At 56.4% G+C, this 137,563-nt stretch overlaps 5 protein-coding genes and 2 pseudogenes across 9 annotated transcripts; 4 read left to right on the top strand and 3 right to left on the bottom strand.

The window, feature by feature from the left end:
• LOC141478161 (E3 ubiquitin-protein ligase PHF7-like) overlaps positions 1-3,063 on the top strand; it is a 5,347-nt pseudogene extending 2,284 nt beyond the window's left edge.
• Positions 3,064-5,026: 1,963 nt separating this feature from the next.
• On the top strand, positions 5,027-12,482 carry LOC141478160 (E3 ubiquitin-protein ligase PHF7-like). Its single transcript, XM_074167280.1, has 9 exons — positions 5,027-5,069; positions 5,385-5,476; positions 5,566-5,667; positions 5,947-6,071; positions 8,169-8,427; positions 9,417-9,502; positions 10,550-10,660; positions 10,816-10,934; positions 12,445-12,482. Exons 1-9 carry the CDS (start codon positions 5,027-5,029, stop codon positions 12,480-12,482), a joined length of 975 nt encoding a protein of 324 aa, XP_074023381.1.
• A 38,746-nt stretch (positions 12,483-51,228) lies between these two features.
• LOC141478166 (G2/M phase-specific E3 ubiquitin-protein ligase-like) lies at positions 51,229-56,835 on the top strand (annotated as a pseudogene).
• A 3,452-nt stretch (positions 56,836-60,287) lies between these two features.
• Positions 60,288-110,302, top strand: LOC141478159 (E3 ubiquitin-protein ligase RNF123-like). 3 transcript variants are annotated; one of them, XM_074167277.1, is made up of 38 exons: positions 60,288-60,481; positions 61,537-61,621; positions 64,205-64,284; positions 65,689-65,786; positions 67,000-67,054; positions 67,380-67,465; positions 68,153-68,239; positions 68,758-68,825; positions 69,719-69,855; positions 70,589-70,695; positions 71,518-71,622; positions 71,754-71,879; positions 73,089-73,181; positions 73,375-73,448; positions 73,936-74,053; positions 74,508-74,607; positions 75,048-75,109; positions 75,190-75,261; positions 75,895-76,015; positions 76,846-76,947; positions 78,166-78,272; positions 78,797-78,995; positions 79,606-79,751; positions 79,944-80,027; positions 80,672-80,779; positions 83,430-83,607; positions 84,427-84,501; positions 84,883-84,970; positions 85,205-85,292; positions 85,421-85,505; positions 92,731-92,870; positions 93,062-93,250; positions 94,886-94,961; positions 95,856-95,940; positions 108,867-109,009; positions 109,413-109,507; positions 109,629-109,714; positions 109,830-110,302. In XM_074167277.1, exons 1-38 carry the CDS (start codon positions 60,400-60,402, stop codon positions 109,927-109,929), a joined length of 3,930 nt encoding a protein of 1,309 aa, XP_074023378.1. In that variant the 5' UTR covers positions 60,288-60,399; the 3' UTR covers positions 109,930-110,302. The 3 variants fall into 3 exon arrangements, with proteins under 3 accessions (XP_074023378.1, XP_074023380.1, XP_074023379.1); XM_074167279.1 differs by having other exon boundaries at positions 60,400-60,481; positions 69,719-69,844; positions 70,581-70,695; positions 78,803-78,995; XM_074167278.1 differs by having other exon boundaries at positions 60,400-60,481; positions 69,719-69,844; positions 70,581-70,695.
• LOC141478165 (amphoterin-induced protein 3-like) lies at positions 105,257-106,783 on the bottom strand. Its single transcript, XM_074167285.1, has one exon. The coding sequence runs from the start codon at positions 106,781-106,783 to the stop codon at positions 105,257-105,259; it is 1,527 nt and encodes a 508-aa protein (XP_074023386.1).
• An 89-nt stretch (positions 110,303-110,391) lies between the features above and the next one.
• Positions 110,392-112,888, bottom strand: LOC141478162 (mannose-1-phosphate guanylyltransferase catalytic subunit beta-like). Of its 2 annotated transcripts, none has more exons than XM_074167282.1 (8): positions 112,723-112,888; positions 112,570-112,650; positions 112,422-112,470; positions 111,488-111,789; positions 111,330-111,408; positions 111,099-111,226; positions 110,744-110,926; positions 110,392-110,586 (listed from the first exon to the last, which is right to left on the bottom strand). In XM_074167282.1, the coding sequence occupies exons 1-8, from the start codon at positions 112,849-112,851 to the stop codon at positions 110,455-110,457; spliced, it is 1,083 nt and encodes a 360-aa protein (XP_074023383.1). In that variant the 5' UTR covers positions 112,852-112,888; the 3' UTR covers positions 110,392-110,454. The 2 variants fall into 2 exon arrangements, with proteins under 2 accessions (XP_074023383.1, XP_074023382.1); XM_074167281.1 differs by having other exon boundaries at positions 110,455-110,600; positions 110,680-110,926.
• A 2,890-nt stretch (positions 112,889-115,778) lies between these two features.
• On the bottom strand, positions 115,779-124,098 carry LOC141478163 (inositol hexakisphosphate kinase 1). Of its 2 annotated transcripts, none has more exons than XM_074167283.1 (5): positions 123,876-124,098; positions 120,421-120,631; positions 119,648-119,832; positions 117,171-117,346; positions 115,779-116,288 (listed from the first exon to the last, which is right to left on the bottom strand). In XM_074167283.1, the coding sequence occupies exons 1-5, from the start codon at positions 124,096-124,098 to the stop codon at positions 115,779-115,781; spliced, it is 1,305 nt and encodes a 434-aa protein (XP_074023384.1). The 2 variants fall into 2 exon arrangements, with proteins under 2 accessions (XP_074023384.1, XP_074023385.1); XM_074167284.1 differs by having other exon boundaries at positions 119,648-119,829.
• Positions 124,099-137,563: the final 13,465 nt, after the last annotated feature.

Genomic DNA, 137,563 nt, shown 5'->3' with positions numbered 1-137,563 from the left:
TCCTGCTTCCCCCTACAGCCTCCACTGCCAGCTCGCAGATCGCCGGACCCAGCACGGCCAGCCAGGGAGGAGCGGGGCCTTCCCGTGGCTCCCCAACACCAGGGACCAGCAGCTCCAGCAACACCAGCCGGGCAGGATCCAGGACTTCCCATGGATCCCTAACTCCTGGGACCAGCAGGCACAGCACCAGTAGCCGAGTGGCATCAAGGTCGTCCCACTGCTGCCCAGTTGAGAGCAGCAGCTGCTCCAGCCCCCCTGGTCCTGACCGCACGCCAAACCGCTCCAGGTTGCAGCGTCGAGCCCAAATTCCATACAGCCGGCCTAGAGGACGCCACGAGAGCAGCCGCGAGCAAGCACAAAGCACTGAGAGCAGAACTCCCACCCAGCCAGGGCTGGGGCCATCCCACGGCTCCCCGGCACCCAACACCAGCAGCCCCAGCACGGCTACCCAGCTGCCATCGGGGTCCTCCCCAGGCTCCTCAGCGCTTGAGAGCGGCAGTCGCTCCAGCCCCTCTGGGCCCATGAGGATTAGAGGAAGCTCTCGCATGCAGCGTCGGGCCCAACTTCCCTACAGCCGGCCCAGAAGACGCCATGCCAGGAGCCGTGTGCCAGGACCAAGTGCTGAGAGCAGCACCCCCTGCCAGGCGGGGCTCGAGGTGCCCCACAGCTCCAGAGTACCTGGGACCAGCAGCCCCAGCACCACCAGCCAGCTGCCATCGGGGTCCTCCTCCGGCTCCCCAGCACTCCAGAGCGACAACTGCTCCAGGCCCCATGGGCCTGTGCGGATTAGAGAAAGCTCTCGCATGCAGCGTCGGGCCCAAAATCCCTACAGCCGGCCCAGAAGATGCCAAGCCAGGAGCCGTGTGCCAGGAGCAACTGAGGAGAGCAGCACCCCCAACCAGGAGGGGCTGGGGCCATCCCACCACTCCCCAGTACCCAGGACCAGCAGCCCCAGGATGACCAGACAGATGCCATCAGGGTCCTCCTCCGGCTACTCAGTGCTCGAGAGCGGCAGCCACTCCAGGCCCCGTGGGCCCATGAGAATTAGAGAAAGATCTCGTGCGGAGCAACAGGCCCAAAATCGCAACAGCCGGCCCAGACGCCGCCGCCGGAGAAGACGTGCCCGGTCCCCGAGTGTTGGCCCTCATCCTCCTCCTCCGGCACAATAAAGTTGGCCGTTAATCCCTGCACTGGGAGATTCCAGGCTCATTTGTCCCGATTCCTCCTCCTTCTCCTCTCCCTTTCTGCAGAGGCAGCATTAGAGCTTGGCCCAGAGGGTTGTCCTCTCTCCGGGGCTTGGCAGCCCCTTCCCCAGACCTCCCTCCTGGCGGGCTGGCCTGGGCCGGCTGCCCAGCGCCATGGCCGTGCCCTTGGGGCCTCGCTGGCCCCGCAGCCGGCTCGCTTTCCCCGGGGGAAGCTCACACCCAGCCCCGGGACCGGGGGTCTCTGCCCCTGCCCCCAAGAGGGCCACCTGGCCCAGCTCAGCCCAGAGGGTGCTGCCGCCTCTCTCCTGTCCTCAGTCCCATTCCTGCCAGCATCAGCAAAACCAGAAGGGAACCCACAGCGAGTGTCCTATGCACAGCAAGAGCAGGCCAGTTTCTGGGGCTCCTTCACAACGCCTCCAGCCTCACCGGCACCACTGGGGAAGAAGGACCCAGCACTTCTCACCTCGCCCACCCTTCTCTCTGCCCCCCAGGTCCTTCTGCTGGGAGCACCGCCCAGAGCAGGCAGTGGAGGCGGCTCCGGAGGAGAACACCCTCTGCCTCATCTGCCTCGACCCTGTGGGGGACACAAAGTCCTACAGCACCACGGTGTGCCCAGCGTGCAAACACGCCTGGTTCCACAGGGGCTGCATCCAGGCTCACGCTTTCCACCGTGGATATCTCAGTTTCTGCTGCCCACATTGCCAAGAACGTTATCAGTTCTGGAAACAAATGCTCGCCATGGGCATCCGAATCCCTGACAGGTTGGCCTCCTCTGCCTGCCTCTCCAGACAGCAGGGGGTGAGCTCTGGGCCATGCAGCCCCTCTCCCGGCAAAGCCCACCCACCCGGCATGGCCTCACGGCTCCCTTCACAGCACCACGCACCCCGGGCCCTGCCACTTTCCACACACTTCAACTGCTCTGCTCTGGACACGGCTCCAAGCAATTCCCATCCTCACTGCCCAGGTTTGATAGAAGTGTGGCAAAGCGGCAAAGCTGCTTTTCTTTCCATTTGCGTTCAGTGTCACGTCTGTGCTTGTGACGTGAAGATTTCTGTAGACTCTGTTTGTACGGTAGCCAAAGGGCATTCCCCATCGCCCAGTTCCAGGGCCTCCTCACAGAATCACAGAAAGGCAGGGGCTGGAAGGGACCTTCGGAGATCATCTAGTCCAAGCCCCTCCCCAAGCAGGGTCACCCACAGGAGTGGCTTGGACAGGAACGCATCCAGGCGGGTTTGGAATATCTCCAGAGAAGGAGACTCCACACCCTCTCTGGACAGCCTGTTGCAGGGCTCTGGAACTCTCCCAGTAAAGACGTTTTCCCTTGCATTCAGATGAAATTTCCTGTTTTCCAGTTTGTGCCCATTGCCCCCTGTCCTGTCACCGGGCACCACTGAGAAGGGTCTGGCCCCATCCTCTTGACACCTGCCCTTTACATATTGCTCAGCATTGATGCGATCCCCTCTCAGTCTTCTGAGAGGTTAAACGGCCCCAGGTCTCTCAGCCTTTCCTCCTCAGGGAGATGCTCCAGTCCCCTGGTCATCTTTGTAGCCCCCCGCTGGACTCTCTCCTGTAGTTCCTTGGCTTTCTTGGACTGGGGAGCCCAGCCCTGGACACAGAACTCCACAGGTGGCCTCACCAGGGCAGAGTAGAGGGGGAGGGTGACGTCCCTTGACCTGTTGGCCGTGCTCTTTTTAATTCACCCCAGCATACCCTTGGCCTTCTTGGCCACAAGGCAACAGTGCTGGCTCATGGTCAACTCGTTGTTAACCAGGACGCCCAGGTCGTCTCTGTCTGCAGAGCTGCTCTCTATCAGGTCAATCCCCAGCCTGGACCGGTGCATGAGGTTATTCCTCCCTAGCCGCAGGACCCGAGACTTGCCCTTGTTGAACTTCATTAGGTTCCTCTCCGCCCAACTCCCCCACCTGTCCAGGTCTCACTGAAGGGCGGCAGAGCCTTCTCCTGTGTCAGCTGCTCCTCCCGCTTTTGGGTCATACAACACAAAAATGCTCCCCAACGTGATTGCTGCCGTACCAACTGAAGGCTTCCTTCTTGCACCGTAAGCCAAGGAATCCTTTGCAATGGAGATTCCAAACACCCGGGAAGGAATTTTCCCCACGGAGTTCAGGAGAGTCAGAGAGCAGTGCCTCTTCCTGAGGGCTCGAGTTCAGCCATATGCCCTTCCGAGCACAAAAATCCCATGTGCTCCACAGGAGGGCAACAAAGGGCCTGGGAAATGTCGGTCATCCAAAAGATTTCCCTGCTGTTGGGGACCAGCAAGTGCCTTTCTAGTGCAGGAAGGAGAAAAGAGTTGGTTGCAGAGTGGCTGCTGAAGACTTCTGTGGAAGCTGGCGGAGAGCTGGAAGGCGGAATCAAAGAATAATGGTGACCAAAGCATGAAGGAAATCTCATGGGGTTGCTCTCCAGACACGAAGAACCCTCTGCTCTTCAGGCAAACTACACACGGTCTTACGGTGTGTGCGTTAAGGGCCTTCCCGAGAGGCCTTGATGCCGCATGGAAGTTGATTCCTTAACATAGGGAGCAGCTGTCCTCTCTGAGGAAGGCAGGGGAACCTGGGAGACCTGAGGGGCTTTTCTGCCAACGAAGAGGCAACGAGGAAGGAAAGGAGGTACACGGGGCCCAAAAGAGGACTCGCGGGCAGCACTTGGTCCTTCTGTTCTCCACTGCCGTGATTGGGAAGACGTGACCTCTAGACATGGCCAGAAGAGGTAGCGCTCTTCAAGGAATGCATGGCGATGTGACCTCCGAGGCACTCCTGAGCGATGGAGCTCGAATGAAGCTGGCCAAAGAGCTGTGGCCACGCACAGCCTCCCTGCGAACCGAGGTGCTTGTTCCCTGGCACCGCTGGCCTCTGTCGGCATCCAGCTAACGCAGCTCCGTAAGGCCCTGGCGCCGGAAGGCCGAGGGACGTCTCGGACAGCCTGGTGAGAAGGAAACCCCGAGCGCCAGAGTTTGGCTGGGAAGGGGCTTGGGAGAAGAGGATGGCTGAGGACCCTCTCAAAGCCCTCCAGGGATGGGGACTCAACCACTTCCCTGGGCAGTGTTTTCCAACGCTTGACAGCCCTCGGCCCATGGACCCAGCCTGTCCAGATCCCTCGGTAGAGACTTTGTGCCCTCAAACAGATCCACACTCCCACCCACGGCCTCCAAAGCTGCCCCACAGCCTCTTCCAGTTTCCTACCCCACCAAGGAAAAGCTCACACCGACTCTTCTTTTTTCCCATGGAAAAAGGCCAGGGTTTATTGCCGTGGAAGAAGGCCATTTCTGCCGCGACTCCCCAGCTTGTGGTCCCGCTGCTTTTTCTTCTGGAGGCAGCACGTCCCCAAAGCGCTGAGGAGTTCAGGAGAAAGATCTTGGGCTGCGACACTGAGGTGCCGTCCCGAGGAGCTGTGCTGTGCCCCGGCCACCCCCGCCTCAGCACTTCACAGCCCCGCTGTGAGGCGGTGGCCGTCTCAGAGTGGGTGGCGAGTGGCCGAGGACGTCCCTGTCCATGTTTGGGGCGCACGCCGGCCAGCGGTGCTGATGTCACAATGGCCATTGTGACGGGCGGGAGCAAGCCCACAAAAGGGCTCCGTCGGGGCCTCGGTGCGACCTGGAGAGGTGAGGAGAGGGCAGGGGAGGGACGGGGCTTGCGAGGGGCTGCCGAGGGAGGAGGGGGTCCCACACCTCGGGGCTCTGGGCCTGTGCTGCAAGCTCAGCCGCCTCCTGCTTCTCCCGCAGGGTCAGCAGAGGAGCATTTGGAGGAGACAGCCCAGCGCTGCTGGGACACGGACTCTCCCAACGCTCTCTGTGCACGTGCACCATGTCCGCCGTGAAGGAGAACGCCCCCGACTCAATGGAGCATGGTGAGAGCAAAGTGTCCCTCCCAGAGCCTGGCAGAGGGGCTGTCGGGGCGGTCAGTGTGGGGCTGAGAGCGGTGGCCGGGGGAGGCAGGAGCTCCCCGAGTGCCCCGGGGCAGGGCCCCCCCCCTTTCCTCAGCAATCACGGACCAGGCTGGGCAGTGGGCACCTGCTGGGACACCCCTGCCTGCCATGCCCCCTTCTGCCCTTCAGCCGGCTGGGCAGGGACAGACAGGTACTTGGGGGCAATCCCTCAGGGACCACTTCCCCTGGCCCCGCAGAGGTGCTCATTCCCGCCGCCATTTGCTCTCTCCCCTCCAGCATGCATGCTGTGTCGCCGGGTAGAGGCTGACCCCAACATCTGCGGGGCCAAGCTGGAGAGAGAAGGGATCTGTGCCCATGAGTTCTGCGCGGTGAGTTCCTCGGGGGCTCCCTCCAGCCTTCCGACAGGCAGTCCCTGCCCCGCTCCGCTCATCAGCTCGTTTTCTTTTTCCTTCTGCAGTTTTTTGCCAACAAGGCTTTTCAGCAACAGGCCAAGCGTGTAAGATTCATGGGATTCATCCCTGAGGATATGCAACATACAATCGAGTGGGCAGAACAGAAGGTGAGGACTAGAGAAGAGCAGGGAGATTTGTGCCAGGAGAGGTTTGCCGGAGCTTAGCCCAGGCCCCAGGAAAGAAATCCCAGCCCTTCCAGGCAGCTCTGGCACAAACATCTTGCTCCCAGCAGCTCCGCAGAGGCTGCAGCACGGGAGCCTCCTCCGCCAGGCGCGTCTGCGGGCTGTGACCCAGCCATGGCCACATCCTGTGCCCTGACCGGAGGTGTGGGGTGGCTGTGGAGGCCCTGAGGCTGCCGCTGATGGGAGCTCCTGTGCTTTTTGCAGCAATGCTTCGTCTGTGGCGAGAGTGGGGCCACCATCATCTGCCGGGAGACAGGCTGCGAGCGCACCTTCCATCTCCCCTGTGCCAGGGAGGGAGGCTGTGTCACCCAGTACTTTGGGGGCCACAGGTAAGGCCAGCTGGCCTTCGTGGGGAGGCACTTTGTCCTCAGTTCCCTTCCTGCCAGCAGCAGCGAAACCAGAAGGGAACCCACAGTGAGAGTCCTATGCAGAGCCAGAGCAGGACAGTTTCTTCAGCCTCATTGCCATCACTGGGGAAGAAGGACCCAGCACTTCTCACCTCGCCCATCCCTTTCCTCTGCCCCCCAGGTCCTTCTGCTGGGAGCATCGCCCAGAGCAGGAAGTGGAGGCATCTCCTGAGGAGGACACTGCGTGCCTCATCTGCCTGGACCCTGTGGGGGACACAAAGTCCTACAACACCATGGTGTGCCCAGCATGCAAAAATGCCTGGTTCCACAGGGGCTGCATCCAGGCTCATGCCTTCCACCTTGGCTACTTCAGCTTCTGCTGCCCACATTGCAAAAATCGGTACCAATACCGGAAAGAAATGCTCACCATGGGCATTCGAATCCCTGACAGGTTGGTGTCCTTCTGCCTGCCTCTCCAGACAGCAGGGTGCGAGCTCTGTGCCCTGCCAGGGCCGGCCCCAGCAGTCCTGGCCCTCCCCTCTCCCGTGACTCTGGGCTTCAGCCTCACGGAGGACGTGGAACAGGGCAGGGAGGGAAGAGCACGGACACCCTGCACCTGCCTTATGCTGGGGCACTGGGAGCTCATCAATTTTCCTTTCTCCATCAGTCCACCATCTTCTGACGATGAGGAGGAGGATGCAACAGTATATGAGAGGCACAGGCGCTGTGATGCCAGCCTGTGCCTTTGTCCAGGAGGCAGGGAGCAGGCAGAGCGAGAGGGGTAAGTGTCCAACGCTGCACCCCGGGGCTCTGCACGGGATCTCTGTCTGGCCAAGGGCTCGAAGGACATGCACTGAGAACAAGAGCTCTGCCAGACAATCCTGTGCTGCTCCGGTCACTCTGTCCTCACAGCCATCGTCCCTTTTGCTTCCCCAGGCCCTGGCAACTGCTTCTGTGCTCCTCCTGCGCTGCCGACGGCACCCACCGGCGATGCTTGTCTTTGAGCAGCAGCAGAGCGAGCCGGGAGTGCAATGGCTGTGCTGGCCTGGGCACCGGTAAGAGGCAAAGCACCCGGCTGCCCCGCGGCTGGGGCCAGGGGACAGGCAAGGCCTGGCAGTGCGTGCCCAGGGTGGCCTTGGCAGAGCCTCTCTGCTCCAGGAGGGCTGGGGCCACCGCTCTGGCCTGGCCTGGCCCGGGCCTGGGGGGCCGTGCCCTTGACCTTCCTGCTTCCCCCTACAGACTCCACTGCCAGCTTGCAGATTGCTGGACACAGCACCGCCAGCCAGGCAGGAGCGGGGCCTTCCCGTGGCTCCCCAACACCAGGGACCAGCAGCCCCAGCAACACCAGGCAGCTGCCATCAGGGTCCTCCTCCGGCTCCCCAGCACGCGAGGGCGGCAGCCGCTCCAGGCCCCCTGGGCCCTTGAGGACTAGAGAAACCTCCCGGGTGCAGTGTCGGGCCCAAAATCCGTACCGCCGCCCCAGACGCCGCCACCGGAGAAGACGTGCCCGGTCCCCGAGTGCTGGCCCTCATCCCCCTCCTCCGGCACAATAAAGTTGGCCGTTAATCCCTGCACTGGGAGATTCCAGGCTCATTTGTCCGATTCCTCCTCCTCCTCCTCTCCCTTTCTGGAGGGGCAGCATTAGAGCTTGGCCCAGAGGGTTGTCCTCCCTCCGGGGCTTGGCAGCCCCTTCCCCAGACCTCCCTCCTGGCGGGCTGGCCTGGGCCGGCTGCCCAGCGCCATGGCCGTGCCCTTGGGGCCTCGCTGGCCCCGCAGCCGGCTCGCTTTCCCCGGGGGAAGCTCACACCCAGCCCCGGGACCGGGGGTCTCTGCCCCTGCCCCCAAGAGGGCCACCTGGCCCAGCACGGCCCAGAGGGTGCTGCCGCCTCTCTCCTGTCCTCAGTCCCATTCCTGCCAGCATCAGCAAAACCAGAAGGGAACCCACAGCGAGTGTCCTATGCACAGCAAGAGCAGGCCAGTTTCTGGGGCTCCTTCACAACGCCTCCAGCCTCACCGGCACCACTGGGGAAGAAGGACCCAGCACTTCTCACCTCGCCCACCCTTCTCTCTGCCCCCCAGGTCCTTCTGCTGGGAGCACCGCCCAGAGCAGGCAGTGGAGGCGGCTCCGGAGGAGAACACCCTCTGCCTCATCTGCCTCGACCCTGTGGGGGACACAAAGTCCTACAGCACCACGGTGTGCCCAGCGTGCAAACACGCCTGGTTCCACAGGGGCTGCATCCAGGCTCACGCTTTCCACCGTGGATATCTCAGTTTCTGCTGCCCACATTGCCAAGAACGTTATCAGTTCCGGAAAGAAATGCTCGCCATGGGCATCCGAATCCCTGACAGGTTGGCCTCCCTCTGCCTGCCTCTCCAGACAGCAGGGTGCGAGCTCTGTGCCCTGCCAGGGCCAGCCCCAGCAGTCCTGGCCCTCCACTCTCCCGTGACTCTGGGCTTCAGCCTCACGGAGGAGGTGGAACAGGGAAGAGAGGGAAGACCAGGGACGCCCTGCACCTGCCTTATGCTGGGGCAGTGGGGGCTCGTCAATTTTCCTTTTTCCATCAGTCCACCATCTTCTGACGACGAGGAGGATGCAGCAGTAAATGAGAGGCACACGCACTGCGATGCCAGCCTGTGCCTTTGTCCAGGAGGCAGGGAGCAGGCAGAGCGAGAGGGGTAAGTGTCCAACGCTGCACCCCGGGGCTCTGCACGGGATCTCTGTCTGGCCAAGGGCTCGAAGGACATGCACTGAGAACAAGAGCTCTGCCAGACAATCCTGTGCTGCTCCGGTCACTCTGTCCTCACAGCCATCGTCCCTTTTGCTTCCCCAGGCCCTGGCAACTGCTTCTGTGCTCCTCCTGCGCTGCCGACGGCACCCACCGGCGATGCTTGTCTTTGAGCAGCAGCAGAGCGAGCCGGGAGTGCAATGGCTGTGCTGGCCTGGGCACCGGTAAGAGGCAAAGCACCCGGCTGCCCCGCGGCTGGGGCCAGGGGACAGGCAAGGCCTGGCAGTGCGTGCCCAGGGTGGCCTTGGCAGAGCCTCTCTGCTCCAGGAGGGCTGGGGCCACCGCTCTGGCCTGGCCTGGCCCGGGCCTGGGGGGCCGTGCCCTTGACCTTCCTGCTTCCCCCTACAGACTCCACTGCCAGCTTGCAGATTGCTGGACACAGCACCGCCAGCCAGGCAGGAGCGGGGCCTTCCCGTGGCTCCCCAACACCAGGGACCAGCAGCCCCAGCAACACCAGGCAGCTGCCATCAGGGTCCTCCTCCGGCTCCCCAGCACGCGAGGGCGGCAGCCGCTCCAGGCCCCCTGGGCCCTTGAGGACTAGAGAAACCTCCCGGGTGCAGTGTCGGGCCCAAAATCCGTACCGCCGCCCCAGACGCCGCCACCGGAGAAGACGTGCCCGGTCCCCGAGTGCTGGCCCTCATCCCCCTCCTCCGGCACAATAAAGTTGGCCGTTAATCCCTGCACTGGGAGATTCCAGGCTCATTTGTCCGATTCCTCCTCCTCCTCCTCTCCCTTTCTGGAGGGGCAGCATTAGAGCTTGGCCCAGAGGGTTGTCCTCCCTCCGGGGCTTGGCAGCCCCTTCCCCAGACCTCCCTCCTGGCGGGCTGGCCTGGGCCGGCTGCCCAGCGCCATGGCCGTGCCCTTGGGGCCTCGCTGGCCCCGCAGCCGGCTCGCTTTCCCCGGGGGAAGCTCACACCCAGCCCCGGGACCGGGGGTCTCTGCCCCTGCCCCCAAGAGGGCCACCTGGCCCAGCACGGCCCAGAGGGTGCTGCCGCCTCTCTCCTGTCCTCAGTCCCATTCCTGCCAGCATCAGCAAAACCAGAAGGGAACCCACAGCGAGTGTCCTATGCACAGCAAGAGCAGGCCAGTTTCTGGGGCTCCTTCACAACGCCTCCAGCCTCACCGGCACCACTGGGGAAGAAGGACCCAGCACTTCTCACCTCGCCCACCCTTCTCTCTGCCCCCCAGGTCCTTCTGCTGGGAGCACCGCCCAGAGCAGGCAGTGGAGGCGGCTCCGGAGGAGAACACCCTCTGCCTCATCTGCCTCGACCCTGTGGGGGACACAAAGTCCTACAGCACCACGGTGTGCCCAGCGTGCAAACACGCCTGGTTCCACAGGGGCTGCATCCAGGCTCACGCTTTCCACCGTGGATATCTCAGTTTCTGCTGCCCACATTGCCAAGAACGTTATCAGTTCCGGAAAGAAATGCTCGCCATGGGCATCCGAATCCCTGACAGGTTGGCCTCCCTCTGCCTGCCTCTCCAGACAGCAGGGTGCGAGCTCTGTGCCCTGCCAGGGCCAGCCCCAGCAGTCCTGGCCCTCCACTCTCCCGTGACTCTGGGCTTCAGCCTCACGGAGGAGGTGGAACAGGGAAGAGAGGGAAGACCAGGGACGCCCTGCACCTGCCTTATGCTGGGGCAGTGGGGGCTCGTCAATTTTCCTTTTTCCATCAGTCCACCATCTTCTGACGACGAGGAGGATGCAGCAGTAAATGAGAGGCACACGCGCTGCGATGCCAGCCAGTGCCTTTGTCCAGGAGGCAGGGAGCAGGCAGAGCGAGAGGGGTAAGTGTCCAATGCTGCACCCCGGGGCTCTGCACGGGATCTCTGTCTGGCCAAGGGCTCGAAGGACATGCACTGAGAACAAGAGCTCTGCCAGACAATCCTGTGCTGCTCCGGTCACTCTGTCCTCACAGCCATCGTCCCTTTTGCTTCCCCAGGCCCTGGCAACTGCTTCTGTGCTCCTCCTGCGCTGCCGACGGCACCCACCGGCGATGCTTGTCTTTGAGCAGCAGCAGAGCGAGCCGGGAGTGCGATGGCTGTGCTGGCCTGGGCACCGGTAAGAGGCAAAGCACCCGGCTGCCCCGCGGCTGGGGCCAGGGGACAGGCAAGGCCTGGCAGTGCGTGCCCAGGGTGGCCTTGGCAGAGCCTCTCTGCTCCAGGAGGGCTGGGGCCACCGCTCTGGCCTGGCCTGTCCCGGGCCTGGGGGGCCGTGCCCTTGACCTTCCTGCTTCCCCCTACAGACTCCACTGCCAGCTTGCAGATTGCTGGACACAGCACCGCCAGCCAGGCAGGAGCGGGGCCTTCCCGTGGCTCCCCAACACCAGGGACCAGCAGCCCCAGCAACACCAGGCAGCTGCCATCAGGGTCCTCCTCCGGCTCCCCAGCACGCGAGGGCGGCAGCCGCTCCAGGCCCCCTGGGCCCTTGAGGACTAGAGAAACCTCCCGGGTGCAGTGTCGGGCCCAAAATCCGTACCGCCGCCCCAGACGCCGCCACCGGAGAAGACGTGCCCGGTCCCCGAGTGCTGGCCCTCATCCCCCTCCTCCGGCACAATAAAGTTGGCCGTTAATCCCTGCACTGGGAGATTCCAGGCTCATTTGTCCGATTCCTCCTCCTCCTCCTCTCCCTTTCTGGAGGGGCAGCATTAGAGCTTGGCCCAGAGGGTTGTCCTCCCTCCGGGGCTTGGCAGCCCCTTCCCCAGACCTCCCTCCTGGCGGGCTGGCCTGGGCCGGCTGCCCAGCGCCATGGCCGTGCCCTTGGGGCCTCGCTGGCCCCGCAGCCGGCTCGCTTTCCCCGGGGGAAGCTCACACCCAGCCCCGGGACCGGGGGTCTCTGCCCCTGCCCCCAAGAGGGCCACCTGGCCCAGCACGGCCCAGAGGGTGCTGCCGCCTCTCTCCTGTCCTCAGTCCCATTCCTGCCAGCATCAGCAAAACCAGAAGGGAACCCACAGCGAGTGTCCTATGCACAGCAAGAGCAGGCCAGTTTCTGGGGCTCCTTCACAACGCCTCCAGCCTCACCGGCACCACTGGGGAAGAAGGACCCAGCACTTCTCACCTCGCCCACCCTTCTCTCTGCCCCCCAGGTCCTTCTGCTGGGAGCACCGCCCAGAGCAGGCAGTGGAGGCGGCTCTGGAGGAGAACACCCTCTGCCTCATCTGCCTCGACCCTGTGGGGGACACAAAGTCCTACAGCACCACGGTGTGCCCAGCGTGCAAACACGCCTGGTTCCACAGGGGCTGCATCCAGGCTCACGCTTTCCACCGTGGATATCTCAGTTTCTGCTGCCCACATTGCCAAGAACGTTATCAGTTCCGGAAAGAAATGCTCGCCATGGGCATCCGAATCCCTGACAGGTTGGCCTCCCTCTGCCTGCCTCTCCAGACAGCAGGGTGCGAGCTCTGTGCCCTGCCAGGGCCAGCCCCAGCAGTCCTGGCCCTCCACTCTCCCGTGACTCTGGGCTTCAGCCTCACGGAGGAGGTGGAACAGGGAAGAGAGGGAAGACCAGGGACGCCCTGCACCTGCCTTATGCTGGGGCAGTGGGGGCTCGTCAATTTTCCTTTTTCCATCAGTCCACCATCTTCTGACGACGAGGAGGATGCAGCAGTAAATGAGAGGCACACGCGCTGCGATGCCAGCCAGTGCCTTTGTCCAGGAGGCAGGGAGCAGGCAGAGCGAGAGGGGTAAGTGTCCAATGCTGCACCCCGGGGCTCTGCACGGGATCTCTGTCTGGCCAAGGGCTCGAAGGACATGCACTGAGAACAAGAGCTCTGCCAGACAATCCTGTGCTGCTCCGGTCACTCTGTCCTCACAGCCATCGTCCCTTTTGCTTCCCCAGGCCCTGGCAACTGCTTCTGTGCTCCTCCTGCGCTGCCAACGGCACCCACCGGCGATGCTTGTCTTTGAGCAGCAGCAGAGCGAGCCGGGAGTGCGATGGCTGTGCTGGCCTGGGCACCGGTAAGAGGCAAAGCACCCGGCTGCCCCGCGGCTGGGGCCAGGGGACAGGCAAGGCCTGGCAGTGCGTGCCCAGGGTGGCCTTGGCAGAGCCTCTCTGCTCCAGGAGGGCTGGGGCCACCGCTCTGGCCTGGCCTGGCCCGGGCCTGGGGGGCCGTGCCCTTGACCTTCCTGCTTCCCCCTACAGACTCCACTGCCAGCTTGCAGATTGCTGGACACAGCACCGCCAGCCAGGCAGGAGCGGGGCCTTCCCGTGGCTCCCCAACACCAGGGACCAGCAGCCCCAGCAACACCAGGCAGCTGCCATCAGGGTCCTCCTCCGGCTCCCCAGCACGCGAGGGCGGCAGCCGCTCCAGGCCCCCTGGGCCCTTGAGGACTAGAGAAACCTCCCGGGTGCAGTGTCGGGCCCAAAATCCGTACCGCCGCCCCAGACGCCGCCACCGGAGAAGACGTGCCCGGTCCCCGAGTGCTGGCCCTCATCCCCCTCCTCCGGCACAATAAAGTTGGCCGTTAATCCCTGCACTGGGAGATTCCAGGCTCATTTGTCCGATTCCTCCTCCTCCTCCTCTCCCTTTCTGGAGGGGCAGCATTAGAGCTTGGCCCAGAGGGTTGTCCTCCCTCCGGGGCTTGGCAGCCCCTTCCCCAGACCTCCCTCCTGGCGGGCTGGCCTGGGCCGGCTGCCCAGCGCCATGGCCGTGCCCTTGGGGCCTCGCTGGCCCCGCAGCCGGCTCGCTTTCCCCGGGGGAAGCTCACACCCAGCCCCGGGACCGGGGGTCTCTGCCCCTGCCCCCAAGAGGGCCACCTGGCCCAGCTCGGCCCAGAGGGTGCTGCCGCCTCTCTCCTGTCCTCAGTCCCATTCCTGCCAGCATCAGCAAAACCAGAAGGGAACCCACAGCGAGTGTCCTATGCACAGCAAGAGCAGGCCAGTTTCTGGGGCTCCTTCACAACGCCTCCAGCCTCACCGGCACCACTGGGGAAGAAGGACCCAGCACTTCTCACCTCGCCCACCCTTCTCTCTGCCCCCCAGGTCCTTCTGCTGGGAGCACCGCCCAGAGCAGGCAGTGGAGGCGGCTCCGGAGGAGAACACCCTCTGCCTCATCTGCCTCGACCCTGTGGGGGACACAAAGTCCTACAGCACCACGGTGTGCCCAGCGTGCAAACACGCCTGGTTCCACAGGGGCTGCATCCAGGCTCACGCTTTCCACCGTGGATATCTCAGTTTCTGCTGCCCACATTGCCAAGAACGTTATCAGTTCCGGAAAGAAATGCTCGCCATGGGCATCCGAATCCCTGACAGGTTGGCCTCCCTCTGCCTGCCTCTCCAGACAGCAGGGTGCGAGCTCTGTGCCCTGCCAGGGCCAGCCCCAGCAGTCCTGGCCCTCCACTCTCCCGTGACTCTGGGCTTCAGCCTCACAGAGGAGGTGGAACAGGGAAGAGAGGGAAGACCAGGGACGCCCTGCACCTGCCTTATGCTGGGGCAGTGGGGGCTCGTCAATTTTCCTTTCTCCATCAGTCCACCATCTTCTGACGACGAGGAGGATGCAGCAGTAAATGAGAGGCACACGCACTGCGATGCCAGCCTGTGCCTTTGTCCAGGAGGCAGGGAGCAGGCAGAGCGAGAGGGGTAAGTGTCCAACGCTGCACCCCGGGGCTCTGCACGGGATCTCTGTCTGGCCAAGGGCTCGAAGGACATGCACTGAGAACAAGAGCTCTGCCAGACAATCCTGTGCTGCTCCGGTCACTCTGTCCTCACAGCCATCGTCCCTTTTGCTTCCCCAGGCCCTGGCAACTGCTTCTGTGCTCCTCCTGCGCTGCCGACGGCACCCACCAGCGATGCTTGTCTTTGAGCAGCAGCAGAGCGAGCCGGGAGTGCGATGGCTGTGCTGGCCTGGGCACCGGTAAGAGGCAAAGCACCCGGCTGCCCCGCGGCTGGGGCCAGGGGACAGGCAAGGCCTGGCAGTGCGTGCCCAGGGTGGCCTTGGCAGAGCCTCTCTGCTCCAGGAGGGCTGGGGCCACCGCTCTGGCCTGGCCTGGCCCGGGCCTGGGGGGCCGTGCCCTTGACCTTCCTGCTTCCCCCTACAGACTCCACTGCCAGCTTGCAGATTGCTGGACACAGCACCGCCAGCCAGGCAGGAGCGGGGCCTTCCCGTGGCTCCCCAACACCAGGGACCAGCAGCCCCAGCAACACCAGGCAGCTGCCATCAGGGTCCTCCTCCGGCTCCCCAGCACGCGAGGGCGGCAGCCGCTCCAGGCCCCCTGGGCCCTTGAGGACTAGAGAAACCTCCCGGGTGCAGTGTCGGGCCCAAAATCCGTACCGCCGCCCCAGACGCCGCCGCCGGAGAAGACGTGCCCGGTCCCCGAGTGCTGGCCCTCATCCCCCTCCTCCGGCACAATAAAGTTGGCCGTTAATCCCTGCACTGGGAGATTCCAGGCTCATTTGTCCGATTCCTCCTCCTCCTCCTCTCCCTTTCTGGAGGGGCAGCATTAGAGCTTGGCCCAGAGGGTTGTCCTCCCTCCGGGGCTTGGCAGCCCCTTCCCCAGACCTCCCTCCTGGCGGGCTGGCCTGGGCCGGCTGCCCAGCGCCATGGCCGTGCCCTTGGGGCCTCGCTGGCCCCGCAGCCGGCTCGCTTTCCCCGGGGGAAGCTCACACCCAGCCCCGGGACCGGGGGTCTCTGCCCCTGCCCCCAAGAGGGCCACCTGGCCCAGCACGGCCCAGAGGGTGCTGCCGCCTCTCTCCTGTCCTCAGTCCCATTCCTGCCAGCATCAGCAAAACCAGAAGGGAACCCACAGCGAGTGTCCTATGCACAGCAAGAGCAGGCCAGTTTCTGGGGCTCCTTCACAACGCCTCCAGCCTCACCGGCACCACTGGGGAAGAAGGACCCAGCACTTCTCACCTCGCCCACCCTTCTCTCTGCCCCCCAGGTCCTTCTGCTGGGAGCACCGCCCAGAGCAGGCAGTGGAGGCGGCTCCGGAGGAGAACACCCTCTGCCTCATCTGCCTCGACCTTGTGGGGGACACAAAGTCCTACAGCACCACGGTGTGCCCAGCGTGCAAACACGCCTGGTTCCACAGGGGCTGCATCCAGGCTCACGCTTTCCACCGTGGATATCTCAGTTTCTGCTGCCCACATTGCCAAGAACGTTATCAGTTCCGGAAAGAAATGCTCGCCATGGGCATCCGAATCCCTGACAGGTTGGCCTCCCTCTGCCTGCCTCTCCAGACAGCAGGGGGTGAGCTCTGGGCCATGCAGCCCCTCTCCCAGCAAAGCCCACCCACCCGGCATGGCCTCACGGCTCCCTTCACAGCACCACCCACCCCGGGCCCTGCCACTTTCCATACGCTTCAACTCTGCTTTCCAGAGCAGGCCAGTTTCTGGGGCTCCTTCACAACGCCTCTAGCCTCACCGGCACTACTGGGGAAGAAGGACCCAGCACTTCTCACCTCGCCCACCCTTCTCTCTGCCCCCCAGGTCCTTCTGCTGGGAGCACCGCCCAGAGCAGGCAGTGGAGGCGGCTCCAGAGGAGAACACCCTCTGCCTCATCTGCCTCGACCCTGTGGGGGACACAAAGTCCTACAGCACCACGGTGTGCCCAGCGTGCAAACACGCCTGGTTCCACAGGGGCTGCATCCAGGCTCACGCTTTCCACCGTGGATATCTCAGTTTCTGCTGCCCACATTGCCAAGAACGTTATCAGTTCCGGAAAGAAATGCTCGCCATGGGCATCCGAATCCCTGACAGGTTGGCCTCCCTCTGCCTGCCTCTCCAGACAGCAGGGTGCGAGCTCTGTGCCCTGCCAGGGCCAGCCCCAGCAGTCCTGGCCCTCCACTCTCCCGTGACTCTGGGCTTCAGCCTCACGGAGGAGGTGGAACAGGGAAGAGAGGGAAGACCAGGGACGCCCTGCACCTGCCTTATGCTGGGGCAGTGGGGGCTCGTCAATTTTCCTTTTTCCATCAGTCCACCATCTTCTGACGACGAGGAGGATGCAGCAGTAAATGAGAGGCACACGCACTGCGATGCCAGCCTGTGCCTTTGTCCAGGAGGCAGGGAGCAGGCAGAGCGAGAGGGGTAAGTGTCCAACGCTGCACCCCGGGGCTCTGCACGGGATCTCTGTCTGGCCAAGGGCTCGAAGGACATGCACTGAGAACAAGAGCTCTGCCAGACAATCCTGTGCTGCTCCGGTCACTCTGTCCTCACAGCCATCGTCCCTTTTGCTTCCCCAGGCCCTGGCAACTGCTTCTGTGCTCCTCCTGCGCTGCCGACGGCACCCACCAGCGATGCTTGTCTTTGAGCAGCAGCAGAGCGAGCCGGGAGTGCGATGGCTGTGCTGGCCTGGGCACCGGTAAGAGGCAAAGCACCCGGCTGCCCCGCGGCTGGGGCCAGGGGACAGGCAAGGCCTGGCAGTGCGTGCCCAGGGTGGCCTTGGCAGAGCCTCTCTGCTCCAGGAGGGCTGGGGCCACCGCTCTGGCCTGGCCTGGCCCGGGCCTGGGGGGCCGTGCCCTTGACCTTCCTGCTTCCCCCTACAGACTCCACTGCCAGCTTGCAGATTGCTGGACACAGCACCGCCAGCCAGGCAGGAGCGGGGCCTTCCCGTGGCTCCCCAACACCAGGGACCAGCAGCCCCAGCAACACCAGGCAGCTGCCATCAGGGTCCTCCTCCGGCTCCCCAGCACGCGAGGGCGGCAGCCGCTCCAGGCCCCCTGGGCCCTTGAGGACTAGAGAAACCTCCCGGGTGCAGTGTCGGGCCCAAAATCCGTACCGCCGCCCCAGACGCCGCCACCGGAGAAGACGTGCCCGGTCCCCGAGTGCTGGCCCTCATCCCCCTCCTCCGGCACAATAAAGTTGGCCGTTAATCCCTGCACTGGGAGATTCCAGGCTCATTTGTCCGATTCCTCCTCCTCCTCCTCTCCCTTTCTGGAGGGGCAGCATTAGAGCTTGGCCCAGAGGGTTGTCCTCCCTCCGGGGCTTGGCAGCCCCTTCCCCAGACCTCCCTCCTGGCGGGCTGGCCTGGGCCGGCTGCCCAGCGCCATGGCCGTGCCCTTGGGGCCTCGCTGGCCCCGCAGCCGGCTCGCTTTCCCCGGGGGAAGCTCACACCCAGCCCCGGGACCGGGGGTCTCTGCCCCTGCCCCCAAGAGGGCCACCTGGCCCAGCACGGCCCAGAGGGTGCTGCCGCCTCTCTCCTGTCCTCAGTCCCATTCCTGCCAGCATCAGCAAAACCAGAAGGGAACCCACAGCGAGTGTCCTATGCACAGCAAGAGCAGGCCAGTTTCTGGGGCTCCTTCACAACGCCTCCAGCCTCACCGGCACTACTGGGGAAGAAGGACCCAGCACTTCTCACCTCGCCCACCCTTCTCTCTGCCCCCCAGGTCCTTCTGCTGGGAGCACCGCCCAGAGCAGGCAGTGGAGGCGGCTCCGGAGGAGAACACCCTCTGCCTCATCTGCCTCGACCTTGTGGGGGACACAAAGTCCTACAGCACCACGGTGTGCCCAGCGTGCAAACACGCCTGGTTCCACAGGGGCTGCATCCAGGCTCACGCTTTCCACCGTGGATATCTCAGTTTCTGCTGCCCACATTGCCAAGAACGTTATCAGTTCCAGAAAGAAATGCTCGCCATGGGCATCCGAATCCCTGACAGGTTGGCCTCCCTCTGCCTGCCTCTCCAGACAGCAGGGGGTGAGCTCTGGGCCATGCAGCCCCTCTCCCAGCAAAGCCCACCCACCCGGCATGGCCTCACGGCTCCCTTCACAGCACCACCCACCCCGGGCCCTGCCACTTTCCATACGCTTCAACTCTGCTTTCCAGAGCAGGCCAGTTTCTGGGGCTCCTTCACAACGCCTCTAGCCTCACCGGCACTACTGGGGAAGAAGGACCCAGCACTTCTCACCTCGCCCACCCTTCTCTCTGCCCCCCAGGTCCTTCTGCTGGGAGCACCGCCCAGAACAGGCAGTGGAGGCGGCTCCGGAGGAGAACACCCTCTGCCTCATCTGCCTCGACCCTGTGGGGGACACAAAGTCCTACAGCACCACGGTGTGCCCAGCGTGCAAACACGCCTGGTTCCACAGGGGCTGCATCCAGGCTCACGCTTTCCACCGTGGATATCTCAGTTTCTGCTGCCCACATTGCCAAGAACGTTATCAGTTCCGGAAAGAAATGCTCGCCATGGGCATCCGAATCCCTGACAGGTTGGCCTCCCTCTGCCTGCCTCTCCAGACAGCAGGGTGCGAGCTCTGTGCCCTGCCAGGGCCAGCCCCAGCAGTCCTGGCCCTCCACTCTCCCGTGACTCTGGGCTTCAGCCTCACAGAGGAGGTGGAACAGGGCAGAGAGGGAAGACCAGGGACGCCCTGCACCTGCCTTATGCTGGGGCAGTGGGGGCTCGTCAATTTTCCTTTCTCCATCAGTCCACCATCTTCTGACGACGAGGAGGATGCAGCAGTAAATGAGAGGCACACGCACTGCGATGCCAGCCTGTGCCTTTGTCCAGGAGGCAGGGAGCAGGCAGAGCGAGAGGGGTAAGTGTCCAACGCTGCACCCCGGGGCTCTGCACGGGATCTCTGTCTGGCCAAGGGCTCGAAGGACATGCACTGAGAACAAGAGCTCTGCCAGACAATCCTGTGCTGCTCCGGTCACTCTGTCCTCACAGCCATCGTCCCTTTTGCTTCCCCAGGCCCTGGCAACTGCTTCTGTGCTCCTCCTGCGCTGCCGACGGCACCCACTGGCGATGCTTGTCTTTGAGCAGCAGCAGAGCGAGCCGGGAGTGCGATGGCTGTGCTGGCCTGGGCACCGGTAAGAGGCAAAGCACCCGGCTGCCCCGCGGCTGGGGCCAGGGGACAGGCAAGGCCTGGCAGTGCGTGCCCAGGGTGGCCTTGGCAGAGCCTCTCTGCTCCAGGAGGGCTGGGGCCACCGCTCTGGCCTGGCCTGTCCCGGGCCTGGGGGGCCGTGCCCTTGACCTTCCTGCTTCCCCCTACAGACTCCACTGCCAGCTTGCAGATTGCTGGACACAGCACCGCCAGCCAGGCAGGAGCGGGGCCTTCCCGTGGCTCCCCAACACCAGGGACCAGCAGCCCCAGCAACACCAGGCAGCTGCCATCAGGGTCCTCCTCCGGCTCCCCAGCACGCGAGGGCGGCAGCCGCTCCAGGCCCCCTGGGCCCTTGAGGACTAGAGAAACCTCCCGGGTGCAGTGTCGGGCCCAAAATCCGTACCGCCGCCCCAGACGCCGCCGCCGGAGAAGACGTGCCCGGTCCCCGAGTGCTGGCCCTCATCCCCCTCCTCCGGCACAATAAAGTTGGCCGTTAATCCCTGCACTGGGAGATTCCAGGCTCATTTGTCCGATTCCTCCTCCTCCTCCTCTCCCTTTCTGGAGGGGCAGCATTAGAGCTTGGCCCAGAGGGTTGTCCTCCCTCCGGGGCTTGGCAGCCCCTTCCCCAGACCTCCCTCCTGGCGGGCTGGCCTGGGCCGGCTGCCCAGCGCCATGGCCGTGCCCTTGGGGCCTCGCTGGCCCCGCAGCCGGCTCGCTTTCCCCGGGGGAAGCTCACACCCAGCCCCGGGACCGGGGGTCTCTGCCCCTGCCCCCAAGAGGGCCACCTGGCCCAGCTCGGCCCAGAGGGTGCTGCCGCCTCTCTCCTGTCCTCAGTCCCATTCCTGCCAGCATCAGCAAAACCAGAAGGGAACCCACAGCGAGTGTCCTATGCACAGCAAGAGCAGGCCAGTTTCTGGGGCTCCTTCACAACGCCTCCAGCCTCACCGGCACCACTGGGGAAGAAGGACCCAGCACTTCTCACCTCGCCCACCCTTCTCTCTGCCCCCCAGGTCCTTCTGCTGGGAGCACCGCCCAGAGCAGGCAGTGGAGGCGGCTCCGGAGGAGAACACCCTCTGCCTCATCTGCCTCGACCCTGTGGGGGACACAAAGTCCTACAGCACCACGGTGTGCCCAGCGTGCAAACACGCCTGGTTCCACAGGGGCTGCATCCAGGCTCACGCTTTCCACCGTGGATATCTCAGTTTCTGCTGCCCACATTGCCAAGAACGTTATCAGTTCCGGAAAGAAATGCTCGCCATGGGCATCCGAATCCCTGACAGGTTGGCCTCCCTCTGCCTGCCTCTCCAGACAGCAGGGGGTGAGCTCTGGGCCATGCAGCCCCTCTCCCAGCAAAGCCCACCCACCCGGCATGGCCTCACGGCTCCCTTCACAGCACCACCCACCCCGGGCCCTGCCACTTTCCATACGCTTCAACTCTGCTTTCCAGAGCAGGCCAGTTTCTGGGGCTCCTTCACAACGCCTCTAGCCTCACCGGCACTACTGGGGAAGAAGGACCCAGCACTTCTCACCTCGCCCACCCTTCTCTCTGCCCCCCAGGTCCTTCTGCTGGGAGCACCGCCCAGAACAGGCAGTGGAGGCGGCTCCGGAGGAGAACACCCTCTGCCTCATCTGCCTCGACCCTGTGGGGGACACAAAGTCCTACAGCACCACGGTGTGCCCAGCGTGCAAACACGCCTGGTTCCACAGGGGCTGCATCCAGGCTCACGCTTTCCACCGTGGATATCTCAGTTTCTGCTGCCCACATTGCCAAGAACGTTATCAGTTCCGGAAAGAAATGCTCGCCATGGGCATCCGAATCCCTGACAGGTTGGCCTCCCTCTGCCTGCCTCTCCAGACAGCAGGGTGCGAGCTCTGTGCCCTGCCAGGGCCAGCCCCAGCAGTCCTGGCCCTCCACTCTCCCGTGACTCTGGGCTTCAGCCTCACGGAGGAGGTGGAACAGGGAAGAGAGGGAAGACCAGGGACGCCCTGCACCTGCCTTATGCTGGGGCAGTGGGGGCTCGTCAATTTTCCTTTTTCCATCAGTCCACCATCTTCTGACGACGAGGAGGATGCAGCAGTAAATGAGAGGCACACGCACTGCGATGCCAGCCAGTGCCTTTGTCCAGGAGGCAGGGAGCAGGCAGAGCGAGAGGGGTAAGTGTCCAATGCTGCACCCCGGGGCTCTGCACGGGATCTCTGTCTGGCCAAGGGCTCGAAGGACATGCACTGAGAACAAGAGCTCTGCCAGACAATCCTGTGCTGCTCCGGTCACTCTGTCCTCACAGCCATCGTCCCTTTTGCTTCCCCAGGCCCTGGCAACTGCTTCTGTGCTCCTCCTGCGCTGCCGACGGCACCCACCGGCGATGCTTGTCTTTGAGCAGCAGCAGAGCGAGCCGGGAGTGCGATGGCTGTGCTGGCCTGGGCACCGGTAAGAGGCAAAGCACCCGGCTGCCCCGCGGCTGGGGCCAGGGGACAGGCAAGGCCTGGCAGTGCGTGCCCAGGGTGGCCTTGGCAGAGCCTCTCTGCTCCAGGAGGGCTGGGGCCACCGCTCTGGCCTGGCCTGTCCCGGGCCTGGGGGGCCGTGCCCTTGACCTTCCTGCTTCCCCCTACAGACTCCACTGCCAGCTTGCAGATTGCTGGACACAGCACCGCCAGCCAGGCAGGAGCGGGGCCTTCCCGTGGCTCCCCAACACCAGGGACCAGCAGCCCCAGCAACACCAGGCAGCTGCCATCAGGGTCCTCCTCCGGCTCCCCAGCACGCGAGGGCGGCAGCCGCTCCAGGCCCCCTGGGCCCTTGAGGACTAGAGAAACCTCCCGGGTGCAGTGTCGGGCCCAAAATCCGTACCGCCGCCCCAGACGCCGCCACCGGAGAAGACGTGCCCGGTCCCCGAGTGCTGGCCCTCATCCCCCTCCTCCGGCACAATAAAGTTGGCCGTTAATCCCTGCACTGGGAGATTCCAGGCTCATTTGTCCGATTCCTCCTCCTCCTCCTCTCCCTTTCTGGAGGGGCAGCATTAGAGCTTGGCCCAGAGGGTTGTCCTCCCTCCGGGGCTTGGCAGCCCCTTCCCCAGACCTCCCTCCTGGCGGGCTGGCCTGGGCCGGCTGCCCAGCGCCATGGCCGTGCCCTTGGGGCCTCGCTGGCCCCGCAGCCGGCTCGCTTTCCCCGGGGGAAGCTCACACCCAGCCCCGGGACCGGGGGTCTCTGCCCCTGCCCCCAAGAGGGCCACCTGGCCCAGCACGGCCCAGAGGGTGCTGCCGCCTCTCTCCTGTCCTCAGTCCCATTCCTGCCAGCATCAGCAAAACCAGAAGGGAACCCACAGCGAGTGTCCTATGCACAGCAAGAGCAGGCCAGTTTCTGGGGCTCCTTCACAACGCCTCCAGCCTCACCGGCACCACTGGGGAAGAAGGACCCAGCACTTCTCACCTCGCCCACCCTTCTCTCTGCCCCCCAGGTCCTTCTGCTGGGAGCACCGCCCAGAGCAGGCAGTGGAGGCGGCTCCGGAGGAGAACACCCTCTGCCTCATCTGCCTCGACCTTGTGGGGGACACAAAGTCCTACAGCACCACGGTGTGCCCAGCGTGCAAACACGCCTGGTTCCACAGGGGCTGCATCCAGGCTCACGCTTTCCACCGTGGATATCTCAGTTTCTGCTGCCCACATTGCCAAGAACGTTATCAGTTCCGGAAAGAAATGCTCGCCATGGGCATCCGAATCCCTGACAGGTTGGCCTCCCTCTGCCTGCCTCTCCAGACAGCAGGGGGTGAGCTCTGGGCCATGCAGCCCCTCTCCCAGCAAAGCCCACCCACCCGGCATGGCCTCACGGCTCCCTTCACAGCACCACCCACCCCGGGCCCTGCCACTTTCCATACGCTTCAACTCTGCTTTCCAGAGCAGGCCAGTTTCTGGGGCTCCTTCACAACGCCTCTAGCCTCACCGGCACTACTGGGGAAGAAGGACCCAGCACTTCTCACCTCGCCCACCCTTCTCTCTGCCCCCCAGGTCCTTCTGCTGGGAGCACCGCCCAGAACAGGCAGTGGAGGCGGCTCCGGAGGAGAACACCCTCTGCCTCATCTGCCTCGACCCTGTGGGGGACACAAAGTCCTACAGCACCACGGTGTGCCCAGCGTGCAAACACGCCTGGTTCCACAGGGGCTGCATCCAGGCTCACGCTTTCCACCGTGGATATCTCAGTTTCTGCTGCCCACATTGCCAAGAACGTTATCAGTTCCGGAAAGAAATGCTCGCCATGGGCATCCGAATCCCTGACAGGTTGGCCTCCCTCTGCCTGCCTCTCCAGACAGCAGGGTGCGAGCTCTGTGCCCTGCCAGGGCCAGCCCCAGCAGTCCTGGCCCTCCACTCTCCCGTGACTCTGGGCTTCAGCCTCACAGAGGAGGTGGAACAGGGCAGAGAGGGAAGACCAGGGACGCCCTGCACCTGCCTTATGCTGGGGCAGTGGGGGCTCGTCAATTTTCCTTTCTCCATCAGTCCACCATCTTCTGACGACGAGGAGGATGCAGCAGTAAATGAGAGGCACACGCACTGCGATGCCAGCCTGTGCCTTTGTCCAGGAGGCAGGGAGCAGGCAGAGCGAGAGGGGTAAGTGTCCAACGCTGCACCCCGGGGCTCTGCACGGGATCTCTGTCTGGCCAAGGGCTCGAAGGACATGCACTGAGAACAAGAGCTCTGCCAGACAATCCTGTGCTGCTCCGGTCACTCTGTCCTCACAGCCATCGTCCCTTTTGCTTCCCCAGGCCCTGGCAACTGCTTCTGTGCTCCTCCTGCGCTGCCGACGGCACCCACTGGCGATGCTTGTCTTTGAGCAGCAGCAGAGCGAGCCGGGAGTGCGATGGCTGTGCTGGCCTGGGCACCGGTAAGAGGCAAAGCACCCGGCTGCCCCGCGGCTGGGGCCAGGGGACAGGCAAGGCCTGGCAGTGCGTGCCCAGGGTGGCCTTGGCAGAGCCTCTCTGCTCCAGGAGGGCTGGGGCCACCGCTCTGGCCTGGCCTGTCCCGGGCCTGGGGGGCCGTGCCCTTGACCTTCCTGCTTCCCCCTACAGACTCCACTGCCAGCTTGCAGATTGCTGGACACAGCACCGCCAGCCAGGCAGGAGCGGGGCCTTCCCGTGGCTCCCCAACACCAGGGACCAGCAGCCCCAGCAACACCAGGCAGCTGCCATCAGGGTCCTCCTCCGGCTCCCCAGCACGCGAGGGCGGCAGCCGCTCCAGGCCCCCTGGGCCCTTGAGGACTAGAGAAACCTCCCGGGTGCAGTGTCGGGCCCAAAATCCGTACCGCCGCCCCAGACGCCGCCGCCGGAGAAGACGTGCCCGGTCCCCGAGTGCTGGCCCTCATCCCCCTCCTCCGGCACAATAAAGTTGGCCGTTAATCCCTGCACTGGGAGATTCCAGGCTCATTTGTCCGATTCCTCCTCCTCCTCCTCTCCCTTTCTGGAGGGGCAGCATTAGAGCTTGGCCCAGAGGGTTGTCCTCCCTCCGGGGCTTGGCAGCCCCTTCCCCAGACCTCCCTCCTGGCGGGCTGGCCTGGGCCGGCTGCCCAGCGCCATGGCCGTGCCCTTGGGGCCTCGCTGGCCCCGCAGCCGGCTCGCTTTCCCCGGGGGAAGCTCACACCCAGCCCCGGGACCGGGGGTCTCTGCCCCTGCCCCCAAGAGGGCCACCTGGCCCAGCTCGGCCCAGAGGGTGCTGCCGCCTCTCTCCTGTCCTCAGTCCCATTCCTGCCAGCATCAGCAAAACCAGAAGGGAACCCACAGCGAGTGTCCTATGCACAGCAAGAGCAGGCCAGTTTCTGGGGCTCCTTCACAACGCCTCCAGCCTCACCGGCACCACTGGGGAAGAAGGACCCAGCACTTCTCACCTCGCCCACCCTTCTCTCTGCCCCCCAGGTCCTTCTGCTGGGAGCACCGCCCAGAGCAGGCAGTGGAGGCGGCTCCGGAGGAGAACACCCTCTGCCTCATCTGCCTCGACCCTGTGGGGGACACAAAGTCCTACAGCACCACGGTGTGCCCAGCGTGCAAACACGCCTGGTTCCACAGGGGCTGCATCCAGGCTCACGCTTTCCACCGTGGATATCTCAGTTTCTGCTGCCCACATTGCCAAGAACGTTATCAGTTCCGGAAAGAAATGCTCGCCATGGGCATCCGAATCCCTGACAGGTTGGCCTCCCTCTGCCTGCCTCTCCAGACAGCAGGGGGTGAGCTCTGGGCCATGCAGCCCCTCTCCCAGCAAAGCCCACCCACCCGGCATGGCCTCACGGCTCCCTTCACAGCACCACCCACCCCGGGCCCTGCCACTTTCCATACGCTTCAACTCTGCTTTCCAGAGCAGGCCAGTTTCTGGGGCTCCTTCACAACGCCTCTAGCCTCACCGGCACTACTGGGGAAGAAGGACCCAGCACTTCTCACCTCGCCCACCCTTCTCTCTGCCCCCCAGGTCCTTCTGCTGGGAGCACCGCCCAGAACAGGCAGTGGAGGCGGCTCCGGAGGAGAACACCCTCTGCCTCATCTGCCTCGACCCTGTGGGGGACACAAAGTCCTACAGCACCACGGTGTGCCCAGCGTGCAAACACGCCTGGTTCCACAGGGGCTGCATCCAGGCTCACGCTTTCCACCGTGGATATCTCAGTTTCTGCTGCCCACATTGCCAAGAACGTTATCAGTTCCGGAAAGAAATGCTCGCCATGGGCATCCGAATCCCTGACAGGTTGGCCTCCCTCTGCCTGCCTCTCCAGACAGCAGGGTGCGAGCTCTGTGCCCTGCCAGGGCCAGCCCCAGCAGTCCTGGCCCTCCACTCTCCCGTGACTCTGGGCTTCAGCCTCACGGAGGAGGTGGAACAGGGAAGAGAGGGAAGACCAGGGACGCCCTGCACCTGCCTTATGCTGGGGCAGTGGGGGCTCGTCAATTTTCCTTTTTCCATCAGTCCACCATCTTCTGACGACGAGGAGGATGCAGCAGTAAATGAGAGGCACACGCACTGCGATGCCAGCCAGTGCCTTTGTCCAGGAGGCAGGGAGCAGGCAGAGCGAGAGGGGTAAGTGTCCAATGCTGCACCCCGGGGCTCTGCACGGGATCTCTGTCTGGCCAAGGGCTCGAAGGACATGCACTGAGAACAAGAGCTCTGCCAGACAATCCTGTGCTGCTCCGGTCACTCTGTCCTCACAGCCATCGTCCCTTTTGCTTCCCCAGGCCCTGGCAACTGCTTCTGTGCTCCTCCTGCGCTGCCGACGGCACCCACCGGCGATGCTTGTCTTTGAGCAGCAGCAGAGCGAGCCGGGAGTGCGATGGCTGTGCTGGCCTGGGCACCGGTAAGAGGCAAAGCACCCGGCTGCCCCGCGGCTGGGGCCAGGGGACAGGCAAGGCCTGGCAGTGCGTGCCCAGGGTGGCCTTGGCAGAGCCTCTCTGCTCCAGGAGGGCTGGGGCCACCGCTCTGGCCTGGCCTGTCCCGGGCCTGGGGGGCCGTGCCCTTGACCTTCCTGCTTCCCCCTACAGACTCCACTGCCAGCTTGCAGATTGCTGGACACAGCACCGCCAGCCAGGCAGGAGCGGGGCCTTCCCGTGGCTCCCCAACACCAGGGACCAGCAGCCCCAGCAACACCAGGCAGCTGCCATCAGGGTCCTCCTCCGGCTCCCCAGCACGCGAGGGCGGCAGCCGCTCCAGGCCCCCTGGGCCCTTGAGGACTAGAGAAACCTCCCGGGTGCAGTGTCGGGCCCAAAATCCGTACCGCCGCCCCAGACGCCGCCACCGGAGAAGACGTGCCCGGTCCCCGAGTGCTGGCCCTCATCCCCCTCCTCCGGCACAATAAAGTTGGCCGTTAATCCCTGCACTGGGAGATTCCAGGCTCATTTGTCCGATTCCTCCTCCTCCTCCTCTCCCTTTCTGGAGGGGCAGCATTAGAGCTTGGCCCAGAGGGTTGTCCTCCCTCCGGGGCTTGGCAGCCCCTTCCCCAGACCTCCCTCCTGGCGGGCTGGCCTGGGCCGGCTGCCCAGCGCCATGGCCGTGCCCTTGGGGCCTCGCTGGCCCCGCAGCCGGCTCGCTTTCCCCGGGGGAAGCTCACACCCAGCCCCGGGACCGGGGGTCTCTGCCCCTGCCCCCAAGAGGGCCACCTGGCCCAGCACGGCCCAGAGGGTGCTGCCGCCTCTCTCCTGTCCTCAGTCCCATTCCTGCCAGCATCAGCAAAACCAGAAGGGAACCCACAGCGAGTGTCCTATGCACAGCAAGAGCAGGCCAGTTTCTGGGGCTCCTTCACAACGCCTCCAGCCTCACCGGCACCACTGGGGAAGAAGGACCCAGCACTTCTCACCTCGCCCACCCTTCTCTCTGCCCCCCAGGTCCTTCTGCTGGGAGCACCGCCCAGAGCAGGCAGTGGAGGCGGCTCCGGAGGAGAACACCCTCTGCCTCATCTGCCTCGACCCTGTGGGGGACACAAAGTCCTACAGCACCACGGTGTGCCCAGCGTGCAAACACGCCTGGTTCCACAGGGGCTGCATCCAGGCTCACGCTTTCCACCGTGGATATCTCAGTTTCTGCTGCCCACATTGCCAAGAACGTTATCAGTTCCGGAAAGAAATGCTCGCCATGGGCATCCGAATCCCTGACAGGTTGGCCTCCCTCTGCCTGCCTCTCCAGACAGCAGGGTGCGAGCTCTGTGCCCTGCCAGGGCCAGCCCCAGCAGTCCTGGCCCTCCACTCTCCCGTGACTCTGGGCTTCAGCCTCACGGAGGAGGTGGAACAGGGAAGAGAGGGAAGACCAGGGACGCCCTGCACCTGCCTTATGCTGGGGCAGTGGGGGCTCGTCAATTTTCCTTTTTCCATCAGTCCACCATCTTCTGACGACGAGGAGGATGCAGCAGTAAATGAGAGGCACACGCGCTGCGATGCCAGCCAGTGCCTTTGTCCAGGAGGCAGGGAGCAGGCAGAGCGAGAGGGGTAAGTGTCCAATGCTGCACCCCGGGGCTCTGCACGGGATCTCTGTCTGGCCAAGGGCTCGAAGGACATGCACTGAGAACAAGAGCTCTGCCAGACAATCCTGTGCTGCTCCGGTCACTCTGTCCTCACAGCCATCGTCCCTTTTGCTTCCCCAGGCCCTGGCAACTGCTTCTGTGCTCCTCCTGCGCTGCCGACGGCACCCACCGGCGATGCTTGTCTTTGAGCAGCAGCAGAGCGAGCCGGGAGTGCGATGGCTGTGCTGGCCTGGGCACCGGTAAGAGGCAAAGCACCCGGCTGCCCCGCGGCTGGGGCCAGGGGACAGGCAAGGCCTGGCAGTGCGTGCCCAGGGTGGCCTTGGCAGAGCCTCTCTGCTCCAGGAGGGCTGGGGCCACCGCTCTGGCCTGGCCTGTCCCGGGCCTGGGGGGCCGTGCCCTTGACCTTCCTGCTTCCCCCTACAGACTCCACTGCCAGCTTGCAGATTGCTGGACACAGCACCGCCAGCCAGGCAGGAGCGGGGCCTTCCCGTGGCTCCCCAACACCAGGGACCAGCAGCCCCAGCAACACCAGGCAGCTGCCATCAGGGTCCTCCTCCGGCTCCCCAGCACGCGAGGGCGGCAGCCGCTCCAGGCCCCCTGGGCCCTTGAGGACTAGAGAAACCTCCCGGGTGCAGTGTCGGGCCCAAAATCCGTACCGCCGCCCCAGACGCCGCCACCGGAGAAGACGTGCCCGGTCCCCGAGTGCTGGCCCTCATCCCCCTCCTCCGGCACAATAAAGTTGGCCGTTAATCCCTGCACTGGGAGATTCCAGGCTCATTTGTCCGATTCCTCCTCCTCCTCCTCTCCCTTTCTGGAGGGGCAGCATTAGAGCTTGGCCCAGAGGGTTGTCCTCCCTCCGGGGCTTGGCAGCCCCTTCCCCAGACCTCCCTCCTGGCGGGCTGGCCTGGGCCGGCTGCCCAGCGCCATGGCCGTGCCCTTGGGGCCTCGCTGGCCCCGCAGCCGGCTCGCTTTCCCCGGGGGAAGCTCACACCCAGCCCCGGGACCGGGGGTCTCTGCCCCTGCCCCCAAGAGGGCCACCTGGCCCAGCACGGCCCAGAGGGTGCTGCCGCCTCTCTCCTGTCCTCAGTCCCATTCCTGCCAGCATCAGCAAAACCAGAAGGGAACCCACAGCGAGTGTCCTATGCACAGCAAGAGCAGGCCAGTTTCTGGGGCTCCTTCACAACGCCTCCAGCCTCACCGGCACCACTGGGGAAGAAGGACCCAGCACTTCTCACCTCGCCCACCCTTCTCTCTGCCCCCCAGGTCCTTCTGCTGGGAGCACCGCCCAGAGCAGGCAGTGGAGGCGGCTCTGGAGGAGAACACCCTCTGCCTCATCTGCCTCGACCCTGTGGGGGACACAAAGTCCTACAGCACCACGGTGTGCCCAGCGTGCAAACACGCCTGGTTCCACAGGGGCTGCATCCAGGCTCACGCTTTCCACCGTGGATATCTCAGTTTCTGCTGCCCACATTGCCAAGAACGTTATCAGTTCCGGAAAGAAATGCTCGCCATGGGCATCCGAATCCCTGACAGGTTGGCCTCCCTCTGCCTGCCTCTCCAGACAGCAGGGTGCGAGCTCTGTGCCCTGCCAGGGCCAGCCCCAGCAGTCCTGGCCCTCCACTCTCCCGTGACTCTGGGCTTCAGCCTCACGGAGGAGGTGGAACAGGGAAGAGAGGGAAGACCAGGGACGCCCTGCACCTGCCTTATGCTGGGGCAGTGGGGGCTCGTCAATTTTCCTTTTTCCATCAGTCCACCATCTTCTGACGACGAGGAGGATGCAGCAGTAAATGAGAGGCACACGCGCTGCGATGCCAGCCAGTGCCTTTGTCCAGGAGGCAGGGAGCAGGCAGAGCGAGAGGGGTAAGTGTCCAATGCTGCACCCCGGGGCTCTGCACGGGATCTCTGTCTGGCCAAGGGCTCGAAGGACATGCACTGAGAACAAGAGCTCTGCCAGACAATCCTGTGCTGCTCCGGTCACTCTGTCCTCACAGCCATCGTCCCTTTTGCTTCCCCAGGCCCTGGCAACTGCTTCTGTGCTCCTCCTGCGCTGCCGACGGCACCCACCGGCGATGCTTGTCTTTGAGCAGCAGCAGAGCGAGCCGGGAGTGCGATGGCTGTGCTGGCCTGGGCACCGGTAAGAGGCAAAGCACCCGGCTGCCCCGCGGCTGGGGCCAGGGGACAGGCAAGGCCTGGCAGTGCGTGCCCAGGGTGGCCTTGGCAGAGCCTCTCTGCTCCAGGAGGGCTGGGGCCACCGCTCTGGCCTGGCCTGTCCCGGGCCTGGGGGGCCGTGCCCTTGACCTTCCTGCTTCCCCCTACAGACTCCACTGCCAGCTTGCAGATTGCTGGACACAGCACCGCCAGCCAGGCAGGAGCGGGGCCTTCCCGTGGCTCCCCAACACCAGGGACCAGCAGCCCCAGCAACACCAGGCAGCTGCCATCAGGGTCCTCCTCCGGCTCCCCAGCACGCGAGGGCGGCAGCCGCTCCAGGCCCCCTGGGCCCTTGAGGACTAGAGAAACCTCCCGGGTGCAGTGTCGGGCCCAAAATCCGTACCGCCGCCCCAGACGCCGCCACCGGAGAAGACGTGCCCGGTCCCCGAGTGCTGGCCCTCATCCCCCTCCTCCGGCACAATAAAGTTGGCCGTTAATCCCTGCACTGGGAGATTCCAGGCTCATTTGTCCGATTCCTCCTCCTCCTCCTCTCCCTTTCTGGAGGGGCAGCATTAGAGCTTGGCCCAGAGGGTTGTCCTCCCTCCGGGGCTTGGCAGCCCCTTCCCCAGACCTCCCTCCTGGCGGGCTGGCCTGGGCCGGCTGCCCAGCGCCATGGCCGTGCCCTTGGGGCCTCGCTGGCCCCGCAGCCGGCTCGCTTTCCCCGGGGGAAGCTCACACCCAGCCCCGGGACCGGGGGTCTCTGCCCCTGCCCCCAAGAGGGCCACCTGGCCCAGCACGGCCCAGAGGGTGCTGCCGCCTCTCTCCTGTCCTCAGTCCCATTCCTGCCAGCATCAGCAAAACCAGAAGGGAACCCACAGCGAGTGTCCTATGCACAGCAAGAGCAGGCCAGTTTCTGGGGCTCCTTCACAACGCCTCCAGCCTCACCGGCACCACTGGGGAAGAAGGACCCAGCACTTCTCACCTCGCCCACCCTTCTCTCTGCCCCCCAGGTCCTTCTGCTGGGAGCACCGCCCAGAGCAGGCAGTGGAGGCGGCTCTGGAGGAGAACACCCTCTGCCTCATCTGCCTCGACCCTGTGGGGGACACAAAGTCCTACAGCACCACGGTGTGCCCAGCGTGCAAACACGCCTGGTTCCACAGGGGCTGCATCCAGGCTCACGCTTTCCACCGTGGATATCTCAGTTTCTGCTGCCCACATTGCCAAGAACGTTATCAGTTCCGGAAAGAAATGCTCGCCATGGGCATCCGAATCCCTGACAGGTTGGCCTCCCTCTGCCTGCCTCTCCAGACAGCAGGGTGCGAGCTCTGTGCCCTGCCAGGGCCAGCCCCAGCAGTCCTGGCCCTCCACTCTCCCGTGACTCTGGGCTTCAGCCTCACGGAGGAGGTGGAACAGGGAAGAGAGGGAAGACCAGGGACGCCCTGCACCTGCCTTATGCTGGGGCAGTGGGGGCTCGTCAATTTTCCTTTTTCCATCAGTCCACCATCTTCTGACGACGAGGAGGATGCAGCAGTAAATGAGAGGCACACGCGCTGCGATGCCAGCCAGTGCCTTTGTCCAGGAGGCAGGGAGCAGGCAGAGCGAGAGGGGTAAGTGTCCAATGCTGCACCCCGGGGCTCTGCACGGGATCTCTGTCTGGCCAAGGGCTCGAAGGACATGCACTGAGAACAAGAGCTCTGCCAGACAATCCTGTGCTGCTCCGGTCACTCTGTCCTCACAGCCATCGTACCTTTTGCTTCCCCAGGCCCTGGCAACTGCTTCTGTGCTCCTCCTGCGCTGCCGACGGCTCCCACCGGCGATGCTTGTCTTTGAGCAGCAGCAGAGCGAGCCGGGAGTGCGATGGCTGTGCTGGCCTGGGCACCGGTAAGAGGCAAAGCACCCGGCTGCCCCGCGGCTGGGGCCAGGGGACAGGCAAGGCCTGGCAGTGCGTGCCCAGGGTGGCCTTGGCAGAGCCTCTCTGCTCCAGGAGGGCTGGGGCCACCGCTCTGGCCTGGCCTGTCCCGGGCCTGGGGGGCCGTGCCCTTGACCTTCCTGCTTCCCCCTACAGACTCCACTGCCAGCTTGCAGATTGCTGGACACAGCACCGCCAGCCAGGCAGGAGCGGGGCCTTCCCGTGGCTCCCCAACACCAGGGACCAGCAGCCCCAGCAACACCAGGCAGCTGCCATCAGGGTCCTCCTCCGGCTCCCCAGCACGCGAGGGCGGCAGCCGCTCCAGGCCCCCTGGGCCCTTGAGGACTAGAGAAACCTCCCGGGTGCAGTGTCGGGCCCAAAATCCGTACCGCCGCCCCAGACGCCGCCACCGGAGAAGACGTGCCCGGTCCCCGAGTGCTGGCCCTCATCCCCCTCCTCCGGCACAATAAAGTTGGCCGTTAATCCCTGCACTGGGAGATTCCAGGCTCATTTGTCCGATTCCTCCTCCTCCTCCTCTCCCTTTCTGGAGGGGCAGCATTAGAGCTTGGCCCAGAGGGTTGTCCTCCCTCCGGGGCTTGGCAGCCCCTTCCCCAGACCTCCCTCCTGGCGGGCTGGCCTGGGCCGGCTGCCCAGCGCCATGGCCGTGCCCTTGGGGCCTCGCTGGCCCCGCAGCCGGCTCGCTTTCCCCGGGGGAAGCTCACACCCAGCCCCGGGACCGGGGGTCTCTGCCCCTGCCCCCAAGAGGGCCACCTGGCCCAGCTCGGCCCAGAGGGTGCTGCCGCCTCTCTCCTGTCCTCAGTCCCATTCCTGCCAGCATCAGCAAAACCAGAAGGGAACCCACAGCGAGTGTCCTATGCACAGCAAGAGCAGGCCAGTTTCTGGGGCTCCTTCACAACGCCTCCAGCCTCACCGGCACCACTGGGGAAGAAGGACCCAGCACTTCTCACCTCGCCCACCCTTCTCTCTGCCCCCCAGGTCCTTCTGCTGGGAGCACCGCCCAGAGCAGGCAGTGGAGGCGGCTCCGGAGGAGAACACCCTCTGCCTCATCTGCCTCGACCCTGTGGGGGACACAAAGTCCTACAGCACCACGGTGTGCCCAGCGTGCAAACACGCCTGGTTCCACAGGGGCTGCATCCAGGCTCACGCTTTCCACCGTGGATATCTCAGTTTCTGCTGCCCACATTGCCAAGAACGTTATCAGTTCCGGAAAGAAATGCTCGCCATGGGCATCCGAATCCCTGACAGGTTGGCCTCCCTCTGCCTGCCTCTCCAGACAGCAGGGTGCGAGCTCTGTGCCCTGCCAGGGCCAGCCCCAGCAGTCCTGGCCCTCCACTCTCCCGTGACTCTGGGCTTCAGCCTCACAGAGGAGGTGGAACAGGGCAGAGAGGGAAGACCAGGGACGCCCTGCACCTGCCTTATGCTGGGGCAGTGGGGGCTCGTCAATTTTCCTTTCTCCATCAGTCCACCATCTTCTGACGACGAGGAGGATGCAGCAGTAAATGAGAGGCACACGCACTGCGATGCCAGCCTGTGCCTTTGTCCAGGAGGCAGGGAGCAGGCAGAGCGAGAGGGGTAAGTGTCCAACGCTGCACCCCGGGGCTCTGCACGGGATCTCTGTCTGGCCAAGGGCTCGAAGGACATGCACTGAGAACAAGAGCTCTGCCAGACAATCCTGTGCTGCTCCGGTCACTCTGTCCTCACAGCCATCGTCCCTTTTGCTTCCCCAGGCCCTGGCAACTGCTTCTGTGCTCCTCCTGCGCTGCCGACGGCACCCACCGGCGATGCTTGTCTTTGAGCAGCAGCAGAGCGAGCCGGGAGTGCGATGGCTGTGCTGGCCTGGGCACCGGTAAGAGGCAAAGCACCCGGCTGCCCCGCGGCTGGGGCCAGGGGACAGGCAAGGCCTGGCAGTGCGTGCCCAGGGTGGCCTTGGCAGAGCCTCTCTGCTCCAGGAGGGCTGGGGCCACCGCTCTGGCCTGGCCTGGCCCGGGCCTGGGGGGCCGTGCCCTTGACCTTCCTGCTTCCCCCTACAGACTCCACTGCCAGCTTGCAGATTGCTGGACACAGCACCGCCAGCCAGGCAGGAGCGGGGCCTTCCCGTGGCTCCCCAACACCAGGGACCAGCAGCCCCAGCAACACCAGGCAGCTGCCATCAGGGTCCTCCTCCGGCTCCCCAGCACGCGAGGGCGGCAGCCGCTCCAGGCCCCCTGGGCCCTTGAGGACTAGAGAAACCTCCCGGGTGCAGTGTCGGGCCCAAAATCCGTACCGCCGCCCCAGACGCCGCCGCCGGAGAAGACGTGCCCGGTCCCCGAGTGCTGGCCCTCATCCCCCTCCTCCGGCACAATAAAGTTGGCCGTTAATCCCTGCACTGGGAGATTCCAGGCTCATTTGTCCGATTCCTCCTCCTCCTCCTCTCCCTTTCTGGAGGGGCAGCATTAGAGCTTGGCCCAGAGGGTTGTCCTCCCTCCGGGGCTTGGCAGCCCCTTCCCCAGACCTCCCTCCTGGCGGGCTGGCCTGGGCCGGCTGCCCAGCGCCATGGCCGTGCCCTTGGGGCCTCGCTGGCCCCGCAGCCGGCTCGCTTTCCCCGGGGGAAGCTCACACCCAGCCCCGGGACCGGGGGTCTCTGCCCCTGCCCCCAAGAGGGCCACCTGGCCCAGCACGGCCCAGAGGGTGCTGCCGCCTCTCTCCTGTCCTCAGTCCCATTCCTGCCAGCATCAGCAAAACCAGAAGGGAACCCACAGCGAGTGTCCTATGCACAGCAAGAGCAGGCCAGTTTCTGGGGCTCCTTCACAACGCCTCCAGCCTCACCGGCACCACTGGGGAAGAAGGACCCAGCACTTCTCACCTCGCCCACCCTTCTCTCTGCCCCCCAGGTCCTTCTGCTGGGAGCACCGCCCAGAGCAGGCAGTGGAGGCGGCTCCGGAGGAGAACACCCTCTGCCTCATCTGCCTCGACCTTGTGGGGGACACAAAGTCCTACAGCACCACGGTGTGCCCAGCGTGCAAACACGCCTGGTTCCACAGGGGCTGCATCCAGGCTCACGCTTTCCACCGTGGATATCTCAGTTTCTGCTGCCCACATTGCCAAGAACGTTATCAGTTCCGGAAAGAAATGCTCGCCATGGGCATCCGAATCCCTGACAGGTTGGCCTCCCTCTGCCTGCCTCTCCAGACAGCAGGGGGTGAGCTCTGGGCCATGCAGCCCCTCTCCCAGCAAAGCCCACCCACCCGGCATGGCCTCACGGCTCCCTTCACAGCACCACCCACCCCGGGCCCTGCCACTTTCCATACGCTTCAACTCTGCTTTCCAGAGCAGGCCAGTTTCTGGGGCTCCTTCACAACGCCTCTAGCCTCACCGGCACTACTGGGGAAGAAGGACCCAGCACTTCTCACCTCGCCCACCCTTCTCTCTGCCCCCCAGGTCCTTCTGCTGGGAGCACCGCCCAGAACAGGCAGTGGAGGCGGCTCCGGAGGAGAACACCCTCTGCCTCATCTGCCTCGACCCTGTGGGGGACACAAAGTCCTACAGCACCACGGTGTGCCCAGCGTGCAAACACGCCTGGTTCCACAGGGGCTGCATCCAGGCTCACGCTTTCCACCGTGGATATCTCAGTTTCTGCTGCCCACATTGCCAAGAACGTTATCAGTTCCGGAAAGAAATGCTCGCCATGGGCATCCGAATCCCTGACAGGTTGGCCTCCCTCTGCCTGCCTCTCCAGACAGCAGGGTGCGAGCTCTGTGCCCTGCCAGGGCCAGCCCCAGCAGTCCTGGCCCTCCACTCTCCCGTGACTCTGGGCTTCAGCCTCACGGAGGAGGTGGAACAGGGAAGAGAGGGAAGACCAGGGACGCCCTGCACCTGCCTTATGCTGGGGCAGTGGGGGCTCGTCAATTTTCCTTTTTCCATCAGTCCACCATCTTCTGACGACGAGGAGGATGCAGCAGTAAATGAGAGGCACACGCACTGCGATGCCAGCCTGTGCCTTTGTCCAGGAGGCAGGGAGCAGGCAGAGCGAGAGGGGTAAGTGTCCAACGCTGCACCCCGGGGCTCTGCACGGGATCTCTGTCTGGCCAAGGGCTCGAAGGACATGCACTGAGAACAAGAGCTCTGCCAGACAATCCTGTGCTGCTCCGGTCACTCTGTCCTCACAGCCATCGTCCCTTTTGCTTCCCCAGGCCCTGGCAACTGCTTCTGTGCTCCTCCTGCGCTGCCGACGGCACCCACCAGCGATGCTTGTCTTTGAGCAGCAGCAGAGCGAGCCGGGAGTGCGATGGCTGTGCTGGCCTGGGCACCGGTAAGAGGCAAAGCACCCGGCTGCCCCGCGGCTGGGGCCAGGGGACAGGCAAGGCCTGGCAGTGCGTGCCCAGGGTGGCCTTGGCAGAGCCTCTCTGCTCCAGGAGGGCTGGGGCCACCGCTCTGGCCTGGCCTGTCCCGGGCCTGGGGGGCCGTGCCCTTGACCTTCCTGCTTCCCCCTACAGACTCCACTGCCAGCTTGCAGATTGCTGGACACAGCACCGCCAGCCAGGCAGGAGCGGGGCCTTCCCGTGGCTCCCCAACACCAGGGACCAGCAGCCCCAGCAACACCAGGCAGCTGCCATCAGGGTCCTCCTCCGGCTCCCCAGCACGCGAGGGCGGCAGCCGCTCCAGGCCCCCTGGGCCCTTGAGGACTAGAGAAACCTCCCGGGTGCAGTGTCGGGCCCAAAATCCGTACCGCCGCCCCAGACGCCGCCACCGGAGAAGACGTGCCCGGTCCCCGAGTGCTGGCCCTCATCCCCCTCCTCCGGCACAATAAAGTTGGCCGTTAATCCCTGCACTGGGAGATTCCAGGCTCATTTGTCCGATTCCTCCTCCTCCTCCTCTCCCTTTCTGGAGGGGCAGCATTAGAGCTTGGCCCAGAGGGTTGTCCTCCCTCCGGGGCTTGGCAGCCCCTTCCCCAGACCTCCCTCCTGGCGGGCTGGCCTGGGCCGGCTGCCCAGCGCCATGGCCGTGCCCTTGGGGCCTCGCTGGCCCCGCAGCCGGCTCGCTTTCCCCGGGGGAAGCTCACACCCAGCCCCGGGACCGGGGGTCTCTGCCCCTGCCCCCAAGAGGGCCACCTGGCCCAGCTCGGCCCAGAGGGTGCTGCCGCCTCTCTCCTGTCCTCAGTCCCATTCCTGCCAGCATCAGCAAAACCAGAAGGGAACCCACAGCGAGTGTCCTATGCACAGCAAGAGCAGGCCAGTTTCTGGGGCTCCTTCACAACGCCTCCAGCCTCACCGGCACCACTGGGGAAGAAGGACCCAGCACTTCTCACCTCGCCCACCCTTCTCTCTGCCCCCCAGGTCCTTCTGCTGGGAGCACCGCCCAGAGCAGGCAGTGGAGGCGGCTCCGGAGGAGAACACCCTCTGCCTCATCTGCCTCGACCCTGTGGGGGACACAAAGTCCTACAGCACCACGGTGTGCCCAGCGTGCAAACACGCCTGGTTCCACAGGGGCTGCATCCAGGCTCACGCTTTCCACCGTGGATATCTCAGTTTCTGCTGCCCACATTGCCAAGAACGTTATCAGTTCCGGAAAGAAATGCTCGCCATGGGCATCCGAATCCCTGACAGGTTGGCCTCCCTCTGCCTGCCTCTCCAGACAGCAGGGTGCGAGCTCTGTGCCCTGCCAGGGCCAGCCCCAGCAGTCCTGGCCCTCCACTCTCCCGTGACTCTGGGCTTCAGCCTCACAGAGGAGGTGGAACAGGGCAGAGAGGGAAGACCAGGGACGCCCTGCACCTGCCTTATGCTGGGGCAGTGGGGGCTCGTCAATTTTCCTTTCTCCATCAGTCCACCATCTTCTGACGACGAGGAGGATGCAGCAGTAAATGAGAGGCACACGCACTGCGATGCCAGCCTGTGCCTTTGTCCAGGAGGCAGGGAGCAGGCAGAGCGAGAGGGGTAAGTGTCCAACGCTGCACCCCGGGGCTCTGCACGGGATCTCTGTCTGGCCAAGGGCTCGAAGGACATGCACTGAGAACAAGAGCTCTGCCAGACAATCCTGTGCTGCTCCGGTCACTCTGTCCTCACAGCCATCGTCCCTTTTGCTTCCCCAGGCCCTGGCAACTGCTTCTGTGCTCCTCCTGCGCTGCCGACGGCACCCACCGGCGATGCTTGTCTTTGAGCAGCAGCAGAGCGAGCCGGGAGTGCGATGGCTGTGCTGGCCTGGGCACCGGTAAGAGGCAAAGCACCCGGCTGCCCCGCGGCTGGGGCCAGGGGACAGGCAAGGCCTGGCAGTGCGTGCCCAGGGTGGCCTTGGCAGAGCCTCTCTGCTCCAGGAGGGCTGGGGCCACCGCTCTGGCCTGGCCTGGCCCGGGCCTGGGGGGCCGTGCCCTTGACCTTCCTGCTTCCCCCTACAGACTCCACTGCCAGCTTGCAGATTGCTGGACACAGCACCGCCAGCCAGGCAGGAGCGGGGCCTTCCCGTGGCTCCCCAACACCAGGGACCAGCAGCCCCAGCAACACCAGGCAGCTGCCATCAGGGTCCTCCTCCGGCTCCCCAGCACGCGAGGGCGGCAGCCGCTCCAGGCCCCCTGGGCCCTTGAGGACTAGAGAAACCTCCCGGGTGCAGTGTCGGGCCCAAAATCCGTACCGCCGCCCCAGACGCCGCCGCCGGAGAAGACGTGCCCGGTCCCCGAGTGCTGGCCCTCATCCCCCTCCTCCGGCACAATAAAGTTGGCCGTTAATCCCTGCACTGGGAGATTCCAGGCTCATTTGTCCGATTCCTCCTCCTCCTCCTCTCCCTTTCTGGAGGGGCAGCATTAGAGCTTGGCCCAGAGGGTTGTCCTCCCTCCGGGGCTTGGCAGCCCCTTCCCCAGACCTCCCTCCTGGCGGGCTGGCCTGGGCCGGCTGCCCAGCGCCATGGCCGTGCCCTTGGGGCCTCGCTGGCCCCGCAGCCGGCTCGCTTTCCCCGGGGGAAGCTCACACCCAGCCCCGGGACCGGGGGTCTCTGCCCCTGCCCCCAAGAGGGCCACCTGGCCCAGCACGGCCCAGAGGGTGCTGCCGCCTCTCTCCTGTCCTCAGTCCCATTCCTGCCAGCATCAGCAAAACCAGAAGGGAACCCACAGCGAGTGTCCTATGCACAGCAAGAGCAGGCCAGTTTCTGGGGCTCCTTCACAACGCCTCCAGCCTCACCGGCACTACTGGGGAAGAAGGACCCAGCACTTCTCACCTCGCCCACCCTTCTCTCTGCCCCCCAGGTCCTTCTGCTGGGAGCACCGCCCAGAGCAGGCAGTGGAGGCGGCTCCGGAGGAGAACACCCTCTGCCTCATCTGCCTCGACCTTGTGGGGGACACAAAGTCCTACAGCACCACGGTGTGCCCAGCGTGCAAACACGCCTGGTTCCACAGGGGCTGCATCCAGGCTCACGCTTTCCACCGTGGATATCTCAGTTTCTGCTGCCCACATTGCCAAGAACGTTATCAGTTCCGGAAAGAAATGCTCGCCATGGGCATCCGAATCCCTGACAGGTTGGCCTCCCTCTGCCTGCCTCTCCAGACAGCAGGGGGTGAGCTCTGGGCCATGCAGCCCCTCTCCCAGCAAAGCCCACCCACCCGGCATGGCCTCACGGCTCCCTTCACAGCACCACCCACCCCGGGCCCTGCCACTTTCCATACGCTTCAACTCTGCTTTCCAGAGCAGGCCAGTTTCTGGGGCTCCTTCACAACGCCTCTAGCCTCACCGGCACTACTGGGGAAGAAGGACCCAGCACTTCTCACCTCGCCCACCCTTCTCTCTGCCCCCCAGGTCCTTCTGCTGGGAGCACCGCCCAGAACAGGCAGTGGAGGCGGCTCCGGAGGAGAACACCCTCTGCCTCATCTGCCTCGACCCTGTGGGGGACACAAAGTCCTACAGCACCACGGTGTGCCCAGCGTGCAAACACGCCTGGTTCCACAGGGGCTGCATCCAGGCTCACGCTTTCCACCGTGGATATCTCAGTTTCTGCTGCCCACATTGCCAAGAACGTTATCAGTTCCGGAAAGAAATGCTCGCCATGGGCATCCGAATCCCTGACAGGTTGGCCTCCCTCTGCCTGCCTCTCCAGACAGCAGGGTGCGAGCTCTGTGCCCTGCCAGGGCCAGCCCCAGCAGTCCTGGCCCTCCACTCTCCCGTGACTCTGGGCTTCAGCCTCACGGAGGAGGTGGAACAGGGAAGAGAGGGAAGACCAGGGACGCCCTGCACCTGCCTTATGCTGGGGCAGTGGGGGCTCGTCAATTTTCCTTTTTCCATCAGTCCACCATCTTCTGACGACGAGGAGGATGCAGCAGTAAATGAGAGGCACACGCACTGCGATGCCAGCCTGTGCCTTTGTCCAGGAGGCAGGGAGCAGGCAGAGCGAGAGGGGTAAGTGTCCAACGCTGCACCCCGGGGCTCTGCACGGGATCTCTGTCTGGCCAAGGGCTCGAAGGACATGCACTGAGAACAAGAGCTCTGCCAGACAATCCTGTGCTGCTCCGGTCACTCTGTCCTCACAGCCATCGTCCCTTTTGCTTCCCCAGGCCCTGGCAACTGCTTCTGTGCTCCTCCTGCGCTGCCGACGGCACCCACCAGCGATGCTTGTCTTTGAGCAGCAGCAGAGCGAGCCGGGAGTGCGATGGCTGTGCTGGCCTGGGCACCGGTAAGAGGCAAAGCACCCGGCTGCCCCGCGGCTGGGGCCAGGGGACAGGCAAGGCCTGGCAGTGCGTGCCCAGGGTGGCCTTGGCAGAGCCTCTCTGCTCCAGGAGGGCTGGGGCCACCGCTCTGGCCTGGCCTGGCCCGGGCCTGGGGGGCCGTGCCCTTGACCTTCCTGCTTCCCCCTACAGACTCCACTGCCAGCTTGCAGATTGCTGGACACAGCACCGCCAGCCAGGCAGGAGCGGGGCCTTCCCGTGGCTCCCCAACACCAGGGACCAGCAGCCCCAGCAACACCAGGCAGCTGCCATCAGGGTCCTCCTCCGGCTCCCCAGCACGCGAGGGCGGCAGCCGCTCCAGGCCCCCTGGGCCCTTGAGGACTAGAGAAACCTCCCGGGTGCAGTGTCGGGCCCAAAATCCGTACCGCCGCCCCAGACGCCGCCACCGGAGAAGACGTGCCCGGTCCCCGAGTGCTGGCCCTCATCCCCCTCCTCCGGCACAATAAAGTTGGCCGTTAATCCCTGCACTGGGAGATTCCAGGCTCATTTGTCCGATTCCTCCTCCTCCTCCTCTCCCTTTCTGGAGGGGCAGCATTAGAGCTTGGCCCAGAGGGTTGTCCTCCCTCCGGGGCTTGGCAGCCCCTTCCCCAGACCTCCCTCCTGGCGGGCTGGCCTGGGCCGGCTGCCCAGCGCCATGGCCGTGCCCTTGGGGCCTCGCTGGCCCCGCAGCCGGCTCGCTTTCCCCGGGGGAAGCTCACACCCAGCCCCGGGACCGGGGGTCTCTGCCCCTGCCCCCAAGAGGGCCACCTGGCCCAGCACGGCCCAGAGGGTGCTGCCGCCTCTCTCCTGTCCTCAGTCCCATTCCTGCCAGCATCAGCAAAACCAGAAGGGAACCCACAGCGAGTGTCCTATGCACAGCAAGAGCAGGCCAGTTTCTGGGGCTCCTTCACAACGCCTCCAGCCTCACCGGCACTACTGGGGAAGAAGGACCCAGCACTTCTCACCTCGCCCACCCTTCTCTCTGCCCCCCAGGTCCTTCTGCTGGGAGCACCGCCCAGAGCAGGCAGTGGAGGCGGCTCCGGAGGAGAACACCCTCTGCCTCATCTGCCTCGACCTTGTGGGGGACACAAAGTCCTACAGCACCACGGTGTGCCCAGCGTGCAAACACGCCTGGTTCCACAGGGGCTGCATCCAGGCTCACGCTTTCCACCGTGGATATCTCAGTTTCTGCTGCCCACATTGCCAAGAACGTTATCAGTTCCGGAAAGAAATGCTCGCCATGGGCATCCGAATCCCTGACAGGTTGGCCTCCCTCTGCCTGCCTCTCCAGACAGCAGGGGGTGAGCTCTGGGCCATGCAGCCCCTCTCCCAGCAAAGCCCACCCACCCGGCATGGCCTCACGGCTCCCTTCACAGCACCACCCACCCCGGGCCCTGCCACTTTCCATACGCTTCAACTCTGCTTTCCAGAGCAGGCCAGTTTCTGGGGCTCCTTCACAATGCCTCTAGCCTCACCGGCACTACTGGGGAAGAAGGACCCAGCACTTCTCACCTCGCCCACCCTTCTCTCTGCCCCCCAGGTCCTTCTGCTGGGAGCACCGCCCAGAACAGGCAGTGGAGGCGGCTCCGGAGGAGAACACCCTCTGCCTCATCTGCCTCGACCCTGTGGGGGACACAAAGTCCTACAGCACCACGGTGTGCCCAGCGTGCAAACACGCCTGGTTCCACAGGGGCTGCATCCAGGCTCACGCTTTCCACCGTGGATATCTCAGTTTCTGCTGCCCACATTGCCAAGAACGTTATCAGTTCCGGAAAGAAATGCTCGCCATGGGCATCCGAATCCCTGACAGGTTGGCCTCCCTCTGCCTGCCTCTCCAGACAGCAGGGTGCGAGCTCTGTGCCCTGCCAGGGCCAGCCCCAGCAGTCCTGGCCCTCCACTCTCCCGTGACTCTGGGCTTCAGCCTCACAGAGGAGGTGGAACAGGGCAGAGAGGGAAGACCAGGGACGCCCTGCACCTGCCTTATGCTGGGGCAGTGGGGGCTCGTCAATTTTCCTTTCTCCATCAGTCCACCATCTTCTGACGACGAGGAGGATGCAGCAGTAAATGAGAGGCACACGCACTGCGATGCCAGCCTGTGCCTTTGTCCAGGAGGCAGGGAGCAGGCAGAGCGAGAGGGGTAAGTGTCCAACGCTGCACCCCGGGGCTCTGCACGGGATCTCTGTCTGGCCAAGGGCTCGAAGGACATGCACTGAGAACAAGAGCTCTGCCAGACAATCCTGTGCTGCTCCGGTCACTCTGTCCTCACAGCCATCGTCCCTTTTGCTTCCCCAGGCCCTGGCAACTGCTTCTGTGCTCCTCCTGCGCTGCCGACGGCACCCACTGGCGATGCTTGTCTTTGAGCAGCAGCAGAGCGAGCCGGGAGTGCGATGGCTGTGCTGGCCTGGGCACCGGTAAGAGGCAAAGCACCCGGCTGCCCCGCGGCTGGGGCCAGGGGACAGGCAAGGCCTGGCAGTGCGTGCCCAGGGTGGCCTTGGCAGAGCCTCTCTGCTCCAGGAGGGCTGGGGCCACCGCTCTGGCCTGGCCTGTCCCGGGCCTGGGGGGCCGTGCCCTTGACCTTCCTGCTTCCCCCTACAGACTCCACTGCCAGCTTGCAGATTGCTGGACACAGCACCGCCAGCCAGGCAGGAGCGGGGCCTTCCCGTGGCTCCCCAACACCAGGGACCAGCAGCCCCAGCAACACCAGGCAGCTGCCATCAGGGTCCTCCTCCGGCTCCCCAGCACGCGAGGGCGGCAGCCGCTCCAGGCCCCCTGGGCCCTTGAGGACTAGAGAAACCTCCCGGGTGCAGTGTCGGGCCCAAAATCCGTACCGCCGCCCCAGACGCCGCCACCGGAGAAGACGTGCCCGGTCCCCGAGTGCTGGCCCTCATCCCCCTCCTCCGGCACAATAAAGTTGGCCGTTAATCCCTGCACTGGGAGATTCCAGGCTCATTTGTCCGATTCCTCCTCCTCCTCCTCTCCCTTTCTGGAGGGGCAGCATTAGAGCTTGGCCCAGAGGGTTGTCCTCCCTCCGGGGCTTGGCAGCCCCTTCCCCAGACCTCCCTCCTGGCGGGCTGGCCTGGGCCGGCTGCCCAGCGCCATGGCCGTGCCCTTGGGGCCTCGCTGGCCCCGCAGCCGGCTCGCTTTCCCCGGGGGAAGCTCACACCCAGCCCCGGGACCGGGGGTCTCTGCCCCTGCCCCCAAGAGGGCCACCTGGCCCAGCTCGGCCCAGAGGGTGCTGCCGCCTCTCTCCTGTCCTCAGTCCCATTCCTGCCAGCATCAGCAAAACCAGAAGGGAACCCACAGCGAGTGTCCTATGCACAGCAAGAGCAGGCCAGTTTCTGGGGCTCCTTCACAACGCCTCCAGCCTCACCGGCACCACTGGGGAAGAAGGACCCAGCACTTCTCACCTCGCCCACCCTTCTCTCTGCCCCCCAGGTCCTTCTGCTGGGAGCACCGCCCAGAGCAGGCAGTGGAGGCGGCTCCGGAGGAGAACACCCTCTGCCTCATCTGCCTCGACCCTGTGGGGGACACAAAGTCCTACAGCACCACGGTGTGCCCAGCGTGCAAACACGCCTGGTTCCACAGGGGCTGCATCCAGGCTCACGCTTTCCACCGTGGATATCTCAGTTTCTGCTGCCCACATTGCCAAGAACGTTATCAGTTCCGGAAAGAAATGCTCGCCATGGGCATCCGAATCCCTGACAGGTTGGCCTCCCTCTGCCTGCCTCTCCAGACAGCAGGGGGTGAGCTCTGGGCCATGCAGCCCCTCTCCCAGCAAAGCCCACCCACCCGGCATGGCCTCACGGCTCCCTTCACAGCACCACCCACCCCGGGCCCTGCCACTTTCCATACGCTTCAACTCTGCTTTCCAGAGCAGGCCAGTTTCTGGGGCTCCTTCACAACGCCTCTAGCCTCACCGGCACTACTGGGGAAGAAGGACCCAGCACTTCTCACCTCGCCCACCCTTCTCTCTGCCCCCCAGGTCCTTCTGCTGGGAGCACCGCCCAGAACAGGCAGTGGAGGCGGCTCCGGAGGAGAACACCCTCTGCCTCATCTGCCTCGACCCTGTGGGGGACACAAAGTCCTACAGCACCACGGTGTGCCCAGCGTGCAAACACGCCTGGTTCCACAGGGGCTGCATCCAGGCTCACGCTTTCCACCGTGGATATCTCAGTTTCTGCTGCCCACATTGCCAAGAACGTTATCAGTTCCGGAAAGAAATGCTCGCCATGGGCATCCGAATCCCTGACAGGTTGGCCTCCCTCTGCCTGCCTCTCCAGACAGCAGGGTGCGAGCTCTGTGCCCTGCCAGGGCCAGCCCCAGCAGTCCTGGCCCTCCACTCTCCCGTGACTCTGGGCTTCAGCCTCACGGAGGAGGTGGAACAGGGAAGAGAGGGAAGACCAGGGACGCCCTGCACCTGCCTTATGCTGGGGCAGTGGGGGCTCGTCAATTTTCCTTTTTCCATCAGTCCACCATCTTCTGACGACGAGGAGGATGCAGCAGTAAATGAGAGGCACACGCACTGCGATGCCAGCCAGTGCCTTTGTCCAGGAGGCAGGGAGCAGGCAGAGCGAGAGGGGTAAGTGTCCAATGCTGCACCCCGGGGCTCTGCACGGGATCTCTGTCTGGCCAAGGGCTCGAAGGACATGCACTGAGAACAAGAGCTCTGCCAGACAATCCTGTGCTGCTCCGGTCACTCTGTCCTCACAGCCATCGTCCCTTTTGCTTCCCCAGGCCCTGGCAACTGCTTCTGTGCTCCTCCTGCGCTGCCGACGGCACCCACCGGCGATGCTTGTCTTTGAGCAGCAGCAGAGCGAGCCGGGAGTGCGATGGCTGTGCTGGCCTGGGCACCGGTAAGAGGCAAAGCACCCGGCTGCCCCGCGGCTGGGGCCAGGGGACAGGCAAGGCCTGGCAGTGCGTGCCCAGGGTGGCCTTGGCAGAGCCTCTCTGCTCCAGGAGGGCTGGGGCCACCGCTCTGGCCTGGCCTGTCCCGGGCCTGGGGGGCCGTGCCCTTGACCTTCCTGCTTCCCCCTACAGACTCCACTGCCAGCTTGCAGATTGCTGGACACAGCACCGCCAGCCAGGCAGGAGCGGGGCCTTCCCGTGGCTCCCCAACACCAGGGACCAGCAGCCCCAGCAACACCAGGCAGCTGCCATCAGGGTCCTCCTCCGGCTCCCCAGCACGCGAGGGCGGCAGCCGCTCCAGGCCCCCTGGGCCCTTGAGGACTAGAGAAACCTCCCGGGTGCAGTGTCGGGCCCAAAATCCGTACCGCCGCCCCAGACGCCGCCACCGGAGAAGACGTGCCCGGTCCCCGAGTGCTGGCCCTCATCCCCCTCCTCCGGCACAATAAAGTTGGCCGTTAATCCCTGCACTGGGAGATTCCAGGCTCATTTGTCCGATTCCTCCTCCTCCTCCTCTCCCTTTCTGGAGGGGCAGCATTAGAGCTTGGCCCAGAGGGTTGTCCTCCCTCCGGGGCTTGGCAGCCCCTTCCCCAGACCTCCCTCCTGGCGGGCTGGCCTGGGCCGGCTGCCCAGCGCCATGGCCGTGCCCTTGGGGCCTCGCTGGCCCCGCAGCCGGCTCGCTTTCCCCGGGGGAAGCTCACACCCAGCCCCGGGACCGGGGGTCTCTGCCCCTGCCCCCAAGAGGGCCACCTGGCCCAGCTCGGCCCAGAGGGTGCTGCCGCCTCTCTCCTGTCCTCAGTCCCATTCCTGCCAGCATCAGCAAAACCAGAAGGGAACCCACAGCGAGTGTCCTATGCACAGCAAGAGCAGGCCAGTTTCTGGGGCTCCTTCACAACGCCTCCAGCCTCACCGGCACCACTGGGGAAGAAGGACCCAGCACTTCTCACCTCGCCCACCCTTCTCTCTGCCCCCCAGGTCCTTCTGCTGGGAGCACCGCCCAGAACAGGCAGTGGAGGCGGCTCCGGAGGAGAACACCCTCTGCCTCATCTGCCTCGACCCTGTGGGGGACACAAAGTCCTACAGCACCACGGTGTGCCCAGCGTGCAAACACGCCTGGTTCCACAGGGGCTGCATCCAGGCTCACGCTTTCCACCGTGGATATCTCAGTTTCTGCTGCCCACATTGCCAAGAACGTTATCAGTTCCGGAAAGAAATGCTCGCCATGGGCATCCGAATCCCTGACAGGTTGGCCTCCCTCTGCCTGCCTCTCCAGACAGCAGGGTGCGAGCTCTGTGCCCTGCCAGGGCCAGCCCCAGCAGTCCTGGCCCTCCACTCTCCCGTGACTCTGGGCTTCAGCCTCACGGAGGAGGTGGAACAGGGAAGAGAGGGAAGACCAGGGACGCCCTGCACCTGCCTTATGCTGGGGCAGTGGGGGCTCGTCAATTTTCCTTTTTCCATCAGTCCACCATCTTCTGACGACGAGGAGGATGCAGCAGTAAATGAGAGGCACACGCGCTGCGATGCCAGCCAGTGCCTTTGTCCAGGAGGCAGGGAGCAGGCAGAGCGAGAGGGGTAAGTGTCCAATGCTGCACCCCGGGGCTCTGCACGGGATCTCTGTCTGGCCAAGGGCTCGAAGGACATGCACTGAGAACAAGAGCTCTGCCAGACAATCCTGTGCTGCTCCGGTCACTCTGTCCTCACAGCCATCGTCCCTTTTGCTTCCCCAGGCCCTGGCAACTGCTTCTGTGCTCCTCCTGCGCTGCCGACGGCACCCACCGGCGATGCTTGTCTTTGAGCAGCAGCAGAGCGAGCCGGGAGTGCGATGGCTGTGCTGGCCTGGGCACCGGTAAGAGGCAAAGCACCCGGCTGCCCCACGGCTGGGGCCAGGGGACAGGCAAGGCCTGGCAGTGCGTGCCCAGGGTGGCCTTGGCAGAGCCTCTCTGCTCCAGGAGGGCTGGGGCCACCGCTCTGGCCTGGCCTGTCCCGGGCCTGGGGGGCCGTGCCCTTGACCTTCCTGCTTCCCCCTACAGACTCCACTGCCAGCTTGCAGATTGCTGGACACAGCACCGCCAGCCAGGCAGGAGCGGGGCCTTCCCGTGGCTCCCCAACACCAGGGACCAGCAGCCCCAGCAACACCAGGCAGCTGCCATCAGGGTCCTCCTCCGGCTCCCCAGCACGCGAGGGCGGCAGCCGCTCCAGGCCCCCTGGGCCCTTGAGGACTAGAGAAACCTCCCGGGTGCAGTGTCGGGCCCAAAATCCGTACCGCCGCCCCAGACGCCGCCACCGGAGAAGACGTGCCCGGTCCCCGAGTGCTGGCCCTCATGCCCCTCCTCCGGCACAATAAAGTTGGCCGTTAATCCCTGCACTGGGAGATTCCAGGCTCATTTGTCCGATTCCTCCTCCTCCTCCTCTCCCTTTCTGGAGGGGCAGCATTAGAGCTTGGCCCAGAGGGTTGTCCTCCCTCCGGGGCTTGGCAGCCCCTTCCCCAGACCTCCCTCCTGGCGGGCTGGCCTGGGCCGGCTGCCCAGCGCCATGGCCGTGCCCTTGGGGCCTCGCTGGCCCTGCAGCCGGCTCGCTTTCCCCGGGGGAAGCTCACACCCAGCCCCGGGACCGGGGGTCTCTGCCCCTGCCCCCAAGAGGGCCACCTGGCCCAGCTCGGCCCAGAGGGTGCTGCCGCCTCTCTCCTGTCCTCAGTCCCATTCCTGCCAGCATCAGCAAAACCAGAAGGGAACCCACAGCGAGTGTCCTATGCACAGCAAGAGCAGGCCAGTTTCTGGGGCTCCTTCACAACGCCTCCAGCCTCACCGGCACCACTGGGGAAGAAGGACCCAGCACTTCTCACCTCGCCCACCCTTCTCTCTGCCCCCCAGGTCCTTCTGCTGGGAGCACCGCCCAGAACAGGCAGTGGAGGCGGCTCCGGAGGAGAACACCCTCTGCCTCATCTGCCTCGACCCTGTGGGGGACACAAAGTCCTACAGCACCACGGTGTGCCCAGCGTGCAAACACGCCTGGTTCCACAGGGGCTGCATCCAGGCTCACGCTTTCCACCGTGGATATCTCAGTTTCTGCTGCCCACATCGCCAAGAACGTTATCAGTTCCGGAAAGAAATGCTCGCCATGGGCATCCGAATCCCTGACAGGTTGGCCTCCCTCTGCCTGCCTCTCCAGACAGCAGGGGGTGAGCTCTGGGCCATGCAGCCCCTCTCCCAGCAAAGCCCACCCACCCGGCATGGCCTCACGGCTCCCTTCACAGCACCACCCACCCCGGGCCCTGCCACTTTCCATACGCTTCAACTCTGCTTTCCAGAGCAGGCCAGTTTCTGGGGCTCCTTCACAACGCCTCCAGCCTCACCGGCACTACTGGGGAAGAAGGACCCAGCACTTCTCACCTCGCCCACCCTTCTCTCTGCCCCCCAGGTCCTTCTGCTGGGAGCACCGCCCAGAACAGGCAGTGGAGGCGGCTCCGGAGGAGAACACCCTCTGCCTCATCTGCCTCGACCCTGTGGGGGACACAAAGTCCTACAGCACCACGGTGTGCCCAGCGTGCAAACACGCCTGGTTCCACAGGGGCTGCATCCAGGCTCACGCTTTCCACCGTGGATATCTCAGTTTCTGCTGCCCACATTGCCAAGAACGTTATCAGTTCCGGAAAGAAATGCTCGCCATGGGCATCCGAATCCCTGACAGGTTGGCCTCCCTCTGCCTGCCTCTCCAGACAGCAGGGGGTGAGCTCTGGGCCATGCAGCCCCTCTTCCGGCAAAGCCCACCCACTCGGCATGGCCTCACAGCTCCGTTCTGTCCTGGGTTGAGAGACACAGGACTAGCTTTTCTTCTAACGATGTGGAAAATTGCGTTTTTAGAAGACTCTAGTGTCTTATTTTGTGAAAATATATACTTTATCGCCAGCCAGGCTCTGTGGGACTCAGGGTTAGTGTTTTCAAGCCTTTACAGGTGCATGGACAAGGACGATTCAGGCCCGGTCATTTGACCCAGGCTGGCCAACAGGATTATTCCATACCATGAACATCACATTCAATAGATATTAGAGAAGTTTGCTGTTTAGCGGGGTCTCTCCCTGATGGCTGCGGTCCAGACAACTCCTTGCCCCGGTGCCAGAACCCTGCGTCTTTCCCTTCCTTCTGAAGCCATTGCGCTCGCAGTGTCCGACATCCGCTGTCCACTGCTGTGGGAGTGCGCAGCTTCCTACTGATATAATTGGCTGCGTATAATTCCTGCATATCTTATATCAGTATTGGAATTAATACTGGTTCTTTAGTATTATTGTTAATTATTTAATCTTAGTTTATTAAATCTATTTATATTTCAACGTTTGTGTTTCTTTGTGTTCCCCGATTCCCCTTTCCGGGTGGGGAGGGGTCATTGGGTGACAGAATAATTGTCTAATGACAATAGATTGTTATGGGTTCTCTCAAACCGTAACACCTTCCCAGCACCACGCACCCCGGGCCCTGACACTTTCCACACGCTTCAACTGCTGTGCTCTGGACAGAGCTCTAACCTTGCGTGTCAAACAGAGGTTTTGCGTAGAAGGGCGTTCAAGAACACTGCTCAAACTCTGCCAACTCAAGACATGAGTTCAGCTGTTGAGAGGGAGCTTAACTGTGGTTTCCACCTGGCCCAAAGCTACCTCCTCTGCACTTGCTAGAATAGTTGTAGCACTGTGGAAACATGCAGCCACCCAGGTATCAAGCTGCAGGGAATGTTTGAGCTGTGACCAGTTGGACTTCAGCCTGGTCGCAGAGGAAGAGATGAAGTAGAAAGGCCAAGCAGCATTAGACTGTGAGAAAGAAAACAAACTAGTGGAATCATGCTCTGACCTCCCTGAGACAGAAACAGGGACAGACACTAGAAAAAAAACAAGATCAAAGGGATCCCATACCCTCCAGGCGTAAAGGCAGTAGCTTATGGAAAGCTGTGAATGGCGGTAAGTCCATGCTAGGGGTGGCAATGGACACCCTCCTTGTTCATCTCACCTACCCACATGCCTCTGTACAACAGGTATGAGGCTCTAGATATGGCAGGCCAGCCAATGGATGACGTGGATGATGGTCTGACTACACCAGAGGAGTCGCCAGGACCAGAAATGCCTACGCCCCTGTATAACGACTACCTCATCGAGGAGGAAAAGAAGAGTTATATAGTTGTAGGCGACTCCCTTCTGAAGGGAACTGAGGGCCTAATATCTTAGGGAACTGTCTGCTGCCTCCCTGGGGCCTGGGTCAGGGACATTACTAGGAAACTTTATGGCCTGGTATGGCCCTCAGACTATTACCCACTGCTGCTCTTCCAGGTAGATGGCAATGAAGTCACAACATGTAGCCCAAGGGCAATGAAAAAAGACTTCAGGGCCTTGGGATGGTTAGTAAGGGAATCTGGGGAGCAGGTTATTTTTCCTTCTCTCTTTCCAGTTGCGAGCAGTGACATTGGAAGAAACGGAGGCACTCAGTCCATTAATACATGGTTCCGTGGCTGGTGTCACCATCACAATTTTCGTTTTTTTGAGAACAGGATGGCCTACACAGCACCAGGCCTGCTGGCGTCAGATGGGGTTCATCTCTCTTAAAAGGGGAAGAGGGTCTTTGCTCCTGAGCTAGCAGCACTCTTTGACAGAGCTTTAAACTGGGCTTCATGGGGGAGGGAGGTACTGTCAGCCTTGCCCATAACAAGCCAAGGGACGACACACCAAGGTTAGAGGCATGGGGTGCTAGTGAGGGCCCTCAGCCTGTTGCTGTGAGATGTGCTGGGTACACTACAGCACACTCAAAGTCTTACAGAGATGAGCCAGGTGCCCCTGAGGTAACAGGAGCCAACAGGGAACAAGCAAGAGGAGACAGAGATGTGCACACACCTCCAGGGCTATGATCTCACTGGCATCATAGAGACGTGGTGGGATGGCTCCTATGACTGGAGTGTTGGAATAGAAGGATACAGGCTTTTTAAGGAAGGGCAGGCAGGGGAAAAGAGGATCAATGGCCAGCTGCAGTGTATTCAGCTCCACCTGAGAATGGATGAAAAGCCAACAGAGAGCTTATGGGTCAGGATTAAAGGGAATGCACGGATAGGTGACATTATAGTGGTGGTCTGCTACAGCCCACCTAACCAGGATGACTAAATGAATAAGGCCCTCTATAGACAGATAGGAGCAGCCTCCCATTCACAGGCCCTGGTCCTCGTGGAGGACTTCAACCACCCGATATCTGTTGGAGGGACAACACAGCAGGACATAAGTGAACCAGGAAGTTCTTGGAATGCAGTGATGACAACTTCTACCAAGTGGTAGAGGAGCCACTGAAGAGAGGAACTATACTGAACCTTGACCTTATCAACAAAAAGGAGCTAGGGGGGAATGTTAAGCTCAAGGGAAGCCTTGACTGCAGTGATCACAAAATGGCAGAGTACAAGATCTTTTGGGCAAGCTCACCATCCTGGAATTCAAGAGAGCAGACTTTGGCCTCTTGATGGGTCTGCGTGGTAGGGTACTGTGAGATAAAGCACTGGAGGGCAGACGGGCCAAAGGAAGCTGGTTAGTATTCAAGGATCACCTACTCTTCCAAACTCAGGAGCAATGCATCCCAACAATGAAGAAGTCAGGCAAAAAAGCCAGGAGGCCTGCATGGATGAACAAGGAGCTCCTGGACACACTGAATAGCAAAAAGGAGGCCTACGGAGGGTATAAGCAAGGACAGATAGCCTGGGAAGAATAGAGAGAAACCGTCTGAGTAGCCAGGGATCAGGTTAGGCAAGCTAAAGCCCAGACAGAATTAAATCTGGCCAGGGACAGTAGTTAATGATCTGCTTCTGCACCTAGACCCGCCTAAGTCTATGGGGCCGGATGCGATTCACCCAAGAGTACTCAGGGAGCTGGCGGGAGAGCTCACCAAGCTTCTCTCCATCATTTAGCAACAATCCTGGTCAACAGGGGACATACCAGATGACTGGAGGGTGGCTAACATGACGCCCATCTACAAGAAAGACCAGGAGGATCTGGGGAACTACAGGCCTGTCAGCCCAACCTCAGTACCAGGAAAGATCATGGAGAGGATCATCTTGAGTGAGCTCTCATGGCAAGTGCAGGGCAGCCAAAAGATCAGGGCCAGCCAGCATGGGTTTATGAAAGGGAGGTCTTTCTTAACCAAGCAGGGTCAGCAGAGGAGCATTTGGAGGAGACAGCCCAGCGCTGCTGGGACACGGACTCTCCCAACGCTCTCTGTGCACATGCGTCATGTCTGCCAGGAAGGAGAACGCCCCCAACTCGATGGAGCATGGTGAGAGCAAAGTGTCCCTCCCAGAGCCTGGCAGAGGGGCTGTCGGGGCGGTCAGTGCGGGGCTGAGAGCAGTGGCCAGGGGAGGCAGGAGCTCCCCGAGTGCCCCGGGGCTGGGCCCCCCCCCTTTCCTCAGCAATCACAGACCAGGCTGGGCAGTGGGCACCTGCTGGGACACCCCTGCCTGCCATGCCCCCTTCCTCCCCACGGCCTCCAGCCCTGCCCTTCAGCCGGCTGGGCAGGGACAGACAGGCCCTTGGGGACAATCCCTCAGGGACGCTTCCCCCAGCCCCACAGAGGTGCTCATTCCCGCCGCCGCCATTTGCTCTCTCCCCTCCCGCCTGCATGCTGTGTCGCGAGGCAGAGGCTGACCCCCGACATCTGAGGCGTGGCCGAGTGCTCCAACCCCCTCCCTGGCTCCTCCTGCCCAATCCACAACCAGCACTGGGGGTTGTTGTCATGGCAGCACCTGTACTTTGGGGACATATGGTAACATGGTAGCGAAACGCTGCCTGGAACAGGGGCATAGATGTCTCTCTGGTGTGCAAATATGTCTGACTATAGGTCAATTATCTTATTCTTTAAGTAGTGGACACCCCAGGGCCCAATGAGTTCTCCTGCAGGCTCTGATCTCCCCATGAGAAGGGAAGCCTGTCAGGGTTTCTTCTCCAGACTCCTTGCCACGACAGATCTTCATTAACTGGCTTGTACCATGCTAAACTTTGAAATCCTGGCTAAGTGACATAACGGATTGATTGTGACCATACAATCCTTTGGACATAAACCGTTTGTTGTCCCAAATCTGGGTTCTTTACCAGGTGTGCAAGAGGCAGATTTAACACACACAGAGTTGAGGTCTTTGTTTCATGTCTGCACAGAGATGGGTGCTGGGTGGTATCTCCACAAAGCCGGTATTCATACAGTTTAGTGCCTTTGCTATATCTAATATCAGTGCCTCCTAGCTAGCCATGGGCTAGTTTCTTTCCTGCCTCAACTTAAACGTACGGCTTTTTTTAAATTCACTGCGCATGTTCAGCAAGTAAGGGGCTTATTTGGGTAGGGGGCATTTTCTAGCTAGGAGGTGTGGTTTTCACATTGAAATGAGACTATAAAGAGACAATTCAACTTGAGTAGACTTTGTTTTCATACTAATTAGCAAGTCAGCAATGCTGGCTCTTAAGGACCTATGTGATGTACGTCTGTTGTTTTTTAGGAACTTTAGACCTTCAGTACTTCCTTGAGGCTCCCCTGGGCTTATTTTTTTTGTTTGTTTTGTTTTGTTTGCTTGTTTGTTTGTTTTTGTGTGTTGTGGTTTTTTTGTTTGTTTTTTAATGTGGTTGGACTTGATGATCTCAAAGGTCCCTTCCAACCACTAAGATTCTGTGATTCTGTGATTATCTTAGTACACTCTGTCTTAAAGATAACGATGTCAACACAGACTTAAAACATTATTCATCACCAAGTTGACCAAGTCTGGGACTAGGATTGGATCCAGCCACACCTGGACTTCTCTCTGAAAAGTTTAGAAAGCAAGGGGGTCCTCTCTGAACCTCAACAGGAGGGTCTCCCTGACTGTTCTGAGCCTGTCCTCCGTGCAGTAAGTAACCCAGTGTAACTTGCCATGGAATCTTCTTAAAACAGTCACATTTACTCTCATTTTTTTAAGTCATTGTTTGTATCAATAAAAGTATTGCTGCTTCTCTCTTAGAAGCAAAGTGCCTCATTCCTTCCGTGACATGTGGGCCCAAGCTGGAGAGAAAAGGGATCGGTGCCTATGACTCCTGCCCGGTGAGTTCCTCTGGGGCTCTGTGAGAGATGAACTCAGCCGTTTTGCTTCAGCCATTTTGTGGGTTGCGGCCGTTTGCTACAGAGAGGGATGATGTATGGAGGAGGTTGGTTGCTGGGGGGCGTGGGCAGGATTGGGTAATTTAGGAGAACAACTCCTTAAAAGGAAAGGGGGTGGATGAAGCCTGTGATAGGATAACCGATCGGGAAAGAATGTGAGTCCTAAAGTACCGAACCAATGGGAAAAGGGACAGGAAGGCATAAATACCTGAAGTTCTGTAACTGGGTGGGCCTCTTTTTTTTTTTTTTTTTTGAGGGGGGGGAGAGAGGCACCTGAGTCCACTGACTCGTTCACTGTGTTTTAATAAATTTTTTCTCTTGGCTTCAAAGACTTTGTCCTCTTTACGTTCTATTTGTAAAGGAGCAAGCCTTTCTCACAGCTCCCTCCAGCTTTCCAACAGGCAGTCCCTGCCCCACTTTGCTCATCAGCTCCTTGTCTTTTCTCTTCTGTAGTTTTTTTCCCCAACGAGCTTTTTCAGCAATGAGTGGAGGATGTAGGACTCATGGGATTCCTCCCTGAGGATACCTGATGTACAATTGAGCAGGCAGAACAGAAGGTGAGGGCTTGACAGTGTTCTTTCCAGGTCTGCTTCAGTTGTGGTGAGAGCAGGGCCACCATCACCTGCTGGGAGACGGGCTGCGAGAGCAGCTTCCATGTTCCCTGTGCCACGGAGGGTGGGTGCATCATCCAGTTCCTGTTTTCTGTACAGGTACTTCCACTCCTTCCCGACACCAGGGAAAAAGGACCCAGCACTTCTCACCTCAACCATCCCTTTCCTCTGCCCCCCAAGTCCTTCTGCTGGGAGCACCTCCCAGATGAGGCACTGGAGGTGGAACCGGAGGAGAACCCCATCTGTCTCATCTGCCTGGACCCTGTAGGGGACAGAAAGTTCTATGGCACCATGGTGTGCCCAGCGTGCAAACACGCCTGGTTCCACAGGGGCTGCATTCAGGTAGGAGCCGTTCCCTCACCCCTGAGGCACGGCAGGCGCTTAGCATCACCATGGCCTTACTTGGGCCCCTTCTGTTTCTCTCCTGCAGGGACAGGCTCTGAATGCTGGAATTTATTGCATCCAGTGTCTGCTCTGCAGAAGCAGGGGTGCATTTCTCTTGGAAATGCTCACCATGGGGATTCGAATCCCCTTGAGGTTGGTGTCCTTCTGCCCAGCTCTCGAGACAGGAGGGTGCGAGCTCTGTGCCGTGCCAGGGCCTGCCCCAGCAGTCCCGGCCTTCTGCTCTCCCGTAACTCAGTTTCAGCCTCACACAGGAGGTGGAACAGGGCAGAGGGGGAAGACCAGGGACGCCCTGCACCTGCCTTATGCTGGGGCAGCGGGAACTCATCAATTTTCCTTTCTCCATCAGCCCACCATCATGGGAGGACAGCAGGGCAGACGCAGCACTAGGTGCAAGGCATAGCCACTGCGATGCCAGTCAGTGCCTTTGCCCCAGGAGGCAGGGAGCAGGCAGAGCGAGAGGGGTAAGTTGTCAACACTGCACCCTGGATCTCTGTCAGGGTTGGGGCCCATCCCACGGCCCCCCAGTACCCGAGACCAGCAGTCCCAGCACCGCCAGCCAGCTGACATAGGGGTCCTGCTGCAGCTCCCCGGCACTGGACACCAGCAGCCCCAGCACTGTTACTGCAAACCAGCAGATAAAACTTTGTAAGTCTTAATTTAAAGTTTAGAAAGCAGGCATTCTTTATTTCGGCGCCGGGTGCACAGGGGATAGCTCCTCCTATTGTGCACACCGAATAATGTTGTCAAATTAAATTTATACACAACAGGTGTACATATTCAATGTAATTCCAAGAAAACATTAGCATATTTGTTATATTTCTGAGAATTCATTTACATATTATAAGAAGCTTTTGGGCATGCGTAGTTGTGCCTTCTGGTGGTCCTTATTTTGAGTGAGGGTCATTTCTTCCTCCATCTTCTTCACCTGTCCTTTGGTTCACTTTTTATGTTGGCAAAACATTCTAACTGCTTAATTGCTCGTTAAAACTAATGATCTCTCTGCTACCACCTGTTTGTCAGGCAATGTCCATATTTATTGCATCCCTGTCTTGGGTCACCGTGTTCTCGGGGCCACAGACATCCTTTCTTATCTTACCAAGTCCTTGAAACCATTTGGGATGGTTGCTAAAATAGCTACATTTCTTCTCTAAAATAAGATTCTCTACAGTTTAACTATTTATAAACTACATGAAATCTGCCTTAGGTATCAGCCAGGTGGCATCCAGGCTGTCCCACGGCAGCACCTTCCCGGCAGCACCTTCCCTCCTGGCGGGCTGGCCTTGGCCAGCTGCCCAGCGCCATGGCCGTGCGCTGGGATACTCGCTGGCCCCGGAGGTTGGTCAGTTTCCCCGGGGGAAGCTCACACCCAGCCCCGGGACCGGGGGTCTCTGCCCTTGCCCCCGAGATGGCCTCCTGGCCCGGGCACGTCCTGAGCGCGGAGCGGGTATCGCGGCGCGGCCCGCCCGGCGCCGCCGCCGCCCGTCTCCCGGCAACGCGGGGCGCGCCCGCCCGCCCGGCATGGCCCTCGCGGCTCGCCGTAGCGCGGCGGCGGCGCGGCCGGGCCGGCGGTGAGTGCGGCGGCTGCCGAGCCTGGGCCGCTCCGGGCTCCCCCGTTGTCCAGCTCCGACAATGCGGGGCCCGGCCCGGGGGCTGTCCCTGCCGCTGCGGGGCTGAGGGACGGGCCTGGGGGTCTGGGGCGTGAGGCCGGTCTCGGGGAGTGTCGTCCCGTTTTGGGAGGGGGGAGGTGCCCGATTGGGGGGGTGCTTCCGCGCCTGTCGGGGATTTCTGGGCTTTGGGGGTTGTGGGCAGGTGTAGTGTCGGCCCCCGGGGTTTGGGGGTGTTTTGGGCACGGAGGGTGCCGCCAGGGTTGTCGGGGTTTGTGGACATGGTGGGTTCCACCGGGTTTGGGGGGTGGCTGCAGAGAGTGCTGCCTGGTTTAGGGGGTTTCTCTGGGTTTGGGGGTGCCGCTGGGCATGCCGCCAGCTTTGAGGGTGCTGTGGGATGTGCCTGGTTTTAGGGTCAGTTCCTGGCTTTGGGCAACGCTGCCCAGTATTTCTGGTGTGGGGGTGCTGCCGGGTTGGGGGTGCCACAGCAATGAAGGCAGGGCAGCCTCCCGAGGGGTGCCGGGCCTCTGCCACCCGGCTGCCTCCCGGCCGGCTTCATCCCCGCTGCCCTGGTGAGAGCCCGTCGGCAGCTGCTGGACCAAACTGTGTTTGCTGGCCCAGGTTCTCGGCCTCCTTGCCTGCCTCCGGATGGCTCCCCCGTGTTGTTTATTCTGCCCTTCTGCTGGAAGCTGTTTGCCATTGCCCAGAGAAGGGAGTTTAACCCGTGGCCAGGCTCAGAGCTGGGAGTCTTTGCCAAAGCTGCTGGGGCCAGTTTTGTGAATGGCACGTGTGTGTCCCCCTGCTCTGCCCTTTCTCTGACCTGTTGAAAGCAGCATCTGCTCCGACTGAAAAAAATAAAACCCTGGCACTGCAGCAGTGCCAAAAGTGCGTCTGGTACGTAGGGTGCTGGTGTGGCTGTGCTGCGCTCTCTGCCTGGGCATTCAGGCTGTTTCAGCAGTGCAGGTACCGGGCTGGCCGCCCTTGGGGAGAACTAGGGGCACTCCCCGCCACCCTTGGGTGTTTTTAACTTGTCCTGATAGAGGTTAAATGATGTCTCTCACATTTAAAGTACTTTTAGGATAGTACGCATTGTGCTGTCTGCTCTGCTTTGGTTGTAAATGATGTATTTCTGTTTATAGTTTGTTTTATTCCTTGTTTTGAGTCTCTGATTGCAGATCTTTCAGGGCCATTGATCCAAGTTGGTTTTTGCTTTGTTTTTGCGGTTTTGCTAGGCAATGCTGCAGGAGGGAAGCCGGGCAGTGCTGTGCTGCTGCTGGATGCTGGGGTGGCCCTGAGGAAATCGGGCATTAGGAAGTCCTTTCCTGAGTCTAGTTGAAGCTCAGGTGATCTTCTGCTAGTGGGGTTGCCATGGCACTTGTGTCACTTAGGAAGTTCACTGACTTTTTTTGGGGTTCACCTTAGTTTCTGCTCTGTATGAGACTGCCAGCAAGCATTTAATTCCCATAGCCTTTGCTCCTGTTGCTCTGTGTGTCGCAGAGCGGTTTGTCAGACGGCTCTCTAGTGAATGAGAGACTTCCAGTGATGGTCGGCTGTTGGGGCAGTCAGAAACAGGAGAGGGGTGTAACTTAACATTTTGAAGCTGAGTGGAACTAGCAATTCGAATTTATTCTTTTTCTCCTGGCAAATGTCAGATCAGCTCTGAATCTTTTGCATTCTAGTCATACCAGGAAGGGTCATGAATCTTTAGTCTCGTGGTAGGTTTTCACCTGTAAACACTTTTGTATGCTTCTACTTGCATCTGCTTTTGTCCCTATAAAACTGACAGCTGGTTCTCTTGCTTTGTAGTCAATGATACTCTTTTGTAGTTCAGTTCATCTGCGTTTGTCTCATTCCTTCTCCCTCTCTGTTTTGGATAGCAGAATAATCTAATAACATGTTAAACAGAAGATTAACCAAGTGCACATTCCTATCTTAAAGACTACAGTGTGGGAGATAAAGGCAGAAGTGTCTCATCAGGACATGAGTAGGAATGCGGTGTGGTTACCACTTTTGGGGGTGTTTGGCAGTGGTGGTAGCTGTGGCCATGTGGTGGCTTGGTGCTTCTCCCTCAAACTCGGTGCAAAGGTTGCCTGTGGTTCTGACTTGGTTCTGCCCATGCCTTTGGTTGGAGTGGGGTCTGTGTGGTTGGCTGGAGTGTGGCTTAATGCCTTGTCTGCTTTGGGAAGATTTTGAGGTGTTGGACAGGTGGGACTGAGAGCAGGGTTGGCAGTTAGTTGGCTTTGGGCTCTTGTATGATGTCGTTAGTGCAAGGACTCTGGCTATTTTTTGATATCTCCCTGTTGTTCAATCCAGGTACATCAACCTCCAAGAAAGGGAGAAGTCTGAAGGCAGCATCCTCCCCAGCAAGTTTTGTTCTAGGCATCTGTCTGTCTTATGTCCACTCTGGAAGTGGTGCCTGTGAAGAATGACGTCGAGAGGTGCTGGGACTGCTTTCTCAAGGAAGAACTACAGGCTGAGCACTGAGCCAGAGAAGTCCAAGGTCACAGGTATGGGCCTCTACATGCTGTGTAAAAGCAGGACCACTGTGGCTTGGGGGAGTGCCCCTTGCTGCACTTGAGATCACCTGCCCCTTCCATTGCAGTTACCTTGCTATGTGAGGTGTGGTGGGGCTGGGACTGCGTAAATCCCTCAACTGAGATGAGATTTTGGGAGGGACATTCCTGTAGTATGAAGGACTCCAGAAGCTCATGTCACAGTGCCTATTCTTTGGCACACAGCCCTGCATCCTGAGGCTGGAGAATGTCCTGTTGCCTGCCTTTTTCCCTTCTGATTCAGGGAGTTCCCCTTCCAGGATGAACAGCTTGTCAAGTTCTCAGGTTAATCCTTTTCGAGGAAATTTTTAGTACCTGCTAGGCAGTCTGTTTTCTCTTGGACTTGCCAATCCAGCAGAATTGTGCTTATGAGACCACAAATCTGGCATTTGAGGGCACTGTTGCACCCAGGAATAAAGCGTGCTGCATCAGTGTGACACTGGGGATTGTTTTGCACGATGAAAGCTGAAGTGAAGCATGCATCATTAAAGAAGGCTGTGGGTTAGACGAGATGAACTGCATCTGCAAGCCATTCTGTCTCAGTGTCTCCTGTAGTGCGATTAAGAGATGTAGATACCAGGTATGAAACGGACGTCAGAAATTGCAATAGTGATAAGATTTCAATTTTTGTTTTTTGGAAACAAAATTAGATTCCCACCTCCAACCTTTGAAGTTACTTTATCTGCTACTTCCAGATACAGCAGGATTCCTGAGGATGTAGTTCCACCTGTGGGGACCAATTTATAGCCTCCCATTTGCTATTGTAGAGCAGCTCACGTTGGAAAGAGCCCTTGTTGCAGAGATGCACCCTGTGATGCTTGACTCTAGGGCTGCTAGTGAAGACAGTAAGACAATGAATGGCTCCTTGAAACTGTGTTTTCCACTGTGCTGATCTGCAAACTTGAACATCGTTTTCCCGTAGTTACTAGTCTCTTGCTTGTCTGTGAAATTAACGTTTGAGTTTTATCCCCTGACTCCCTAAGCTTATTTCCTCTCTGTTTTTTCACAAGGGATCGTAAACAGCAGGCTGCTGAACGATTACCTGCATCGCGTCTTTACCAATGCTGATGGGAACCAGCCTGCAGCTGCTTACAGGTATCGGACTTCTTCTCATTCGCTAGATGGCAAGCGATGATGTATCAGTCCCCAGATATCCAGCACTGCCGTGAAAGGAAAGATCTTTTAGTGCCACATACTGATCTTTGTTAAAAGCACAGCAGCACCGTGTTACAGAAACGACGCTGAGGTCTTGTTCTTTAATGGATTTTTCAAATTGCAGGGCTTGCTAGAAAGGATTCTTCAGAGTTTTTTTGCATGAAAAACCCCATGTACAAAATCACCAGGCAATATTTCTGAAATAAATAGGCAAGTAGGCATTTACCTTATTGTTTATGTTCCTCCTTATGTATAAGGAAGTGTAAAATGCACAGGTTTTAGGTACAGGAATGAAAAATAGGTCACCAGTGCCCTGTAAATTAAGGGCAGTAGTTTATTATTCCATGCTGAAGTATGGAATACCATACATTTCTCACATTGTGGAACTCTTGGTACTTTTATTATTAGGAGTCACCAAAGGAAAAGAAACACAGAATTCTTGCTTAGCGTCTGTTTTCTTCTATTAGTTTTCAGTTCTCCTTCAGCTTGTAGCCCAGCAGTTTGTAGCTTTGGATGAGAAGAATTTCCCTTGCATGTAGCTGTGTTGCCAGTGGCAAGTCAGACAGGTTCAGGGCAGGTAGGAGTGTGGCAGAGCGAGGCAGGCGTGTAGCTCCTGCTGGTTGGCGGTGCTGCAGAGTGGCTGGGGTCACATTCCACCGGCTATACTTAGTACTGCCAGCTCAAGTGTGAGCTCAGAGCTGCTAAAAATAGCTCTTGGCCCTCTCCACTCTTGGTGAGATAGGGTTATGGCCGGGGGAGGTAAAGTGGGTCATGTTACTTTGCCGCAAGCTCTCCTGCCAGCATGCCTTGGAATATTCCATCTGCCTGAGCATTTTGGGTCTCAGTATTTCTAATTTCTTTATCCGGTGATTAATGACGTGAAAGCACAGAACTGACAGTTTGTTGGACTGCTCTCTCTTTCTTCTTTTCCTCCCTTCCATCCTTTTCCCTGGGCTTGGCTGTTTGGTAGAAAGCCCAGCAGCGGTCAAACAGGCCTTGAAAATAACATTTGCCATACAAGAGCAGCTTTTATGCTACGACATCTTGTCTTCAGAGGCCTAAATTCCTCATAGAGGAACTCACTGCAGACACCTCTCTGGCTGTTTCATGCTCTTCTAACCCCCTTCCAGAACTCTTCCTCCATGCTGGCTTCTGATTAAGCTGCTTTGCTGAAACCACCTTCTCTCATGCCAACCGAAACCAATTCTTTGATTCCATTTCTGTGCACCTTCACATCCATCAGGCTTTCAAAAGGTCTCTCACCATAGTTTTAGGGAAATCCCAAGTTGTGGAGAAGTGGGAAGTTATTCCACAGATGACTTTGGAAATGGGAAACAGGGATAGCAGCAACTAGTGATTCTCATGGTAGAAGGATGTCCTGCTATGGTCCCTCAAAGACCTGCAACATGACCTGTGTTCCATGTATCCTTGCAAGACTTGGAAAGGGAGAGAGCATGAGGTGGGAAGGTTTGCTGCTGTTACAAAGCTATTTAGAACAAAGTAAATGTAAGATGGTTGTGAGACAATGACCAGATAGTGAAATGGTCTATGAAACTCAGCGTAGGGAAATTCATAGTGATATATTGGCAGGGGAACAGTCTCACCATTGTGCATAAAATCATGGGCCCTGAGCTGATTTTTACTGCATAGGAATGAGATTGGGGTAGGAATACTAAGTCTTTAGTAAGGAAAAGAGACTAGGAAGTTAGGAATTGTTAGGAAAGGATGTAGGATAAGGAAAATCATTATGCTGCTGAATAAATTTGTGATTTACTCTCATCTTGAGTAACGTGGTTCTGGCTTCACCAACTCCAAAAGGGTATTTTAGAGCTGCAGAGGTTTTGAGGAGGGGTAAGAGCAAGTCAGATGTCTGGAGTGGCTCTTGTACAAGGAACAGATAAGTAAACTGACCTTGAAAAGAGAGAACGAGGGGAGGGCAGTATGAGAAAGTTCTCTAAAATAGTGGCCCAGAGGGGGTGTGTGAGAGTCTTCTCCTCGGTATGAAAATAGAATGTTTTTGGCTGTTGTCAGAGAGAGGATGCTGGTCTAGCCTGACCTTTGTCTGAACTGCTACAGATGTTGCTGTGGTCTTCTCCCTTCTTTTGTCTTATGAAATACTTGGGGGGGTAAAAAACCCAAATCCTGACTTATGCCATGTTTGTATGATGCTGACTGCAGCAAAGTCGTGGTCCACAGCTACTGGTAGTACAGCTGGTGTCTTCCTGCCACTGTACTGCAGTATGGTTTTCTTCCTGCCACAAAATATTCCCAACTGACTGAAGACTTTAAGATCCTTTGTTAACTACTTTGCTTGTCCATGCTACATTTGGTCCTTGGTTCATGCATTGCCCCAGCGCAGTGGGCAGCAAATTCCTCAGATTCATTACAAGAAACTCAGATGGACAGAACTTCCCGGTTCATGTCTCACAGCGCAGAAATGTGTAGATGTGTGTCTGAGCTGCAACTCTTTAAAACTTGGAGATAGAGTTTTCTGAAGAGCTCCTGTGCATTTTTATTCCCTAGAAAGCACCTGACGTTCCAGAACCTGCAGGAGCACCTTGAACGGTTGCTAGCAGAGGAGAATGGCTCCGAAGACAGTCGAGGTAGGAGACTGAGCGTCTGTCCAATTTGTGCTTCTGCTTGTGCTGCCTGATTGGGAGGACAAGTTGTATCATGAAAGGCAGTTCCCTGAGTGAGCGTTTCTGCCCTCCTGTGCTCTAATTCATTGTACCTTTAAATCATGCTGTGAGGGGCTCATGAGCAGGTCTCCTTGCAGATGGAAGAGGCTTATTTCCAGGTGAAAATGCCTGGAAAAGCAGTTTTGGGGGAAATGTTGGAGATATTTCACTGATAGTGGTATGCAGAGCCATTGCTGTGACCAGCAGTGTGCAGTGCTATCCTTGGTGGGAAATGCAGGGGCTTGTTGACAATTTTTGCAGACTGGTCTCCACTGTAGGTATTCACTTTGGGCCTCAGGCTGCTGCCTGTATTCTTGGTAGCATCCGTTTCCCTGAATGAGTCGGGAGGTGGCAAGATACAACCTGGCTCCTTTCCTAAAAAGAAGAATTTTTCTTGCTGGCTGCAATCAAAGTGCGATATGTTAACCAAACATTTGGCTCAGAGTTTAGTTTCCTCTTTGAATTTTGCCAACATAAAACTTTCAGGCAATGTGGAAAACTTAACATGTGACCTGTAGCGTGGCCAGCAGGACTAGGGAAGTGATTGTTCCCCTGTACTCAGAACTGGTGAGGCCCCACATTGAATACCGTGTTCAGTTTTGGGCCCCTCACTACAAGAAAGACATTGAGAATCTGGAGCGTGTCCGGAGAAGGGCAACAAAGATGGTGAGGGGTCTGGAGCACAGGTCCTGCACGGAGCGGCTGAGGGAGCTGGGGGTATTCAACCAGGGGAAAAGGAGACTGAGGGGAGACCTTGTTGCTCTCCAAGGCTACCTGAAAGGTTGTAGAGAGGTGGGGGTTGGTCTCTTCTCCCAAGGAACAAGTGATAGGACAAGAGGAAATGGCCTCAAGTTGTGCCAGAAGAGGTTTAGATTGGATATTAGGAAAAATTTCTTCACTTAAGGGTTTGCCAAGCATTGGAATGGGCTACCCAGGGAAGTGGTTGAGTCACCATCCCTGGAGGTATTTAAAATGTGTGTAGATGTGGTCCTGAGGGACATGGTTTAGTGGTGGACTTGGCAGTGCTAGGTTAAGGGTTGGACTTCATGACCTTAAAGGTCTTTTCCAACCTCAACGATTCTATGATTCTATGACCTGAATGCTGCATAGCTAAGACCTTGTGTGTTGCTGTGAAAACTTCCTTTTGAATCTCACTGGTGTCTCCTTTCCTGAGGTTCTCATGGTCTAACATGGTTAACACTGTTTTGTTCTTCCTCCACTGTAGTGGGATCGAGGTGCTGTTGGAGTCTAGTTGGAGGCACTCATCAGGTGTACTGATAAATCCTGCACAACTTTTCCTAACAGGTTTTTTTGCAACTCTCGTTTCAGATCAGGTAGCAGAGGGCCGGCTTGGTCCCTCTACTGTGGTGTTGGACCACACGAGCGGTTTTGAGGGGCTCCTGCTGGTCGATGATGACTTACTTGGGGTGAGTGTGATGCTGGGTGCAACAGAAAATGGTCTTGTGGGACTAAAAGCACTTTGGGCTTCTTGGTTTGTTCTTCATAACAGATCCCTGTGACTGGCTTTGTAGTGTTTTGTAAATGGAGTCTACCCAGAAGCTGCAGGATCCTGGAGGAAATGAGCTCTCCTGGGAAAAGGTCTAGCAGTACCTTAAGTCTCAGCAAGCTCTGAGAGGAGCTGCGAGGAAGTGAAAAGATGACCCTGGCCCAGGGGCTCACTGAAGAGCTCGGCTAAGCAGAGGAAGGGCTGGCAGCCAGCTTTCCTGTCCCTCCCTCCAGCAGCCTGCCTCTTCCTTCCTTCCTTCTGGTCTTCTCTAATGGTGGCAAGAGGCTGAAGCTGAGGACAGGCCCCACCACTGTATTGACTTGTTGCTTTCTCCTTTGCTCCCACCAGCTCCCTGCTTGCTCCTTAGCTAATGTTCTTCATGCAGAAGATTAGCTGAAGGAATCCACTGGCATTTAATCCTTTCCTGCTTCAGTAATTTCTGCACTCCTTTCACCCTGTCACTGAGCATGCACATCCTGTGCTTCTGTGCTCATTCCCTCCTTAATCTATGTATCCTCTTTTAACTCTAGCAGAGGAGACTGCCCTGGTCCCCCCTTTCCCATTAACCGCCCGCTGTACCTTACCTCTGTAGCTGATCTCTTACCAGATCAGACTGGTTTTCCTGTGAATTCCATGTTGCTACCTTCATTTATTCTTCATGGTCTGTCCTGAGATGGAGAGAGTCAGGAGTTAACAGGGTTCAGTTTCTGGGCAGCGTGTTACCTGCCAGTCCTGAGCTTTAGTCTGAACACCCTGAATCTATAGTTTTGTTCTAACTTGTCCAGGATTCAGATTCTTTCCTGTATAATAGCCACTTTTGTATACCTGTCACAATTCGCTGGGAACCTGTCTGTCGCCACGTTGCCCTTGTAACTGCTCCATGCTGCATGCTTCACTGGGGTTTATCAAGTAGAGATGAGCTGTAGGGAGAACCTGGATGGTTTCCCTAGGGCCTGTTGGCTCTGAGTGCAGCTGCTGGGATGGGGAAGATGTTCCTTCTCTTCCCTGCACTGTGCTTGTGAATAGCTCTCCATCTTGCTCTGGTTTTGAGGGCTAGGAAGGAGAGAATGGGTAGGGCTGAGCTAAACTACCTTATTGCCTGACTTTAAAATACCTTTTGTTTGTTGATCCAGGTGATTGGCCACAGTAACTTTGGGTCCATCAGGGCCACGACGTGTGTGTATAAAGGTAAGGAGATAAACCAGCGATGCTTTGAGAAAAGACCCCGGGAAGAGTGCATGTGCATTACAGAACTAGAGAGCTCAGGAAATCTTGAATGTGTGCCAGATCTTGAGCCCCTTCTTCCCAAGTTCATCCACTGGCTTTTTCAGGAAGTCAGAAGGATGGAGGATTGTGTGATGCTGGAGCGAAGAGGGGGGAGAGGAATGTTAGAGGTGTCTGAAGCTCCTTTGTGTGCCACGCTTATTTCTGTGGGAGCAGTGTCAGGTTCTGCTTCTCTTAACAACGAGCCAGGCGGCAGCTGTTTACTGTGTGGCATCTCTTTTTCTTTCAGGGAAATGGATTTACGAGGTGCTCATCTCCTCCCAGGGACTCATGCAGATTGGCTGGTGTACTCTCAACTGCAGATTTAATCAGGAGGTAGCATAACTGCTGCATGTGGCACAGGGCTGCTCTGTGTTCCTCCACTGCTTTTTAAGTCAGTGTGGAGCATCGCACTGATGCTGTGCTCCTGCCCTGCTGGCATTTCATTTCCACACCAGGTCTGCTGTTTTAAAAATCTTTACTGGACTCTCTGGTCGGTGTTCACAGTATGGTCCACAGTGTGAAAGCCTCGCACACTGGGTGCATTGCTGTCCTCTTGCTGTGTGTAGCCACTGCTATGGCTCTCGGGATGGCCCTCAGCCATGGTGCTATGGGGCTTTCTTGCCCAGGAGAGGCAGGCCCAGGGCAGCTCTTCTCAGGCAGCAGGTGGGATGTTTGATGCTGGGAAGGGATGTTGGCTGCAGAGTTTCACTAACTTGCCAGTCTGTGACATGTGAGAGGGGAGGTGATGGGCATCCTGGGGTGCTGCTTTGACAGAATTTGGAAGTGTAGTGTGCTAGTACTCTTCTGACCCCAAAATGAGTAGGGAGTGGTATATTTCTCTTGAACCAAAGATTGCAGGCCATTGGATTCACTTCTGGTGAGGGCTTTTTCCAGGCAGAACGTGTACACTCTCAGCTGCTCTCGCTGTCTGCTGGTCTCCCCCTTAAAGCCACTTTTGCAATGAGAAGGATCCTGTATGCTTGGTCTGGTCTGAGTCTCCTCTTTCATACTTTGGTGCAGGAAGGAGTTGGAGATACACCAGATTCATATGCGTATGATGGAAACAGGGTGCGCAAGTGGAACGTGACTACCACCAACTATGGCAAAGTGAGTAGCTGTCCTCTCAGGAACGGGGTGTAAAGAGAAGAAAGCAGGTGGCTCCTCCTGCTCTACTGGGCCCCGTAAAATGCCCTCAGGCTGTCCTCCCTGCTTCAGTCTGCTCTCAGGGAGGCTGCCTGCCAGCAATTGTTGGTACTTCAGGGGCGCTGGACATCCTTATGTGGGTGCTTTGTTCAGCAGCCTCAGCAGGCTGATTCCCAGCATAGTGCTGCTGTTGGTCTCTGGAAGGCCCTGGTTCTCTGTAGCACATCAGAGGATGATGCAGCGTTGGGATAAATATATGTTTGATCTTGTGCATGTTCCTAGTGCTGGAGGGGAAAAAAGATCCCAATCAGGGGTTTATGTGCAGCTTCCAGAAGTGTCTGAGAAAGGTATGTGAGCTGCTGTGAGGAAGAACTTTCTCTTCTTCAACGCTGAATCACAAGGGATTGGTTGGGTTGCAGTCTTTCTTCTGATACGGGAACGCCCTGGGTATATGTTTAACCTTTTCTCTCCCTTTACTGCAGTCTTGGGCAGCAGGAGACATCGTCAGCTGTCTGATAGACCTTGATGAGGGCACCATTGCTTTCTGCTTGTAAGCATCTTTTCCCTGTTCCCTGCTTTGTTGATGCCTGCGTGTAACGTACAGGTTTCAGCAGATTGCTGAGCCGTGTTTCTGGCCTCTCCCCTTTAAGTTACTTGGTAGTTCCAGCCTTTGCTTTTCTGCTTTGTGTTTGGAAACCATATAAACAGGCTGTTGAGCCTCCTAAGCTCAGGTGAAAGCATTTGACAGAAAGATATTCAAGCTGTGAAGTCTGTGTAAGGTTTGCTAGGATTTTAGAGGGGAGGGCATCTCTCCTGATGCTTAATATTACAGTTGGCTGAGTCACACTGGTTGCTTTTGAGGTCAGTATAGACCTTGCCTGTGCTAGATACACAAGGAGCTGTGGAAAGGCTGATAGATCTCCAGCCTCCAACTCCCATGGACAGTGAGCAAAGGCCAGTCTGAATAAGAATTGTTCTCTGGCTCTAAACTGCAGCATGCGATAAGTCAGCCAGAATTAAAGATTGTTAGATGCTCCATGTCATCTTTTCAAGAAGAGTAGATTGAGAGCATTATCCTTTTATTTCCACAAACATCAAATGGGTGAGGCCAAAAATGGCACCTGCCTTTAAAACTGTCCTGCTGGTTAGTTATCATGTAAGGATTTAGGTTGCCCTTGAAGCTGGGTGGTCTCTGCATGTTGACTCCAGTGCCTTCCTGTGCCATGGTATGAAAATGGCAGTGCTGCTGTGCTCCTCATGGCCATCGGTCCGCCAAGCTGTGACGTTTGCATGTGTGCCAGGTTAAGAGTGACAGGAGGCATGACTGACTGATGTGTCCATGTTGGCAAGTTGCTGGGAGGGGAACACATATAATTGGATTGCCCAGTTGACCTCAAAATCTTCCTACTGTGACTGAAATCTTGTGGCTTTTCCTTCTTTCAGGAATGGCATATCTCTGGGAACCGCTTTTGATAACATCACAAGGGGTGCTGGAATGGCTTACTTCCCTGCCATCAGCCTCTCCTTCAAAGAGTCCGTTGCTTTTAACTTTGGAAGCCGTCCACTCCGATATCCTTTAGGTGTGGGGAGAGGAGGTCTGAAGGGAGAAGAGCCTGTCCTGAGACCGTCTTTGGAGGCTGTAGAATATACATACCTGACTGCAGTTTGCTTTTTTCTGTTGGCACTTGTGCACAGAGCAGGGTCAAGGAGAGAAAAACCAGATGCCTCCTCAGCTGGAGCAGAACTGCAGGGCACACAAACATGAGTGCTGGTCCCCAACAGTCTCTGAAATGAGATTTGCTTTCAGCTCTGAATCAACAACGACTGCTGCAGCTGGGGGCTGCCTGTTCCTAGGCTCTCAGATTCTGCAAAAATCTCACTCTCCAGTTTTGGAAACCCTAATGCTGCTGGCCTGCTCAGCCTCTTGGCTACTGGTCTTTTCTACCTCCCAGCCACACAGGACCTCTGACATGGTAGGAGCATTGCCTGCTGCCTTCCTATGTGAACACTGAGACCTGCAGCTCCTGTCAGAGCAGTCCTGGGTGTGCGTGTTGATAGCAGCAGTGGAGGCTCCAGTCTGTCTTTCTGATGAGAGCAGAAGTGTGGTGTGAAATACTTGCTGCTTGCCATATTGAGGAAATGGGGATAAGAGCTTGTGGCTTATCATCCATTTAGAAGGCACTGTGGTTTGAACTGACTGAGGCATGTGTGGGTATAAAGTAAAATAGAGACACAGTCTTTTCGTTGCACAAACAAAAGAAGTCCTGTAAGGATCAGATTGCATTTTACCTTAACACTTGCCTACTTATCCAGTGGAAGGTTACCGCCCCTTGCAAGATCCTCCTGCTGCAGACCTAGTGAAGGCTTGCAAGCTGTTAGGCTACCTGAAGAACGTGATACATATTGGAATAGATGTGACGGTAGGCTAATGTCACTGGGTGGATCTGTGGGGCACTGTGCTGGAATATGTGGTTCTGCACTTCTCAGCACATGCTGAGAGCTCAGATGTTTCCATACACCTGAGAGTCTAAATACTTGCATACTTTTGCTTGGGGCGTGCATGTCCCTGGAACTCTTTGGTGTGCAAAATGGGAATCCTGATAGTTCCAGGACTTAAGTTAAATCATACTGGGCTTTGTTGTTCCCGGTCCTATGAAGTTTCATTCCTAGTATGCAAGGGCTGATGTTTGTTGGGAGTCAGAACTGCTGGATTTCAATTTGCAGCTTTGAAAGAAACTTGCTCATATACTAAACTTTCTATTGATGTCCTGGTGATGATGAAATTCTAGCCGGCCTGCCTTGAGAACTATTTTGGCTGTGGCACTGTTTGCTAGAAACCATTTTTTTTCTGCCAGCATGAGAGATGATCTGTTTATGCCCAAAGCATAGGGAACGCCATCTGCTATGGTGTTGGCTTGAGTGGAGGCTGGCTTTACTACCTCCTCTGCAGGGATTCCCATTTACAAATTATCATACACACTTGAACCCTTTTGGAAAAACAGATTGTCAAGGTGTGTGCATGTGGCTGAGAGTGACTGACATCTGGACTGCACTGCAGCTCTCCAGAGGCAAGGGACCTGGCTGCTTTGCCATCCTGAATTCCCATGTTAAAGGTTTTTATTGCAATCAGGCATGAGACAGCAAACAGTGGCTGCTCCAGGCCACCAGTTCACTCGGTCACTGGTGTATGGGTGGATTGGGCTGGATCCAAGCTGTGTGTTTTTCTGGGTTTGTCATTGCAGGAGGGGAAGCTGGTGGAGAAGGACACATCCATGTGGCAGCTACAGGGAGAACCCACAGTGTTGATTACGTTAGCCCACATCTTCAATTATTTCTCCCCTCTTATGGTGAGTTTTGCCTGCCCATTGGAAGCTTCTGTAGGTGCTAGTTATTGTGTTTGCAAGGGGAGGTAAACTTCGGCTTTCACTGGGAAGTGACTGTGCTTTGGAGGACTGTTGACCTGGCTTTCTGTCTATAGTGCAAGGTGTACCTGGTGGAAGATGTGCTCATGACCTTCCTGTTGAGCATCCTTGAGCGAGGAGGGGCAGTAGACGCCCATCCCCTTATTCAGCAGCTGCTGGATCTCATGTGGCTTCTTATGGAGGTGAGTTGCTAGGGTGCTGGTTCCTCCCCAGGGATCGCAGGGAGACCCTGGGAGGTGCTGAGGACAGGAGCCTTCCCTAGAAAATGCTGGTAGTCATCAGTGTCTTTCCCTTCCTGGTGCCAAGATCCCTTTTTTGTGGTAGACCACCCTCTCACCTAGCTCATCTGGCTGGTGCTTTGCATGCAGGGAATGAGGGTTGAATGCAGAGGGATTGGTAATGGTGACACTGGCCATGAGCTAACAAGGCACTTCTAAGCTTCTCCTACTGCTAAAGGAACTGGTGATGTTGAACAGCTTTGTGCTTCTGGGAACATCAAATTCATCAATAAGAAATGAGTTGGTCTCTTGGATATTGTTAATGCTTATGTGACTGTGGAAGTCTTAAATTGCCACCACGTACCCCAAGAGATCAATCAGAGTGTGCAGGACCGGAGTGGAAATGGGCACCACTTCCAGCACTGTTGGGGAAAAACCTCCTCCAGCTTCCTGTGCCTCTTCCTGTCTGAGCTGGATGGGGTCACTCTTTCCTGGGACACTTGTTTGAAACAGTCTTTAAAAGCCACTGGGAAGCTCCTGCTGCTGGAGTGCTGGGGCAGAGCCCGTCGCTGCCAGAGGTCTGCTTGGAGACAGCATGTCTGTCTGTTTGGGTAACAATTAACAGATATGGGCGCTGGCCTGGCCAGCTGTCAAGAAAAGTTTAATTGAAAAATTTCACAACCCTCAGGCCCATCATCTTAGAAATGAAGCTGAACACCCTGGTAGGGCTGCTGCGTTTGTGGAAGAGTTGGCTCTTGTCCTGGTGGTTGGCTATGAGCTGGACTCAAAAAGACAGCTCTTCCATCACCGCATTTACACAAGAATAACTTCTTTCCTTTCTGGGTTGGTTCTGCCAGCACTCTGTGTTTGGTAGGTTCAGGGGATACAGGGATGGGTGACAGCTCAGCTAAATAGGACCTGGGATTTTGGCTTTTTGTAGATTACTTTTGGATTGGTTTTACTAGTCAGAAGGTTGTTTCCCAGTAGCAAAGCGATGGCACCAACTTCTGCTCAGATTTTCTGCTGTGGAGTCAGATGGACAAACACTGTGGGTTCAGAGCACCTGCTTTTTCAGTTCAGAAGTGAATCCTTCCTTCCAAGGTCATGCTCTGGGAACTGTAGCTGTTCTCAACTCCATGCTGTTGCTGTTCAATGTGGTTTTTATTTTCTCAGGAGTATGAAGTGCACGAGTGCCTCAAGCAGCTACTGATGTCCCTGCTGCGGGCTTATAGGTTCTCCCCCATCATCCCAGATCTGGGATTACAAGTGAGTTGTACTTCTGGATCCCCAGGAATCTGTGATTAGCCAGCTTCCGTTATGTCCCTTTGTCCAAAGGTACATGATGTTTTGTATTTTGCTGTTGTTTGATCCAGAGATAGGTACAGTGTTACAGAACTGCTATTAAGAGTCCTATCCTCTTGTGTAGATGGAGTTACTTTTGCTTCTCCTGTTTCCCTAGATTCACTACCTCCGGCTCACCATTGCAGTCTTGAAGCATGAGAAATCCAGGAAATACCTACTCAGCAATGTTCTGTATCCTTTGTGCCTCTTCTTGTCTCAGTTCTCCCTGCGCTCAATAATGCAGACAAGGAGACTGCAAGGATCTGCAGGTCCTTAGAGGCAGAAGCCACCCTACCTTTTGAGAGGTCATTTCTAATTTCTCAGGTCTCCTCTGTCTGCCTGACACCGTTCACTACAAAGTCCTGCTTTGAGGAGGGGTAGCGGTGTCATGTAGGTCATATCCTGCTAACACGCAGGACTTCTTTCTGCCTGCCTGACCTCTCTAACGTCCCTAGAGCAAAAAGACTTTCAGAGCAATCCAGCTGCCATGCTAGCATTTGGGCAGCTGCTGTGATAACTGCAGGTTATCCTGGAAGTGATAACTTCCAGGAGAAGGGAGCTCTGGATCTTGCAGAGCTTTCAGTGGTTGTTTGGAAAGAGGTCTCTCACTTCAGCTCTGGAAACATGCCTTGTACCTTCTCCTGTTGTAGCATCTGTGCTTGCTTTAACTTGGCCACAGCTTCGATGTGCTCCGTTCCGTTGTGTTCTTCTACATTAAGAGCCCACTGCGTGTGGAGGAGGCTGGTTTGCAGGAGCTCATTCCCACCACGTGGTGGCCAAACCGCTTCACCAAGGAGGTAAGGGCACATCCGCTAGGGAGGCTGGGGAAATTTTGTGTGCCTTCCCATCACTTTCTGGCTGAAGAAGTTGGATGGCCCATGTTTCCAACTGCATTAGTATTGGTGAACCCTGCAGAGCTGTGTGAGAGTTGTAGCCTCTCTGTTGCCCTTTTTTATCCCTTAGTGGGGATGTTCAGGGTGTGTTGCTCAGGTCAAGGGAAGGGGAAAGTTTTCTGTGGCAACAGATTTGGGAGGGAACTTCACAGCATCTGAGGAATTACAGGTTGACTTCTGTGTCCTCAAAAGGTCTCCCACCCTTACTCATTACGAAGCTAGGGAATGCCTGTTTAGGTGTGCTGCCAGCTGCCGTCACACACTGGCACGTTGTCTCAGGGAGTTTCTGCTCCCCCTTTGGCAAGACATTTTCCCTGTGCAGTGATCTCTTACTAATTGGTGTCTGTCTCCCAACCAGGGCAAGGAGAGTAAGGAGGTGAAGGAGGAGAGTGCTGAGGAGAGACTGCGGCGGCGGGCATATGAAAGAGGCTGCCAGCGGCTCAAGAAACGCATCGAAGGTCTGTGAGGAAGGGGAGGAATTGCCAAGATCCCATACCTTTTGTTCAGCTAGGGGGACCAACCCTTGAGCTGTTTCCAAATCCCCTTCATCCCATTTCCTGCCAGGATGGGCTATGCTGCAGAGGCAGGGGCCAGCCGTGCCGTTATCTGGTATAGGGGTATGAGTTCTGGGACCCCCCTGCAGCATCCCACCACGGGACACAAGCAAACCAAAGTTCCCCTTTAGGGGCATTGTTTCTCATTGTTTAGGGGCATGTGGATGAATTTATTGCTGGGTGGCAGAGAAGAAAATTCTCACAGTGATGGGATTAGCACCGGTTCTCCCTGGGCCCCCTCTCTGCTGAGGAGGTAGCCTTTCTCCTGGGGATAGGGTACTGCACTTGGGGTTAATATAAGTTGCTCTCCAGTGCTTGTTTTCTGACATGTGTCCCTGTTTTAGTGGTGGAAGGTCTCCAGGTTCAGATTCTGAAGCTGCTGCTGAACAACAAGGACAGAGGAGGGGTAAGTGCTCTGTGGATCTTCTGCTACAATATCTCCACATCACAAGGTATAGGTTTACCACCTGCTTTTCCTCCTGACAGGGGGAAGCTTCCAGATACATCTTCCTAAACAAATTCCGCAAGTTTCTTCAGGAGAACGCTAGCAACAGAGGGGTAAGTCAGAGGGCCAGCCTTTCCACAAGCCTTGCCCCGATTGCACTCTGGCACCTTTGGGCTGGGAGCTTTCCCCTTTTAACTGGGCTGTGTCCAGCAGTTGATCAACTGAGGTCTAGATATGTCAGGGAGTGGGGAGGAGGGAGAAGATATGAGGCTAGAAACCAGGCAACTTATCCAAGTCCAACACAGTGATTCATGGGAAGGTGGACCTTGGGAACAGCCTTGGGTGGGAGCTGAACGTCCTCCTAAAACCACTTGGGGAGCATCACTGCCTGGGTGAGGACTGTTCTTCTGGCCCTCGGTCAGGCTGTTTTGGGAGGCAGGTATCTGCTGCTGCAGGAAACCTTTTCTTCACCTGCACCTTGGTGTTCATAAGTAGCCCCATCTTTCGTGGTGGAGCATGTAGTATCTATCCTTCTCTGTCAGACCAGCTTGTTGTTTCAGTGCCCACGACTTTATAGAGGTGGAAACTTGCTGCCTGCTTTCAGGGCTGGGCTCTCTCCCAGTGCTGGAAGCTAAAGATAATAGCAAGGCTGAGAAGAGAAAGTTTCTGCCTGCCCCATGTGGCCACTGGCACTAATGCACTTTCACACCTGCCCTGATGGCTGAACTCTCTCATTCCTGCCCTAGAACTTGACTGTGTTATGCCCGCCAGAGTACATGGTGTGCTTCCTGCATCGGCTTATCGCTGCCCTGCGTTTCTTCTGGGATGGCCACAAGGTGAAGACTCCTGCTGCACTGAACAGTGAAGGTAAGGCCTGGAGGAGAAGCTCTGGGGACATTTCTGTAGTTAGGACAGGGTTTGCCTCTTGGCAGTGCTCTCCAGGATGCTGGAAGTTTTGTGTTTCTCATGAGTGCTGGTGCCTTCTGTCACCCTGTATCTGTAGTTCCCAGTCACCCTGGGAAATTCCTGTGTGCAGATCTGTTCCAGTTAACATCCAGACCTGAGGCTTTGCAAAGGGGCACTGGTACTGTTTGCTAGTTCCCCCTGGATGCTCTGGAGCGGAGTCCAGTATTGATTATGGGTCTGTAGGAGGGCAGTTGAGTGATCCCATTGTCAAAATTTAGGGGAAGATATTAGTCTGTTTTTGTTGTTCCCAGACTGTGGGAATTAAGGGGAAACAAGTAAGTGCCAGTCGCTTTCCCACCCTCAAACCCCTCCTTGGCTGTCCTGCCATGTTCTGCTTTGTAGTCCCCTTTATTACTTAAGGCTGACCCTTTCTCTAGACTCAGTAAGTACCTTACGGTCCCTGTAGGACTGACAGAGCTGGAGTAGGCAGGTGGAGAGCTGCCGAGTTTTCTGATGATGCAGTTTCCCCCAGTGACTGTGGCTGGGAGGGAAGAATTACTGGGAGGCCTGTTGTTGATGGCCATTGGTTACTCCTGTTTCTGTGTGGATGTAATGCTTGGTTCATTGTGGAGATCACATCTGCCTTAATGTCTAGTGCTTTTATGACAACAAAAGTTGTCACTCAGTGGCAGTCCAGTCTGGGCCCAGAGGGTCTATCTTAGGAGGACTTGTGTGTCTGCATGGGTCCTGTGCACGGGACTCAAAGAAACCAATCTCCTACTCTGCTTCAGAGGCATACATCCCTCCTCAACTCTTCTATAATGGGAAGGTGGATTATTTTGACCTTCAGCGACTTGGAGGTCTCCTGTCTCATCTTAAGAAGACTCTGAAAGGTAAGCGCTCATTTCCAATACCTGCATCCAGGTCCTGGCTGGACTTCACCCAAGAGATATCCTGGGGGGGAAGCAGTGGGTAATGAATTGTGATTAAATTTAGAGAGAGGAGACTTGAATTTTAATGAGGTGCAAGTTACACTGAAGAAGACGTCATCCCTCTTGGGTGAAGTGTCCTTTAAGTTAACAGTATACTCTTTCTATCCCTGAGTGGGGCCTGTGGCTGGTGGAGGGAAGGTGGTGGTCTGGGAATACCCTCTGGTGTGGTGCTCTTCCTGCACTACAGCCGAGGGGTGGGAGCTGTCAAAGCACTGACCGTCAGCCTGGCTCTGCTGGGTGTGAAGGATGTCCAGGATTTACTTGCTGTACCACTCCAGGCAAGCAATAGCAGCCCTGCCTATGTACCGCAGCTGCATATTTGTCTGCAGCATGCTAGTCTGGCAACAGACTTTCGAAGCCTCCCTTTTGGAAGGGTTAGAAACCCCTTGCTGTTCAGTCAGACTTGGTTTGTCTGGTTTCTGGCTGATGTGGCACTTGCCTTTGACTCAGACATCTTTTCTCCATCCCCGGTGTGTTTGCAAGATTAGAACCAATTTCCCTGTCTCAAGTTGATCCCTGGCTGTTCAGAATGAGATTACTTAGCTTGAGAACCACATAATCTCCTCTGGTATCTTACCAAGGTCTTCTTGGCCAGCTTTAAAGACAAGGCTGTGGACTAGAGGACATGTTGTTCAGGCTTTGTAAGGCATAACCATCAGCGCAGCCTTCCTCTGGGCTGAGAATGGTTTCTGCTCTGAGTCTTGGAGGGGACCTGCAGTCCTAATGACTTTGGGACATATCGTGGGACAGCGTTGAAGAGCTGGATGCTTAACAAATGGTCTCAGGCCCTGAGTTTCCTTTCCTTCGCTAGTCCAATTTGGCCCTGGCAGTTGTTTCCTGATTCCTCGGTTATTCTCTTTGTTGCTGGTAGGACCAGGAACAGAAATGGGTTCTGAGTGAGCAGCACCTGTTGCTGCTTGGCCTCTGCTGTGTTGACAAGGGCAGACGTATTCCATGTAAGGAAGCTTGGGGAAAGTGAGCGTGTTCTCACCCAGCATCCAACTTTGCTGACTGCTTCTCTACTGCCAAGAAGCAGGAAAGAGGATGAGCCTAGGGCTGCTTTGTGGGAAGCAGAGGGTGACTCCTGCGTTCACAGATGCTTTGGTGTGCTCTGTGCAGATGACCTGGCTGCAAAAGCCAATGTCCTGATCGACCCTGCGGAGCTGCAGGCAGTGACTATGGACGATCTTGATGAAGATGAGGAATCAGCAACATCAGCAGCACAGGTAAACAGTGTACTGTTATTCATCTGTGGGGACCAGGGCAGCAAGCTCAGCCTCTGGCTAGAAAATCTTTGCTTTAGAGGAAGGCAATGTCTGGGCCAGGACTGTAACCAGTCCATGGGCAACCAGATAAACAGCTGCACTTGCCTGGGGATTACTAGAGATCAGCAAGGTCCTGGATGCACCAAGTTTAAGCAGCAAAATTTTCTTTGCTCTGCTCTTTCACTACCCGCTGATCTGAATATGCCTCCTCCCCTCCATGGCAGCTCTTGGTGTTTGCATTTGAAAGGGTGTGAGGCAATTGCAGGCAGAGCAGCTTCTCGCTGTGCAGATCTGCTGCTTGTACCTGGCATATGCCCTTAGAGGAAGGGATATCCATTTGCTAACCTGTCACTGCTATCCCAGCCACGGTAGGAAGGGTATCTGCTCGCCTTCCAGTGGCCACTGTGCATCTATACAAACATCCTTGCAGGGAAATAGCAAGCACCCAAATGTCTAGAACTGTTTCTCCCTTAATTTCTTTCTAGTCTCAGCGTCCCTCTGCTGCCCTGGCCATTGGTGGAGCTCTTGCCAGACCTGGCTGGCTCAGCTCCCCCACCCTGGGCCGCGCCAACCGCTTCCTCAGCACGGCGGCCGTCAGCTTGATGAACCCGCGGCGGCCACTTGGCACCCTGGAGAAGATCAAAGTGCGCACACTAAGTGTGGAGCAGCGGACAGAGGAGGACAGTGAGTACTCTGCTGCGTGCTACCATGGCCCAGGTGGTCCCAGGGAGAATGGTGCCTTCCACCTCCCAGTAGTCTCAAGAGGGATGCAGTGTATTTACGGCATTGCTCCTTCCCATTCCCAGGGCATGCTGACACCCACAGTTAACCACTTTGCCATCCTGAACATGACACTGGCGCTGCTGTCACTCTCTGCATGTAGGAGGATGCTGCCTCGGTTCCTGCAAGTGCAGCGAGACTTTGCAGGGAGGTAGTTCAGAGGCAGCTGTAGCCACGCTTGCTCTGAGCACAGAGCAGCTGGAGGATGACATCTGCAGCAGCAGCACCACTGCTGTTGGGTTGGGGCTGGCAGGCCTCTGAAGCATGTACAGGGCTCGAGGAAGCAGGGCTTGCATGGCCTGGGTCTGTTTGCACAGATCTGGCAGGTCAACCTGCTGCAGCCAGTGAGATGGGAATGGGGTGTTAATGTATCTAGTGAATCCCCATGGGCTGGGAAGGAGCAGTGTGTTACAGAGGCACAGCAGGGCTTGGGCTTCAGGGAGGTGCAGGCAGAAGCTGAGGTGCCAAAATGCCTTGCTGAGAACTTCTCTCCTGTCTTGGGGGTGCATTGCAGTTGAAGGCAGCCATGGAAATGAAGGTCTCTTATTGGGCAGACCCCCAGAGGAGCCAGACCAGCCCATCACAGAGAACTCCCTCCTGGAGATCCTGGATGGAATAGTGATGATGTACAACCTCAGTGTCCACCAGCAGCTTGGGAAGGTAAGCAGCACATGCAATGCAGGAATCCATTCCCCCAGCTTCCATGCTGCTTCTTCTCTATTTTTTGATTATTTAGTGACTCTGTGTGCCCTTTCTTTCTCCTCCCAGGCCCCGTGGGGGATCTGGTTGCATGCTTATGTGTCTAGGGAAAAAAATATCCTCATTTATTGTTGGGATCTGCTTGGTTTTCAGATGGTTGGTGTGTCAGATGATGTGAATGAATATGCCATGGCACTGAAAGACACAGAAGAAAAAATCAGCCGCTGCCCGAAGAGGGTGAGTGGTCTCTGGACTCTGAGCTTTTTTTTCTGGTAGAGCCTCAGTATCTGGCAAAAAGGATGAAGCACAGTGGGTGATTTCTAGCCTCGGAGCAGCCAATGTCTTGGATGGGGTAGTAACCCATGCCTGGAGCTGGCAGCCACATTTCATACTCTGCCAACCCATTGTACCATGGCCTTAAGGAACAGAGGGACTGAAGCAACTGCTTTGGCTTCTCCCAGACGAGCCGTGGCAGCTTGCAAACCTCCATGTGCTGCAGACACCTCAGAGCTGGTCTCTTGGGGTGGGGACCCTCCAGTGCTGAACTGGGGACACATCTGTCCTATTCCAGCTGCCGGAGACCGAGTGTTTCTGATGATGCGTTAAAAAAGTATCTGACAGTCGTTGACCCTTAAGCTGCTGCCCGCGCTGGATCAGCATCTGCATCAGGCCTTGTGGGCTGCAGCTGAGACTAGTGAATACTCTTCATAGCACTGATTCCCACTCCCACAGCAGAAAGGCTGCTGACCCCTTTCCCTCCTGCCACTACTCCCTAACTAGCCCCAAGGTGGTATTTGTTTTCGCATTGTTTGTCCAGCTCTGAAAAAAGGATGCTATAAATGTCAGTGACATCTGCCCTCACATCTCTGTGCTCTTTACAGAGGAGAGACATCCACGAGGAACTACTGAAGAGCCAAAAGGTCTTCTCCGAGAAGCTCAATCACCTAAGCAGACGCCTTGCCTGGATAAATGTCACCATATATTCAAAGGTAGGTAGGAGCATCATGTGAGTGGCTCAGAGGAGACCAAGCAAATGAGCCTCTGTATCTGTGCTGCTCGGCTCGTGTCACAAGTGTCATTTTCCCTGGTGTTGGAGCAATGCCGATGATCTATTTGGCTTGTTTTTCCCTTCTTGGGCATCAGAGACTCCTTCCCAGACCTGTACCCCATTCTGTCCCAGGCTTGGTCCCATAGTGTTTGTTAGGACATGGCCCAATCTGTTCTGAGCTCTGCGGGGTTCTGTAGGCTTTTTCTTGGGGTATCAGGCCTCTGCACCGCAGACAGAAGAGTGCAGGTCAAAGGGACATTCAGTTCTCAGGGCATGTCTAGAGGATAGAGCCTACTATGAACCCTTTTTCACTTGGTTGCCACATAGAGAGTACATTCTGCACTTAGTAACGCAGTATCTCTTTGCACACGTTGTCCCTTTTTAACCTGTACTCACCATTTTCCAGGATAAAGTATCTGGTCTGTTTTCTCATGAGCAGTCTTGCTGTTGCGCTCTGCTGATCTCCCCTTCCTGCCTTCCTGTGCACGTTGCCTTGCCCTCTCTCTGTAACAGCTTTTTTGTGCTGCGGGAAGACGACATGTTTCCCTGAAAGTACAGTGGCAGCAGGGTCTCTGCACGTGTCCCGGGATGTAAAGAGGGAGGGGAAGAGTGGTAGTTCCTACAAACACGTCTGGCAGAGCTGCAGTGGCTTATCCTGATGCGTGTACTCTTTGCTCATCCCACCCTTCCCTCCCAGAGTAGGACTCCAAGGCACAGTGCTGTGCTCCAGCTCTCCAGCTGCATTAGCATAGCACATGCTTGCCAGAAAATAAACCTTTCTTCCCAGACTGCTCTTGAAAGGCTGAGGGGCATTAGCAGTGTGCTTTGCGCCAGGGATGGCTCCCATGGCCAGTGCAGAAACACTATTCACGTCTGTAGATGAGCTATTGTCACATTAGACGCAGGTGCCTGCCTCCCGTCAGGAGTGCGGTGTCACCTTGCTGGATGAATCAGCAGCATCTGGGAGTTAAGGTTACAGCCTTGTGCTCCTGCCTTGGCCGTCAGGGAGAGCAGGATGAAATGTGCCCCAGGAGCCGAGTGAGCTTGCTCTGGAGAGGAGTGTGGCTGCACAGAGGTCCCCGTCCATATTGCCTGTACCTTCAGGGCTCCATCTCACAGCCAGCACGGGTCCCTGCTATTTCCCAATGGAGACATCCACCCAGGAGGCTCCTGCGTCCGTGTGCAAGGGAGGGATACATCTGTATGAGTGTTACAGGCTTTGCTGATGGAGAGAAAGAGACTGGTTCTGTCTAGAGGTGAAGTCCTGCCCTGTGCTGAGGTGTCAGAGCACAGGAGAGGCTGCTCCTTCCTCTGGGGAATTAACCACTAGTTCATTCTGAGCTGAGGGAGTCAGGGTTAGATGAAAGGGAACGCTACAGCTTAAAAACACTCTTAGTTTTAACGTAGATAATCCTGCCTTCAAAAACATCCCTATGGGAAGACCATTTCGGCTTATCTTATGACAACACTGTATTTTTCCATCACTCTGTGGGTAATCACATCTTTGTATCCTCTTGGTGTAGGCTTTCTTCTAGCCTGGCAATACCTGAGATGATGTTTTGAGGTTATCAAGTCTTAGTAAAACCAAATGCAGCTTTCTTTACCTTAATGTTGCCTGCACAACTTCTTTTTAGCCTGAAAGCAACAGTTGAGCTGAGATGTGTGTTGGTGTCGAGATAAAGGTATCTTTTAGTCAATTTAGTTGATTTACACTAGTTCAGTCTAATTTACAGAACAAAGCCATGTAAATCTCCCAAAGATGGTAACTACGTACTTTAGAAAAGCCACTAAGCAATGAAATCAGTTATCTGCACCTCTGATTTTATTTTTTTTTCATTAGAAATGTAACCCTCCTCTATCTATTTTTATGCAAATTGCTATTACTTATGATAATGAGTAAGGGTATGAAATAATATTTCCTCTTTTTATGGCTTTTTGGGTGCTGATTTTTACGGCTTAAAGTTATGTAAGATGCCCTTAAATTTCCTGTTTTTAATTTAGGACCCCCTGAGTTTTGCTTAGAGAAGCAAGAGGCTGTTGTTCCTCAGGACAGTAAATCTGGCTGAATGGCTGGCACAGAATCCAAAAAGGCTGTGGCTGCCTGTTGCAAAGATCTGAGTTGGTATGAGCTTTCTGCCTGTTGCCCATTTAATTCCTGCAAAGGACCAGCTTGCTTTCCAGCAGATTTATGCTGGGTTTGCTAGTGCCTACCTTCCTTCAACCAGTGTACTTGGAATAAAAACTAGCGTGCCTTTTTTGCGATCTGGCCTGTGTGGTCAGGTATGTCCTACCAAGGAGTAGTTCTTGGAGGGTTTCAAGGCTCAGTGAGACAAAGCCATCAGATGCCATGTTGGTGATAGTCATGCTCTCAGCTTGAGGCTGGTGTAGAGATCTCTGGTTGTTCCCTCCACTTGATGCTTCTGTGGCTCTATGAAAAGACTGAATGGCACTGATCTGGTGAATGAACTTAGAGCAGTGGTCTGAGGAACATCTTATGACATGAGAGATGTTTCTGAGGTCGAAGCATGGTGCTGACTCCAAAGAGAAACTGGACAAAACTGAATGAGGATTGTTGCGTTCTCTCTGGTCAGGAGAAGATGCAGGACATATATTGGCTGCTGCGGGTGTGTATCCGCACCATCGAGCATGGAGACAGAACGGGCTCACTTTTCGCTTTCATGCCAGAGTTCTACCTCAGTGTGGCTATGAACAGCTACAGCGCACTCAAGAACTACTTCAGCCCCGTAAACAGCATGGAGGAACTTCCAGGTAAGGGGATGGGGAGGTCTTGCTAATTCTGGCCCGATAAAGTCTAAAGTAAGCCACATCCTGACAGTGAAGTGCTGGTAGTTGGGCATCATCCCTTCTGTGTCCTTTCCTGGTTGCAATGTGCTGCACCGTTCTATTGTCTGTGTGCTGTGGGGTGGGTGCTGAGTGCTGTTCCTTGAGTAGGCACCCACTGGTGAGCTGTGGCCATTGCTGAGCTTCTGCGGGGAGCCTGTGCCTTGCCAGAAGCTGTCGCAGTGTTGGCTGTAGTGAAAATCACTGGCAGCTGTGGATTTTGTTTCCAAGGACACACCAGGAATGGGCTGGGATGCTGGAAGGTGTGATTGCCCCCATAATGCCTACCACTGCCTGCTGCTGTCTGGGTGGGGGAAAATGTGCTGTGAGTGCAGGAATTGGGACTGCTTTCGAATCCCCCTGGGATTCGGATACATTCCTATGGAGATGACCACCCACTTGATGCCAAGAGTCTGTGTTTGGATGGATTCCCTCTGTGCATGTTCTGTGCTTTTCCTGACTAAGTGATCCCAGCAAGCTCTTAGCAAGTTGTTCTGTGCTTTCCAAAGCCTGCGAAGGTAAGAAGAGCTTCTGTTCCCGGCAGCAAGACATAGCTAAAGTGTTCACATCCATTAAGTGGGGGCTCTGCCTGCTGTTCGGGAAGCAGCAGAATTAAGCAGGAGCAGATTTAGTTAGCTGTAGCAGGAATGAATCCTATGGCCTATGCCACATCCACGGGAATGCTAGGACCACAGGGCTGCCCATCAGGCTGTTGGTGTGACCCCTGCTCCCTCCTCCTCTTTGCAGGCTACGAAGAGACCCTGATGCGCCTCGCTGCCATCCTGGCCAAGCATTTTGCTGACTCAAGGATTGTGGGCACAGGTAAAGCTGCACTCCTCTGCTTTTGGGTGATGATGTTGCAGGACTGACTAGTCTGTCTGTTGGTGGCTCACCAGACTTCTGTTGGGATCTACCTGCTGAATCCATTGAGTGCTTTATGCCTCCGCGTACAAAGAGAGGCTGGGAACTGCCCTTGTCCAGCGTGTCCTGCTTATTCCAGGGTTAGATAACTGACCTGGGATGAGAGCAGGACTGCTTGCATGTCAAATCTGGGGTTACTCCTTAGCTGCTTGAGCATACACATGCTCTCCCAGTCAGTTGGCCTCTCTGTAAGTGAGGGCAGGTCCCTCCTTGCCTCTGGTGCTCCTTGGCTTGCTGCCTGTCCTTGGGTGCCTGGCCTAGCCTCTTCTCATTCCTCCACAGACATCCGGGACTCCCTGATGCAGGCGTTGGCCAGCTACGTCTGCTACCCCCACTCGCTGCGTGCTGTGGAGAGGATCCCAGAAGAGCAGTAAGTGCTGCCCTGCCTGTTCCTGAGGAGCTGGGGCAGGGCTGGGGTGGTGGCAAGGCTGGGTGGGGGACCACCACTGAGGGTTCAGGAGCTGCAGCAGGGTGCTGGAGTTGATTTGGGGAGTCTCCTAGCACAGTTATACCAGTGGATTTGCTCTGTCCCAGCTCCATGGGTCCTATTTAATCCCCACGTCCTCAAACCCTTTGTGGCTGACCTATGTCCTTCACCTGGCAGGCGCATCTCCATGATGAAGAACCTCCTGGCTCCCTATGAGCAGCGACCCTGGGCACAGACCAACTGGATCCTCGTCAGGCTGTGGCGGGTGAGCATCCTACATCCCTCCCCCTCTCACAGTCAGGGGCTGAGTGTGCACTGAGCATTTTGCTTTCAGTAGCAGCAAAACCCAACTGATTTCCAGCCTCTGAGATCTTTCTTTGTCTCTTTTACCAGGGCTGTGGCTTTGGGTACAGGTACACACGGCTCCCACACCTGCTGAAAACCAAGCCTGAGGATGCCAGCCTCCCCAGCCTGCAGAGTGAGTGAGGCAGGGGATTGGCACTTGGGATTATGATGGGTGGTGTGGGGAGGACTGGCCTCTTCCCTAGGAGCCATCTCTAATATGGGCCAGGCCAGCTGGTGAGATGGCTGCTGAAGTAGGGGGATCCTGGCCAAATATCCAGGCCTGACCTTTGCAGCCAGCATTTCCTTTCCTGGACATCCCCAGTCCCTCTGCACTGGCTGGTGACTCTTTTGTGTTCTGGGTGGTGGGTTAGATCCATCACGAGGAAGGGTTCTGCCCTTCAAGGGAGAGGTGAGAGGCCCTCACCGTAGCTTCAACCCAAAATGTAAGCCTGGGAAAAGGCTCTCTGATATCCGCAGCGAGCAGCTGCTGTGAGGAAGAGTAGGCGAGCAGTAGGAACCCTTGTGAGAGGGAGTGGGTGCCTGCGGAGGCAGAGTACTGGACAAGTTTGCAAGCAGGGAGTCTTCTACTCAGGCATCTCAGAGCCTGGCAGAGCCTGTCCTGCCTTTGGCATAGCAGTTTGGTTCTCAGCACTGTCACTGAACTGAGGGGTTCCTCAGCTCTGTTGAGGCTGAGAAGGATGTGGGAAGGAGAAGGTACCCTTCTTGAGCTGAAGAACAGGGTCCCAGCTTCACCCTTGCAGGGTTTGGGCCTGTCTGGATACATTCTTTACCCCCATTTGCTGTGGAAAAGGCTTTGTGCCAGACCTTGCTCTTGGAGAGCTGCCCGAGGTTTGGGGGACAGAGGGTGCTGCAGCCTGACTTGGGCAGGCGGCATGTGGAGGTGCATGCTGATCCCCAGCTGGTGGGGAGAGTTGCCTGTCTCTGTTTTAACAACACTCTTGTTCTCTTTCTCTCTCCTGCCTGTGGGTGCCCAGGAGATCTCTCTGTTGCTAGTTTCCAGAGTAAGTTTGTTGTGTGACCCTCTCTTGTCTGGTGAAGTAGCTTTAGAGAGCTCCCTCCTTCCCCTCTTCTGTCTAGAGAGACCCTTCTTTCAGGGGCAGAGGGCTTCACACAGTGATCGCTTTTCTCAGTTACATCCCTCCTGCGCAAGCAAGCCCCCAGTCCCGTGGGGTGGTAATGGAGGTGGGCAGGAGCAGAGTTCCTCAGCTTTTGAGGCCTCTCTCCATCCATCTCCGGGTGGCTCCACACAGTCTGAGCCCGGAGTGGGCTGGGCCAGCTACTGGGGACTTGCTCCTGGGATTGCTATTTTAAGGTGCAACCAAATCAATAATGAGTGTTGATTTAATTGAAGAGGGACATGGGACTCGGAGGTGTCCTTGAGATGCTGCCTGGGGAAGGAGGAGGAGATGACCCCCCCGTCTCCCCACCCATCAGTCTTCACCTTGTTGCAATGTGAGCATTGGCAGGGACAACGGGACAGACTGCTGAGCCAAGAAAAATCCCTGTTTGTCTGGGTCTGCTTCTGCGGGCCAGTCTGAAGGAAGCTTGGGCAAATGCCTCTTCTGTGGTGCTCCAGCCTCCTCCAGCTTTGGGGATGCTTTTTGGGATGACTCTGTACCTGTGGTGAAGGTGTGCTGGTGCTGCCTCGCAATATCCATGAAACACGCAGAGCGCAGAGTTTGGCTCCTGAGAGCAGATGGGGACTGTCTTCAGAGGTGGGGGCAGTTCTGGTCGGTGGCTGCTGTAGGAACTTGTTTTGCATTCATCGTGGCTTGTAGGTAAGGCTGGGTGCTGCTACGGCACGCACACGGTGAGCAGCAGTGGTGGCCCCATGCCAGGCCCACCCTGTCTTGTTTTTAGCCAGCTGCAGGGTGGCTTCAGGTTGCAGCACAGGGCTCCTTTGCCCCAGGCCTTCTGCCCACACATCCATCAAGCGGTGGTGGGTAGGTGGATGGGACCATGAGATCATCCAGCTGAGCTGTTGTGCAATGTGGGCCAGAGGGTTCACCCACACCCTCTTCCTGAGTCCAGCAATTTGCCTAAGCTAAAGAGGTCTTCCAGGAAGAAATTGTGTCTTGATCTGACAACAGCATAAGCATCAGCTGGTGGCAGTTGAACTCTCCACGCCCTTCTGATGGTGGTTTCTCACCCTCGGAAATAAAGCCATGACTTTTTCCTGATGGGAGTATACCTAAACTCGTCTTCTCTTTTCCACTACTGCTGCTCTGCCTTTCTCTGCTGGGTTGAACTCTATGTATTACAACATTTTATTCTTCAAAAGTGCTTGTGTACCACAGTAAGCTCATTTCTTTCACCTTTTAATGGTGAAAAGAAAGTGCAGCCTCTTGTGTCTTCGTCAGGAAAGGGGTTTGTTTTTCTATGAGCTCCTGTGTTCACCCTTCCCATGCTTTTAGCAGCACCGGAGATGCCAGTGCCATGCTGGCCAGAATGCCTCCCTGATCTGCCGGTCACGGAGCAAAAGCTTGCATTAGCCTGTTTTCCAGCACTTTGCTTTGGAGGACTCCATGAGTCCCAGCCATGTGCTGGGGTGTCCTGGTGCCTTGCACTCAACCTTATCGAGATCTATCGTCCCCTGAATGCAGGGGGTTTCCTTCCACCTCACCCTGCAACATTCCCTTTGGTCCTTTCTGAATACATCTTTGAACGGGCATGGTTTACAGGTGATGTAGATTGCTGCATCCCCAGCTTAGCTTTTCCACTGCTGTTCCATCAGTCCAACAGCCACAGACACTGAGCGGCAGCTGCTTAACATCTACATCTGGATCCTGTCGAAAACTGGGATTAGCACTGGGTGGAACTGCTTTGCTTCTGAACCTGGGCCATTTTGGGCTTTCCTGCTCTGTGCTCCCAGCTCTACTGTAAGTGCTGCAGCATCCAGAGCCCCCCTTTGGCTGCTGACCAAGAAGTTTCACAGATAGCCCTGTTATAAATCTCCCTGGGTCATTAGCAAACTATAAAGTACATAATTATCTTCCTGTGATGAAAGTACATGACCCTGCTTCTTTACAATTATCCAGTAGGAGCACTTATTGAAGGCTTCCACTTTGTCTGCTTTATTAATTTTTAACTCTTATCTATTAATGGGCCTCTGCTACTGTTAGACTTTCTCCAATTACTACTTTTTTTTTATAATTCTGTTAGAATTTTTTCCCATAGTTGAAGAAACTGTATGTAGCCAAGTTAGTCGTGGATGTTTCCTTCGTCTTCTCCTATTACCCCTTTTCTCCTTTTTTTCATCCACCGCTATGTTTGATTATGTTCACTTTGCCTTTTACATTTGAACTTGTGTCTTTCATGGAATCGTAGAAACATTTAGGTTGGAAAAGACTCTTAAGATCATTGAGTCCAACCGTAGTTTGGAGTGTCATCCTGGTCTCAGCGAACCTTCTAACCCAAGTGCTTGCTGTAAGCACTGGGGCTTTCTGGCTGCCTAATAATCTTCTTAAAGAACTCCGTGGTTTTATTCATTATTTTCCCCCCACCTAGATTTTGGGTTTTTTTCCTCTATGTTGCTTATATTTTTGTGGGGAGGTTTCTGTTGTGGAAGCATCAGATATATCTATAACTGCTTGGGGCCACACTCTGTTGCCCACACTAAATGTATTGAGGTCATAATTTCTGGCCTTGGAAAACCACTGATTTCTGTTCCAATGACTGATCTTTATCCGTCATAATGAAGGCTAAGCCAAGATTGAGTGGCTTTTGTATTAGGGAGTTACAAGGTTTAGAAACGCTGATGACATGCTATTGCCAGGATCAAGAAAGTAACCACATCAGTGAGCATGCACAGGCTCCCTGTGGAACGATGTCCCTGTCTGAAATGGCACACATAAGGACTGTGGTGTCACCAGGAGGGCAGTGGTGACTGAGATGTGAGGGAGGTAGGTGGAAATGCCTCAGCAAAGGTGAACTTCCCGCAAATGAAGATGAACAGAGCATGGGGACTAGGTTTCTGGGTACCATTAATGATTGCCCCATGGAGAACCTCATCTGGGAACGCATGCAGGGGACGAAGCTGCTCTTGCTGTGTTCCAGGGCTGGTTCCTTACGTTGCTTTTGAAGAGTAGCAGCGATCGCAGCATCTTTAGATTCAGAATCCTCTTGGGAGCAACAAAAGCTAAGGAAGTCCACTGTTTTCTGGTGTTAGCTTAAAACCTTACAAAAACCCTACATAACTGTGGAGAAGTTTGACAAGAGGCACCACTTTTGAATGCTTTTATAGACTGGCACAGTCTTTGCCAGCGGCAGGGAGAGCATTTAAGAATCTAGAATTGGAGGTTTGGAGCAAATTCACACCACTTATTGGAAAAAGACCATGAGGAAGTAGTCATTGGCTAAAAATCAGGGTAAAGCAAGTTATTACAAGTGTAAGAGCATCCTTCAAAAAGCCAAAGCTGCCTTCAAATGAGGTAGACTTGGACAATTCATTTTGAGATCTGTCCTGACTTGAAATGTGTGTAAAACAGGCTTTGGCGACAGACCAAGAGGACAGCCCACAGAGCTCATCTGTGGGGAGCGGTGACGCTTGCCTAGGTCTGCTTCGATACTTGAAGGCGGCTAATATGTCAGCAGTTTTAATAAAAAGCACTTTTTACACATTGAGGGGACGCTGGGGGAAAGAAGACAGAAAAAACTTAACCCTACAAAAGGACATTCCAATTCTGAATGACTGGGAGAGACAATGTAGATGGAATTCAGCATCGCCAGATGTAGAGTGGTGAATGTGAAGGGAAAATGGGATTAAAAATCAATGGGGCTGGGAGCTGAGCGTAACCCATAGAGACAAGATTGCAGGGTGGGCTCCCTGGGACCTGTCTCTGTACCCTTCTCAGAAAACAGCCATGGTATTTCAGGTGTGACCTCCCCAGGGCCAAGCAGAGGAGTGACACCTCCTTTTGATCTGCTGAGCACATCCTCCTGCCATCACCCCCCTCTCAGCTGTACTGAGAGCCCTCACCTGTCCCCTCTTCAAGCTGGTATCCTCCATAACCCCTTTAACCATGCTCAGACCGTTGTTTCCCAGCCAGGGCTGATATTCGGGGTCATTCTTGCAGACGTAGTGCTCAGATATATGGTTTATTGGTGGTTTTTGTCAGTGTTGTGTTGATGGTTGGACTCGATGGTCTGAAAGGTCCCTTCCAACCTGGACGATTCTATGATTCTCCCCCAGATACAGAATTTTCTCCTTATTGTTGAATATGATCAGTTTTTTTTGTCCCAGTCTTCAAGTTTCTTAGGGTGCCTCTAGCGCATCAGACAAAGCCCCTTGTTTAGTGTCATCTGTAAATTCAGTAAGGGTGCGCTGTGCCCCATCATCCATCACTGACAGAAGACAACAAGGTGGGCTTCAGTGTTGACTCCTGGGCTTCTTCTCCGCTTGTGCCTTGGTGACCAGCAAGTTCCTGAGGATCTTGAACTGTAATTCTTACAGAAGGGTTATCCTCGAACTGTTACCCTACTGTAATCTTTTGGAAAACATCAGCTTGATGGCCAGTCAAAGGAACAAATTACACAATGGCAATTATGAAGAAAGGATAACAGAACTAAACCAAAACCACATTATGCCTTTGTGCAAATCTGCCATGCGCTTGTGGTTTGGTTGCTGCGTGCACTCCTCCTTCCACCTCTCTGAAGAAAATCTGGGAGAACCGGCAAGGCTTGGGGAGGGATGGTGAAGAGGACAAAGATGTGACGGTTTCTGTATGAGAAACTACACAGGCTGAGGCTGTTCCCATTCAAAAAGCACTCAAAGGTCTGAAATCATGGCTAGCTGGACAAAGTAACTGCAGAGCAGCATCTCTCTGTCTCTCCCACCAGAAGGAGGGGACTGCAAAGAATAAATAGTATGAAATAAAGCAAGTAGGAGCCAAACTCAAGTCCGAATTCCTCCCACTGCACACAATTGAGCTGTGAAATGTTGCTCCAGGACACGTTCAATGCTAAAGGCTTACACAGTTTCAGGGGACACTGGGCAAGAAATCCACTGAGGATCACTAAATACATAAAAAGGACGTCTGGCTTGGGCAGTCCCTGAGCCACGTGTAGCCAAGGGCTGGGAACAGGCTTGGGGGTGGGAGTAGGATATCAAAGACATTTTTCATGATGAAATCCCTCCCAAATATGTGTTCTTAGCCAGGGTCAAAGCCAGGGCGCTGGCCTGCCTGGAGTGATTAGGCACTGTGAGACATCAGCACATGTCCTCCATAACAACAGAATGTCCTTTGCTTATCAGTGGGTATTTACAGAACAATTTATCCCGGTCCCTGTTTGAACTGATGGTCTCCTGCCATTCCTCTCTGGCTTTGCTAATCCCTGCTAGCAATCCAACTGTAGTTACGCCTTGCTTCTCGATCCCTAGGGATGTGATAGAGGTTACCCTGTGTTTCCCTTGCCCATGCTGGCCTTTAGGGCAGACTGCCACCCAAAAGACGTTCTGCTGACGCAGCACAGCTGTGCTGGTGCTTCCAGAGTTTACACCAGCTCTTACTTACTAATAGCTCCTAGTAGAGGGAAAAGTAGTTGGATTTTTTTTTCATAGACTCATAGAACAGTTTGGGTTAGAAGGGACGTTAAAGATCATTGAGTTCCAAACCCCCTGACATGGGGGTTTTCTTTATACTTGGTAAATCTGTTCAAGTTTCTTTCTCCAAGCCCTGAATTTTAGTCTGTGGTTTGTACTCTGGTACCCTTCCAGGTGAGAAGCACCCATCTCATTTGTACCCCCCTCCTTTCCCTGCCCACCCATGGGAACTGATGCCCTACACAGCTCTGACTGTGTTTCCCAGCTGCTGGGTCTGACCCTGTCTGAGCTCTTGGTAGTGAAGAAGCCCAGAGGCAAAATGCCACGTGCCAGGTAGTTGTGTTTGTCCTTGGGGTCAACCTGTCTGGGGGAGTGTGGGCAGCCCTGCCTGAGCCTGCCGAGGGCAGAGCCCAGCCCCAGCTCCAGGCAGAAGCTTCTTGGCAGTGGGATTTGCTAGGTGCCTTGCTCCTGGATTTGGGCAGGCAGACATGTCCACGTGAGGCCAGGGGTGGCCGTGCTGCTGGGCAGCTGCTGCCACACTGGTATCAGGAGCAATTAATGCTGAGCTGACTGTGGAGCTCTGTGGAGGGATGGGATGCTGAGCTGCAGGGCAGCGCTCCTGTGCACGTGAGCAGCAGCAGGCACACAGGGCTCTTCCCTGGTTAATTCAGGCTGGCATTGCAAAAAAAGTGCTTGGAGGCTCGACAGGAGACATCTCTGCTCAGAATAGTCCTTGCCCCCCCACCCATGGCCGTGCCGGGACCAGGCCACTGAAGCTGTCATTGTCTGGTTTCAGAGCCGTGTCCCTCCACCTTGCTGCAGCGGCACATGGCAGACCTGCTCCACAGCGACCGCGACCTGGCCCCCAGCTTCCTCAACAGCGTCCTCAACCAGCTGAACTGGGCTTTCTCCGAGTTCATCGGCATGATTCAGGAGGTGAGTGTGCTACCCCGGGCTGCGGGGTCCATCAGTTGATGGGTGCCCATATCCTGCATGCAGCGAGGTTCAAGACATGACTCTTGGGGGTGAGAGTGCAGTGATTCCTTGGCACACATGAGCTGGGCTGGGGGTCACAGCCCTCCTTTTGGGAAGGGGCACCTTGTGAGGCTGTCTCCATTGTTTGGCAGATCCAGCAGGCAGCAGAGCGCTTGGAGAGGAACTTTGTGGACAGCCGCCAGCTGAAGGTGTGTGCCACCTGCTTTGACCTGTCGGTGAGCTTGCTCAGGGTGCTGGAAATGACCGTCACACTGGCGCCAGAGATCTTTCTCGACTGGAATCGCCCATCGTCAGAGCTGCTGCTTCGGAGGCTCGCCCAGGTATCATCCTTTTTCTGAGGAGTGAAGAAGTGTCCTCCAAAGGGGCACGGGGAACCCTCTGGCCTCTCTGCAGGTGTGATGTGAAGTGGGGGCTCCTGCTGCAAATGCTGTACTTAAAACTGCTACGGCAAACCCAGCTGCTGCAGAACAAGTGGTGCTTCCCAAAATCACTACATGCCAACAGCTCCTCTCCTTTGGAACTAGTCAGGCCACAGCTGATTTCTACCTCTACCAGGAGGGAGGATGAGAGCCCCTTGAATCTTCCTTTAGAGGGGCTGTGGCCAGTTTCTTCCACCCAGTAAATGCTGAATGCTCCTGTAACAAGCAGTGCTGTGAAATGCAGAGAGGAGGTGTGGTACATCTTGGCAAGAGCTGTAGACTGGCTTCACAGGGAACATCTCCCCTTGTTTGGGAAGGCATCTTGGTCCTTTGTCCCTCTGTCGTAGATTATGGTACCAAATGTTTCTGCTTCCTTGCCGGGGTCACAGGGACAGCCTCATTCCAACCCACAACACCCCTTAGGTTCCAGTAAATTAGTTTTTATTGTAAAGCATGAGCAACCCTGAGGACAGACTGTTCTTGTACGAGCCAGCCTGGTGGGGAGCAGTCATATATACCTTGCCTACACCACAAGGGTTGGGTTGCTCCAAGGGTTGAGGCTCAGGGCTCTGACCTGATGAGGCAAAGCAAGACACAGTGGGGTCTAGTATGGCAGTCTTGGGGAAAGTGCTCATCCTGAGATCCCAGGATTTTCCCTGTGCAAGGAGGAAAGCGAGGGGCCCTTAGCAGGTGGGTTGGGCAAGCTGGGGAATAGCCAGCAGAGTGGAAGGTGCTGCGGCATCCCCCTCGCATCCTGGTCCTGCCACAAAGCTGTGCCCCACCACTGATCGTGCCCACAGAGGGGTGCAGAGTTCTGCTCTTCGTGCCTGAGGGTGATGGGAAGAGGGATGTTGCATCTGAGAGCTGGTGTACAGCTTGCAGTGGTTGTGTCGGGCCTGGATCAGTCCCTGCTCATCCCACTGGGGGCTTGGGGGAGAGATAATGGTGGCTAATTAAATGTCTTTACAGCTGATTCCTTCTGTGCTGGTCATAGGCAGAAATTTCTGCCTCTGGTGATGTTCTGTCAAGCAGAGAAGCACATTTCTCTCTGCACTCACGCTGTGCTTCAGGGCTGTCCTGCTGCCAGCTCCAGGCAGGGCAGGACCTGGACTGTTCTTCACCCCGCTGACACTGCTTTTGCCCAGAAGCAGCTGCCAGCTCGCTCTTCATGGGCTGGGGCTGTCCTAGGGACTGTATCTTCTGCTTCCCAAGAGCTTTTATCCACAGACGTAGCTTGGCATCTGTAGGTGGGATTCAGATTTAGGAGGAAGATGCTGAGATTCAAGTGTCTTGACTTCAGACTGACTCTTCCCTGGGAGGTTTGGGTCTGGTACAACCACTGTGGTATGGTGCCACCTCCTTCCATGTGAGGGCCAAGCTACGTCTCTGCTGCGAGCCTCCCTTTGTGCATCCACCAGCCCCTGGGCACCGAGCCTGAGCTGTAAGGACGTGCTGCCCCAAAGCATGATCTTTGGCTGCTGCTCACAGGAAGGCCCATCCAGAAAACACAAACACTCTCTGCTTTTCCCTACACAGCTCTTGAACCAGGTGCTGAACCGTGTGACAGCTGAGAGGAACTTGTTTGACAGAGTGGTCAACCTCCGTCTGCCGGGTGAGTCCATGCATTGACTCTCTGTTCCTCTCCGTTGAAAACATGCCCCTGGGAAGTGAGGGATAGCTTGTACTGAAGGTGGAAGCAGAGGTGTATGGGATCAGACCTCAGGCCTGCCACATCCCTGGCTGGGGAAGCCAGTCTGGTGCCGCGGACTGCCAGGGAGGTGCTGTCTTCAGAAGACATGTAAATCCTCCAGGCAGACCTGAGCTGCTCTTCCTAGGCCCTTAGCCTCTGTCTGCCCAGCAGCTCCAGTTCCCTCCAGGACCTCTGTCCTCACGAGGCAGCTGATGCATGGGTCTGGCTGCATGGTGGAAGCGGCAACCGTGCTGTGCTTGGGCAGGGAGGTGTGTTGCCAGACAGATGTGACACAGGTTAGGTGGGAGCTGTTTGAAAGGCTCAAAGCCCTGCACAGATTGCAGTTTAGGTATCAGGCTTGGTTTCTGTGCTCTGCATTGAGTAGAGAATGCACTGAATTGCTGAGAGAAGCCGTTCTCACCAACATCAGCTCTCTTCCTCCTGGAGGTGACTGTGGGCAGCTGAGGTGGGCCTGTTAGCAGAGACTAGCTCCAGGTGCTGTGTTATGAGCATCCTGTATTTCCTGTACAGCAGCTGGATTTTCTTGCCTGCTTAGGAGGGGACAGAACACCTTCTCCCCTTGAGGCTTGGGAGAGGCAGAGGTGCTCCATCATGAGAACATTGCCCGAGTCTGGGGTTTGCATTAGTGGGGAAGACTTCTCTGTCCTTGATGAACTCTATGGCCCCACCAGGGAGCCCAGGTCACAGTCCCTACCTCCTAGACTGCTCCACCACCAAGTCTGGAAGTAGCTGTGCACCCCTGCTCTGCCTGTCACGTGGTGGCAGCAACTCTGTCTTTCTCTTTTGCTTCCATAGGGCTGGAGAGCGTGGACCATTACCCAATCCTTGTGGCTGTGACAGGGATACTGGTCCGGCTGCTTGTGGACACTGACGTTCAGGGGTGAGTGGCTTTTGACTTCTGAAGCACAGGGTCACTGCATGTGGCACTGCTTTGGGTGCTGCAGTAGCCAGTGCCATGGGAGGTGTTGCAGGAGAGATGTGGGTGCATGGGGAGGTGAGGCGAGGCAGACGTGCATGGAGCCGGCAGAAGCCAAGGAGCTGTACGCCCCTGCAGCAACTGCATCCCAGTGCTACTGCTGGGTGCAAAGCTCCTTCCCGTGGTGTAGCACCTCTCGTGCTCATGAGAGGTGGCTATGAGGTGCTGTACCAACAGGACATGTGCACCTTCCTCCCTGGGATGGGGCCTGGCACTCTGTGTGTGACAGGACAGCTGCTGTCGGAGGTTGTGAGCGCTGCATGTGAAAGATCTGTGCTGATGTGGTGACGCAGGCGAAGTGCTGCAGCACCCAGCGATGGGTGGAAGGGAGGTCATTAAAGCTCCTCCGCTTTGGACCCATCTCAGGGAGGCATCACAATGTGTGCAGAGCTCTCTGGCTGCCTAGACCTGAGACAAATCCTGTGATGTTGATTTTCAGATGAAGCAAATTTTCTTGTCTTTATAGTAACCAGCTATTCAGAGAGACAGCACTGGGGGAATGGTGTGGCTGGACAAAGCCAGAGCTGACCTGGTGGTTTATATGTGTCTGTGCCTGCTTGTACCGAGTCCTGAAAACAGGCTCATGCTGATATCCTCTGCAGCCCTGCCTTTGCGCTCTCCCAGTGTCATTCGTAGGTGTCGTGTCTGGCTGCCGTGCCCTGTAGGATGCTGTGGGAGATAGGGATTTTCTGTCTGTGCTGCAAATTCTGCTTGTTTTTGCATTTGGAGAACATGATAGTCTCTGGCTTTGCGGAGAGCAGAGCCCCATCTGGCCGAGCAGTTCAGCCCTGCAGCCAGTCTTTCAGCTTCTTCTCTCAAGGACTCAAAGATGTACACAAATATATCTAATTATATCCTGCCTCCCGTGGCTGCTGCACCAGTCTCACAGCCCCAAGTGTGACAGCGCCAAGAGCTCAGCACAAGGTCACTGATCAGTGGTCTTTCTGGACTGTGAATGGGGGTGAATTTTGCTCGCCCCAAGAATCCTGCTCCATGGAAAGGGCAAACATCATGAATTTGACGCCACAGCTAGACGCTTCTTCCTGGAGGGAAGGGGGGAGGTGATAAAGCAGTTCCTGCATGCCAGGCAGGACAGGAGGTCCTTCCCTGGCTCCATTGTCCCTTGAACATCTGTCCCAGACCAGGTCACTTTTAGAGTCAAAGAGTGGAAGGGATAAAGCTCTTTCTCTGGCCCTTGGAAGAGCACTGGGAAGATGGTAGTGTGATGAAACGCATCCTTCCCAGCCTGCAGGGAGTCCTGGGGAGACAAAAAGCTTGCAGGCCGTGTCTCCTTTAGCTGAAAAGCCAGTTGTGCCTTGGGTTAGGGAATTGGACATTGCCAAGTGGCCCTGTCCCCTGTCTGCCAACATCATCCTCCACGCCTTGGGCAGCAGCAGGATCACAAATCAGAGGTGCTGTATCCTGTGGTGTGTGGTTGGGAAGTGGCAAGTCTCTGACTGATCTTCAAGGGCTTTGTCGTCATCTCCTTGGGCACTGGGAAGCAGAAATAAATAAGAAATGGGAGAGTGGTGGGAGAAAAGCTGAGCAGCAGCAGCACAAGGTGAAATAGGAGGAAGCCCAGGGAAAAATGTCTATAAAACGAAATGCTTCTATGTGATTTTGCAAAGCCCTGCACTAAATCTGAGGTTTGATACGTCACTGATCTATAAAAGGCAAGCCAAAATTGCAGAGGAGCATTTAGGTCAATCAAGACAAAAGAACCAAGGCTGGTGGTTAAAGACCCCCTACCGCTACCTGAGCAGAGGGGATGGGCAGTCTGATGGTAGAGATCAGCGTGGCTGCAGGCAGAGAACCTCACATGGAAGGGAAAACTGAGTCACCCACCCTCTTTGCCACGCTCTGAATTGAGGGTGTGAGTGTTGTACCCCGTTTTCAGAGTGGTTCCATTCCGTGCACGCACGTTCAAAAACAGCAAACAGGGACAGGATGGAGAAAAACAGCAGACAGGAGAGGAAATGCAGAGGCTTTCCTGCTGCTTTTGCATTCCTCGAGGGTTCAGTCCTGGTTTGATCCTGCGTGCAAATCTCTTGGCCCCATTGCCGCAGGGTGCTGAAGATGGGGAGGTGCAGCTGGGGTGAGCAGAGCCCCGTGGGGATCTCCTCCCCACAGTCGCCCAAAAAACGGGGAGATGGTACAGGTCAACAACATTGGCCTGGAGCAGGGCGATGGGTAGCATCTGTCTCTGAGCGAATGAGTAAGAGGATGGTCTGTGGAATGGAAAAGGAGAATTCAAACCTTCCTCAAGTCTGAACACTCCCATGGGAGATGATTGCCATGGGTCATGTTGCTGGAGGAGGTAACTGAACTGATGAACTGGAGAACCCATGTGTAACTGGGCTCTCCAGAGCACACCTAGTTTATATGAACTTAAAAGGAGACAGCTTTCCTTTTTCCTTTTTCGCTTCCTCTCAGTGCAGTGAGCAGGATAACAAGATGGATTTTTTTCCTTCCTCGGAAGTGCTCTGCCCAGGCAATACTTGGAAGCAGGTAGAAATCTCTTCCAGGTCCCATTTGGCAACTCCCAGGTTACCAAAAATCATTTACAGAGCAAGATTATACAACCCACATTTGCACATAGGAACTTCTCTGTGGGAATTGCCCAGGACACTAGTTACCCTGACTGGTTCCCTGTGAGGAGGCTTTGCTCCAGCGGATGAGGACGGGGGGCAGGACCTTGGGTGACTTTCATGGCTTGGCTGTGGTTTTTCTGGTTGCCTCTAACCCAGTGAGCCAACGCTGTGCCAGGTGCTTGCTTGGAAGGTGCTGCAAGCTTTGCCCTGGGACAGAGAGGATGGGTTCATCTCGGGGTGGAGGAGGGAGGTCCCATTTATGGGGCTAAAACGTTCCAGTGGGGAAGGGTGGGAGTAAGGAGAGCCAGAGCCATGCCGACTCATCCAGCTGCGTTATCAGGATGCAGTCAGATGCTTCGGCTGCTCCTTGCCCAGCACAGGACGCTCAGCCAGGCATCAAGTCCTCTCGCTACGGACTCCTGGCATCAAACAGAGCCATTAAGCACCAGAAAAGGGAACATTGCCCAGGCTGGGATGTGATGAGACAGTTGATACATCATACGCCTTAGTCCCTGGACGGAGCGGGCTGTGCTTTTGAGAGAGAAGAAATACATCTCCAATCGGGTCCAGCAGGAGGGCTGGTGCTACTCGCGGTGAACCGAAGCTTCAGTGCCCACCTCTTCCAGGCCTGCTGATCTTTGTAAAGCCTCCATGGGTCACTTACCACAACTCCCAAATGCTTGCTGGAGGGTGGGAAGGAAGACCTTGTGCTGATAACTAGAGCATCATTAGAGAGCAGAGGGCTTGAACCAGAGCGGGGCCTGGGGATTTCATGCCTCGCCTCCCTCGCTGAATGTAACGAACTTTGCAACAGGGGCAGAGAAGAATTAGTGCAGGGTGCAGACAGGGAACTGGTAGCTCAAGCTGGGGTCCCTCAGCAGAGGATCTTCTAGTTCCCAGGCAGGAGCGTGGCAGTTGCCCTGTGTTTCTCAGCAGAGATGCTGCCTGTCCCTCGAGAGCTTGCTTTCCAGAAGGCAAGAGTGGGGCAGCCTGGCGCTGGGGCTGGGCTATCTCACCAACAGGCAACAGCTCCTTGGTTTAAAGCCCAAAAAGCTAACTGCATCCTGGGCTGCATCAAAAGAAGCATGGCCAGCAGGGTAAGGGAGGTGGTTCTGCCCCTCTGCTCCACTCTGGTGAGACCCCCCCTGGAGTACTGTGTCCAGCTCTGGGACCCCAACATCAGAAGGACATGGACCTGTTGGAGTGAGTCCAGAGGAGGCCATGAAGATGCTCAGAGGGCTGGAACATCTCTGCTATAAGGATGGGCTGAGAGAGTTGGGGTTGTTCAGCCTGGAGAAGAGAAGGCTCCGGGGAGACCTTAGAGCCCCTTCCAGTACCTAAAGGGGCTACAGGAAAGCTGGGGAGGGACTCTTGATCAGGGAGTGGAGCAATAGGAAGAGGCGTAATGGTTTTAAACTGAAAGAGGGGAGATTTAGATTAGATCTTAGGAATAAATTCTTTACTGTGAGGGTGGTGAGACCCTGGCCCAGGTTGCCCAGAGAAGCCCCATCCCTGGAGGTGTTCAAGGCCAGGCTGGATGGGGCTTTGAGCAACCCAGTCTGGTGGGAGACGTCCCTCTGATGGCAGGGGGTTGGAACTGGATGATCTTTAAGGTCCCTTCCAACCTGAACCATTCTATGATTCTGTTTTGTTCTCTGCACTGTTGTTGTGGGACTGCTCGGGCTTCCAGCCTTGCTGCCCCCTCCCAGCCTTCGGGTCTGACAGCAGTTGGGCAGCACCTTCGTGGTGGGAAGTCTCAGCACCTGGCAGGGGCCAAGGAGGCAGGGATGCCCACGCTTGCCTCTCTGCCAGGCTCTAATGACTGAGCCTTGGTTTTGCAGGGAGCAGAGGGAAGGCAGGATCTGGCAGGCTGAGCCAGGAGCTGGGCTGAGTCGTTGGGTCCACGCCAGAGACCCTGGCTGCCTTCAGCCGGTATCATCCCCCCCATTTGTCTGCTAAATAATTGAGCAGATTTTCTATCAAGCCTCCTTTGGAATGAGCTAATGGAGTGGCATTGGCCAGAGCTTGTGTAAGGAACCTGGCGAGAGCGAGGGGCAGGGGAAGGGGCGAGGCCCGACGGTGAGGCTGTTGGTCCCCTGCGTGCACCTTGTAATTAGGACTGGGCATATAGGTCATTATATATATATATATATAGGTCATAACACAGATTGAAACAGGCTTTGTGGAAAGCGAGTAGCCATCCCAGAATGGACATGAGCCATGTTGTGCCAGGGCTCGGCTGCCACTCTGCTCCTTGGTCTTCCCCCATGCCCCACGGGCACCATCCCCTCAGAGGCAGGGGGAACGAAGCCAGGCAGCATGTTCCCCAGCCCTGCCCATGGCTGATGCTCTTCATGTGAGTCTGGAGGGATAGGACACATGCAAAGTGCCAACGAACTTGTCTGCAGCGTGACTGTACAAGGAAAGGCCTAAGCAGCCTTCAGGGTGCATCTCCTAGGGACTTTTGCCCAACAGATGGAGAGGATAGAGGGAAGGGCACTGTGGTCACCAGGAACATGGTGGTACCAGCCAGCAGAACACAGGACGGGTATCCTGGAGCAGAAACAACCATGCTGTCCCAGTGGAGTGCTGAGCATGAGCCAGCAGGACCTGCCAGGAGGAGTGTCACTGGGCTGACATGATGTTGGGGGAATTCTGGCTGGATCTCTGCACTCTTCTCCTTTGCACAGTACAGATGGGTGCAGAGGGATGGACTGGCAGGAGGGAGGAGATAGAGAGATTCTCTGGGCCGAAGTAACGTGTCGGTGAGCAGGCACAAGGCCACGTGGGGAAGGCTGGCAAAGCAGACTGTTCAATTGCTTGATGGTTTTGGGGTTGCCTCCACTGGAAAAGTCACAGAAGATCCCAGTCTCCAGGTTCCTGAACTCATTCTGGCCACGCACCCGTGTGCTCGAGCCCTGCTGGGACCCTGGGGACTTGGCTGGTCCCCACTGGACGTGGTAGTTCTCTGCAGTCTTGTGTAATTACTGATCATGTAAACAGTAATGCTCCTTCAACACGTGTTAATGAGTGAGCTGTGGTGGAAGGAGGTGTGGGAGTAGACATTTCATGGACCACTCAGGCTATAGGAGTCCTTTCTACCTTGCCCTAAAAACTTAGAGAATGAGTGATACTTGAGTCTTGCAGTGTGTAACGTATCTGGGTGAGGGTGAGCCGGAGCACAGTGGCGTGACTAGCTCAGACCTAGGTTTCACGGTTAAAAAAGGAGTCTGGCCTTACTGATCTTACTGTTTTTACAAGCTGCCAGCTGCAAATGCTGTATCCTGGGCAGTGGGAGTGCCAAAGCTGGAATCTCCTGGCCCCTAGGGTCCGTCGGGCACACGCTGGGAGGCAGGAGCAGGCATCGTGCTGGCAAGCAGCAGGCATTGCTGCTTCAAGCTCTTTGGAAAACCATGAGCATCTTAAGGAAAAGATCCAGGTCCAACCTGGATTGTGTGCATCGTGTGTCCAGCCCCGGAGGAGACAGGAGTCAGCGTTGGAGGCTGGTCCCCAAAGCTAGTCCTTATCCCCGCATGCACAGGCGTGGGTCCCTGCATGCCGGGGATGCCGTACTTTGTGCTGACCCATTGCTTTGCCTGGCGGAGTCAAGAAGCGAGAGGCCGGTTTGGCAGCAAGCCGGGGCTGTAATGGTGGAGATGGCTGCCGAGAGAGGATGGTGTATTCCTCAGGGACCATCCATTACGTTACCCAACTCCCGTCTGTCGGGGAGGCGGTGCTCCTGGCTATGTTTTTCCTTGTTGAGATGATTTGCCTTCCAAGCTCCTTAATGAACTGCTTCAACAGTTCAAACTGCCTTGCCTTGCTTGTTGGAGCAGCACTGTGGTGTGAGGTCCTTTCCGAGCACCAGAAAGGTGTGAAAGGCAGCAGCAGGATTTTCCTGGGTAAGGCAGCGGGGAGCCGTTGGGGGCAGCACTGATACAAACCTCAGAGATGCTGTCCTGGCATAGTGGGCCTTAGCCTTCCTGTAGGGACAGGAGGATTGTAGCCAGCCAAGAAGAGCTCTCCTGGGCTTCTCCAGGCTGGTGTGTCCCCAAAGAGGCCCTTGGGAGCTTTTCTTACACTCTAGTTGGCCTGAGCTTTCCCCGAGCTTCAGTTGTTAGCCTCAGCTGAGGATGGAGGTTTGGTGGACCACTAATGCCTGGGAAGCTGATGTTGGCACCAGGGAGGGGAAAGGTTTGCGAGGAGACCTACAAGGATGGTGACAGAAGAGCTGCAGGTGGGTAACACCCACTCTGAGTGCTGAAGCCCAGAGCAACACCTTTCCTTTTGGAGGAAGACACAGTGCGTAGATGCAGCAACGGGCTCAACTCTGTTTTGGCAGGCATGAGCCATGCTCAGGGTGGTGCCCTCGGTGGGTTTGGACCTGGGTCTCTTCTCTTTCCCAGACATTCCCAGGGCAAATTCAAACCATCTTTCCCATGGGATCCCTGCCTGGGTGCAAAGCCAGGGGATGGCATCGCCTCAGCTCCATCCTCGAGGGGCAGGGTGCCTCTCACCTATCCACCCCGCACCTCGCCAACCCCCAGCAGCACCCCGGCGCGGCCAGCTCGGTGTCCCAGGCTCGTCAGGAATGCTGTACTAATGCGAGGTGACGGGGCCGGCAGCAGCAGGCGTGCGGGGAGCGAGGGCGCAGGCCAGCGGGGCCTGTCGCTCCGCATCCCATCACCTTCGCCGGCCGCGGGGCAGGTGGCAGCAGGCCACGTATTGCATGGAGCTGTGCACAAGGTCAGTGTCAGGAAGGGCGCTGGGCAGCTGCAGTTGTCTCGGGATAACTGCTCTCCCAAACATTGTCCCCTCCTTCGATGGCAGAGGGGGTTCTGACAAGCGTTTTGGGCACAGTTGACTTTTTGCTGGGAAAAAAGCTGTTTGTTTCCTGGCTGAGATAGTTGAAGGATGGGTGCTAGCACTGTCTCAAAGCCACAGGGACTTTCCCATCCCACCGGTCGCAGGGCTGCCAGCAGCTCTTGGGACTGGGGCACAGCTGTGGGGGGCTGTGGGTTGGGGGAAAGGTCTGCAAAGGGTCCTAGTCCCTATTTTTGGGTTGTGCTTGAGCTGTGCTCCTGCCTGTAGGGTGTCCCCAGCATCCCCCGTGCTGCGGGAACCTGCTTGCTCCCTCTCCAGCTGTGGAGAGGGCAGTGGTGGCTGGCAGACTGGGGGGGACAACCTTATCCCTCTGCAGAATCAGGCAGGTGTTATGGGGGGGCAGAGCCGCTCCCTGTGCCGGGGGCGATGCAAGGCTGGGTGCTGGGAGAAGCAGCGCAAGTGTCCAGTGAGGTGGGGGCCTCTGTCTGCAAAGGTTGTCAGGACTTACCCAAAGACCAGGCCAGTCTGACCCCGACTGGGTCTTCCCCAGGTGCCTCTCCCCACATCTAAATCCTCCTCATCCCTATTGGGGTCTGGATATGCCCTTGTGTTGGCTGGCGCTGCTCCCTCCCCAGCTCCCAGGTGTCACCAGAGACCTGCCCTCCTGGGGACAAGCCACCGGACGCTCCTCTCGCACCAGCCCCAGGCCATCAGCACATTTAACCCCCTTGCCAAGGCTGCCCTAACGCCGTTTGATGGGAACAGAAGCTGCCAATCACCTGGCTCTGTGTGCCAGGTCAGCGGGAATTCAGGGCTCCCTCAGACCCCCGGAGACCCACCACAGTGCCCGTGGGTTGCAGGGTGGCTGCACGCCGCTGCCCTGCGAGGGCAAGGAGACACTCAGCCCAGCGTGAGCTTAAAAAAATAGGCATTTTTATTCCAATGTAACTAGAGAATTACGACCCAAGAGAGGAGAGGATTACTCACATTTATCGATAGGCTTATTAGATTACTGCCTAAATAGCTGTGCTTTAGCAGCGCGTTTGTCCGCCTCAAGGAGAAGCGGCGAAGGAAGGTGGTGCATCTGAGCCCTCATCGTCCTTGGTGGCACGGGGACCGCTGAGCGATGCGGGCTGGGCGCTGTATGGCATCACCTAATCCTGCCTGGACTATTTACAGCTTCTCGGGAGGCAAAAGCTTGTCATGTTTGCTTGGCTGCGTGGCTGGTCAGGCGCTGAGCTCCATCCCTCCTGCGTGGCCACACTCAGAGAGGTGGCATGTACCCTCCTTGTGACAGGGTCACGCTCCCCCCACTCCCAGCCATGGCATGGTGATGGGGACCAGCACGGGCTGGGAGAGGACAGTGGCACCATCATCCTCTGGCATGAGCGAGGACACAGCCCCACGCATCACAGCTATTCCTTGGCCTGGGGTGCCCGTGGCAGTGACAGCCGGGTCATGTCTCCTGTGCCCAAGGCCATGGCAGACCACCATCCCAGTGTCACCATTAGGGAGTTTGCCCAAATGAAGCAGAGATTTCTCAGGTGTCCTGTGTTTGTCAGTGTTACCCTTGTGCTAATGAGGCTGTTCCCAGTGGCTTATGCAAGGAGCTCTTGCCAGGCACCGATGTTCCCCCAGCCCAAAACCCACCAGCAGCTCATGGCTGAAGCGGTTGTGGGTGATGCCCATCACCCTTGAGGGTCACAGTCAAGCCGGGAGTTCGGGGTGCCAAATAATCCTGCTTCTAGCAGCAATGGAGGAGAACGGCTCTCAGGAGGCCCGGCACTCCTCCCAGCTCTGCCCCACTACGACACGATGGGGGTGTCCGAAAAGACAGAACTGATGGACTCCGAGTCTGACTTGAGCTGCAGGACCTTGGGGTGCTTGGCATCCGGGAAGTCCTCGCTGAGGGCCAGGCGGATCTTGCCATTCTGCGTCTCCCTGACAGGCTCGAGGAAGACCACGTGCTTGTTGGCGCTAGCCTTGCGGTTTGGCCCGTCGGTGGCAGGGGGAGTGGTGCTGAGGATGGAGGACTGGGCGCTGCACTCCTGTGGGGGGCTGAGAGGAGCTGGCTTCTTGCAGCAGCTCAGGCAGCGGCAGGGCGTGAGGTACAAGTAGATGATGACGAGCACCAGGCTCACAATGCACCCCAGCAGGGTTGTGAGGCCGGTGCTGAAGGTCTCCCCGTCCGGCTTGGCGTAGTGGACCGTCACGTTGATTTCACACAGCCTGCTGAAATTGTGGGGGCTGTTGATGGCCAAGCCCACATAGACCCCCGAGTGCCAAGGCCTGGCCACCGCAATCTTCAGGCTGCCGTTGTGGTAGACCTCCAAGGAGCGGTTGCTGTTCCCCGGCTGTTTGATGGGCTCGTGGTGAGGGGAGATCCACATGTAGGTGGTGGCCATGGCCGGCCGGCTGGTGTTGCAGGTGAGCAGGAGGGTCTGGCCCACCATCACGGGGAAGGGCATGGGGTGCACGTCTTCGGGGCCTGCCGAGCAGTTCTCAAACATTTGGCTGTATTTGAGGAACTTGATCAGGGACCGGGGCACGTTGTCGGACACCTTGCAGGTGTGTTCCTCGAAGAAGTCCTTCACCGAGCTGAAACCTCGCTGCTTCCAGCGCTGGAGCATCAGGTAGAGCTGGCAGCTGCACCTGATGGGGTTGTTGTGCAGGTACAAGCCATTCCTGATGTTTTCAGGCAGAGCCGCCAGCTCTTCCACGGGGATGCTGCTCAGGCTGTTGGAGGAGAGGTCCAGCGTGCGGAGGCTGTAGTTGCCCAGCCCCTGGACCGAGTGGAAGGGGAAGGTGGTCAGGTTGTTCCAGCTCAGGTAGACTTTCCGCAGGCCGCTCAGCTTGGCGAAGGCGTTTTCATCCACTCGCGTAATGCGGTTGTTGTAGAGCAGCAGCTCCTCCAGGCTCACCAGCGCATTGAAGTAGTGGGTCTCGACAGCATGCAGGTGGTTGGAGGACATGTCCAGGTGCCGCAGGTAGGAGGCATTGTGGAAAGCTTGCGGAGAAAGGTCCTTTATCTGGTTGTGGCTGATGTGGAGGGCCTCGAGGTGCGGGAGGGCGGCCAGCCAGCGGTCGTGGAGCTGGGTGAGGGCGTTGTGGCTGAGGTCCAGCGTGGTGGCGGTGGGTGGCAGCGCCCGGGGCACGCGCTGCAGCATCTGCCGGCTGCAGCTCAGCAGGTCGGAGGTGCAGATGCAGGCAGGGGGACAGCTGTGGGGCACCGGGGAGGCACGGGGTGCGCGGCCATGGTCACACAGTTGGAGCAGCAGCAGCAGCTTCACCACCCGTGCCCACAGCGGGTCTGTGGGTGCCCACGGGGACATGGTGCCCGGCAGGAGCCTCTGTGTGGCCCGGCGGAGAAAACGTGCTGTGGTCCTCCCTGCTTTCCCCCCTGTGCTGTCTTGGGCGGGGGTGGGCTCTACCGAGCATCCGCAGACGCCCCTTTGCACCCCGCAAAGGAGGATCCCGATTCCAGCCGAGGGGCTTGAAAAGAGTTAACGGGGGGCATCGCCCTGCCCGGTGCTGCCGCCTACCTGTGCTCCGGCCGGCCGGGGGCTGCCCGGGGGCGGCTGGGGGCCGGTGTCCGGCATCGGTGGGGTTGAGCGGCTCCGGCGTTTCGGGCTGGGCGAACGCCCGGCTGCCTCCCGGAGCCGCTCCTCCCCGGGGCGACAAGTTTTCTCAGGGCTCCGCTCCGCCGCGGCGCATCCCCAGGCTCCGGTTACCGGTTGAGCCCCCTTCGGCGGGCGGCTGCTTCCCGGTCCACATCTCCCGGGGAGCTGGGCTGGCTGCGGGGGCGCCGTCCCGCTCCGGCCCCTATTTAGGCGCTGGCGGGGGGGGGGGGGCGGGGGGGCGGGCGGGATCCCATTGGTCCCGGCGCGGGGAGTGGTGGCCACAGCGGTGGCCCCGTGGCCCGTCTCGCCGGTGGGCAGGGCGATGCGCAGCCGGTACCGGCCCCCGTCGCTTGTCCCCGGTGGTGGTGGTAGTGGTGGGGCAGGGAATAAGGACCACTTCGCCCACCTACCCTCCCGCCTCGCCGGCGCGCAGCCACCCTCCCTCCCGGCTGGAGAACGGCAACCTCCACCGGCTGTCACCCCACCGGCTGCTCCGCCACCGACCACCCTCGGGGAGGGTGCTGGAGTAGACCCACCCCGCTGTCACCTTCGGGTGCCCCTCCTGTCCCATCCTGCACCTAGGCTGGGAGCGGGGATGGCACTCATCCCCCTCCACCCCCCCACCCTGCTGCTTAGCACCCAGTCGTGGTCCTTCCCGCTGCTCTTGTCCCCACCGCCCCCTGAACAAGCTAGCACGGACACACACACACACACCCCCCAGGACCCCTGGCTGTGGGGTGAGCCCGGTGGGGAGTCCCCACGGCAGAGGTGGGAGGTGGCCACAGGATGAAGGACACTCAGGAATGTCATTACCCGGTGCCCGGGCGCGTTAGTGGGAAGCAGAAAGCCGGGCTGGGGAATTGGTTTCCATTAGGGCAGCAAAAAGCTAATTTGGCGGCTGTGGCTGCTGCGCACTGAGGGGCTGTTAACCCCCTGCACCCCAGCCCCGGCTCAGTCTGTGCCAAAGGGCTTGCCCGATGGTGGCCACAGAACCACCTCTGCTCCTTGCCAAGGGCTGTGGGCAGAAGCCACAGCACTTGTGGCCGATGGAGACACCCACTAAGGTGCCCTTCATCTGTCCTGGTCATCCCTGCTGATGCTTGAAGGTGGGGAGACCCACAACCTTTTCTTTCTGCTTTGTGGGGGCACCTGCTTGCTTGGAGGGGGGGCCACCTTGAGCCGTCCCCACAGTGTAGGGGTGCCAGAGCCCCCAGCAGGAGGCTGCTGCATGGCACCTCTCCTTTTACCCTTGCTATGCTGGGCTGCCAGGGGGGTGCTGGCTGCTCCAGCCCTGCAGCTCCCCAGGCTCAGCCGGGCACCACTGCAGCCTCAGCAAGTGCTAATGCACCGTATCGATCCCCGGAGCCTCTGAGACTGGGTGGGGTGGCGGAGGAGGAGGAGGAAGAGGAGAAGGAGGAGAGGGACAGCTGCCCTTTGGTTGCATTTGAGCACCACTCAGTTCTGCCAGGAACATAGAGCCACCAGGCTGGGTGCTGTATGTGCCCAGCTGTGCCCTGGGCTCGTCCCCATGGGGCACAGGAGCTGGGGGGATTCTAGAAGGTTGTGGACGCCCCGGGTCACCTGCGGGGGCCTGGCCCCACATCACCACTGCCATCACACTCCATGCCGGGCACAGTGTCCCTGCAGTCTGCAGGGTGATGCCACCATCCAGCTGTGTGGTAGCTGGGGACCTGGTGTCCCTGTGACCCATCATGCCCAGGGAGGCCCAGCCAGCTCTGGGGGGTGGTGTGATGTTGGGGGGACGGGACAGAGGCCTGACTGTGTCCCTTTCCAGGGCCGAGCGTGCCACAGCGGTGCTGCTGGCGGACCCCTGCTTCCAGCTGCGCTCCATCCAGTACCTGCTGGGCCATGCCGAGCCCTTGGCCCTGGCAGCTGCTGCCCCGGCCACCGACAAGCGCCATTTCTCCCTGCACACCTGTAAGTGTCAGCTCTGTGCCAGGAGCTGGGCTCTGCTCACCACCAGCCCCTGACCATGGTTGGCTTGGGGGGGGACGGGGCTGCCAGCATCTGTGTCCCCTGTGACATGTCGCAGCCCCCTTAGCCCTGGGGACAGGGATCCATGCCTCCCCCATTGTCCCCCAGCGGTGGCACTTGGGATGGGGCTGTGTCCAGTGTCCACTTTTGGCAGCAGTTTTATCTTCTCTCGTTGCCCAGTGTTCAGCTTGCTGTCCCCAGCATGGAGATCTCTGTCCCCAGCAGCAGGCTCCCTGTCCTGGCTGGTCCCTGAGGACAGCTGCATCATCCCCCCCCCCCGCCATGCATCACCCAACAGCCTCGGGGCAGCCCGAGGGTCACTTTCACCCCCATTTTATCCCTACAGACACAGAGTACATCAGTGCTGAGGAGCTGGCAAAGGTGGACAAGATGCTGAGCCACCTGAGCGAGGAGTCCAAGCAGGCAGCTGCCACCACACTGGTGAGTCCCCCAGCCCGGTCCCCATGCTCAGCAGCAGCCCCGGCTCCCGGCACACCTGCCCTGGGACACGGGGCTTTTGCTGCCACCACTAACCACCTGGTGACACCCCACCCCCCCCCAGCCCACCAGTGAGGAAGACCTGTGCCCCATCTGCTACGCACACCCCATCTCCGCTATCTTCAGACCCTGCTCCCACAAGTCGTGCAAGTGAGTACCATGCATGTGTGGTCCCCACTGGGGTCACTACCAGCACCTGCCCCGTGTCCGCCCCCGCCCCAAACTGTGCCAGGGGCAGCTCACGCTCTTTCCTTCTCTGTCCCAGAGCCTGCATCAACCAGCACCTGATGAACAACAAGGACTGCTTCTTCTGCAAGGCCACCATCACGGGGGTGGATGACTTCACCAAGCCGCCCAGCTCGTAGCACCCAGCCCTTACCATGGGCTCCCCCAGCTGAGCAGGGCAGCCCCCTGCCCTCCACCTTGGCTTCTCCCCTAACACAGGGCCAGGACCCAGCACGGGGCCGCAGTGTGGGGCAGGGGGCTGCAGGGTGGGGGGGAAGGCCCGATGCCAGGCTCTGGGGCCAGCGACCCCCTTGCCCAGCACCTGGGCCACAGCAGCCCCTCTGCCCCATGGGCCGTTCTCAGGGAGGGGAGCCCAAGGCCTGGGCTCTGCTGGGGGGACGCACAGCAGCCCCGAGGCCAGGGCGGGGTGGGCCGGGGTGGGCGTTCGGGCTGTTAACTTGCCCCTGGCTGGGGGCTGACTTCATGAAATGCAGCATTAAATTATTCTTCCTTATGTGGTGCCCTGAGACGTGGGGAGAGGAAGCCAGGCTGGCCATGGTGAGCAACCCAGCGCTGGGGCCACACTCAGATGACACTCAGCGGTAGATGGAAATATAAATATTTAATCAAAGCAGAGCCAGGAGTGCAGGGCCCACCGGGGGCTGCTACATGATGATGCGCGGCTCTGGCACAGACTCGGCGATGGACTTGTGCGGCAGCACGTTGGCCCCATTGAGGTAGAGCTCATCGTTGACGATGACATCCTCGCCCAGCACGGTCACGTTCTCCATGCGAACCTGCCCCAGAGAGGCTCTGTCATGCCTGCCCCGGCTCAGTGCCACGCTCCTGCCCCCAGCCCCTGCGCATCCCTCCATCCCTTGGGCTGCAACCTGAGGAGGCAGGAGGGCAGGAGCTGAGCCCTGATCTCCCCCACGGGGGCACCCACATCCTCACCCACTGCCCCACGGAGCAGCTCCAGCCCACGATGCAGGATTCCAGCCAGGAGTGGGAGCGGATGCGGGCTCCCTTCAGCACGGTGCACCGTTTGATGCGCACCCCGTCCTCCACCACCACGCCAGCCCCGATCGTCACATTGGGGCCGATGACGCAGTTTGCCCCAATCTTGGCACTGGGGTCCTGCAAGGAAGAGGGGCTGTGCCGGGGCCGGGAGGGCAGCCAGAGCTCTCGACACAGCCTGCACCACTTGGCCAGCGTGGGGACAGGAGGGCACAGCTCGAGCACAGCAGCGAGTACAGCGGTGGGAGGATGGGGAGAGCCCGTGACCGATGTGCTGGGGGCTGGCACTTACCACCAGCACGTTCCCTACGACACCGGGCCCCGAGTGTAGCTTCTCGGGGTGCTGAGCCCTCAGCGCCTGCAGGTACATGCACATGCCCGTGAGGAAGTCCTTTGGCTGCCCGATGTCCATCCAGAAGCCTGTGGGGATAGAGCTGCGGTGACAGCCCCCAGCGCAGGGGCGGCAGTGCAGGCAAGACACCACCCCACTGCTACGCTGCCCACACCATACGCGGGGCCTTACCCTGCAGCTCCATGGCGTAGAGCTGCCCCTCCTGTGCCATGGCTGGGAAGATCTCCTTCTCGATGGAGGTGGGACGCAGCTGCGGAAACAGGACTCAGGGCTGAGCTGGGGGCCTGCTCCCCCGCCATCCTGGCTCTGCCCAGCACCCTGGTCCCTACCTGGATGCGTTGCAGGATGCCGGGGCTGAAGATGTAGAGCCCGGCGTTGATCTTATTGGACACGAAGACGCGCGGCTTCTCCACGAAGCGGCAGATGCGGCCAGTGTCAGCCTCGCTCACCACCACGCCGTACTTGGCTGGCTCCTCCACGCGGGTGACCACCAGCGAGCCCTCGCCGCCGTGCTGCCGGTGGAAATGGGCCAGCGCCGCGAAGGGGAACTCGCAGATCACGTCGCTGTTGAGGACAAAGAAGGGCTCCCCGTCCTCGGCCAGCAGGTCCCGCGCCAGCGCCAGCGGCCCCGCTGCCCGGCCATGAGTGACGCCGCAGGGACAGGGTGAACCCAGTGCCCAGGTCCTCCAGGTCCCACCTGTGCCTGTCCCAGTGTCCCTGCTCCCCACCGACCCTCCCAAGCCCCCAGTCCCTGGTCTTCACCCAGCCCTGCTGTCCCTAGTCCTTTCTGTGCCTGTCCTGATGTCCCCAGTCCCTAATCCTGCCCATGCCCATACTGGCATACCCCTCCCACTGCCCACGGTGTCCCCCTCCCAGTGTCCCCCATATCTCCCAACCCTACCCCTCCATACCTACCCTGCTGCCCAATGTGTCCCCCCCCCAGTGTCCCCCAGCCCTACCCATCCATAACCACTCTGCTACCCATGGTGTCCCCCTCCCAGTGTCCCCTGTATCCCCCCAGTCCTGTCCCTCCATACCCACTCTGCTGCCCATAGTGCCCCCCCTCCCAGTGTCCCCAGTATCCCCCAGCCCTACCCCTCCATATCCACTCTGCTGCCCAATGTGTCCCCCTCCCAGCGTCCCCAACCCTACCCCTCCATACCCACCCTGCTGTCCACGGTGTCCCACTCCCAGTATCCCCAGCCCTACCCATCCATCCCAGTGTCCCCCTCCCCAGCCCACCCTGCAGTCCCCGCACCCTACCCGTGCCCAGCGGCTCCTTCTCGTGGGACAGGGAGATGCGGATGCCGAGCTGCGGGCACAGAGTTAGCGGCGGGTGCGGGGCGCGTTGAGGGGGGGAGGGGGACGGACACGGACGGGACAGGGGGAGGGGAGGGACGACGACCCTTACCCTCTGCTCCTGCTCCCGCATGGCGGCTCCCAGCGCCTCCGACATGTAGCTCACCGCCAGCACCACGTGGCTGACGCCGGCCTGCGGGAGTGCGGGTCAACGGGCGGCGGGGAGACCCCCGCGACCCCCCTCCCCCGCCGCCACCGCCCCCACCTGCCGCAGGGCCTCCAGCTGGTGCAGCAGCAGCGCCTTGTTGCAGAACTCCACCAGCGGCTTGGGCCGGCTCAGGGTCAGCGGCCGCAGCCGCGTCCCGAAGCCGCCCACCAGGATCAGCGCCCGCATCCCCCCGCGCCCGCGCCGACACGTCAGCGCCCGCCGCGCGCCACTTCCGCGTCACCGCCGACCGCCACGCCCCCAGCCCGCCCCGGGCCCCTAGCGCCCGCCCCGGGTCCTAGCGCCCGCCATGGGTGCTGCCACCCTCCTTGGGTCCTAGCGCCCACCGTGGGTCCTCCGACCGCCCCGGGTCCTAGCGCCCGCCATGGGTGCTGCCACCCTCCTTGGGTCCTAGCGCCCACCGTGGGTCCTCCGACCGCCCCGGGTCCTAGCGCCCGCCACAGGTCCAAGTGCCCGCCCCGGGTCCTAGCGCCCGCCATGGGTGCTGCCACCCTCCTCGGGTCCTAGCGCCCACCGTGGGTCCTCCGACCGCCCCGGGTCCTAGTACCCGCCACGGGTTCCGCCGCCCTACCCAGGTCCTAGCGCCCACCGTGAGTCCTGCCGACCGCCCCGGGTCCTAGTGCCCACCATGGGTCCTCCGACCGCCCCGGGTCCTAGTACCCGCCACGGGTCCTTGCCCCGCCCGCCCCAGGTCCTAGTGCCCGCCACAGGTTCCAGGGCCCTCCACAGGTCCAAGTGCCTGCTCCGCGTTCTGCCGTCTGCCCCAGGTCCTAGCGCCTCCCGCCTCCCGAAAAGCAAGCGGAGATCAGCAGCAGAGCGGGCACCCACAGCGCCGCGGGGGCAGAGGGGTCCCGGTCCCACTCAGCTCCCACCCCGGGAGCTGCTTCTGTGCTTTCCCCCGGGGCAACGACGGAGACGACCCCCCATGAGAAGAAACGTTTAAGCCGCCTGCAGAGGGGTCCTGCCCGAGCCCCCCACCCCGGTCCCCGGCAACAGGCAGGCACAGCACACCAAGGACAAAAACTGATCCTTTAATGGTGGTTTTTGGTTCTCTGTGAAGCACAAACAGGGTGATTATTCATGTAAAAACAAACGGGGGTCAAGGCTATGTACAAGCTGTGGAGTCCCACGGCGGTGGTCCAAAGGGAAGGGGCTCAAGGCTCTGACGGAGCAGCGGCAGCAGCCCTCATCCATCGCCCCCGGCCCAGCGAGGAGGGGAACAGCCGGGGTGTCCCCAGGAGGAAAGGCCCTGCCCGCTGGGGACATGCACAAGGTGGGCTGGGCCAGGGAGGGTAACGCGGATGTTTTGGGGACCTGGGGCAGCCGCTGCTCACTCAGCTCCATCCCTCCTGCAAACCTGTTCCCTGAAACCCCCCTGAGCCCCGCCTGGGGGGCAGAGAGGATGGAGCAGTAACCCAAGGCAGGGGAGAGTGGTGCGAATGAAGGTCCTTGTCCAGAGAGCAGTGACCTGGGCAAGCTGGGGGACAGGCAGAGAGGTACGATGTAGGACAAAGCCAGCTCTTCCCCTGCCCCTTTCCCCACCTGGTGCCGCAGACCTGTGCCCGCTGGGGCAGCTAGGGCCACCAGCCAAGCACCAACACTTTCCAAGCAGAGTGTGCGCACATGCTACATGCAGGGAGAGTATTCCCCAAAAAAGCTTTCCTGAAGTAAAAAACAAAACAAAACAGAACAGAACAGAACCAAACAACCCAACCCTGGCCTCACAGGTACCCAGGCAGAGTTTCTCAGGCAGCCGGGGTAATGGTAACGCCATGGAACGAGTCAGTGACACTGGGGAGGGAGGAAGCAGGGGGTCCCAGCACAGAAACACAGGGGGGGGGGGATGATGCAAGGGGTGGGGGGGAGGGTTTGGTACCACCAGGCCACAGTATCAAACATTAATGCCCTCATCAAGGGAAGCCACGGGTAAAGCACTGGCTCCAGGAAGGAGCCCAGCTGGCTCTTTCATTTATTTTGGGAAAGACTTGACCCCCTGAAGCACAGCTCAACAGTCAGGTGGTGGCACCTATCCCTCAGCCAGGTCCTCACCTGTCCCCATGGAGACCCCCAAGGAGACAAAGGGGAGTCAGCCCTTACCCACAGCCTCCCCTTCCACGATCCCCGTGCAGGGACCTGCCAGGAGAGCAGGGGCTGTGGGGCAGGAGGCCCACTGTGGGACAAGAGCAACCTTGCGCTGGAGGGACACACTTGCGTGCAACCTGTGGGACCAACATTACACGAGGGGAAGGGTTGAAATGGTCCGAAAGGCCCTGCTGCACAGCTGGGGCCACGTTAACTGCTACAGATACTATTGCTAGCCCACAAGCTGAGTTCTTGCTTGGTCAGTGGTCCAGGGCAGAGTTACTCCTGCAGAGCCCCCTGCCTGCCCCTACGCAGCCCTGCCCGTGCCACCCGGGGCTCGAGCACAGCTCCAGGTGCCCAGCCTTCCCTTGGGGCCACAGCTCTGCCGGGGGTTGCATTTGGTCATTTATATTTCCGTGTTTGGGGTGGTTATTCACAGTGCCCAAACAGCAAAAAAAAAAGGCAGCATCAAAAGCTGAGCCCCACCGGCAAAACCCAGGGCAGAGCCAGCGCCACCGAACACCGAGACCAGCACCTGCGCTGCTCACCGTCAGCCCCACTGAGGCTGCCACCTGGTAGTCGAGCACCCTTTCCAAATAACTCAGGAGAATTTCAAAGGGAAGGCTCTCCCCGGGGCTCCCAAGGCTGGAGGCTACTCACGCCACAGATCCAGCCCCCCCCAAAGAGGCCCCATGCTTTCCTGCTTCCTCTTCCCTATGTCCAGGTCCTCCCTCCAGAACGCACACAAGACAAGCGAAGAACCGATACACCCAACACCCAGGGGGCATCTACAGAGCCTCCTCCAGCAGGCAGAGCTAGTGCGGTCAGAACCATCTGGTTGGCACGAGGAGCTCTTCCATCCTGCCTCCCCTCAGCTCTTCTATCCAAGTACATTTAAAAACAATGGAGCAATACAATTGTTTAAAACCAAAGTTGTCTGCTTTTTTCTGTGGTAGTAGGTGGTCTTGTCTGCTCCTGCCACCAGGACAAGAATAAGAGGCCGTAGCCCAGGGCTACTGGTTTTCCTCACGCATCTGTTCCATGATGTTGATGAGGCTTTCCAGCCCGAACACGTAACCCATGTCGGGTCCGTCGTGCACAGTGGGGTCATCACGAAAGCCTTTGAAGGTGCTGTGCGCAAAGTCAATCATACGCACGTCCACCTTGGGCTGGGCTGAGGAGCCAGGCTCGGTGCCACCGCCGTCCTGAAGGCTCTCCGGCAGAGAGCTGTCAACCCGCTTCAGGCGCGTCTCTGGCCGGCGCTCCACAAACATCCCCGCCCTGCTGTCCTTCCCATCATATATGATGAGGAGGGAGCTGGAGTAGAAGCGGTAGGAGGCCTGTCTCTCCAAAACCGCCTTCAGGCTTCGCAGTTTGGCGAGGATAGGCTCAAAGAGGTCCTTGCGCAGCTCGATGCCGTTGTGGAGATACTGGTAGAGGGCGTTGCGGAAGCCCTCAATGGAAAGACCGCGTCCATAGTATTTATTCCTGCATAAGTAATGCCCCGTGTCCAGCTGATAGACCTAGAAAGCCAAAGGAAACGCATGTCAAGTGGGAACACCAGGTGAAGGCCACGCAGAGAGCCCTGAGCTGTCCTGGACCAACAGGGCAGAGGGAACTAGTTCTGTACCCACCATGCCCAAGAGGGAGCAGGAAGCAGCTCTGCCTGCTCCCTAAATCCCTAAGCAGCTCATGGGAGCATTCCACAGGCACAGCCAGGGCGCCCAACTACCAGTTCTCTCCCAGGACACCAAAAGGGCAGCTCGTCAGTCCAAGCCTCCATAAAAAGTGTGACACAACAGGCCCTGAGGCTTAAAAAGTCACGTCTTACAGCAACTCGGACAATGCTCTGGCAGAGGGAGCTGCTGGCACGTATTGCCGTTATTATGTGGCATGTGATTAATTAAGGGCCCTCATTGCCTCAGAGTCTGTGGGCAGACTCTGGGTTACAAAATCCTCCCGCGGGTGGGGAAAGGAGCGACTGTTGCACAACAGCACCAGCCGCAAATCCTTGTGCACAGGGCCCATCCTCAAGGGGAGAGCAACTTCTTAACACCCAGTACACCACGGAAGCAAGTGTCAGCTGATGCCGGGACGGAGGGACACCTCCCTCCCCAGGCACCGCAATTCCAGCCGAACACTAAACCACAAAAATAATTTTATTGGAAAATCCCCTAATTGTCTGTGAGCAGAACAGCTTTGGATAAAGCAGGCTCTCTCAGAAGAAGCAGGTTCCTTTGTTCCAGGACTAGAAATGAAGAGAAAAAGCATATACTGTGAACGCTGATGTACCCACCTGAAGTGGAAGACTCCGTAACCCAGTGCTCAGCAGAAGACACTAACTGGGAGGTCTAATGGGGCTGCGAAAGGGAACGTGCAGCAACCGCAGCCTTGGGGATCCCTACCTGCATCCCACACACACGCACGCCCAAGGTGGCAGAAGTGCTCTGTTCACACTTCTTCATCTGCCGAGCAGCCTTCTCCTCAGACGCATCATCTCCGTGCTGTCTGGTCCCCATCTTCAGATCAAGTACGCAGGGAAGCTTGAAGTGATGCACCACGTTCTCCAGCAAAAGGAACTCTGGGAGATGCGTCAAGGAGAGCTCACCTGTCAGAGACACTCCTCCCCAGGGCCACCAGACAGGGACTTGGGCCAGCATGAGATAGGGCTGGGCAACAAACAAATAGGAACCCAAAGAACAGAGAAAACTGTTTGGGGATGTGAAGAAAAGGACAAAATCCCAACAGAGGCACCCGGGCTTTGACACTTGGTAGAAAAAAATCAGCCTGGAAATGGGAATGGCCACCAGTAATCAAGGAGGTGACATGGGCATACTGGAAACTGAGCAGGGGGAACTGAAGAGCAGAGCAGTGTCAGGAAAGACGGGGTCTACCAGTAAGAATTGCTGATACATTAAGGAAGAGCTTAAAGTCTAATCAAATTAGCAATTTAACCATATGGATAAACAATACAATCCCCACGGACTGAAGACTCGGGGCTCAGCGCTGTTGGCCTGCCCAGAAGAGCAACGCTGCCCAACACACGGGGGGGAAGGGGGGAACCGAGGAGGAGCTACAAAGGCAGGAAACAGAACAGTTACGGGATTCTTCAATTACCACCATGCACAATGGGCAAAGCCTCCATTAGGGCACAGCGCTGGGAACAAACCCCAGACAATCAGTGCAGCAGCTGGTCCCAAAGGGGAAAAAAACAACCCTGATGTTTGCCCCAAGAACCCCTGCAGGGCAGGGTTCAACACGTTACGCTGAAACAGCAACCAGAAGACTGCTAGATCAAACCTGCGAGGAAGTTCAACATTTAGAAAAAAAAAAAAAAAAACCACACTATCATCAACTATGGTTGATTTTGAAAGAGGAACTCGATAAAAATAAGGAAGCGTGATTAAAAAGGCCAGCCAAAAAGAATTACTTCTCTGCAAGTGATGCAGGCTATTTAAAAATAAAAGCTGGAGGCTCAAAGCACACGTTTGAGAATAGGAAAAGGAAGCCCACACAGTTAAAAGGGTGAAGAATACAGCTATTAAAAGCAAGTTTGTTTCTACGTGTGGGAAACAGAATCAAGCTCCAGCAGGTGAAACAAAACCAGCCCACAAGTGGGCAAGTTCAAGACAAAAGCAAGAGCAGTCATTTGTGAAGGCACAGAAAGTAACAAATCCATCTTCAACCACAGGAAGAAGCCAGTCAGACTGCCCGAAGAGTCTGAAGGCAAAGTACAAAAGGAGCTACAGGGGAGGAGGGTGGGATGGGGGTGTGTGAAGAGGCTCCCCAAAAAGAGAAATAAGATTAATATTTTGCTTCTTTGTTTACTGGGGAAGAGCTTAAGTGATTCTCAAGCCAGAACTCTCCTTAAGAGTTCAGAGAAGTCTCAAACTGAAATGAAAAGGGAAGAGATCACACATTAAACAGAAAATAAGAGACGTGTAACTCGTTTAACATCACCTTAGTACCAAGCGACTGAACAGGGGCTACAGCAACACTGATTTGTTGAGAACTGAGGAACTACAAACCAGCCTGACTGGTCCCACAGCCAGTTGCCAGCAGGGTCTCTCTGTTGAAGAGTGTGGATCTGCACAAGTGATCGAGAAAAGCGAGTGAAGAGCGAGATGACAAATTCACTCTAAGCACCAAGTTACTCAAGATTGCAAAAATAGGGAACAGTAGTGGAAAAACTCCACACTCCTTGTGGAGTTTTTCCACTACTGTTCCCTATTTTTGCAATCAACCATTAAACGGGCGGGCAAAATTCACTAAAGTTTACACGCAAGACGATAAACATAAGGAGAAAATGATTCTTAATGCATAAAGCAATGTGTTTTGAGAGAGCCATTACCAGTCAGAAATGGGATCTGGGGGTAACGAAACAGCATTTGGAACAAGAGAGTATGTTAGGGATTATGAGGGAGAGGAGAGAAAACAGCATTGGACACCAGTGGAAACCTCTGATTCACCTGCATCTTCCCTGTTGTGTGCAGTTCTGGTCATGGTCTCCAGAAGGACACAGTAGAACTGGAAGAGACTCAAGAAAGGTGACAAGGACAAACACAGCTCCCTCCCAAGGGATTACTGATCGGGGCAGACCTGCATCTGCTGCCGGGCAAAGCCTGATGTGAGAAACTACAGTTCAAAACACAAGTCAACAAAGAACCAGAGAAGAAAGCAAGCACGGGATTCTAGTCAGACACATGGCTTCTCTGAGCTTCAGCGTCAGACATTAGTGTCACTGCATGGAAAGCAGGAAGGAATAGTAAAAAGAAACATATAATACAGTTTTTCTTGTGCGAACGATGAGAAAGCCAAAGGAAGTAAGTAGCCTTGGGCACAAACACGAAGGCCAGGGCAGACTCTGCTTCCCAAAGGATACTGTAGAGTTTTCGGTCCTTGGACTCTGACCGCATGCGGCTCAGCTGCTGCTTATGACAGCGCAGGCTCCAGGGGTTGTAGCTGATCTTTTCAGAGCTCAGACCACTGTTCCCATCCAACATCTGAAATGGAACATCTGAATGGATGTGCAAATCCACCCTGGGACTCTTCGTTTCCTGGATGCTGCTGGAATAAAGACACAACAAAGTTGCCTGTTAGAATCCATGCCTTCTCCAGGTACTTACAACTGCCACATCCTCCCCTTGCACGTGGCCATCTCCTGTTCCTTCTCCTGCCACCTTCTTAACAGCAAATCCTCGCTAATACCCCTCGCTGTGGACCCACACTCAAGAATTTGGTCTATCCAACATCTCTGCCAGGTTGCACTGCAACTGATAAGAGTAAGCAGGAACACTTGTTTCTCAGGGAGCTCTGGCTGGTGTGAGAAGGTAGAAACCCATATTCAAAGTACCTTTGGGAAAAATCCTCTGGGTTAATAACCAGGTAGACCAAAGAGTGTTTGAAACTGCTCCACAGGCTTTGGTTCCACATCCAATAAACTGCCAAGGGTTATCCTGTGGATGAGTTTGCCCTGAACGTGGCAAAACTGACACAGTTTGCTGGACTCGTTAGTCCACGGTGTGCTTGGACTAGCACGTGCAAGACAGCCTGGCTACTGTATGGAAACGCAAAATGTCCTCAACAAAAGGAGCACCAGAGATGAAAGGGGACGAGAGATTTCGGCTCATCACCTTGTCACTGGGCCCTCTTTACCTTTCAGTGCTGTCACTGGCCAGGCCAGGCTTTTCCTCCTTGTGCTCTGTGCCGCTGCTTGATCTGTGAAGGCTCCGACGCGAGTGCTTGCGTCGTGGCTGGTCCCTCTCTGGCAAATCATCCTGCTCTAGTGCCTCACTCTCCACATAGGGATAGGCCACCAGGTTAATGTAGCCATCACTGTCTCCCTCAAAACAGACAGATACCACACCTGTAGAGAGAAGTGACACCTCAGTTCTGTTTCCCACAACCACCAGCACCCAAACGTTCAATGGGAGACAGTAAAATGTAACTCTCAGAGCACCAGAGCAATGGAAGGAGGTTTAAGACTACAAGAATCCAGATGTTTTTAGGGCAGAACAGAGGAGAAATCCCCCAAACAGTGCTCTGTGTCGCTACCTGATCGAACAGTCAGCAGCAGTGGGGGAAGCTCTGCCAGCCACAGGAAATTAAGGACAAAAGCGCAGCTGGTAGGCTGAGGGGTGGGATTATTTCCTTCCATTCACTCTCACAGCAAATGTCGTCAAACTGGAGAAAGTAAAGCACAGGCTACCAAGATGCTGAGCAGGGCAAAGCACACAAAATATATATATATAGTTCATTTGGGGAGGTATTGATGTCCTGCAGAAGTGTTCCTGCTGCTGACCTCCTCCAAGCTCAGGAGTGATGCATCCCAGTGAAGAGAAAGTTGGGCAAAAACACCAGGAGGCCTGCATGGATGAACAAGGAGCTCCAGGACAAATTCAAACAGAAGAAGGAAGCCTAAAGAGGGTGGAAGCAAGGACAGCTAGCCTGGGAGAAATACAGAGAAATTGTCCAAGCAGCCAGGGGTCAGTTTAGGAAAGCTAAAGCCCAGATAGAGTTAAATCCAGCCAGGGACATCAAGAGCAACAAGAAAAGCTTCAATAGGTATGTTGGTGACAAAAGGAAGACTAGAGAAAATGCGGGCCCTTTCTGGAAGGAAACAAGAAAGGAAGACGCAGGGAACTACATGCCGGTCAGTCTCACCTCTGTGCCCAGCAAGATCATGGAGCAGATCCTGCCGGAAACTCTGCTAAGGCACATGAAAAATAAACAGGTGATCGGTGACAGCCAACATGGCTTCACCAAGGGCAAATTGTGTCTGATAAATCTGGTGGCCTTCTACAATGGGGCTACAGCATTGGAGGAGGAGGGAAGAAAAACTGACTTAATCTACCTGGACTCCAAGGAGAGACACTGGAGTGGCCTTCAGTATCTAAACGGCCTACAGGAAAGCTTGGGACAGACTCTTTATCAGGGAGTAGAGCCATAGGACAAGGGGTAACGGTTTTAAACTGAAAGAGGGGAGATTTAGATTAGATATTAGGAAGAAATTTTTTACTGTGAGGGTGGTGAGACACTGGCACAGGTTGCCCAGGAGTTGTGAATGCCCCATCTCCAAAGTTCAAGGGCAAGCTGGATGGGGCTTTTGAGCAACCTGGTCTAGTGGGAGGTGTCCTTGCCTATGGCAGGGGGATGGAACTGGATGATCTTTAAGGTCCCTTCCAACCCGAACCATTCTGTGATTCTCCAACAAGGACATTGCTCGCCAAGGAGGAGTGTGCTTTCTCTGATAAAGGATCTCTCCAGCATCTGAGCTATGAAGAACAGAGCGAGGTTGAGGTGACACCTGCCATTTATGGCAAGTCAGCCAGCATTGCAGAAAAGGGATCTGCAAGCTTCCAGGGCTTCCTAGCAATAAAAACAGGGGTTCCTGGAAGTAAAACTACCTCATCCAGGTGCAGGCAATCAGGACCATTTGTGTCCCATCCAGTTTCACCTTCTGAAGGCTACTGGGAAGCACCATAGTCCAAGGGAACATATAAACATTTCTCAGCACAGACTGGCTATATCTAGCTGGCCAGCCACAGAGCAGGACAGCTGACACTTCTAGTTAGGGCTGACATCTTCATCTTTGGGAGTCCCTCAGCCCTGAAAAGGAGGCTATCAGCTCATGTCCCAACTTGCAATGGCCAAAATCTTTCATTAGCTTCTCACCAGCATTGAATAGCTGCCAGGAGTATCAGATGCTAGATGCAGACAATCAAATGATTCATCACAAACGTAAGGAAACCTTGCACTGCTCAGCTGATGCAGCCCATCACGTTACTGTCCTTCCTTTTCCCTTCTCTGCGTGTGACAATGCTAACACAGTTCAGGTGGCTCAACACAACTTCAGCGCAGCTCAGGACTCCAGCATGTCACTACAGAAATGCCACTCCAAGCACTCTGGCTGCCTGGACATGCTCCTCACGACACCCCTGTGGAAGGCAAGCTTATAGTAACACCCGAGTGCTCAGACAGGAAATATCCTCCCCAGTACTCCCCTCCTCGGAACAGTAAGAGCAACTTCTGGGACTATCAGGAAATTGCACGGGACTCTCGGATGAAGCCCCACACTAGGGTGGAGGTGTATGTCCTATGCCTTTAGGCTACCAGGAAGTATCTGACTTCAAGACGACAGGTCTCCATCTGGACTCTCAGCTTCATCAGTTTTAAATGTATCTCCCAAGGAAAGCCTGATATCAGGTCAATTCTAGTAATTACACAGGCTTCAGCTGAGATTTCTGATGGGTCACTAGAGCCCTGTGTGGCTCCAGAGTGGCTCGAGCGTACAGGAGGACCTGTCTGTTGGAGACTGTATCTTTCATTCACGGTCCGCAGACAGACACCGGTAGGTAAGCTGACACTGCTTTGAGACCCTCAGGCTGCAGCCAGATCAAACGGCAAGACCCTGAACAGATGGTGGTCCCAGCTGCCTGAAGCACTGTCCTCCCAATGCCACGTGGTGACAAAGAAGCAGAGGCCACAGGAACACCGAGTCCCCCAGAAGGCTACCTGCCAGTGTCACCATCCTGAATAGAAACACACATGGCCGAAAGCATATCCAGCTTCCGGAAGACACAGATGAGTTGCCGAGCTCCTACAACGATACAGGCACTGGAAAATTCCATTCCTGCAAAGCGGCTGGGGACAAGGCTTCACCTCAGTGCTGGGAAAGCAGCACTTCCTGCTTCAGCAGCTTTCTGAGACGGGCCCATAAGAGAGATGTGATGAGGAAGCAATAAATTACGGGACTGGAATGTGCAAGTGCTCAGTGTATGATTTAACTTCATTTGCTCAAGGTCAAGGCTGTAATTGACAATAACTTGGTAGTAAAATTACTTCAGTTACACGTCCATAACCTTAAGCTTCAGACTGCAACTGTCACACTGCATATTCTCTGCCTAGAAAGAGAAGCACATTAAACCCCGAGTGCCTACAAAAAAAAGACTTCCTCCTTTCCAAGGGCTCCTATCAATTTGCTAGCCTGCAAAAGAGAAAGAATTAAAATCAACAAAGAAGATGACACCAAAAGACAGCAGAGCTGCAGAAGATGAGAGGGCTGGTTCTTGAAGCAGGTAACTGCATTCTGGAATGACAACAGGCCTCACCTTTGTACTCGGGTGTGAACTCCTTCATTTCTGGGGGCAGAGATTCATAGAAGCGCTGCTCTCTGGTAATGAGGGGTTTGCAGACAGTATGGTCGTCGTAGCGCATCATGCTGCTGTGGCCGCCCACCTGGTGAATGAAAGGCTCCAGCAGGACCCCCCGGTCTCCAGATCGAGTGGCATTCTTGCCATACTTGCCCACTTCCATGGTTTGACAAACACACATTGCGTTGGGCACCAGTTGCACTCTTGGAACATGGGGAGAGCCACATGGGCTGGGAGGGGTAGCTCAGCAGTGGTCAGGCAGCCACAGGGGAGAAATCCCAGCAATCTGCTTCCTTACAATGATCTGAAAAAGCAAAAGGAGATTCCTGTAAAGAGAGGACCACTGGCATTCACTCCCTATTTTCTAGGAAAAGTTTCTGGTATTTATTTATATCCCTAACTGCTCCTCTTCTGTTCTCTGTTTACCTCCCACTTGTTCCAGCACACTTCTCACCACCTCTTTAGTCTTACAGGTAAACACACACTCATTTGGAGGCAGTCTCATCCAGAGCTGCTCCAATAGGGTTGACAGGAGACAAGGAAAGGAGGAGATAGAAATATTTTGAGCCGCCTATCTTTAGAAAATACTACTTCCTTCCTTTAGTTCATTTTATCAGCAAGGCAACATGATAATTGAGCACAAACCTCAAGCTACAGCACAATTAAAACCAAGACCACACCGGTAATGGTGACAGAACTAACACAAGCAGAACAAACATTTCAAGAATCCAAATTCCACTCCTTGTGCCTCTGCATTTTTAACATCTAAATGACTAAATAATTCCTGTTCACCTCCTACCCTAACACTGTTTCCTCCTCTTCTGACTTGCTTCTTTTCAAGCTATGGCATCAAAGACTCTTGGAGTAAGTGGGCCACACTCATTCTGTCACTGCACGTACGCTGTATCTGAATGGATTCCCCTTGGATTCTCTCCTTTATTACTCTAAGCCCTTCAGGATAACAACTATTTCCTGATGCTTTCACAGCACCTACATGCACAACAGGCCCCTGGTCTCCAGAGACAGGCAAGAGAGATTGCTAAATCCAAGTGAGATTAGAAGTGCTTTGGAGAAGACAGATGCTCTTTTAACGTTTGCAGAGCGCCCAGCGCAGCCACGGGATGATGGAAAAGCAAAGCCGCCTAAATTCTCTCCAGACGATTTGCCCTTCCCAGCTTAGATCATCGTGGCTCCTGAGGCTGCTGGGGAAAACACCGCAGGATTTCCTCACAACAATGAGTTATCCGAAGTCCTTGCTACAAGAACCATATGGTGACTACAGTTCCTGAATTCAACAAATTGCCAGTTTCTTAGTACAGTCACAGCCGCAGGCAGTAATTTAAGAACTACAGGATCTTGGAGGCCTGAGCAAGGGACACGGTTCAGGCTGTTCCTCATCTGGCCACGGGATGTCTCTGCAGCCACACAACACCACCAGGCTGGGGAAGTTCTGGATGAAGACAAGGCTCTTCTCCTTCCCCTTCAATTCAGTCATGTTAGAGATGCAGCTCAAGAGATTCAAAAGGAGGGGTGATACTTCTTAACACATTTAACCTAATCTAACCCAAAAAGCTCACCACAACAGGAAAACACGTCTCTCTCCCTGTCTGCATGTTCCTGCTCACTCCTTCACACTGGATTTTGGAACTGTATGGGTGTACATACATTTGAGCTGAATCACCTCACTGCTCCAGTGGAAAACATCTCCCTTTGTGGTTACACGACCACACAACTACGTTCAGTGTAAGCAGAACAATGTGAATATTTAGCTAGCTTTTAAGGTGGGGGGCAGGGAATAGGAGGGGAAAAAAAAAAAAACCACAACACAGATGGTCTCTCTCTGTAGCGACTCATATCAAGGTCTCTTTTAAGGTATCCTTCAGAGTGTCTGCCTCCTAAACTCACTCGGAGCCTAAGTTGTATCACAAAGACAAAAACATGCTGTGGATTTCTCTCCTCCCTCATATTTGCTTTACCAACAAGACATTTCAGCAGCAGAGGCTTGTTTATATCACATATGTTTTCGTTTGGCTTAATGGTAGTTAATATCTGAGAACAAGCAAGGTGCCAGCATCTGCAACAGATCAGCACTTCACAGATTTCAGAGAAATGCTTTACAGACTTTAATCTCTCCTTGCTAACACAGCTTTGTCTTGGATTCGGTTTCTTTTATTTTGCCAGTGACTAAAGCAGAGTTTTCAGTTATTCCAAACAATATAGAGGACAAGTTCAACTTCACACCTTCCTGTAGTTTAAACTTCTTAGGACAAGGTAGATAAGAGATTCATCTGTGTGATAACGGTAGTTGCCATACTGGGGAGACATTCATGTGATTCTCAGCTCTGGTACGAGTCCCAGTTTTCACTGAAAGCCAATCACAAAATGTCTCAGGGTCTCAGTTTTGCCAGTGACAGAACTACTACCCATCCTTTAGAGAAGGGGGATAATCTAAGCAGAATCGTTAGCTTCAGACACCTTCACTAACTTCAGATGGAGATCACAAACACCCAGGCAGACACATGCATCTCCCCAAAGTCCATGCAAACTGTTCTCCCCCTTAGTCAGGAGTGCCTCACCTGTGGGCTGCAGGCAGATCAGAGCAAGTGATGTGAACCCCTGGCCTGCTTTCAGCAGCCTTTCCTAAAGGTGAGCAGCAACATGCCATCCTGAATTATTCTGAGGACAGCAGCCATCCACTGAGGAGTCCCTCAAGCCTTCTCCACTCTGTGGCCTAGAGATATTTGTGAGATGACTGCAGCGGTCCAAGGACTCCTGTGAAAGTGGCAATGAGAACAGGCTGCAGCCATGAAGAAGTACCCCAGGCTCACTGCCAAGTACCCCTCTGCCCCCAAGAAAACTCAAAGTGACAAGTTTCAGATGTGCAGTCACACCTGTGAGGGAGTGACAGCCACAAAGAACATGTTCTGTGGCCATGACACAAGAGAAGGAGCTGGGCACCAGGTGAGGACAGAGTCCAACCTGGTTACAACCACTCCATGCACTCTAAAGAAAATAGCCATACAGCCAGCATTTTCCCCATGTACAAGTGAATGTGAGGAAAAAAAATATACTTTATGGCAAGTACTGTTTCAGATAACATTTTTAAAGAGGAAGCTATCTTCAGAGCTTGAAAACCATGACACTTTGTAGCTCAGATACAGATCAGTGTTTTTCATTAGACTAACCTGAAGTAAAGGGTTATTACTAAACATGGACACTATCCACAAATAAAAGACAGAAGAATCCCAGCAGTTTCAAACAAGTGTAAAGCATAAAACTATTTGAAGGCCTAAATATTACTCATCCTTCTTCTGTTAAACAAAGGCATGCGTTCAACTATTTTAGCTGGCTTTTAAAATTCAGAGTCCTTCCAATTATTCTGTAAAATGCTGTGCACAAGCCACGCAACAGCTTGAAGGAGACCAGTTCACCCAAGCAGATCCTTTGCTATGGTCCAACACTGCCACTATAGCTCAAACAGCAGTAAAACATTCAGGCTAGTTTAGCATCCCCCCTCCCAACAGACTGATCTATACCTGGCAGGACAGATCTCCCATCAAGCCAGACTCACAAGGAGAGGAGTTCAGGAACAGACATACTGCTGACACAAGGACAAACCACATTTCATATTCCATTACCCTCCCCAGTAAAGAAAACTCTTGTACTGGAGGACAGTTTGCTCTACAATATTTGAGTCTAGACACCTGTCTGTCAGTGTATCTGCTCCAAGTTTGAAATGCACACCTCACTGTTCAAGCACATTTTAGAGGATGGGCATAAAGAAGAGCAATAAGCTGTATTTTCTTGTAGTAACACACGACATATTTCCAAACAAAAACCAGGAAGACACTCAAGGAAACTCTGCTCTTCCTAACCACTAAGAAGGATAAAGCCTGCCCCTGATACCAACATCACCCTCAGAGTGATGCAGCCCAGCAGAGCATATGCCCCTCCACAGAAACAAACAATGCCTTGCTCTTGAAGACCCAACCAAATACTCTTAAACATTACTGAACCCTGGCTGAAGATCACCAATGTCTTCCCAGATCACCACCAGAATCCAGGAGATGCCTGCTCCTGCCAGTTCACAGCACCAGAGCACCGCCACCTGAGGATGCCAGCACAGGAACAAGGGAGCAGGAAGAGCAGGGATGTCCTCTTTGATGGTAGCAAGTTAAGGTGACAGGGGAAACTAGCCTCAGAGGTCACCACACACTTGAGAGGTGGGGACAGAAAGCTGCACTGCAATGGGTGTGAGAATTACTGCAGACCGCACCACGATGCTGACGTTCCCACTCTTTATAAGCCATCTTGTACGGAACACTGGCTATGCTTCATGACTCACTGGTAAAGCTATTTTCCAAAATAAAAAGGAAAATAAACATTTAAAATTGTAATGTATCAAGCAGCAAGAAAGCTGACTGCATTAAGCGCTGTTGACTCACATCTTCTTTGTAAGCAGCTTGCGCATCCATCTTTCCAGCATCGCCTTGCTGCGGCTTCCAGGACCGTGGCCAGCCCTCAGGACCCGTGGTGGCTGAAGACCAAAGCAGATGGCCACTGACGATTCTGGAGCTGGGCCACAGGTGGGGGATAAATACCAATCTCAATGTCATGCTGAGAAAAGTTGGACTTTTGCTTAACAGCCCCAAAGCAGTCAGGAGTGAAGCAAAAGAATAGAAAACACCAGTATACCAGGCAAGAAGACTACAGCATGTGGCCAACGGGTGCCTGGTGACTGCTTCTTGTGAGCTAGCCTTGTTGGTAAAGAGCATAAGCAGCCAGCATCCGGGCTGAAAAGCATGGTGTTTTCTAGTCACGCTGGACTGGGTGACCCAACTTTTACAGAATAAAATCCAGTCTAAGGAAAAAAAAGCATCTCCCACTGTGCTATGAGATCAGCTTCCCAGCACAAAAGCTGACCCAGAGGCCTGAGACGTGTCTGTCTAGTCAGCAGAAAATGGAGATGACCCCTGGGACCTGGGTAGAGAGAACACAACTCTGCAAGAACCTGAGGCAACATTTGGGATGTAACCAGAAACATTTGGCCAGCCTGGTATCCAGGAAGCTACAAACCTTCCAAGCCTGCTTGAACACATAGCTTTGTATCCTGAGACTCCCCCTGCTCTTTTGTCCAACACTTGAACTATTACCAAATACAGCCCTTTTCGGGCAGGCTGCCCTCACCAAGGCAAGCGTGGCTCTTCAGATCGAAGCCAGACAGAGTATGATCCCTATGCATACATCAAAAGCGAAACTGGAGTTTTAGGGAAAGCTGCTGAAGGATGCCAGCTGAGGAAGAGAATGCCGACAGTGAGGTTGGTGGAGGAACTGGAGTAAACAAGGCCAAGGAGAGGACAATAGCCACTAATAGGTGTGCTCCACCCCATGCCAAGAGCTGAACAAATGCACATTTCCTTCACCAATACATTTCCTGCCTCAACAACAGGGCATAAATGCACCAACTGCTGAAGCGTGCAAGAGGAAAGAGCCTTGCCTACTTTAAGTCAGAACGTGATTGAACTTACAGAAAGGACCACATGGAAAACAAAATTAATCTCATAATACGAGTCCTTAGGCATACTCTGTGTTTCTGTCTCCTAGAGATCTGAAGGAAGGCTGTGATACGTATATCACACTAATTACAAAGCTTCAGCACTCCTGCCAGTAGCCTGAGAGACCAAGAATTTTTTCCTCTTCTCTTCCTAAGAAAGAAGCGGAAGCCAAGCCTTTTCAGCTCTTTGTGAAAAAAAGAGAGGCTGAGCTATGCAGTTTTAACTACGGCTGAGACGCCTAAACCACTCCTTAAAACCAGTACCCAGATCTGGGGTTAAAGCAGGCTTTTTTCTAAGAGGTCAGATCAGCAGGAATTGCAAAGGCCCTTCTGCTGTCACCTACACATGCTTACAAGGAGGGATGAGCAAGATTCCTTGCTAGAGGTCCAGCCCCACGGCACAGACAACACCTGTTTTCTCACACTGACATGCTACAGTGGTAACTTCTCTCTCTTTTTAGTGTTTTAACGTAAAGCCTTAGCACAAAACAGTGCATAGTGAACGTCTGTCACGTTTGGCAACATATGGCATAGGTGCTCTGCAATGCTTTGTGAACATCTGCCGTGCAGTTGTTTGGCAAGTGAGGGTAACCAAAGCTGGGGCCCAAATAGCCTCTTCCAGCTTGTATTCCAGTTCAGCCCGATGCTGGAAAAGCTGGCATTAACTGAGATAACATCAGGCTGGGGAGCAGGAAAGGACGGCACGTAACAGGGATGATGTCAGCTGATTTAATTCCCTCGCTGCTCTTTTCTCCAGGCCTCCCCTTCCCCACCGGAGAAATTCAGCGCATTGGCAGGAGGGCACAGGCTGCCTGGGGACCTGCCAGTCCTTGTCACCGCTATCAGTGTCACTGCGAAGGGGAGGCTGGAGGAAGGGTCATCACCACTCTTTCCTCTCCAGTGGGCAGGGAGGATGAGCGAGAGGGAGCTGAGCGGCTGAATCCTGCTGCACCTCGCCACAAATATACCCTACCTCAGTGGCAAAGGGCACCTTCCTTCTCTGTTCAGAAGCACTGGCTTCATCCCAAGCCTGAGAGTTTCCATGGCAGCAAGACCTGACGGAATACCTACATTAACATTAACAAAAGGTTGCTTTATCAGTACCAGCCCAGATGATTTTCTTCCAAGCTTGTGCCTAGGAGAGCAGGGTCGTCCAATATCAGCTTTGCATTTTATAGGAGAGATGAAAATATGACACATGCTTTCTGAAGAAGGGCTTATGGAAGATCAATGCTTGTGAGGTCTCATTGCTCAGCTTTCTGTGAGCTAAATTCTGGCTTCTCTTCATCTAATTTACAGAGGAATAAAGTCCCTGGTGGATATAGGTTATTTTTAAACCATTCCGACGCAAACGTTGCCATTCAGCACAGCTCTCAGATCTAACAGTCCAAGACAACTGGAAAGGAACTTACTTTCAACAGTCACAAGCCATAAGGAACCAATCTAACCCACTACAAAAGACATTTCTTGAATTCACACTAGTGGATGGACTCATAACAGAAAACTGTAGTCCTTGCATTCATGGCGGGGGAGGAAAAAAATTCACATCAATCCCATTGAAGAGGTTTGGCTCAAAGACTAACTTGGAAAGAATTTGTAACTCAACTTCTAGACTGAATAAGCAGAAGGAAGAATTTGCCTCAAAATCTTACACTTAAACTTTTCATTAACGCTGGTAATAAAACATACCTGCTCTTCAGTCACAGACCTGGGCCTCCTCCCCAAAAGTGAGGCTTAAATAAACCAGCCACATCCCTAAGGAAGTCCTGAAGGATCATCCACGTAACCCCACCCAAACACCTCCCCAACAGGAAGACGATGGAAGGACTATGCTGAGTTCAGCATGAGGAGGAGTACATTCAGAAACGATGTGCTTTCATGTCAGCTGTGGGTACCAAATTCTACAACCTCAACAGCATCAGAAGGTGGGACAGATGAGGAGGTAAATGCACCATGCTGATCTGCTGACACCATGAGAATGAGTCAGAGCTGGCAATGCTTGTGCTGAACCAGAGGACAAACACACCACCCAGCAAGCCACTGCTGGCAGAGAAAAGGAAGGTGTGATTTTGTGGTTACATGCACAGAGCTTAGCCAGATGGATGGCTCTGGTAGGACTGCTCAGCACTGGGGGACAGCCCCACCAAAGAGACAAGAATCCACTACGATCAGGTGAGCGGCAGTATCAGGTTTGTGCCACAACAGGGGTGAAGAGAACAACTGGCACCTTCTGAGTTCTTGCCTCATCTTCTTCTGGTTAAAAAAGCCCCAGAAGTCCTTGGAGGTATCAAGGCCAGAGCCAAGGAAGTCAGTTTGGTCTCATCACCTACAGAGTAACTGCTGCCTCCTGAGCCGGAAAGAGGTGTCATCATACAGTTGTGTAAGCACCTCTGGAGCTTGAGCTCCCATGCACACCCCCACAGTAGACTTGACAAGTAGGAATGGTTGTGCACCTTAGGCTGGTGTCCCTCAGGCTCCCAGCCAGTACTCCACCTGCAAGGCTGGTGGGACGATGGGATAAGATCTTCACAGCTTGCGTAAGAACATGAGGAAACCTCCAGCGAAAGCACCAAAATCCCAGAAAAGGGAAGTACTGGTGCAGCAATAAAATCAGTTTTCAGGCATGAGACGTTGGTTGACAGGAGCTGAAAGGAACAGTCAATGCGCTGCATCTTACAACTGCCACACAGAAAGCAAAGCAGAGAGGCCAAAGTGAGGATTCTGCAACAGGAAAAACAGTCAGCTCCCCTGACTCAAGAGCAAGGGCACACATATACTCCACTTTCAGACCATCTCTAGCCTGCCAAAGAGAAAGAAGGGGTGTGTTCTGGCTCCTTGCCCACCACCATCTCGTAAGGAATCCTCAGAAGATAAGGGAAAAACAGAAGAGAGAAAACATGACCTAGACAGAAAAAAAAAACCCAAAATATAAAATCTATTTGAAATTAAAAGTCAAGCACAAAAGTTTAATCTACCTGCACTTCATAATTTTTTCCTGCTTTCAGAATGTGTAAAAGCACTGAATTAAGGAAGAAAACCTGGGTCAACAGCTAGGGCTCCAGCCCTCTTATGAGGAAGTGACAGTTAAAAAACATACACTAAAAACTTGGTCCACACAAGGAAAAAGGGCATGTTGATACTGTATTCATCCACCCCATTCTCTCCAGCTCAGTAAACCAGAGCAGATTTTGGGGTATGGACAACTGCTTGTCTTGATTGCTCTCTAAAGTCATCCTCCACAATGAAACCAACTCCATCCAAATGTCTGGCTTTAAAAAAAACAAACTACCCAATATTATGCTCAGGTTTCTTTTGGCACTGATCAAGTCGAATCAGTTTCTAATTCCTCCTTTGGTTATTTCTTCAGAGTGTGGTTACGCAGGCAATCCTTTGACAGCTGCACCAGCACAAGCAGCACCCTCCCACTCAACTCTGCTGCGCCAGTACAACTGTTTGCAACCTCACCATGAATCAAATTAGGGAACTGATCGCAGTTAAAAATAAACCAGCACTTTGTTTTGTTTTTTTTAAGGATTACTTTTCAACCCAGGTCAGATCCCCAATCCATTGTGCAGCTGTACAAACAGTTGTATCAGCACAAGGTGCCTGAATTGCTGATGGTTATCCCTGTGCTCAAAGCCAACGTTTGCATTCCCAGCTCACCTCTTGTTTCATGGCTGCTGTAGAACAGGATTACTTACTAAACTGAACACATAGGGTATTTTATTGCTGCCGCATGGAGGGTCTCTTTAATGAGACAAAATGAGGTCACACTGATGAGTATCCTCCAAGTAAAGCATGGCTACTGAGCTCCCTTGAGCTGTTGCTTGTCCTAAATTATATGTCATTTTTGCAGTCTGCATGCTGAAATAAATATAAAAACATGACTAACAAAGTCACTGATGCGAATGAACAGCTTTGGGCCAAATTCTGAAACAAAACTCTCCTAGAAATTGCGTAACCATAAAATAACTTGGTGATCTTCCATTCAAAAAACTCAAGCCTACGTGATGTACAGATTCCCACTAATTTGAAGACCATGACATTCAAGAAGCAGGGAGTCAATCTGCAGTTTTGGCAACTCTTCAATTGCAGACAAATTTTAACATGGAAACACAAGAAGCAAAATGGAAAACTAAAATAAGCACTAAGCAATGATGAAATGCTAACACACTTTAGAAATGACCATGAGAGAAACAGACTGAAGGTTCTTTTCCCAAATTACCAGCTCAAATACTGTTTGAAACAAAACCAACTGAAAATACTTCCCATTTGATGGCTGCTTGGCAACCTGCTGGAAAGGACTGGGTTCTCAGTTCTCCGCTTTCAGATGGTGACAGGTATCCACATCAGACACACACCATTATGTAAGGCCTTCTCATTGAAAACAAGGCACAAAAGACTGAATGACCATTAAGGTTTGACTTCTGGAACAGGGTAGGAGGCACGTTAATGAAACAGCTTCAGGAAACAGGATTTCTACAGTTTCTGTTGTGTCTGCTCTAGAAGGCAAGAATCACAGTCTCAAAGCTGTTCAGCAGCCTTGTTTTGTAGATGTTAACTCAATCCATGAGGACACAGAAAACTGACAAAATTGGTACTTGGCAAATCTTACCCTTCTTTCCTTAACATGCATCTCAGGGTCTAGTTCCGTGACAGCTTAAATAAATCTAAGTCGGTGCTCTTCAAACTCATCCTCCCTCCTGAGTCAGCACTGGCACTCACCCGATCCTGCTCAGAAAACAGCCTGGCAAAAAAGTTAATTCAGAAAAAAAAGTTGTTTTTGCCAATGTGGCTTCCTGGACTGGTTTAGTGCCAGTGCCCAGCAAAAGGGGAGAACCAGCCAGCAGGGCAAGGGCAGGTAGAAGAGTAGCGGTGCCAATTTCATTCAGCTCCAACTCTCCTGCAACCCTACGCTCAGAGAACAGTCTCACCCTGACTTTAAAGAGACATGAGTTGCTGCTCCCAGCAGCAAGATCATTCAACTTTTTCACCTCTCTCCTGACATCTTCTTTACAACAGCATCAGACACAGTTAGATTAAGTACCCGATCTGGTAGGAAACTAAAACAGCAATGTATATAAAACAAAACAAAAGGCCTTTAGCTTTACGCTGGATCAGGTCCCCGACAGATCCCACCACGTGGTTCAGTAATTCCCCTAGCGTCAAAAGAAGGGAGAAGGTGGGAACCTGTGACTAAAGGCAAGGAAAGGCAAGGCTAAAGTTCAACTTCAAGTGACTGTGAAGCTGCACTCTTACTCAACATAGACAAAGTAACGCAACAGGACTATGTAACATTTATACAAAAACACTTTTATACAAAAGATTTAAATTGTACATTAAAAAAAAAAATCAGACGACCTTATTTTTCACGTTTTAATTTTCCACAACACACCATTAATACTTAAAATACCCTTTTTCCTCAAAAATAAGTCTTTGATTTATTTGTTAGCAGCATTATTTTCAGAGCAAAAGGGCTACTAAAAACATATAGGAGAGTGAGAAACAGCCTGTTTTGATTAACTAGGGCATGACAAACGGCAGCAGCATGTGCAAGTAGTACTGGGGAGCAAAGCCAGGAGGAACACTGACAACAACATTATACAAACAACACTGATTCGTGAACAACAAGGAATTCTTAGAAACTGCTGCCTGGGTTACGTCCAAGGCTCTCTTTACCTTGGTTAAACTATTAAGAAAGTCACATCAGAAGGCTGACCTCTCCTGCACAAGCTAGCTTTTTTGGAAGAGCGAGCTGATCCATCTAAAGGGCTTTATGTAGGAAACCGCTGCAACAGCTACTGTGAAGTGATGCATAATCAAACTGGTTTCAGCAGTAATCCACACAATTTAAGTGTGGGTACTACGTAGAGGAGCTGTCAAATCAATACACCAGAACTCCCTGTGTGCTGCCATACTCAGAAAGGGGAAAGCCTCACCAGATAGGTTTGTAGTGACACGAAGCTGGAATTTGTCCCCTGCCTCATCACAAGAGGTATTGTACCATCACAGCTCTGAACTGGGTGTAGGTACCCCTCCTCTGCTGGAGACCAAACGCTTCACCATTCGCTGTGCACTGCAATACCTCAACGCTAGTGACATTACAGGGTCTTCTCAGAAGAATTTCACTTGTTCACAAGGTATGTTTCACAACTTTAGCCTGACGCTTGCTTCCACACGATCAACATCTGTTTTAGCTGCCTCTTGTCACACCTAACTCTGGACACTGCACTGATCAAACGGTGGATTCCTGGAAGACCTCATTTTGCCTCCGAGATGCAGTAAATTCAATTTCTGCTTGTCATCTTGCTGCCGCTTGGAGGACAGCACACTCCAAGAGCAGTCTGGGCTACTTCCACAGACAATTCACTCCTCCAAAATTCAAAGTTAAAGCTGTGGCTGCCTCTTGAATAAGCAGCAAGTTTCCAGCACTACTGTATTTGGACAATCTTGCAAAAAAAGTAGGTCTTTTCACAGAAAATAGTATGTTCACGAGCAAATGCTACAACATCTCTGTTCCAACAAATCACTAGAATATCATGAATCAGAAGCAAGAAGTTTATCTTAATAAGTTCTGGATTGCTGACACAGTCACTAACATTGGAAGTATTTCTCTTTAAATATCAAATACATATATTAAAGGATTTTAAAGCATTAAGAAAATTCAGTAAAGCCATCACTTTGGACTGCATTTAGACACTTGAATTTCTCACAACTTTCCCATACAAGTAAAACATGGGTGCGACAAAAGAAGGCAAAGGTAAAACTGCAGTGAAGCAGCTGCCAAAGAGCTAAGCAGAAGCACGTGGTCCCATTTAGATCAAAGCACGGTTTAAGTGTCTCACGAGTAATAGACTACTATCTGTACAGAGCAAGAATTCACAGCGCTGTCACATACGATATCAGCCTGTATACAACACGGCTGTCTTCTGGCAGGTAGTCTCTGCTTGTGCAAACCTGAGGCAGTAACAGTTTTACAGAGGTCAAGACTCTCACAGGATTCATCTAGATCTATTTTCCACTGCTCTGAGATGAAATATGAAAAAGGGAGAGAAATTGATCACAAAGAGGCAGAGCTTTGCGCAGGGATTGTTTCTCACCCCACAAAAGGTGACCTCCCAAAGCCTCTTTGACTGTCCTTTAAGAGGATTACAACTCCTACCCTTGGGAGACCTCTGCTCAGCTACTGGCCCACTGATATTACACATTAATGCTATGTCTTGTCTCTTCATTCTTATCAGCAGAGAGATATTAGAAGAATTTATAAGGTCGCTGCTCAAAGATCAGGTCTTTAAATGGAACCTCTAATGCAAGCATTGAAAGCCACAGCCAGCGGCGTTCGGTGGGGACTCTGCTTTGTGGCTGCCCCATGCCCAGCTGCAAGTCTGCTTAGCACAGATCAATTCAGCTCATTTGCACGTGCAGGCCACCGACCACCCTTGGGAGCTGCCATTTCATCACGGAACAACTAAAAACCAGAGATCACCATATGCTAAAAAAATTAGGGCAAGTCTAGTGAATGTGGTTCAGAGCTCATGCACAGACTGTGGCACTCGTCGAGCACTAAGCCCAGGTGTATTTTAAAGAAGCAAGGAGCAGCAATGGACTGCAAGAACATGCTGGCATCCCAAATGGAAAGCCAAAGAGGAGACTGCAGCAAACTCAATTACATAAATCTTTGTTTGTCACAGACACCAGAAACCAACAACTTTAGGACAATTTCTTCCCCCATTCTTTTGTTTCTTGCACCTTCCAACAAGACACCATCTGGACAGTTCTGAATGGAGTCTATGAAGCAAGTCCTGAATGATGGATCCCTAAACAACAGTAATCAGGAATCATTTCTCTTGCCACTTAATAGGGCACAGATGTGAAGCAATCTATGCTGCCATGCAGGTGAGCATATGTGTTTCTTCCTTCATAAAGTAATCAAAGTTAAAATGCATTACGAATTCCATAGTTATGAAAGCTGTGAAGACTAGACCTGAAGAGAAACCTTAACAGGTAGGAACATACTGCCAGCAAGAATGTAGAATCTCTGTGAATGGAAGACCCTGTATGAGATAAGACACATATACAAGCTAATCCAAAT

The sequence above is a fragment of the Numenius arquata genome, unplaced genomic scaffold (assembly GCF_964106895.1).
Source record: "Numenius arquata unplaced genomic scaffold, bNumArq3.hap1.1 HAP1_SCAFFOLD_280, whole genome shotgun sequence".
Classification (NCBI taxonomy): domain Eukaryota; kingdom Metazoa; phylum Chordata; class Aves; order Charadriiformes; family Scolopacidae; genus Numenius; species Numenius arquata.
The sequence above is the reverse complement of the archived record's forward strand: the minus strand, read 5'-3'. Positions and strand labels throughout refer to the sequence as shown.

Bases quoted from the DNA above. Each gene is read 5' to 3' on its own strand.
- LOC141478160 (XM_074167280.1), top strand. From the start codon at position 5,027: ATGTCCGCCGTGAAGGAGAACGCCCCCGACTCAATGGAGCATG. The intron at 5,070-5,384 runs GTGAGAGCAAAG...TCTCCCCTCCAG, and splicing joins CCCCGACTCAATGGAGCATG to CATGCATGCTGTGTCGCCGG. The intron at 5,477-5,565 runs GTGAGTTCCTCG...TTCCTTCTGCAG, and splicing joins GTGCCCATGAGTTCTGCGCG to TTTTTTGCCAACAAGGCTTT.
- LOC141478159 (XM_074167277.1), top strand. From the start codon at position 60,400: ATGACGTCGAGAGGTGCTGGGACTGCTTTCTCAAGGAAGAACTACAGG. The intron at 65,787-66,999 runs GTGAGTGTGATG...TTGTTGATCCAG, and splicing joins TCGATGATGACTTACTTGGG to GTGATTGGCCACAGTAACTT. The intron at 78,273-78,796 runs GTAAACAGTGTA...ATTTCTTTCTAG, and splicing joins CAGCAACATCAGCAGCACAG to TCTCAGCGTCCCTCTGCTGC.
- LOC141478165 (XM_074167285.1), bottom strand. From the start codon at position 106,783: ATGTCCCCGTGGGCACCCACAGACCCGCTGTGGGCACGGGTGGTGAAG.
- LOC141478162 (XM_074167281.1), bottom strand. From the start codon at position 112,851: ATGCGGGCGCTGATCCTGGTGGGCGGCTTCGGGACGCGGCTGCGGCCG. The intron at 110,927-111,098 runs GTAAGTGCCAGC...TCTTCCTTGCAG, and splicing joins TCGTAGGGAACGTGCTGGTG to GACCCCAGTGCCAAGATTGG. The intron at 110,601-110,679 runs GTTGCAGCCCAA...GGCATGACAGAG, and splicing joins CTGCCCTCCTGCCTCCTCAG to CCTCTCTGGGGCAGGTTCGC.
- LOC141478163 (XM_074167283.1), bottom strand. From the start codon at position 124,098: ATGTGTGTTTGTCAAACCATGGAAGTGGGCAAGTATGGCAAGAATGCC. The intron at 119,833-120,420 runs GTAAAGAGGGCC...TCTTTATTCCAG, and splicing joins GCCAGTGACAGCACTGAAAG to CAGCATCCAGGAAACGAAGA. The intron at 117,347-119,647 runs GTATCCTTTGGG...CGCATCTCCCAG, and splicing joins CAAGGACCGAAAACTCTACA to AGTTCCTTTTGCTGGAGAAC.